Below are 143,599 nucleotides of genomic sequence, written 5' to 3'. Positions count from 1 at the left end.
CCTCCGAGGCCATGTGTGTGGGCACTGGGTCGTGCATCTCATCTGAACCGGGCGATCGGTCTGTGGACAAAACCCCACGGGCAGCTTTTGTTTCAATGCTGAGGGGCATCGTCCCCAAAACAGGGTTCAGAGGGTCCTGGCCCATCAGCAAGGGCTGAGCAAAGGGTCCCCCTCACCACAGCCCCACACCAGCAGCTGCTCCAGGGGTGCATCTGTCTTATTCCTTCCCGGGACCACCTGGACCTCATCCCTGAAACACACCTGCCCTTTCAGCCTGAGGGAAAGGAGCAAAAGTTTCTTCCTAACCTCTGTAGAAGGTGAAGAGCAAAAATAATTAAAAATTATTTACTTGGCTTAATTCCATCTAGACACTCAATTTTGGCTTAAAAAGTTAATGCTGCTTGACTTAGCCACTCCTCTGTGGGAAAACCATTCCACTCATGCTGCCTTGCTCCCCAAAATCACACCTCCTTTTGTTTCCCTTACGTAATCTGTACGCCCTCTTCATTTTAACCTGTCTCCCCTAATGCTGGGCTCTCCAACATCCTCAAAGAGCTATCCAAATTTAGCTTTAAATAAACCTTCAGCTAGTTTAAATACTTCAGTAAGGTCAGTTCTTAATCATCACCTCGCAGAATAATCCAAATTTCACCAATTTCTCCCTGTAGGTGAACACCTCTTTTCTATTAATCCTCCTCCCTGCCCTCAGCTGTACTCCCTCTGATTGAACTTGATCTTCAAATAAGGTAAGAAAAGGTGGACTCTGGACTTGAAGTATGATCTACCCAGCACTGGAGGAGTGATAACACCTCCTCCTCCTCCTCACACACACTGCCAGCTCGCCACGTATTAGCTTTCTTCTCTTCCATTAGCTGCCAAGTTGAAAATGAAAATGTTTGATCTACCACTATACCTTGTTCCTTCTCTTTCCCCTATATTAACTGTATGTTAAGTCCATTCTGTGATAATCTGGAGTGACTCCCCAAGTATCACTTTATGAAGGGGACTGCTACAACTCGAGTGCAACAGAGATCGCACTGGTGCAGCAGGGCCGGGTGTCACCGCTGTCCCCAGCATCGCTTGCCCTCAGGCATGCTGCGAGTCCTGTTGCTGCCCTCATTCTGGTGAGATTATTAATTAATGTTTGTAAAGCACACTGAAAATGCAAAGTGCTAACTATCCACTCATTAAACTCTGAGGATCATCCTACCATTTGCTCCACTGTCCAGGTCAGCTAAGTGGAAGCCAACTCTCCCAGCTGTCTCTGAAGCACCCAACCGCTCACCTCCATCACTACCCATCGCCACCGACCTCTCCAGGCAGAAACATGGGGAAATGCATCGGTGCCACCAATTCCAACACATTTTCAGCATGTGCTTAATATTAAACCTGTTCTTACAAACTCTTCATAACCAGGCTGTTTTTCTAAATTAAGGACCTCATCAAAAGCATCCCACACCCGATACCTGGGATCCTTCAAGCCCACACATGAAGGAAAGCAGCAAACCAGGCTCGCTTGCTCCAGGGGAAAGGCGAGACAGAAAAGCAACAAAGGAGAGGGAGAAACAAGAAAGAGACCCTCCACCGCCCCCAGGAAACCAGCTCATTCCCAATATGCCCCTTAAAATGACTTTCAGGGAAGAAAGACCAGTGCATGGGCACGGGGGGACCTCCCATGCTGGGAGATACCCTGCAAACACCTCTTCTCAAAGCAAAATGCCGAGACACGATGCAGCAGCCCTGCTCGCACAGAGGCCACTGCACACAACCAGTACCCCATTGCTTACCTGGCACAGTGATCTGGATGATGTCCAGCTCATCCGGCTCGATTTTGATCTGCCTGATCCCACCCAGTTCTCCTGAGGTACCTACCGGGGAAAGGCAACAAAAGGCAATCGCCAACAGGAACCAGCAATGCCGTGTCTGCCCCCCAACACAGGCAGGGAAACCGTGGCTGGCCATGACTTCAGTGCCAGCTGAGCATCCCACAGCAACGAGGCTTCAGCCAAGTGGTCCAGCAGCATCAAGCCCATGGCATGCAGGTACCCGAAGGGCACCCGTGGGCATGGCCTCTGCAAACACCTCAGCTGGCAGGAGCTGTTGGTGCCCTCAAACTGGCTGCTGGCCCTCGTTACGTGCTCATTTCCTGGCCTTCTTCACTTAAAACTACCTGGGTCACCAACAAGCATTGGTGGGGACACAGGAGGAGCTGTCTCCAGTGGGCGCTCCTGGCATTTTTAATGCTCCCAAACTCATGACTGGGACATGCCCTGCTGCATACCCATGCTCTGGGGGGTCCGACCGCAGGCACATCACGCCAGGATGCGACCAGCTGAACCCCAGCAAAATACAGCGTGGTTTGAACCCCGACAGATGGGAGCCCATGCTGGACCAGCCAGCTCGCAGAAGCTGCCCTGGGAGGATGCTGCCCACGGTGCTCAGTCAGCCCAGCTGCCTCTTATCTCCAGATAAATTTTCTCCCTTAGGGTGGGACTGATTCATTGCAAGGGGCTGAGTCACAGCTTGCAGCTTGGGCGGGTAGGACAGCGAGGCTCCTTGTGGCGTTTCAATGGGTCCAAGCCCCTAAATGTGGAAAAAGCATTTCCTTCTCATTTTCGGTGCTCAGAACACTGACACCGCTGATTTCTCGGTGACCCAGCTGCGGTGGCTTTCAAGAAGGGAACTCAGAGACTGAAGAGTTCCCTTAGCTTCACATTTAAGCACATGCTTAAGTCTCATTATTTCAATTTACACACTTCTGGGACCCAGCTGGAAGGTCACAGGGTAAGACCCTTCATCTCTGCATCTATCGAATGGGGATAAAGTCCTTAGAGAACTGCACCGTGGAGCAACCAGGTAACTGGTACCACACATCCAAGTTACTCTGCAGACAGCTTTCTTGAGTGCCCCCCCAATATCACTATTTTGCAAGAGAAAATCAATTATTCCTCACCTGGTTCACAGCTTTCAGAAGCACTACACTTCTCGGACCTGGAAGAAAAAGGCAGACAAGAGAGGTGGTCATGGAGCAACCAAAGAGAGAGCTTAAAACCCAGCGGTGTGCATAGGACTGATCCTGGCAGGAGGGAGAAACACTGCAGCCTCCTGTGATGGCAGACAAGGGCTGCGGACGGGTCCCTGGGAACACTGCACCCACGGTCCCAGCAGCGGCACGGCATCCATGGCTGCAAGGGAAAGCCAGGGTCTGCAGGTTTCTCTGCAAATAGGCCCTGCTCCCAAACCCACCCCGGTCCTGCACCACCGCTGATTGCAGCCCTGCCTCTAGACACCGATGGATGTAACCGCAGCAGAGAGCTCCTGAAAGCAAGAGGGTTTTAAGCCCGAAACCTGGTTGACTTCATCCCTTTGTGGAAGAGAGCAGTGCATAAAGCATCATTACAATGTGGTTACTCATGGAGTTAAGCAAATAGGGAGAAAGGAAAAAAGTCAATTGATTTGGTAAATATTTATTCTGCTCAAAGCTTTTCTCCCCTGAAAACTGGGCACTATCCCAAACCCATGTCTACAGTTAACTTTGCATGCTCAGGAATTTACACAAGGTGTTCAGCATCCAAATGAGATTACTTTGCATTCTCAGGACACATTTGCTTTCTGCCTCTCTCTTTCTTAAACAAGAACAACCACGGCTCTTTGGCAGTAAGGGAGCCAAGGAACGGCACTGGAAAACACAGTCCTCCATGACGCTGGTCCTTCAGGGGGAAGGAAAACCCTACTGAGCCAGCACCACATCCCTGTTGGCTCAAGGGGATGTTCAAAAGCACTTGCTCGCTCGCCTGAATCCACTCAGCAGCGTCAGCAGAACAAACTACAGGCAACGCAAAGGAAGCCAGGAGCGCTCTTGAAATGTTCTTCCTAAATGTGGAATGGGCAAAAAGGATCTCTGGTCTAGAAAGTACTGTATATATTACCTAGGAGCCTTGGGAAGGGTTTTAAACTCTCCCACTTTGGGCTAAAGTCAACCTTTCACTAGGGAAATTTGGGAGGAGGGCTTCCCCAGGGAAAGCGTTACCCCTTGCAGTATCAGGTCCTTCTCCCTGGATCTGGCACTGCCCCTTCCCTGGAACTCGACTTTGACCTGGGTGGACCACCGCTATGGAAATGCTCTGCTCCTACCAGGGAACAGAGGTTCCTCATTTGCAGGAAGAACAAAGTGGGATTTGAATATCCACCTATATTTTCCTGCAGATAGGTGTTATCAATGCATTGGGAGATTTTGGGGAGATATAAGTTTACCCCTGCGGCAGGCAAAGCAAGCTGTGCACCATCACTGCAATTCATGATTCCCTTTTTAACCAGAGGTACACATGAACCTTGGGGTCCGTGGCCCGATTCAATGTGCATGCACACAGTATAAATCAGGAACAAGGCATATATAGATACAGCTAGGAAAAATTCAAAAGGGACCCCAGGGTGATCTTAAGGTTGTGCCAGATTTACACCAGTGGAAGGTGGTCAGCCCAGCCCAGTGCAGTCCACATCACAGCACCACCATGGGGAGGGTGACCTGAATCTGGCTGGGTACAAACCACCCCTAAAAAACCTACTTTTCCCCCATAGGGTGTTCTAAAGTGGTTTTACTGCTCCGTGCAACCCCTACCTGGCCCACAGCTGGAGTGCAGCAGGTGAGATGGGGATGGTGCAGCGTCAGTGAGGGCTGTACAGGGACCATGAGCCTCCAGCGCCCTCAGAGCTCTGCAGTGGCAAACCTCAGCTCCCACCCCACTGGCACACTCCCACAGACACATGGTAGCTGGTTATCTACCCACTGCTTTGCAGAAACCAGCTCGGCATCCTAATATTCTGTCCTTCCACATTCTTGTTTCCAGTCACCCCAATTTAACTTCACAGTGGGATCTTCTGTTGCAAAAATTAAAAGGGTCCTAATTGCAAATGTTAACAAATGAACGGGAAAACGAGAAGCATCAGGCCAGGTTTCAGCCCTGCAGCATGCTTAGAGGCCAGTGGTATTGGAAGCATCACCATTTCACCATCACCAGATGCTCTGCTGGTCCCTGAGTCTAAATGCCTTCAGACATGGAGCGATTCAGCAAGGTGCAGAAAGCAAAAAATGGCTCAAGAATGGTTTTGCAGCTAAGCCCTAGCTGAGGATCCTGGAGATTTGAGTTTAATTCCCTGTAACACCAGTGAAGCACCTTAGGCTGGGACCCAGCACAGACAAGTTCCCATTGCAGACCTCTCTGGCTGAGGCTCTCATCCGGACTCCCTTCATCATCAGGAAGAGAAACAGGCACTTGTGGGGTATGATTCCTCCAACGCATTTTAAATGGTTGGAAAGGGCTGACTCACCCAGTGCACTGAGCTTGCTGCTGCTGAAAGGTTCTGGAGTGGCACAGCCAGCCGCGCTCCGGCACGGACACCCAAAGGCAGCTGCTGCCAGCCTCCCTCCAGCAGAGCAGGTGAGTGGCCGTGCTGCCACGACTTTGCTTCACCAGCACAGCATTTGAGGGTGCTGTCCTTTAGGGGTGGCACCTGCACACTGAGCACCGACCATTTCAACCCACATACAATATTAATGCACAGAGCAAACCAACATCACCCACAGAGACCTGGTCCAAGCAAGCCAACCCAACCATGCGCTCATCTTAACCCCCTTCCCATGCCCATGGTTGACTCTGCCTTGCATCGGAGCTCCAGTGCGGCACGGCTTATATTGCACTCGCAGCCAATGGTACAAGGAAGTGGGGCCAGCCTCTGCAAAGTGCAGGAAACATCACCGTGGCATAGCATGGGGCATGAGTGACACCCATGGGTGCTCCCGGCACCCCATCCCTGGTGGAGGAGAGGATGACAAGAATTTGGCTTGTTCCGTTTAGCAAAACAAAGTCTGGGAGGGGACGCGGTGGTGTCCCGCAGCAGTGGGGCAGCAACGTTGTGCAAGAGCCATCCCAACCCCGTGGGGTAAAACCACTCCCAAACCCTCCTTTGAAGCTGAAGATACCCAGAGGGCTGGGTGACAACTGCCAGCCCCGCAGACTGGGCAGCTCAAGAGGTCTCTGCCCCGTGAAGTTGTGAGATTTCAGTGCTTGGTGCACCTCCAGGCTCGCTCACTGCCTGCTCTAACACTGCCGATGTGGCACGTTCCCCCACCCAGTGCGAGCACGGCTTTAGTGGCACACGGCAGCCACATCCAAGGTGACAAACCTGAAACAGCACTAGGGAGAACCAGAAGGAGTCTCTAACCTGTCGCGGTTTCATGTCAACAAAGAGCCAAGGAGAGAGGGGAACCCCACACATACCATGGAGGAGACAGGCGCAAGTTACCCCATCTCCCCATCCTGGCTTGCAGAAGTTACCAACCCCATAGCACGGTCTGCAGCCGCAGCTGGCAGAGGTGTCAGCACCGGGCACCAAGACTTTGTGCCAGAGAGGCTGAGGAGCACTCGCTCCTACACCTGTGGTCCTGAGCCTCTTGCAGCCAGTGGCCTCCAGCATGGGTGTGCAAACAGACAACCCAGCAAAGTTCATTTTGCTGCTTGTAAACCCATCCATGACCGAGCCATCTGTGCGGGGCAAGGCTGGGAAAAGGCTCCTTTCCCTGCAGCGCAGCCTTGCCCGTGAGCACCAGTTATACTGCTATGAACTGCTGCCCTGCTTCTCTTATTTAAAGTGATTTTAAAGGTAAATGTTGGGGCTAAATATCACCTTGCTTCTGACCAGCTGAAGCAAAAATGAAGGAAGCTGAGGTTACACAGAGGAAAATACCTTCTGGATCTCCCAGCACGGGTTGGAAAGAAGCACTATACCCTCCATAGGCCCTGCCAGCACGTTACAGACCAGTCTAGCTTGTGGCATGGTTATACCAGAAACAGGTACTCTCATAAAAAGCCTCCTGCCCTGCTGAACTCTATAACCCCACCTTTATTAAAACATCTGCTAATCCGCTATTAGTCTCCCTGTGAGCTTTATAAACAAGTAACGCTTAATTAGCAGGATGTTGTGTTATGGTGCCGACTGAGGGTGAATCCTTAGGCCATACTTTAAGACTGGAGAGTGCTCCTGCAGATAATCCTAGCCTGCCCAGGCACGGCCCTGATTTCGTCAGTTTTGTACAAAATCAATGATTCCAAACTTTGCTATTTTGGCTCGCAAAAGGATGGGGGTGCTCTGTCTCCTCCTGTGCCAGCTAGTTGTACCATTGCAGTGGGTTTTTAGGGAGACAGGAAAGCAACGCCTTTACAGCTGCTCGCCTTCCCACCATGTTACCTACAACATCTCCCCGATGCTGCATCTTACTGAATTGCACCCGTTGCACCCTCCTGTGCCCGTCCTTCCCAGCCAACGTGCGAGCCCACAGCACAGCGATGACGTGCTGTGCACATTAACACCTCCAAAATAACTCTCTGAGGGATGTCACTTTGCAGCGGCAGGGGGACAGGAGTGGCACTTACCTGCTGTTGGCCTGAGAGGTCCCTGCCAGGTCCAGCACGGCCCCGCGGTGCGGCTCGGGGGAGATCTCCCCAGGGGGGCTGGAGGGCTCCAGCTTGGTTGGATCTTTGGTAAATTTGCTTCCTGGTGCCGGGTGCGCAGGGCAGGTTTGGAAGGAAAAGCAAAACCAGAATTAGCAACCAGAGATACCAATGATGCAGCTTTTCCACCTCCATTTTTCCCCCCTCCAGTCCCAGAGCTGAGGTTGGGGTGGGGGACAGGTTATCAAGCGTCACTTGCTTGCAAAGGGAAGGGTACAGATTTAATCAGGTTTACACGTTAAAATAATAGCAAAACTTTGCTTAAACCTCTGCATAACTAAGTGTGCACTGGGAAGTCCTGCCAGGGATGGAGCATCTCCAGAAAGGGCTGGATGCCAGGACAGGGTGCCGAGAGGTGGGGATCGGGGTCGGGAAACCCAGGCGTGGCCAGGGCCATGGACCAGTGCTGCAGGAGCAAGCCCCAAAGTGGAGAGAGCCCTGTCCCAAGGGAGGGGATGGGAGGTTGGCAAAGCCCAGAGCAGCAGTGCCACAGGGAGCCCCATCCCGCAGCTCCGAGCCCTGCACGCAGCGGGAGAAATCTCTGCTGCAGCAATGCGGAGGGGGACAAAAGCATCCTGTCACCATGAAAAACTTCCTCTCTCCCTTCCCTGTTCCTCAGCAACCTGAAAGGAGCTGAAACGAAGCCTCAGCAGTGACCTTGGAGATGAAAAGAGTGATCTGAAGGCAGGGTAGGAAATGAAAATCAGGCAGGGACGGTGAGCAAAGAGCTGAAGGATTAGTGCTGGGGGAAGGAGGGAATGAAATTACACCGTGAGGCTGCAGAAACCACGTAGGTGTCTTGTTAAATAGCTGCTGCCAAAGGCCCTTCGCTGGTCTCAAAGTGCCATCGCGACATCCCCACCCTTCCAAATCATATCCCGTCTGTGGGAACATGAAGCCTTTTTCCTTTTGGCTCCAGCCTGCAAGGAAGGGCAGGGCTCTGGCAATGGGACCAGCAGCAATATAGAGCCTTAAAGACACTATTTATCTACTGACAGTCCAAAAGGCTCCTTTTAATTTGTGCTTTCTATGGACCAAATCTTGTTCTTGCAGCAGCAAAGCCTGCCTGAAGCTGCTACCCAGGGGAGTAGCAAAAATAGGTTTCCTAGCAGTGGTGGGTATTTTAATTAAAGGGTGAGCAAAACTGTATGGGGAAGCTTTGGGATACTTTGCAATTGGCAATTTAAAATACAGCTCCGCTCGGAAAATAGTGTCTTTGCAAAAATGGCACCTCCTGACTCAGCAGATGCTTTTTTTTTTTTTTTGCACAGTCAGATGTGCTGACGCGAATCACAAAAAGCCAGGTTTAATGTGTTTTGCTTCTGGTAGCCCTGCAGGGACCAGGCAGGGGAGGGGGAACTGCCATCCGCCCCAGCCCTGCTGGGTTTGCTTCCTCATCTCCTAATTTCCACTTGCACCTCTCTGCCATGTAACCCCTGAGCTCATAGCACGGTGCTTTCCACCAGCAGCTCTTGAGCTGAGGTACAGATGTATGCAATGCCTCCCACAGATACCGCGCAACCATGATGGATTTGCAAGGAAAAGCCAAGCATCCCAAGACACAGTTCAGTGCTCCATCCCTTGGGGGTGGGGCAAAGCTTAAAAAATCCTTTTCTTGAGAAACAAAGTCATTAATGGGGCTGGAGACAAAGAAAACGCCCCATGGAGGTGGGACCCCCTCTAGGCTCTGCTGGAGGCCCCCTTTGGGTGGCTCTGGTGTCATCATCCCCAGGGAGCACCCTTGGGGCCAGGGCTGTCCCGGGGCCACAAGGGTTAATTTGGCTGGCGGAGATATCCAAGAAGGTGGTGTCTGGAAAGCCAGCACCTGGGGTTTGCAGCTTGGGGAAAAAAAAAAAAAACAACAACCCCAAAACATGTCTTTACTTGTGAGCCAAGCCCAGGCAATCTGGAAGCGGGCCTGGGTGGTGATAAATTTGGGTGCAGTGCCATATTTCAGGTGGGTATCAGGGTGATGGAATGGGGGCAGCTGCTGGAGTGAGGGTCAGGTCGGACTGCACCGGTGCCTGTCTCCTTTTATTTGACAAGAAGCACTTAGTCTGGCTTCTCCTTCTCAAGGCAAAAGGAGTAAAAACATGGGGCAAAAAAAGCTGAAGAAAACCCCTGCCCAGGGTTTTGTCACCGAAAAAATGGATTTTTGTTTTTTTAAAAACAGTCAGTGGCTGGATGATGCTAGCACTTCCCAGCCAAAAAGAGAATAATTTACCAGTGAGGAACCCAGAAGTGATTTTTCTTCCTCCTGAAAGCACAGAAGCATGCCATGTGCTGCCTGTAGAATCATAGAATAATTTAGGTTGGAAAAGACCCTGAAGATCATTGAGTCCAACTGTAAACCTAACACTGCCAAGCAGGGAGCCATCCCAGCGTCACGCACCAGGGATTTCTCGCTTAAACCTTCAAAACACTATTTAAGGGGCGCGCAGTGCTTGCACCGATCCCAGGCGAAGGCAATCTCAGCATGCCCAGGTGTGCTTCTCCTCACTGATCATAATTGCATGTGTCCTGCACTTTTGCTGGTTACAGGTGACTTTATTTCAACTCTGCTTCTCTGGATAATCTTTCAATTTTGTGGGCAATAAATCAAAGGACATGGAGAACGTACCTGTAAAAATTCTCTCGTCAAACATCCTAGGAGGAAAGGGAAAAAAAGGGATTAGAAATAGGTGCTTCTAATGACTGAATTTTAGGCTTTATTAATGAACAGCATTAAGTCAAGTCAAAATAGTCATTTTATTCATTCTCTAAAAAAGGGAATGAATTTTTCAGCAAAAAAAAAAATTTAAAAAAAGCCTTTTAGCCTGTTGTGCAACCAAGCAATATTACAGCATATGCTTTTTAAGTAAAGCACCTTTAAATCTGCTTACAAGTCATTCTCTTAATTTAATTAACTTATTAAATGAAGCTGCTATAGGCTGGCTTTACCAACAGAGACAGTGGGACCGAAGTAGATATTGCTGAACCTTCACTTCACCGTGTAGACCATCGACCAGATGTCATGTGTCTCCTGAATATTGTATTTTGGTGCCACCCACAACTTTGCTCATAGGAGCAAAGTGTGTTCAGGGCCACGTGCCGGGGCCTGATCCAGCCTGGCGCAGCCCAAGTGGCGTGGGACAAAGTGGCTCCTCCACTGGCTGACATCTGGAAAGCTAATTCCTTCCAGGATGCCTAAGTCCTGTCGATGTCAGTGATTTTAGCTCCCTTGGGAGCCTTAGCCGGGGGTTTTCTGCGCCGTAGTTTCACACCTCTAGCAGGGAAACAACATCAGTGCTGCACAGGCAGGGACTGAATAAATAAATATATTATAAAGCAGATTTTCCTGACAGAGAAGCAAAGAGGGGTTGCGCAGTGCAGAGATAACCAGGAAAGCGTCCACTCCTCCTACTCCAGTGCAAATGCAGACACCAAGACACAACGCCCTGCCTGTAGGTGATACGTCCTCATCGTTGTATATCTAGGATGTCCATAAGTGATCACCACAAAACAAGGTGGAGGTGTGTCATGAATACGGATGTACCTCCTCCCGCCTGGAGGCACCGCTCCCATCTGCCAAATGCCATTGGAGAGAGTCATGCCACAATTGGAGGGTCCCGTTACCACCCAAAATGCTTAGGGTGGCACCGGCAACGTCTGCATGGACTTACAACAAGGTAGTGGGGCTCAGAGGTGACAGTGATACAGCCAGCCCTGCCACATCCTCGCAAAAAGGGAGAGAGCGATGGAAAACAGAAGTTTGGGGGGAAAAAAGAGCTGTTTAGCTCTTTTCCATAAAAAAGGGTAAAATGGGTTTTGGGTGTCCAAACAAACCCTGTGAGCACGGAGGGAACACAGCTTAAATCCCTGAGCCCCCTCAAGGCCATGCACTCTCCCTTGCCTTCCTTGCCACCCACCTTTTGATGACAAAATGGATGTTGTGCCTCTCCTCCAGTATCCGCTTGAGTTTGGGGACGCCGTAGGTGCAAGGTCTTTTGAAGGGTATTTTGTCTGGGATGCCAATGATTTCCACCGCCTCGGGGTCGCAGGCAATCTTCCGGTACGGGACGGGGACCATGTGGTCTAACCCCAAGGCTTCAGCTGAAAGGTGAATGCATGGTTTTCACTTAAACACGTGCTATTCCTTTTACAGATGATAAAATGAAGGTGTAATGGCTTGAACTCAAGCGCAGCAAGTGCCTCCTACCCTCTTCTCCTTTGCTTGTCCCAGAAGGTGAGCCCCGGGAGCAGCTCACCCATGGGAGATGGGACAACAGGGAGACAACGCAGCAGCAAACACAGGTAACGGTGTCCTCCAAAACCCCCAAACATGCCCAGTGTTGCTCAAACCAGGGGCGACCTGGCCCATGTGCTGTCCCCAACTTCCGCGTGACCGCAGCAGGTCGCTGAGCTATACAACTCACGAGTTGCATAGCACATATACACTTTATAAGTTACAGAGTTCATCTATAGGCCATAAATAACTCATGAGTTACACAGCACATATTTATAGCCCGTCTATAACTCATGAATTACACAGCCTGATGAGGATGGTACAGGTGACAACCTCTAGCCCGTCAACCCATTCCCAAGCAATTTCCTGAGCTTACAGCTGCCCAAACGCCCAGAAACTAACCCAAAAGCACTGCCCATGGCAAGGGAAGCGCCAATGACACCCATAAGCCGTGCAGGTGGAAAAACACAGCTGCAATAAGGACAATATTCTTTTTTCCCCTACCACGTTAATTTAAAACAGCCGCATGCCACTGCTCCCCGTCGCCTGCAAGTGCCGGCAGTGCCCGGGCACTGTGACCTGGCGTGCCACGCTTCAAACTAGGGCTGTTTTACAGCCCAGTTATAAATTCCTCGACAGTGGGGGGAGCTCCAAATGGAAATATTGACATAACCTTCAGCAGACACCCAGAGACTGGGAACTGCTGGGCTAAATGTGTTAGGAAGAGAAGGGAGCTCTAGCATATGGCTTCTGCTGCTGTGTTAGGGAACAAAAATGATTGCTATATAATGATATGCAAACCACAAGCGCTGCAGATGCATAATGGGATATTAACTCCTACTCACCATATCTGCTGTTAAACAGAATTTGCACGCACTCCCTAAGGGTGTTGATATCTTCAGTTTCTTTTATAAAACTGTCCCACTTATCTATCAAAACAAAATATAAGAAATAAGGAACTTCCATATGGTTCGTACACAGCAGATGCACTTTTCTCGCACAAAGCGCTGGGAAGCAGGAACAAGACTTTACTGCTTTAAAAATAATGATTTCCCTCTTCCTGAGCGGATTTTGCCAGGCTGGCAGATAAGGTCTGGGCTTCCCCAGCCCCAGCCCCAAGCAACCTCCTCTGCAGCCATGCATGTGCAAAGCAGATTCCTAAGAAATGACCCCATAAAACTTCTCAACCCTGAAATGAAAGACCCTCCGGGACAGAGCAAACTCAACCTGAAATGAACCTTTGAAAGGCATGGCCATTTCACAGAGGAGCTTTTTCATCCCCTTCTCTTTCCCAACTTTCCCACCCATATTTTTTTCTTCTTTTTAATGCAGGCAGGAGAGGGTTTTGATGTAAACACATCAGCATTTTTAGGTTGCATTTCCTTGGGTGGGGTGGAGGTGGGGAAATGGAAGAGTCTCCTCCCCACTGCTGACCCCCCCCCGGGCACCGCTGCAGAATCACGCCGGGGTTAGTGGGTTTCAGTTATTTTGAAATAACACCAAGCTTTTGTCGGGTATTTGCTGTTTGCAGCTCAGGCAAACGGCCTCACCCAGAACCATGCCTCGGTTCCCTGTGCATGAAGCGGAGATGGGATTTTCCAGCTGGACGGCAGCGCTTGAGGACCAAGCATTGTGAGGATGGCAGGGACGGACCCGAGCGGGGATGAAGGTCTTGACTGCTATGCTGAGACGTTGCAGCAAGTAAAGGGACAAAATCCCTCACTGCAGCATCTCCAGCACTGCCAGGTCCCCATAGAGCATGGGGATGGCTGGGAGACCGCTGGGGAGAGACGGGGCCAGGGGAAAACCTTTCCCTAAGAGGTGGCTGCTGGCTGCCCTAAATGCCGGAGCAGGACACAGACCTGTCTTGTCGTGGACAATGGAGAAGAGGATGCGCTTGGACGAGTGCACGTTCTGGATGAGGGGACCTCCAGAGACCGATGATTTCTGTCCTGGACAAGAGGGCAGACAAGGAGAAAGGGCTGATGAGAGCCTGACCGACGCTCCGGGCAGCCGAACAAGCCCCCGGATGCTGTCCCCCGCTGGTGACGCCGACCCGACCCTGCTGGCTCTCCTCCGTGCACCCTGGCCCGTGACGACCCGGCGGGGTCCCGGCCAGACTGAGCCCCCACTGTCCCCCCGCCCCGGCTGCCCCTCCAGCCTCGCGGCGCAGCACCCGGCGTTTCAGGGCAGAAACGGAGGTGCGCCCCGTCGGCACCTCGGAGGCACCCAGGGAAGGGCCGGGGTGGCGCGGCACGGCGGGGGTGTCCGCTCATCTCCACACGGGCCAAGCTTTGCACCGATTTTCATCCGAGGACCACCAAAACACCCGGGCCTGTCCCCTGTCAGCGCCGGGGGGGGTGGGCTTCACACCAGGCCCTCGTCTGAGAGCAAACTCCAGGCTATTACCACAGCAGTCGCTGTACTCCTGTGAGGAAGGCACCTTCAGCTCTCCCGCGGGCCTGGGCAGCAGCACCTCGCCGGCCGCGTTCGGCCCGGGCAGGCCGGAGGACACCTCTTGCTTTAGGTCGACGGCGATCTGGGTCGGCAGCGAGACGCCGTATAAGAAATTGGTGACGGCGACGGCGGAGGGGGCGTCCTGGCCGGCGGGTTTGGCCATGGGGCCGTTGGCACTAGAGTCTCGGCCGCCCTTGGAGGCGAGGGAGGTACAAGTCAACTCAACGCTGGGGTTCGGCTCTCGGCTGGGCTCGTCCGCTGGCCTGAGGGGAAGGGAAGGGAGAAGAGGAGGAAAAAACAGGTTCCTTTGGGTCTGTGGCACTGCTAAGCTGGGACAAGCAAGGATGTGGAGAGGGACGGAGAGCCGTGCCCAGGAGGGCGGGACATGCTGCACTGCCGGCTGCCGGGCTCTTTGTTTCAGAAATTACAGCCATCACCCAACCTCTTCCAGCTTCTTCAGGCACCCGGACCATTTTTGTCTTCTTTAAGTGGAGCAGGTTGGTCTTATGGTGGTTCAAAGCATTTATAATAGCTAGGGCAAAGCTGCCTAGCTCCACGGCCCAGTGCGTTTCAGGAGTAAAACAATTTGTGTGACCATAACCACTTGACTCCATTGCCTGCCCCAGCCCCCAGGACCCATGACACATTCAATGGGGACCTCAGGGATGAGCTTCAGACCGAGGAAGCCCACGTGCTTCACGAGACAGGCGGCCGCAAGCTCACAGACGGCTCGAATTCTGCGTGTCCTACTTTTAGCTGTCTCAGCCTGATTTTCCAGAAGTGCCGAGCCTTCAGAGGAGGTATTTGGTAGCACTCAGCATTTCTCTGAATGGATCCGAGGTACCGCCAGCCAGGCGAATGCAGAGGAAACGCACCCAAAACCACCGAGCTCCTTGTGAAAACATGGCCAAAATGGGGAGTTCGCCCCGTCACGGTCCCCTGCCTCCCTCCTTGTCTGGCATTAAAAACCCCATTTCAGCCTGGAAAGAAGCTTGCAGCGTTTATACTGGAAACCCCTCTGGAGACAGAAAAGCACTTATCTTACCGCAGCAGAAATTTTGGCGGAGACATGGAAAGCAATGCGGTCAATGTGCACGTTTACACGCACTTATAGGAATGAGTCCAGAACAGTCTCGAGCCACCCAACACTGATGAACTTCTGTGCCAGGCTGGGGTTTGGCACAACTGGACCCAGGTTTCTGGGTCTGGTGAAGGAGACGGGACATGGGAGGGACCCTCCCGCCTTCTCCGCACAAATTCTCTGCCATCCGCTGGTGTTATAAAAGCCGACATCCCGAGGGCTCACTGCCCTCCCGCCCCTTGGGAATCCCCCAAATTACCTTTTTAGCCTGAAGCGGATGCTGTGGCTGTGCTCTAGGATGGCCATCAGGGATTTCACGTCATACTCCATGGGTTTCTTAAAGCTGATCCCCTCAGGCAAGCCAGCCACCGCCAGCGAGCCTGGCTCTTTCAGGAACCTCTCGTAGGGCAAAGGGACCACGCTGCTCTTCCCCACGGCTTCACCTGGGGAGGGGGCAGAGTTACACACCGATGGACACCCCGCACCCCCGACCGTGGCTGAGCCAGGCTGGAGGAGCAAAAGCAAGAGCAAGAGATCCCAATGGAAACGTTATGAGAAGAAAACCGCTTCCTACCTCTGCACTTAGCACACAAGGACCAGCAAACTCTTTCTAAGCGCTAATTAATAAAAAGCTCACAAAAAGCCAATAAGCAGATGTCTCATCTTTTGGGTTGCACAGTAAAATCCTCGGTTGGGGTCACTTGGCACAAGCTCACCACCCGCGAGTGCCCGGACGTGTGCCAGCAAGGGATGTGGCCGCCGGCAAGCCGGGAGGGAGCCAAGAGCTGACAAAGGAGGCTGAAGGGCTCACGCTGATTTTTATCTCATGTTTACTGAGATATTCTGGGAACCTTATTTTCAGTCAGTTTTCTTATTTTACCTCCTGGAAGAATGGAAAGTACTGTGATTGCTAGTGCTGTCAGGCAGCCTCGATGCACTTTGAAAGACAAGAAAAAAACCCCAGCAGTCTCCCTCCATCCCACCATTTGCAGTCAGCATGAACATCAATACATTTGACTGCATGATCACCTCCAGCAGACGAGAAATCTCACCCGCTCCCCTTGACAATGGCCACAGAGTCCCCCTGTGTCCCCACCACGCAGGGCTGGCTCCGTTGTACCTCTGACACCAATATCTCCCCAAGGAGTCAGGAGCAAACTGCTTTCCCTTCCTCAGCAGCAGAAGACAACCAGCAAGCATCACAGCTATACAGAGATTTTCTAGACCAGCTAAAGAGCCCACATGCCCAAACCAGGGATGCTTACGGTGCTCTCCAGGCAAGACACTGTTAGAAAACCAGACCTCTCTGACGGGTTTCAAGGAATGGCCAAAACCCTTCAGCTGCTCTCTGTGGAAAAATTACTTTGGAAACCAACGCAAGTCACTGCGACCAATAAACCTGGTGCTGAAAGCATGAAGCAGAAGAAACAGCCATGCAGGAATGCGACCTGTCTGGCAAAGCAGCGTCCAGATGCAGAACATCTGGCTGCATGGCAAGGTGTCTGCGCCTTCGTCTCCAGGCTGAGGGGCAGCCAGAGAAGATTATGGGATCTTTAAATAGCTGTGGGATTTTATATTGTTGATTTTCTTTAAAATCTTTTCTTTTAATCTCTTCTTTAAAAAAAAAACCACCACCAAAAGATCTTACAGAAACCCTGGAAATCTTGTGACACTGTCAGCAAGTCCTTATTAAAAGTGATTTCTTCAACATGTTCTTTGAAGGAATGCGTGATAACTAACGACGTGCAGCTTGCATGAGCCATCAAGGTTCCTCATAGGTGGGATGGATAATGTTTTAATTAAGCCAATAACAGAAGTTTCAAAATGAACCTTTGAACCACAACACCGTGAGTACACTTTCTGCAAGCTGACGGTTTCCCTGCCCCAACGCACCAGCTCTAGCGGCTTTCCACCTCCCTCCACCACCTCTCTTTGTGATGGGGAGAAGCTCCCGATGCCCACAGTGGCTCCTTATCAACCCGACACTCAACAACTCACCAAACATATTTTTATGGGGAATGCGTTACTGTCAAAGTGACCTTCACCAAGCCTCGCGCTGCTGTGCAGAGGCTCACGGTTTAGCTAAAGAGAGACAATAATCATCATTAATGCCTGTTTAATAGAAGCCGGCGGTAATCAGTCATCCTGTTGGTGCGGAGATTACCAGGCTCTAGAGGGAATACGCGATCTTTTTGACTGAGCTTTTTCTAAGATTTTTTGTTTCCAATCCCTGTTGATGGGAGGCGACTGAAAGGATGGAGAAAAAAAAAACCCAACACATAAGAAAGATAACTGTTAATTTCTGACAGTCCTCTCGGTGTTGGAAACAGAATCACCCTGGGGCACGCACCTACTATCTCCTGCAGTATTTCTCCCCACTCAGCCAGGAGAGGTTCTTCCCTGTGGGCATGCCGAGAGGGGAGCATCTGCCCAGCGGGTTTTGCCATAGAGCGGCTCAAGGATGGAAACAGCTGAGCCTACTGAATCAGCAGCAAAGGCAGAATTACACCCAAAGCCAGAACTACACCCAATGCCAGGGCCAAAACCATTGGCCCAGGGATGCCCAACCTCCTCCTGCCACAGCAATGCCAGCCACCCTGGGTTGGGGACCCAGCCAGCTTGTCCCCGCGCACATCCGCGCACCTCGACAAGGTAAAGAGCATCGTAAACTCATCCCGACGGATGGGTTGCCTCGTTCATACACCCCACGCAGATGCACCCTGATTGAGCTTTTTTATGCAATTACATATTTATGGTATGTCATATATGAATAATTCCCATATTCCCAAGGCGCCTGCACAGCCTGGCTCTCTCCCAGCAGCAGGACAATGAGAGCTGCAGCTCGGAGTGGGGACCCAGCCAGCGCCGAAATGCCCTCCACACCCCGTTCCCTTGGCTCTTCTGCATTGCCCCCTCCTTCCCACTTGGGCCCAGCCTTTTGAAGCCAGCGAGAGAATGATTACCCCCATTCATGGGAATATTGCCTTCAAGTCCTTTAAGTGGTTTCAGAAAACCTCAGAGACTGTCCGACCCTGGGGGGAAGGGATGCCATCTCCCTTTTCTGCCTGTGAAGCCTGTGGCAGGTGCTGGCGAGGCAAGCACCGAACAACAGCCAGCAGCAGCAAATCCTGAGTGCGAGCCCAGGGTGGTTGCGGGGAGCACCCATTATCCCCCTCCCATCGTGCGGAAGTGCCCATTCCCAAACCCAGCACACAAACAGGGGCAATGCCTGCACTTCAGGCTCAGGGAGACCTGCACAGCTCCAGCAGGGCTCAGTAGCACACCCCAAATCCCAAATGGTGACGGGGAGCTGCACCCAGGAAAACAAAACACCTGGTTCTGCAGCTGGTCCAGCCACACAGCCTGAACTCCCCTAAAGCATCACACTGGGTTAATGCAACCCACCGAGCAGCACAGGGGAATATTGGGGCTCACCACCCCATTTTCCCAATCCAAACTCGCTGTTCCTACCCAGGCCAGCACGGCCCTAGAGGTGCTGCCGGGGGACGAGCCGGGATCACGGCTGCTACTTCCAGCCACTCCACAGGGGCTCCAGCGGGCACCTCCTGAGTGAGAAGCAGGCACTGCCGCTGCTCGAGTTTCTGCAGCTTGGGCCCGGAGAGAGCTCTGCAACCCACTGGGTTACATATCAACAGCCATATGGTCATCTACATTTTAACTGCAGAAGCTTTATTGCCGGGGATGATGCATGTGCTGGAACGGCACCAGCTCGTCTCTTGGAGCTGGGGCTGCGGGGCCGCCTGCTAGAAAAATCATCTTTTTTCCTTTTAAATAGACTTGCCGGGGAAAGGGGTGAGTCTCAGCAGAGCTCCGACACAGTACTTGTGAAAGAGGTGCTATAGACGTGGCGTCAAGGATAAAGGTGTGCTTGAAAATCGCACTCAGGGCATGGCAGACTTCCCTGGCTGGGGGGACGGGAGGATGCTCCCCCCAGCATGGGGATTTTTTTTTTTGTCCAGTTTGGGGCACTGGAAAGTGGTGAAGCAGTGGCCAGATCCCATCTCGATGCAACGCTAACCCTACGCAGGAGCGCGTCCCGCCACGCTGCCCTGCCAGGCGCCTGCTCCCTCGCTGGGGAGCTGGGCTAGGGCCGAAAGCCGCATCCGGCGGTGGCGCCGGGCAGCTCAGTGAGCCCCGGGGGCAATCCAAATCCCCAAATGGAAGCGTGAAGGTTCTTACTATAAAGCACATCAAACACTTCCTCTACCATCTTCCTGAGGAGGTACACGTCTGATCCCTGGTCCGGGGAGACCCTGAGCACGCTTCGCCCACACTCCTTGGCCTTCTTCTGCGCCTCCGCGTCCTGCTCCTTCCTCTGCTGGACTCCTGCAGGGGGGAGAGGAGAAAATGGGAGACGCTGCGGTGAGAAGAGGGTTCACAGGCGATTTTGAGCAGGTTTTGAGCGGCTATGGAGTGATTGAACCCCCAGGCCAGGTTACACCAACTTCAGCCAGGGCTGAATGCATCCCTGGCCACCAAACCCCAGGCAAGATGGGGTCCCGTGGGCAGCGGGCCCCTTGCCGCCCCAACAGCATCAGCAAACTCCTCTGGCTGGGCAGGGGGGTGCCCCGGGTCTCCCACCCACCCCAGCTCCCCCCAACTCGGATGCCCCCAATATGCAGGGGAACGTGCTGGCATGGGCAGCATTGCCAGCAGCTCAGCTGGGAGTGGGGTTGGTCATCCTGTGTGTGCCCCCCCTTCCCTGGTTGTACCCACTCAGCCGCACTGAAACTGTTGTGATTAATTGGGCAGCGCATTTCTTTTCTCTGGTTTCAATCTGCTTAGCCTTCAATCTCTCAGGAAAAGAAAATCCGCCTTTCTTGGAGGCTTTTTTACCCTTCAGCGTCACGTAGCTCAGTAATACCAGCTATTTCCTGCTAATTTCCCCCATTAAACCTCAAATAAAGCATATCTTCGGCAATGACTTCCTTGCATCTCTAAACGCACAAAAAATTAAACACTACAAGTGCATTATTGCCGTTCTATCCAAAGTGATTCGCAAGGGATTTTCCTTGGCGAAGGACTAATTCCTTCATCATCCTCGACAGGCTCTTGCCGGTGATCAGCCCTGGATGCTGCCTGGGCGCTCAAGGAGGACCTCGTGGATCCCTCCTGTGGAAAGAGCTGATGGCTGGGACATCACTGGAGTGGGGGCAAGAGCAGCCCAGGGTACCCACAGAACTAGACATAAGAAAGGAGACAGCCACCCAACACCACGCAACCCCTGGCAAGCTCCACATGCCTCCCATGGCATGGGGAAACGGGCCCTGGAAAACTTTTTTGGGGTGTTTTACCAAGGTGGTGATATGCGTCTGCATCCACACCCTCCTACGACTGACTGTCCCTCCCGGCTGGGTGCTAACTCTCCTCCGTTGACATTAATCCTGATCACTGTCAAGTCCCCCCGTACACTGGGAAAGGCTAAGCCAGAGGTTCAGATAAAGGAGGGCGTTCAAGCAAGGTCTGCGCGCCCAGAGAGATAAGAGGCTTCTTACATCTCCCAGCGATGTCTGCTTTAGATTATTTCAGATCCTTTCTAAGGGGGCAGCTAGACCATAAATCAGAGGCACTTCCAGGGATGCTTTCCACTGCGTGCCAGTTGTAAGAGCTTTATGGAGCGGAGTTGAGCCTGGGCCATTTATAATTCAAGACAGAGTTATCACGTTTCACCCTGTCTCCAGCATCAGCCGCTTTGCCTGAACCCCATCATCAAGATTTTGTGCTTTCAACCAGACGTGACCATTTCATTTTGACAAAGGTGTAAATGAAACCAAAGGAGAGGGGAATCAGGATCTAATGTCAGGTGCCTTGCCCCAGCACAGCGGTAGGTCACCAGCCAGGATATATGTATATATATTTCTAAAAGTGAGATTTGCAGATGGTCATCAATGCTGTGAGCTCTAGGGAGACACAGTTGGCATTTAATATATAAGAGGGAGCTCCCTCCTGTTGGCCACCCTGCTGCCATTCACCACTCGGGTACCTCCCTGCCTCTCGTGGGTGGTGGGAAGTGGAGGCAGTCACCCAAAACGTCCCTGAAATGCCACCTGTCCTGCAAAACGCAATGCACCAAAGCAGAGGATAACTAACGACAGCTCTCCCGGGTGCAAGTGGTGTGGTGGACATGGCAGGCAGCTGCCCACGGCGGGCAGGACGGAGGGGCAGAGCGGAGCCTTGGCAGACAGCCACTCCTGCAAAGCCGTGCTGGCTCACCCCGCACACGTGCAGCGAATAACCCAAGCAGACAGCGACCCTGGCAGCTTTACAGCGCTAATATTTTCACTAGACTGAACCCTTCCTGAGCCATCTCTCCAACGGATTAAGCACCAATATGGTTTCCATCAACACCATGCATGTGCACACATAGCTGGGTCATTTCTCTCCACCAACACCCCGCCATGGGCAGCGTGTGCAAGCAGATCGGGTCTGGGGTCCCCCCAGTTCTGGGGTCCCCCGCACCACCAAAGCCAGATCCCATTCCAGCTCCTGCACGGAGTGGGGAAAGCAGCGATTGGCACTCCAGGGATGATGCCATCCAAGAAATGCAGGTCCCCATTCACAGCACAGCTCCCACCTACCCCTCAGCTCCCAGGCTGTTTTCAGGGAGCCAGCAGAGGCACGGAGCTGGCATGGAAGGCTGGGTGCCGGCCTCACCACATGCAGGGCTGCCGCTAGTCACACACGTCCCTGCGATACCTGGTGACGCTGATCTGAGATGGGGGGGACCACAGCTCTTGCTCAAGGCATCCTTTCACCACTGTCAGCCCCTCAAAAAAACAAGCAACTCCACAACCAACACTCCCAGCTCCCAAATTCATCCCTGTTTTTCCAAAACCAGGAAAAAAAGCCTTGGCCCAAGAAAGCCCCTCTGCTCCTGGGGGGATCACTAGGACAAACTATTTCTGCTAAGTCCTCAAAAGCCACTCCAGCACACTCGCAGCATTGATGCAGGCCGACAGCGCTGGGGGATCAGAGCAGCCATCCAGCCCCAAGCCACCCCAGGGATGCTTTTGGAGAGGAGAGCTGGGACATGCAGTGCCCTCCGTGGAAGAGGAGAGGCTCTGGCTGCACCCAGCCGCAGTTCCTACCCGCTTTCTCCATTGCTTTAAACACCGCTCAGTCCCACGGACGGACCACGCTGCGGTGCCCTCCAAATCACAGCCCCTCCGTGCACAGTGAGGGTCCCAGCTGGCACAACCAAGCTCGGCGCAGGGGAAGACCGCGCCAGCAGGGATACTCACTGCAAAACTTCTGGAAGTCAGCTTGCAGCTCCTTGCGGGTGCTGAGGAAGACCCGTCCCTTCTCGGTGCCCACCACGAAGGCACTCTCCTCGTGGACGGCGATGCAGGCCACCTCTGCGTTCAGCTTGGAGAGCGCCGAGCACTGTAGGGAGGCACCAGGTCAGAGCAGCTGCAGGAGCATCCCCACTTGGCACCCCTGCCATTTTCCAGTGGAATTTTTTTCTTCCCATCAAAAGATTCTCCCATCAAAAGCAATGTTCTGGTTTGGGTCAGAATTTCATGGGTTTTATGACATCCCCTGAACACTTTGGTGACTTTACAGCTCCAGAAAGGTATCCAGCTGAGCTATGCTTTGCTGGAAAACAAGAACTATTTACCCATCATTTCGCTTCACTTTTTCCTATCCTAAAAGTAAACATTTTATAGTATTTCTTTAAAAGAAAATATTCCTGTAAAAAAAAAACCAAAACAACAACAACAATTCGTATTTTTCCACCAGCTCTAATGAAATAAGGAGCACGGGAATCTTATTTCAGCTGCAGAACACTAATATGGTCAAAGTCTGGATTAGTCGAATGATTCTTCTTGTACAGTTATGCAAAACATTAAAGAGATGGAAAAGACTTCCTCCATTAATCCATTTTATGTAACGTGCGCTTCCTGCTCTACATAATACACATGTGTATGTGGTTTTATTATTATTTTTTATATTATAATAGTTACACAGTGCTGGCAGCCTGAATCATATTCCCATAGCTACAGCACCGACACTATGAAGACACTATCCCCAGGTGATGATTTAAATGGGTAAAACAGTGGGATTTTCCCATCAGCAGACCCAGTTAGACACGTCACCTGCCCCCGGCACTGCGGAGGGGCCGGAGGATGCTGCCAGCCGGGGAGGGAGCAGGACAACAGCTGCCCATGGACCAACCCCCCCAAACTATCTTCAGCTCACCACATGCATTTACAGCAAGTTTGATTTGCGTGGGCTTAAACCAGTCTTTATACTGGGTCATTTTACCTCCTGCTCACCTTCTTTGAGAAGAAGGTATTGAATCACATCCCCAAAAATAGATATTTTTAAGAAACCTCCTTTCAAAAACCCAGCAGCCAATGGAAGTATTTTGCTCAAAAAGCCCAACACTCAAAAAATAAATACAAAATCTTGGGGATGTGAGATTTAGAGGCAGACCAAATCCAAACCCTAAGCCTGCTTGACGACGTGCACGCGGCCCTGTGGTTTATTTAGCACGCACGCAGGCAGCCAGGCTTCAGTGAGTGCGGAGCCCGGCCCTGGTGAAGCGCTGGGATAAAGGCTGAATTTCAGGAGCAGCCTGGCCTCCTGGCCCCGGTGTCAGCACGTAACGAGGACTGCAGAATAATGTATATTCATTAAGAAGCCAAACTATGATAACACGATTTGCTGTACGGGATGGCACATATATAAATCATCAAAGCCACGTGGGGTGCGTCAGCTCCGGAGAACCTGCTCCTTAGTGGAGAGGTGATGGTTAAAAAGAAGGAAATTAGTATTAGTGAAAAAACCCCCCTACCTGCGTAGAGAAGACGCATCCAAGATAAATACATTAAATACGACTTGGCTTTAAAAAGGGAGGGCTATTTAGCACATTGCATTGCATTAGATATTTGTTACTACACATCCGCTTTCCCTTCTTGATCACATTCACAGTTAAAAATAAGATTAGCTCTGGTCCACGAGACTTAATCCAGACAGTTATCTTGTTTATGTAAGCACGGCTGACTTAGGCAAGGTTTCCATCGGGAATTCTACGTCAAAAGATATGAAAGTTATTTTCTTTGTTCTCGGAGATAAAAGCCATTGTTCTCCTGTTGTGTAAAAGCTCACGGTAACATTGGTAAAACATCAAGAAAAAAAAAAAAACCAACCACCCTACATTCAGTTGATACCAACATAAATATTAATGGGAAAACAATACACATCTGAGATTAACTTGGGCTGACTTTATGATCCTTATGGCTGTCAGGGTGGTAGAGGATTTTTATTTCCCAGCTCCGGCAGCTCCCTGGGCTTTCCGGCAGCAAAGGGGAGCAGGACGAGCTCGACAGCCCTCCTGCTTCAGCCCTGCTCCCAGCCAGCCCCATTAAAGGGAGGTGAAAGGAGGGAGGGGGGACAGGGATGCCACCAGCCTCTTACCATGGAGTCTAAGGCAGACACTAAGCTGGTGACGATTTCGTCTTTCTGGGGAAAAACCATATTCCACTGGTCAGCTCTGGAGGTGTTGAGAGTCACATCTAAAGGCTTCCCTGCCAGGGCCATATTCACCTAGAAATAGAAAAAAAAAATGGTATAGCCATTGTTGTTACTGACAGAGCTGGCGCTGAGCATCGCCAGTGCAGCCCAACACCAGCATATACCATGGGCTATGGTGCAACACCGGCATGGATACACAGGGGAAACTGAGGCACAGAGAAGACAGGGCCAGCCTGAGCCCCATGTTCCCCACGTCTCCTCTGCTAAAGGCAGATAATTGCGGATGCTGCTGAGCCATAACCAAACCCCAGGGCCGATGCTGCGTGTCCCAGCAGTGGCCAGGTCACCTCTGCCCTTGGGACTCACCCCCAGGGAGATGCCACCACTGTGCAGGGCGCACTGGACCGACCGTGTGGCGGGACACCCCAGATGAGCAGGCTGCGGCCGTGCCAAGCCAAAGGATGCGGTGCTGAAGCCGATGTGGAACGCTCCCGTGACTGAGCTCTGCAGGCAGCAGTGAGCAAGGGGCGACACGTGTCCCTGCGAGGACAACGTGCCAGCTGTCCCTGCGCCTCACTTCCTATACCCTGGGCAAGAGGAGAGCCTGGAACCCAAAGGTGTCCCTGAAACGGGTCAAAGCCACAGGGTGCTCTGCCTTCATCCCAAGGGAGAGAGGCAGCTCATGGCGAGGGGCTCTGTCAGTGAATCATCCCACCCTGTAGCTCCTGGGGGACCATGCCGGTGGGAGCGGGACCGGGCGGCATGCAGGGACCCCGCATCCGAGAAGGGGCTTAGCCCTGGGAGCTCCGTCCCTCACTGCAAAATGGGGGAAAAAAGGGGGAAAAATGTCGGGGCCCAGCCACACGTGCAGCAACTGCGCCAGGTCTCTGTGCCCTGATGCACATGTCTCACCATGACCCATGGCGTGGCGATGCTGCAGGGGAAACTGAGGCAGGGGCTCGCCCTACATAAATCACCCCACTCCCACACTGGGGCACCCACACCTGATACAGCATCACCCCCCAGCACCCAACACAGTCCCTCCCAGCTATCACCCCTCCATCCGCAGGGCAGCATCGCACCGCCCGGCTTTAATCCTGCGGATAAAGGGTGGCAAATTAGCCGGCAACGCTCAGGAGCCACTCGAACTGGATCGTAAATCATGCGCTTGAAGCCGCAAGCGGATAAAAGAGGCCAGAGAATTTCTAACAAGGCGAGACGGGCAGGAGCCGGGGAATATGAATGAAGCTGCCTGTGTGTAACTTGATTTGCGGCTCAGCTGATAACCACGGCCACTTGGCCCTGCTGAAAACAAGGGTTAAAAGTCAACAGCAAAAACCCAAATTCACCTTCCTGCCCTGGTTCACACCCATGTCCAAGCAGAAGGAATTCGCATGCAAAGCAGGGCCGTGCCGCCCCATGCAACCAGGGAAATGGTGGATTTTTGGCCCAAAATAAAAAGTTCCCCCATGCCAGCATCTCTGCAGGTGCCTCAGCACGCAGAGGGCAGGGGGCTGACGAACATGCCCTCAGCCCTGCAAAACCTCACTGTTACGTGGGCATGCAACAAGCTAACGAGGGTAGAGACAATTCTCCGTTAAACAATAATGACTGAATTTCAGAAATTGCTCTTGATGAGTCCTCCAGGCTGGCTTCCCCTGCGTTGTCGGCCGGTGAGAGCAGGCAAGCAGTGCCGAGGCCTCATCGGTGCTTTTGGAGGGCAGAGCCATAGCTGCAGCCGTGCCAGCACTTCTGCTGCACCATGCTGAGAGCCACCCAGCAAAATCCTCTTACGCCCAGCTGACACTTCTTAACGAAGCTGACAGACTACTCTTCTCCCCCAGGACGATCTTAGGGGGGGGGTGGAACCCAAAACTAGGCATCAGCTTGGAAAATAAAGCAGGAAACCGAAGACATGGTCCTGCAGCCTGGGTGCTACCACCCTCTGGCACAGCCCCCTGGACATCCCACCCTGGGGACAGGGCTCTGCCAGGCACCTCCAGCTTCACCATCATGAAGGATTGCAGCAATGCCAGGAAATGGTCCGCCTTGCTCCAGCCCTGCAGTTTGTGCATGGATGGATGGATGGATGGACGAACAGACGGACGAGGGACCATTTCACATGCCAGCTCCCGAGCAGCTCCCTGTGCAGAGCCCTGCGGATGCAGGGAACTCAAGATTCCTTCTTTTAATTGATGCTGTGTTATTAAGACATGCCTTGTTGCAGCTGGCAGGGAGCAGTGAGGTGACGGCGGTGCCGATGCTGGCCCGGTGCTGATGCCAGCCCTGAGCCACTCTCCCAGCCCGCAGGACACTGGGCAGCTGAAATGCTGGGCTGGGGCCCAGGCATCGCCTGGGGGCTGCCGTTGGGAAAGGACTTGGTCCAGGGAGCATCACTCCCTTCTTAACCCCCCCAACAAGCACTCACTTGGAAAACAGCCTTATTTTGTTGCCCGTACATATTTCTGAGTGTCCTAACTATTATTAAATATGATGGCTACGACATGGATGTTCTTGTTGCCTTCTGGCAGTGTTTTGGAGAGCCGGTCCCTGCCTTGGTGGGGCTGGTCGCGGCCCCTCGGAGAGCTCAAGCTGCACCAACCTGCTTGGCCACGGCCTCCCACGGGAAGCGGCACTTACGGGGAAGAGATGCTCCTCCCTCAGCTGCAAAAAGCAAAATCACAAGCTGGATCCCGTCCCAGAGGGAGAACCGAAGAGAAAGCCTGGGATAACGTCAGTGGGAAGTGGGGCAGGGTCCCTGCACCCCCTCCATACCCACTACCTGCTCTGCAGGAGACCGGGACAAAAATAATCCCTTTCACCTGGCTGATCATTTAATAAAGAAAAGGGAAAATCACTCAACAAGAAAAAAAATCGTAATAAAAATATGATCCAAGTAATACAACAGGACTTTAAGGGATGGGGGGAACAATATTCCTGTAGAGCTTTTAATCATTTGTGGTCACGAAGAGAAGTGACAGCGGATTTAAAAAAGGGGGGAATAAAAGGGAGGAAAAGAACTTCACGGCAAGCACTAGGCTTATTCAAATCAAATTAAGACATAGGGCTTGAAGTTGTTTGTCTAATCAAAGGGAAAGTAATCTTTAGGAAAACTGGGGTAAACCATTCTTATGGCAGTTTGGGCTGGTGGCAGGGAGCGAGGTGGGTAGGATGGGTGCAGAGCATCCTACCCCCTTTCCCAGGGCTACACACACCTGTCCTGCTGAAATCCCACCCCAGGGCCCCCAGCAAGGGGTTGGTTTCCCCCTCCTGGCCCACAGCAGGGGCTCAGCTCCAGCCCCAGCCCCATTCCATCTCTGCATGCCAAGTCCCGTCCCCAGGGGTGCAGGGTGACTCAGGGACTGTCACGCCGCTGTCACGGGGCCAAAGCAAACATTTGCAGATTAGGGGTTTTTTTTAATTATTAAAAAAAATTATTATTTAATTTTATTATTATTTAATTATTTCTCCCCTGCATGAGTCTTGCGGGGACGGGACAAGCAGCACAGGGATGAGGGTGCCGTGCTACAGCTGGCATCGGATGCAGGCAGGCAGCCCGCGTGGGCCATCACCTGCTCAGCTCTTACGACACCTCCTTCCTCACCTCCCTTTATAATCCTGGGAAAGATTATAAATTTGGCCCCAGGGGAGTTTCACTCGTGAATCACCTGAGCTGCAGCAAAGGAAAAACCAGGCGCGTGGGGAGGCTCCTGAACCCCTGCAGAAATGGCAGTGGTCCCCCCCAACCCTGCGCCCGCAGCAGGCGCATCCCCTCTCCATCCCCCCCCCCGCTGACCGCTGCTGCGGGGCAGCATCTCTCCCCAAAATAAACATCCTCCAGTCTTGCACACTGTGTCACTATTTCCAAAGTGTTTGGACCAATCAAAACAGAAAAAAAAAACCAAAAACCCCCAAGCCAACAACAACCCCCAAAGGAAATTTCCAAGCAGAAAACTGTTATTACATCCCTTAAATTATAAACAGGTTCAATTAGGAGAAACCGAGGGGACTTTATGCGAGCCAGCAGTTCACATGGTGCAGCCCCAGCATTGCCTGCTGGGCTGGGGCTCAGTTCATGGCAAAGACGGGTGCTGTAAGCTCCTGATGTTGACTTTTGTCCCCCTTCTTGCTCATCTTTTCCAGTCTTACAGCAATTGCCAGCCCCGTGCCACAACCAGAAGCAACAGTATCTTATTTATTAAGTTGAGCTGGTATTTCCACACTGCCATGGCGGAGCTTGAAGAAGGAGCTCCACAGCTGTCCTCCCCGCTGCTTTCACCTTGCCGGGTACAAAAGCCTTATTTAGCATAAACCCCCAAATCCAGTTTCCCAAAGGGAGCCATGCACTCGCCTGGGACTCACAAAACTGGGCTGAACTTGTTGCCGGCTCTCCTCATGCCTGCCGCTCCTTCGGGCCACCCTTGCCATCAGAAAAAAAAAGGCAAAAACCCCTTTTTTGGGAATTACCCAAGGCCAAACCCAGTGCAGAGTGGGAGACACCATGAGATGGGAACAACCAAATGCCCAGGAGGGACCGAGGACATCCTGTATCTGCTTCTTCTTATATTGCTTTCTACCAATACTGGTTTTAAACTGAATTGAGTGATTTATTTCTTTTTTTCCTGCAGCTCTACTGTATCTTAAAAATGTAACCCTGGCAATTTTCACCGCATGAAGCATCTCCTTTAATGAGGACACCAGATCACTCAAAACCATTGCAGGGCAAAGCATCCGATGGCCAGTGCCTCGACCCAAACCCATGAGCGCTGGGTGGGTGCAATGGCCATGTCTTCCAGCTCAGCCCTTAAACCACCAACTGCATCCAAGGGCGACAAGCCAGAGGACACCGGCTCAGCCGCAGGACCAAGGAAACCACCAGCATGGAGCGTGTCGGGGTCTGATGGCAGCAAGGGAGAAGCGAAAAGCAGGGGAGCAGCATGGTGAGCCCCAAACAGATGCTACTAGTCTGCAGCATCACCACGGAAATCCCCCCGCCCGGGATGTTTATAAAGCCTTTGACCGCATGGGCTGGCTCCCACTTCAAGGAGCCAAACAGGAATTTAAATTAATGACAGCTTTGACTGTTCAGCACTTTGGGGGGGGGGGGGAGAAGAAAAAAAAGAAGAAAAAAAAGACCATCACACCAGTCCTGCCTGCATCTCCACACAAGAGTGGCTGGAAATTATCTGCTTACTCATTTTTCTAGGAAGATTCTGCCTCTTGCTTCAGTGGTGCTGGTGAGACCACGGGAAGCCCAAGTGAGCCAGCCCAATTCCAGCAAAATATTCAAAAAATTTAAAAAATATCAATATATATTGAATATAGATATTCAAATATATGTATTCTAATATATCTATTTTATATATACATATATATTAGAGGTAGGTCTTAAGATGGGCTTACAGGCCATTTCCCCTCCCAGGGAGAGGACGGGCAGCCTGGGGGTGCACTAGAGCAGGGGAAGGCACTGCTGGGTGGGGGGCTGTTAAGCTACCAGGCACAAAAACGACTTTTGAAAGTGGTATTTGGGCTTCTTGGCCACCCAAAATGCTCGATGAGCCACAGGACATCAGGTGCCACATTCGGCCACCTCCATCCCCGCCCAGGACCGAGGGAGCAGGACTGGCACCCGCAGCCCGTCTGGCAGGAGGGAGGATGTGACACTGCACCCAGGACATGGATGTAATGATGACCCACACGAAACGATAAGATGACCGTGATTTTATTTGTAATTGCCTTCTACTCTGGGAGGGCACATTTAAAGGGGATTTTTAAAAATTACACCGGCCCTGGAGGACGTTTAAGCAATTAGCCCTGGCTATCATCAAACACACTTTAAAATCCATCAGGAGCTGTCCTAATAGGAGCCAGAGGGACAAATAATGTCCTTTGCTAGTGCTGGGACAGCGTCCCCCCTCCAAGCGAGGGGCCTGTCCCCTTGTCCCTGCTGGGGACATCGCTTTGGGACAGGACCCACACTAAGGGTTATCTCACCAACGAGGAAGGGGCACTGACCTGGAAGGTATTTCGCTGTTCCCCTCCATCGCAGGGACTTTTGAGGTTCCCTTTTTGGCAGGCAGTTGTTAGCAGCGAGGTGCCCGGTGAGCTGGAGCCGCTTGAGCAAAAAGCCCTGGAAACCACATAAACCGCAGCAAGGCAAAAGCTAGGGGTAGGGACCAGGCTTGAATTTCAACTTGCGGTTTTTTTCTAATCACTTAAGCAAACACCGGTATCAGCGGAGCTGGTGGATGCGGCCAAAGCCATCTCCGGTACAGGAGCACCATGGCACTGCCCTGCACTTGCCGAATAACTGGCCTTGGGGTTTTTGCCACAGCAGTGGAGATTTCTGCTCCGTGCAGGCAACTTGCTCACGGCATGATGGCTTTAACCCGCCCGTGCCGCCTGGCTAAGCCCTAATCCCTTACGCCTAATTCAGCGCCAGCCTCTGGCCCCCGTGGCCGCATCCTCTCCATCCTGAGGTGGCACGGGGCGAAGCCATGCAACTCATGCAGGGGCAGTTTATTGCTTCACTAATGATGCCTCGTTAGCAGGCAGTCAGTGAGCTGCACGTTCGACACTGATGCCAGTGGTACAGCAGATAAGTGGGGTCCAGGGCACTCACAAAATGCCCAGCAATACCCTCAAGTGTCTAAACACCCCAAAGAGCCCCCAAATTTCTAATCTCTGCCCCATGCATGGGTGCCCCTGTGGCACAGCCCTCCCAGGGCAGGCAGGGGCTCTGGGTTTTGGGGCACCCCAGGTGCTGCCCTGCCAATGCACCCGCTGCAAAAAAGCATCTGCTGAAGACATATCTGCATCCCCCAGGGGTGGGTGCTGGTGCACCCTCAGCCCCATAACCTGGTCCAACTGCTGCCCCATAACTGCTGCCACATCTCTCCCCACATCCATAAATTTCCCCCTTTTTTTTTTTCTACTTTTCAAGCTGGTACCTTTTTGCAAAAGTCTGAAAGCAGCAGAGGGGGGACAAACAGCCTCTGGCACAGTCTGGGGCACCTGACCGCTTGTGCCCGCATCCCCACTGTGCCAGCAGCCCTTACTTCGCCAGCTCTGCCGGCGCCCCAAACCCTATATTTTTCGCCCCGCTCCTTCCAGCTGGGTAGTACCGGGCAGAACGAGCTCCCACCACCAGACACCTCATGCCCTGTTTTATTTTACCGACAAAACCCAGGGCACCTGCTAGAAAAGCTCCTCACATAAGCGCCGGCACCACAACATCCACCGGCATCGCCACCACAGCTCTGCTTTCCCAGATAATCCATCGCCTGCTGCGGTTTAGTCCCACTTATAAAAGAAGCAAAGAGCCAACTGGGGGCTCCCGTGGGGGGATGTGTCCGCTGCAGGAATTTAGCTTTCCCCCCCAACCAGGGCACTGCATTCTGCTGCTGCCTTGTTTTTCTTAAGCCTGGCCTAGGCGCCCACACAGATATAATATAGTAAAATTATAGTAGGCTTCTGTATAGCGCAAAGAGAGACGGATCAGGATCAAGTGCCCTTCAGAAGCTGTGTCTCATCTCCCCCAGGATAAACACTTTCATGTCACGGTGGCTGCTGGGGGGGATCGCTCTGCCTGTGAAGCTCGAGCAGCACAGCTTTCAGCTCTAGACAAGTTTACACGCTGCAATCTCACGGCAGGCAGGCACAGAAGCTCTCGCTTCAAGCTACTGCCTCTTCATTTATTAAAGAAAAGAGGGAAAAAAGGGAGGGAAAAAAAAAGGAAGTGTTAATCGGAGCGTTCCCACTGTTGCAGGGGAGGGATGCTGTGAGCATCGTGCATGGAAAGTGGCCACAGCTGAGCTGGATCCTGCCCTGGTGGCCCCACATGGGTGGCTGGGGGTGACGAAGCTGGAGATGAGCTTCATGGTGCCTGATGGGTGAGCAAAGATGCCCAGCCATGGGGAGCTGGGTGCTTGTGTGGCTCCCAGGGTTGAGCCTCCCTCCCCGCGGGGACATCCAGCCCCAAAACCCATCCCACAGCACCATGGCAGGCAGCTCAGCACCCCTTCCCGTGCTGGCACTGGGGCAGCCTGGACAAAACCCGGCACTTCGCAGTTCCTAGAAGGAGAGGCGGGCAGCAAGGGTACGGATCCGGCATCCCACGCGCCAGGGCTCAGGTTGCACTTCCCAGAAGCGGGTGAGCAGGGGAAGCCAAAATTAGCAGGCGACTAATTCTGCCCCTCGGTACATCCCCTGCCCCTGCACCGCAGCCGATGGGGAACTGTGAGTCCTGACTATCGCGAAAAGATGCCGGCAATCCCTTGCCTAGAGAAAAAATGAGATGAAACAAGCCCAGAAGCCGCAGGATGACCTGCAAGGCAGATCCTGGGGGTGCACCAACCCCGGTCCCCAGCCCTGTATCCCCTCGCACCCCTCTATTGATACTGAGGTCCAACTCTGCACACCAGAACGGGTGCTGGGGCAGGGGAAAGGAAGGGAGATACAGTTTCCAGCCTCTGGTTCAGCGGTGTGTAAGTTAACGCTGGGGTTATTTAAAGCCCAAGTTTTAGCAGCGTTCAGCTACTGGTTGCGTGATCAGGATAAAAAATCGCAATCCTAATTCCTGGCCCCCCGGTGCCTATGGCAACTGGTATCCGTCTCCTTGGAAACTAATCTCGTGGTATTTGAACAATGTACCAAGGGCCTTTAATCTCCCAAACACTGTAAATCTTTATTCTAGCCTGCTCTCCTCCTACCCCAAGAGCCAACATAAAAAGCCTGTTGTTTTCTGTGCAGTCACCGAGAGCCTAACTTGAATTTTATATTACACAGGCACATGGTTTTTTGCTTCCCCCCCGCCTCCTGCCATTTTTTTCCCCTCTAAATTGAAGAAAAATCCCATGTGCACGACACCCACAGGTGCTGCAGCACCGGCCCCACATCCAGGTACAAGGTTTGCTTTCTCTGAACGGCACCCGATGCCCCATCCCAGCTGTCACCCCAGTTTGCGTGCCCACCTTGCATCCATCTAACTGGGTGCTGCTCCAGATGATGACGATGATGATGATGATGATTATATTCTGAATTAGCTAGCAAAAAAATCCCCAAACTGCAAATATACAAAGACACAGTGCCCAGGCTGGGGGCAACAAGTTTGCAAGGGCTCAGCAGAGGATGGTCCACCCCCGTCCTCGCTGTGGGAGTAGATGCTGGCGGGCACCTCGTCTTGCTCCTCAACACTCAACCCCGATGCTTTTTTCTTTTCCAAAGCTGCTGTTGATGGCACCAACCCCCCAGCTCCCAGGCAGGGCTGGGGTGGCCCTGTCCCCCGCCACCGACCCCAGCTTGCGGCCACCAGTGCTCATCACCCACTTTCTGCTCTGCCCAGGTAATTACCTCTGTGTAAGGAGGTCTCTCATAGAGAGCCGTTACCTAATCTCATTATGGTTTAATTTTATCTCTAATATTTCTCTCTGGTTACTGGTGTCTCAGTATCGCGTATTCCCCGTGTTACAGGATGGGCTATTTGCTAATCCCAGGCCTGGCTCTCTGCCACATAAATAAGCTCAATAAAAAAATAAAATGGCTTCTAAGGGGATGAAAGGAGGCTCAGAGACAGGAGCATCCCACCTCCCGAGCTCCTCGCTCCTGCCCGCTGCCTTCTCCCTTATTTTACTTTACAGGACAAGTCAGAGAGGCGAGAGCAGGTCCAGGGTCACCCCGGTGTTTGCCCTCTACTCTGGTCCCATGGCGGGGAGCACGCGTGTAAAGAGCTGGTGCTGGCTGCGCCTTGTCACCCGCAGCCTCGATGCCTGCCCAGAATCGGGTATCCCACGCGGGCAGGTGACTCACCACCAAGTCTTCGGTGAAGCCGAGCATCGCCCACGCCGGTGTGACCCTTCAAGGGAGACAGGCAGAGCGGCAGTGCCGCCGGGGAGGAGGGAGGCTGCCGGCAGCTGCCCACCCCAGCCAGCCGGGATCCCCATTTCCTTCCCAGGCAGCCTCTGGTCGTGGCACCAGCCCCGAAACCTGCTGTTTCTCATGCAAACCCCGCCATTACCGCAGTGCTATCAGGGCTCGGCATCACCGCCGGCTGCCAGACACAAACAGCCGCGGGTGCCACACGGCCCCCACCCACCCCAGGCAGAGGCATCACCCTCCATGGTGAGACGACACGCCAGGAGCCACCGGGTCTGGCTGAGGACGGCTCTGCCTTCCCTGAGCCCTGGCATCATGACTGGGGCTGTAACGCCGGGTCCTGCCATGCTGCTCCTGCATCCCGGGAGCAGCAGCTCTGCGGCTGCGGGGGTCCATGGGGGTCCCCAGCCCGTGGTCGGGCTCCCCAGTGGCTGGTAGAGCCATGCACCTGCAGCTGAGGTGTCCCCACCAGTGTGACCGTCCCTACAGCTCTCATGGGGAAGCTCTCATGGGGAAATTCGCCAGCGTCTAATATAGCTTGGGGGCACATCACTAAATTTCCCCCCCGCTGTATTCACAGGGGCTCGGCTTTTTTTAACGCTGTGCCCTGAGCACCGTGAGCCCTGCCGCGCTGGGTGGCAGCCAGCCAGCAGGCAAGGGACAGGCAGACAGACGGACGGGAACAAACCCACGCCCCGGAGATGGTGATTACACACCCATGGGTCCCAAATTGCCGATTCCCTGGGGATGCCTCCGCTCCTCGGGGCTGTAGGGAGCAGCCCACGTGCATCATTGCCTTCACCTGGGAAGGACAACGCAGCATGCCGGGGGGGTCCCTGGTGGTGCCGGGGTTCCGCCTCATCCCCCTGGCGGGATTTGGGGTGCGGTGGGGTGGGGAGGGTGGCAGGCGCGGGGCGGAGGCGACGGGAGCGGCCCTGATAAGTCGGCGATCTGAGCCGTGACTCAAAGGTCGCCTGGGCTGGCATCGGGGCTGGCCCCGGGGAGCCCCGAGAAGACAGCCCCGGGCTGGACAGGATCCGGCCCTAAAATACAGCCAGGGCCTCTCCCACATGCTTCTGCTCAGAGTCACTCTGGGACAAGGTGACCGGGCCGCTGCCACCTCCTCCCTCTGGGGACACGCTGGCGATCCAGCTCCAACACGATGGCCTGGGCCAGCATTTCCCTTCCTCTGATGCCTTGACCCCCCCGAAGCACACGAGCCCCTTCTTTCCCAGGGGAAAACTGGCCTGGGATCAGCCCTGGTCCCTATAACCTCCGGGGGATGCCGGCCCCCTCCGAGCCTCGCTGGTGGGCCAGCTCGACTCACTGATCCTGCGGCCAACCCGCCTTGCCCTCTTGTCTCGCTCACCCCATTTCAGGGTGGTTTAGCAAGGAAAATCAGTCAGCAGAGGTGTCCCCAGCAAGAAGGGGCCCCCCAAGGACACCGAGCCCCAGCCCCGAGCCCCCACGGTGCCGGCACTACCATGACCACAACACGGCGCATGGGCATGGGGCCGGCGGAGCCTGAGGTCTCACAGAAACACATGTTCCCCCCTGCTAAATTCCAGCTTAATTCTCATTTCCATTGTGTTATGAAACACATTATCTGTTGAAACTAAGTCAACAGTTGTTTGCATTTACGTGTAAACACAGCAAATATTAGGAACGGGGCCAGCATTATATTTGCATAGGAAATGCTGCCTGCACTGCCCTCTCTCCCTGGCTCTTCTCCATCCCTGCAGTTAAAGACACGGGGATGCAGGGAGATGGTGAAACCCAAAACCAGAGCAGCCCGAGAAGCAAAAAAACCTTGTTTTTCCCCCTTTATTTTTATTTTTGTGCAGCAGGAGAAAAAACATCCCTTTAAACCCACATAACGCACCAACACGCACACCCCTTCATCTTGGGCCCAAACCGAAACCGCTTCAAATTCCCAATGATACACATATCTTATCGGGCCTGCTTTGCATAGTGCATAAATATTTATTTGCTTTTAATCCTGCAAAGCAAACCTGCCTCGTGGCACATTTCCCTTAATCGGCAGCTCCGGCGCCCAACGAAGCGCCAAGAGAAGCGACGTCGCAAATTCACAGCCTGCTTTAGGTGCGAGGGCAGGGAAATAGGCACCCGCCGTCCAGCACCCGCCGCCTCTTGGGGTGCCTGTGGCAGGTTCGGGGGGTGCCAAGGCAGCTGTAAGATACCCCAGTTCCTCGCCACTGGGGAGAGCAAGAGCCCAGCTCAGATGCCCCATAAATAGCAGAAAATAAATACATGTGCATTGTGGTTTGGGCGCGGGAGGTGGCTGGATGCTCATTTAGCTCCTGATGCTTCCAGGAGAGGTGATAACAGGGGTTGGGACCAGCCCCTCCAAAAAAAGAGATTTCTGGAGCTGTGCATAGGGAGAGCACCTTGTCACAGGGAAGGCAGAGGGCACGCAGCTTTTTTTTGGCTCGCAGCTTATTTTTTTCACATGCACTTGTCAGGTTGAAAAATGGAAACCCTCTGATGTCTTCATCCATGAGATGGGAAACAAGGGGCTGCACCGCTGGGGACCAGCTCAGGCTCTCCACCACCCCAAGTCAGGATGCCACCAAGCACAGATGGGTACCCCAAACCCCGCTAAGACCGACACAGCCTCATACGGCACAAAACTTGTAGAAACTGATAAAAAAAAAAAAAGAGAATTTTCAAATACCAAATCACCCCAACACCAAAAGTTCCTTAATTACCTCTTGCTTCAGCCAGGCAGATGGGAAGCAGTGCGCTCGCCCGCATCCATCCCTGCTCCGCAGCGATCAAAGCATTCGCATCTGGGCCCACGGAGCCTGAGATTGTGAATTTATTTCTTGATCAGTTCCCCTTAAACGGGTGGCAAGCAATTAGGCAAGGGGTGCCCACTGCCCAGGTGCCAAGCCCAGGGGAGCTGGTGAGCTCTCAGCACGGCTCTTCGCACTGCACGCACCCAGGGCAGGTAAACACAGAGCTACTTTATAATGGGCAAGTAAATATTTAAATAGGTGGGTTTATTTCAGCCGCTCAGCCGCCATGCCTCATCCTCTACAAAGGTGCTGACCCGAGTGGAGCCCAAAACCTGATTAAAATAAAATGCTGTTTTTCCCCCAAGATGGGAGGAAGCGCCTTAACCTCTCCCTGAGGCCAGCGATCTAGGACTGGGAGGAGAAACCACCCCAGCTGCCCTACGAGAGGCTTTCCCCGGGTGCTGAGCGTGATCCTGCATCTCTCCAGCATCTTCAAGGAGCGCTTCTTGCAGCCTGAAACCGCAATCCCTGGGATATCAGTACCTCCAAGGAGGGGTACCGCTCCATCCCCACAAACGCCTCCCGCAGCCCCTGTGCCCATCACCTCGCTGCTGGGGACACAAAGCCCCTCCAAAGAGGCAGCCTGGCTCTCCCCAGCATCCTTCCAGCTACTCAAAATACCAAGGGCAATAAAATGAGACTCAAGCAGAAAGCAAAATCAATACCAAGAAGGAAGGTTCTGGGCTTAAACGCCTTTCATAGCATCGCTGGTGAAAAGCAGGTTAGTGAAGGGGGAGGGGGGGAAAGGAGAGAAAAACCCTCAGCACACCCCACGGCACATAGGTTTAAGAGAAATGGCATTTGCTCCAAGGTTTTTCATAGGCATCACTGATGGTTTCTAGGCGGGAAGCACACGGGGCGGGGTGGGGGGGGGGGTGCAGACCCAGCCCAGCATCCCCTGAGCCTGATCCGAAGAGTTATGGGGAGGAGGAAAAGGAGGAGGAAGAGGAGGGAGACCCTGGCACTGCGTCCTGGCTCCCACCCGGGTGACACTGGCATGCACCCCAGCTGCTGCCATTTTGCTTTTAGGGGGTGCAGAGCCATGGGGAAGGGGCACACAAGGACAGCCGGTGCCGGGAGGAGAGCCACCCTCCCACTGCTCTCCTCGCCCACGGCCCCGACGGGAACCATTTCCCTTCCTGCTCTTCTGGTCTTGCACCTCCGAAGGGCCGGCTCCAGCTGCCGACAGGCATCGGCTTCCCTGCCCCAATGGGGATAGGAACCAGAGGGGAGCCGGACACGTGCTGTGGCAAAGCCCACCCGCCAGTCTGGGGATGAGACCCCCGCACCATGGGAAATCCGGCATCCTGGAGCATCCTCAGCAGCAGCTACCCACAGCAGAGACAACTCCGCGTTATTTTTAATTATCGTGTTTAAAATAATAAAGGATGCCTACGTGCTCCAGTGCATCAATGGCAACCCAGCACAAGCCCAGCTGTTAAAAATAGCCCTTTCCAGGAGCGCAGCTGCCAGCCACCCACAGGCACCCTTGGCCCCATGGGATGGGTGCTCTCCGCTCTGTCTGTTGGCATCACTCTGCCGGGTCCACAGCATACCAGAAGGTCAGTGAGTGTGGAAATATGCATCTTACATGCAGAAAAAAATAAAATAAATCAACCAGAAGCTAAAAAAAATAAAATATATTCAATGATACCTATGCTGCTAGGGGAGAAAGAAATAAATCAAGAGGAAGAGAATTTATTGGGGATGAAGCCACAACCCAAGCAGCCTGCTTTCAGAGAGCATTTAAAGATGAGGCGATTTGTGCACTACAAGGTGCAGAGGGGAGGCAAGCATCGCTCTCGCCGGCAGCTAAAGTAGAGGAAACTTTTGCATCTCTGTGGCAGCGCTGGAGCCGGCTTTTATCATGGAGAGCCTCGCGCACAGGCAGCGATAGGGCTGGATTTCTGCAGGTGTAATTCCCACGGAGATAAAGACCTTGTTTTTCAACAAGCGACGGCATCGTACATAAATTACAACAGCAAACATGGGGAAACAAAGAGGTTTTCAAGAGAGCGCGTAATCCTCGGAGGGGCGGCTCGGGGAAAGCCGGCGGCTGCGGGAAGATGATGCGGTAGAGATGTGGGGCTAATCTTGTGCTCTCCCATCCCCCGTAAAGGAATAAACCTTTGGGCAGGTGGGGGGAAAAAAAAAATTAACCCACCTAAACAATAAGTATTTGAGGGGCCCAGGATGAAGGTGGGATTGGATGCTGGGATGTGCCGCTGCTGCCTGCTCTTCCCTGCAGCGAGATCCAGCAAGGAGCCATGGGAAGGGCACGGGTGGATGCTGGATCCATCCCAGAGCCGGCTCTTTGCTCCGGGAGCTTGCATGGGGAGGGCTGGGGTCGCACCGCACTGGGTCAAACAGCTCACGGGACTCTCAGGTCACGCTCGCCTCTCTTAGAGGTCTTTTTTTCTCCCCTCTCTTTTTAAATAAAATAAATACAACCTGACACTAATTGTAACGGTTTTAATAAATGTTTAATGTCCTGTTAAAGGTCGCCTGCTGCCCGCTCCCGCCGCAGATCTGTATTAGCGGCACACGGGCCACTCGGTTTGAACCGCGCTGTTTCATCGGGGTTCTGACGCCCGGCACGCTCCTCTCCCCAGCCATGCGTCCCCCAAGGACGCCATCGGGCAGTGGTGGCAGGGGGCCGGCGCGTGCCAGAAACCTGCTTTGGATGCAAGCCCCCGGCCGAGCTTCATCTGGGGGCACAGGGGTATTTGTATTTTTGAGGGCAAAACCACCAAGCTCTAATGCAGGGTGAAATGCTGTAATTTCACTTCGGGGGTTTCTAGGCATTCGTCCCCAGAAAGACGAGATGAAATTACAGCCCGGCGATGCCCCTAAAGGGTGCAGAGCAATTTATTTTCAGTGATCCTCCTCTAATGAAGCTAATTTATAACCTTGTCAGAAGGCGCATGCAGACTTGGGGCACCAGCGCGGCTCCCTTCCCCCCGCCTGCCTTTCCCAGGATGAAAACCTCCAACCCAAACCCCAACCAGGATGTTTATTTAAGGCCCAAAACCCCAAAGGCACTTTAAACAAGCAGAGTTCCTCACATATTTTGCCGACTGAGCACGATCCTTCCTGCTGGTGATTGCAAAAGGGCTTCCAGCACCCAGGGGGTGTGCGGGGGTTCCCTGCTGCCACCGGGACAGCATTGTCCCACCGCTCAGATGGGAGCAAGGATGACGCTGTGGGACCTGGTGGCATTGCAGGGTGTCCCTACAGACCAGAGCATCCCCACACATCGGGGTCTCCACAGGTTGGCAATGCGATGACCCAGTTTTTGGGGGACTTGCCGATGACCCCAGCACCATCCCAACAGCCCCACCGCGCTCCAATGGGAATCAGCCCTCACCAGCTGGAAGGGTTTAACAGCTCATCCCCTGGCTGGTTAAAAGGCAGGAAACCGTAAGAAGGGTTTCTCCATCCATACCAACCACTCCCGTTTCTCCTAGGACATGCGAGACCCAGGGCAGACACCAGCAAGAAGGAGCAGGGGAGAGGCAGCACGGCAGGCAGCTCCCACCGTTCTGCCAGCGCCGCGCAGCAGCACTTTAGCAGATGGAGGATCATAACATCGTTATATTTACCTAACAAGATTGCTTTATTGTAGCCTTCCAACAATAAAGCAAGAGCATCTAAAGGCGGCAGGCAACTCCTGGGCTTTGACAACCCGGGTGCCAAAAATATACATGTATTTTAAATCTATATATAAATCACGATTTCAGAGGTCATGTTAATACACTGATTCTCCCCCCACACACACACACACTAAAACACATGTGACTCATATGCAACAAAAAAGACAAACAATTCAATGCTGTAAATCCTTCTAAATGCTGGGGAGCGGAGCTGCAGTAGCAATTTGGGCAATGACACGGGCATACAGGGCTCAAACCCCAATCTACCCGGCCCAGGACACGCGACCAGTGTGCCAGAGACAGCGTTCCACTGGGCAAGGACTATCGTTCACTGTTTGCACAGCAAATGGGGTCCTAGCCTCCTAAATACTAATGCAATACAAATAATAAAGATAATTCCCACGTATTTAATCATTACCAGAGCTCTGGGTAGAAATGATAATCAGGCCCCTGCTAATTAGGGAGACATAATCCTGCCTTTCCTACAGGTTTTTCCATCCCTGTCTCCTACCCTGCAATGAAACAAGCAGAAAACTGACCTGACGGGGAGGAGCGTGACTTTGATGGGAGCCTCAAATAGGTTGCACAGCCTGACCGCAGTGGGCACAGCCCCGTCCTACCGGTGCCGGGGGAGATATGCCAAAATACCCATCCCGCGGGGCTCGGCGCCAGTCCAGCCCCAAATTCAAACCATCCTTTAGGGTCCCTTTTGGGAAGGTCTGAGCAGCAGCAGCCATCCGGGGAAAACCCCACCCTTGCCATGCATGTCCCTCTGGGGTCTCTGCCCTGCAGCTCGTACAGCCCAGCAGCTCATCTCAAGCCTCGTCCTAAACCTTTCGGCATCCCAGAGGCTCTCCTCGACGGCTGGCAGCGGGCGGGCAGGGAAGGGCAGCACCTGCCTTACCGGCACTGCTCCCCAGTGCCGTCATCGATCCAACGTGGCACACGTGCTCCCCGGCGCCGAGCCCTTATAAAGCGGCCGGGCTTAATTTCAGGCGCGAGGATTGCTGCTAATTAGAAGCAGGGCTGGGTTTGCCTCTTTCATCTGTGCATGTTGGCACAGGGGGGCTCTGTCCACCCCCAGGGAGCCACCTCCATCCCCGGCGTGATGGCCAGAGCCATCCCCACGCCCGGGGCCAACCCTTTGGTGCCACCAGGCTGGAGCTCCAGCAGCAGATGAGCAACCCGGTGGCCAGTGTCCCAAGGCAAGGTCACCTCACGCAGCCACAAAGGAGTGGGTGGTTTCCCAGGCAGGAGACACGTCCACACAAACGCAGCTGGAGGTAAAGGCAAGACTCAAGCTCTGCCAAAACCTGGGCGTGGAGATGCACTCATCCCCTCACGCCACCCTTTAAAGACGGGCGAAGCATCTTCTCGCACAGTGACTGGATAAAACCAAGGAGGTCGTCTTCACCCACTGCAATGGTTTCATTTCTCCAGTGTTACCTTGCTCTGGAGGACTCCCTCTCCACTCACCATGAGTTTTCCCTAAGCCAGACTGACCACCTCTATGTTCTTCTAACCAGCAGTTACCAGAGGGAAAGCTTTGAGAGTTTTTTGCCTTTTTTTTTTTTTTTTTTTAAAGCAAGGGAGAAGGAAGCCAAGGGCTCCTCAATGGCCTCGCCACTGGCACAACCTGTGGCTGGTATCCCACGCGTCCATCCCCTGCCTCAGCCAGGGACAGGCTCCAACCTCTCTACCAAATGCCCCTTCTCATATAAAGGGATTTTTCAGCCCCACTTCAAACTACCCCATAAAGCTGCTGCTTGTCAGAGCCTGGACACCACACGTTTCTCTTGGAGGCATGCACATCCCTCCAACCTCCATCCACCCCTTACAGGGGGAGGTCTCTCCTTCAGAACATCCCTGCTAAGCAGGCCACACAACCCCTGGCAGCGACCAGCACTCACACACATCACCAAAAAGTGCAAGAAATGCTCCAAAAAAATAAAAAAGGTTACAAAACATCCTGCCCACCAGTTTTCCTCCCGGCCGTCTCCAGAGGGATCTAAGCCCCAAAGCACCCTCCAAGCTCCCAGGTTTTACTCTGCCCATGGGGCTCCAGGAGCGGATCAGCAGCAGGTCCATGCTGCCCACCACGAGCCTTTCCACCCACCTGCTTGCACCCACTTGGATGGCTCAGGGGTGCAGCCAGACCCTGGCACACCCCACAGGGGATGTCACCCACGGGCAGGGGACATCTGGGTCTGTCCCCTTTAATCTTCTGGGACAGAGGTCCCAGGCATGCAGGCAGGCACTGGGTGACACGTTTCCAGGACCCCTCCCGGGTCCACACTGACCTCCCCACCAGCGTTTGCTCCTTTTGATGTTGCAGACTGAAAAGAAAATGAAGACAGACACCTCATCCCTTACGTGAGAAGTGGAGATCAGCTCTGAGCGGGGAAACCCCGGTAAAGGACGATGACATCCGTGCAGACATGCAGCAGCAGAGCGATGCTCCTCACTGGTCCCCTGCTCATCCTGCTGAGGTTAATTCTCAAACCAGGCAGACCAGCACAGAGCAGAGACAAGGCAATGGGAAGCCAGAAAACTCAAACGGAAGCTGCTTGCGCACAGGAATGTAAATCCCACCTCAGTGCAGCCTGCTCTCGAGGAGGGGATTCGTGTACCAAGTGCTTTTCTTCATAGCATCCTACCTATGGGAAAGCCTCGCTGCTGCCATAGGCAAGTCCCTCGGAAATCACCACTAAAGTGTTTGTAAGGTGGCGTTCGGCAGCAGCTCCCGAACCAGGACGAGACACGGGAGTATTCCCACAACAGCAATGCTTTAGGGGATTTCTCCAGCAGCAGCTCCCCAGCCCAGCCCATTGCTCCACCACCACGGGGGCACCACGCAGCAGGGCTGAGTGCCCACCTGGACTCACTTGATGCTTTTCTCTTGGACTTGAAGCAAATTCAACGAATGGGGCTGCACTAAGAAACAAAGCATTGAACTGGCGAGCAAAAAAACCCCAAACTCCCAATCCATAAAGTCCACCCAGACCCTGGCCACCGCACAGCCCCGAGCCTTCTGCAGCTTCTGACCAGCCCGAGGGCTCCTGACCTCTTTTTAAAGACAATGCTTCAAGAGACGTAAATAAAACATGTCCTGTGAAGGGACAGGCTGCAACGGGGCAGAGCAAGGTCCTGGGAAACCTTGCTCCAGTCTGCAAAAGGCCTGCCACCTCCATGGCAAACCTCCAGCCAGGGCTGCTCTCTGCCCCCAGCCCCGCTGCTCAGGCCAGCATCCAGATGGACACCAGAGGCCCTTCCTTACAGCTTCCAGCTGGGCTCTTCCCAATAAATGAATCAATAAATACATTTTTAGCTCCTGGAAGGATACCTCCGTGCTCAGAAGGGGCTCCCAGTAGGTCCTTTCCTCTCCTCCTCCCTGCCCTCAGGGCAAGGCTTCTGGTGGTGGCAAACCCACCCCAGGTGCCTTCAGCATCCGCCTCTGCTCCCCCCAAAGCCCCGGAGGAGGTTTGTCATTGGCGACAAGGTGCAACACAGGCAGACGTGGCCGGAAGGCCAGGAGCAGAGCGTGGACACCAACACAGCCCCTCGCCCACTCATCCCCTTCCCCAAACCATCACCTACCACCGACACCCAAGCCCAGCCATCCCGGGAGAAGCAGTCCCCATCCACACCTCTTCTTCCAGGATGAACCACCGCCATGTCCACCTGCCACAGGCATCTGCAAATGGATGCTGGCGGCACAAGGAATAACCGCGCCCGTCGGCCAATGGGCAGGGCAGGGCACCAAGCCGGGGACGGCCGGCGCCGAGCCCTGCGCCCACCCCAGGGGTCAGCCCCGCAGCAGGCGATGGGACGGGGATGGGCCTGGCCAGCGACCGGAGTCCCTCTGCATTCCTCCAGCCTGGCTGCCGGGGTGCAGCCGCCGAAATTCCCAAAGGAAGCACAGGGCATCGATAATTGCCGAAAAAAATCTGAGCTATTTCCTGCGGGAACAGCAGATGGGAATTCCCCCATTAGCTCCAACACTGAGAGGTCACTTGTTTTGGGTCTGGGATTTTGGGGGTTTGGGGATTTTCTCCTTTCTTTTAGCAGAGCATCACTCAAGTCATATGTGATGCACGTCATGTGGGACAGCCAGACCTGTCCCCTCTGTGCTGGCCCCAAAGCCCACCCTCCTTGTCACCTCCTGCCCCACACAAGGTCCCACCAGATGCCTGCCGGCACTGCACCAGGCTGCCGGGACAGCGCTGGCCTGCCAGCGAGGGCACCGCATCTCTCGCCCCGGCTGGTAGGGCAGGTTGCTAAATACGTCCCTGAGCAGGTTCTTTCCCTCCTCTCCCAGCTTCTCATTAGCAAACCTGAAAGAGCAGCGACCCGCAGCAGCACCAGCAGCTCCTTCGCCCAGAGGTGAAAGCACTCCTGGGAGGGACAGCAGAGGGAGGCAGCGGTGGCCACCAGCACGAGTCCCCTTCGTCACCTGCCAGCTCCTGCAAGCACCCCCCGCGAGGGCAGCTGCCCAACCCCTTCCCCTGCCCGCACCCAGCGGTGACACATGCTGGGCAGGGTTCGCCCCAAAAACGCGGCCTTGAGAGGCAACACCAACTCGCACAGCAGCAGTGCATGGGAAAACCAGTGGCACAGCCCCGAACTGGGGCACCCCGTCACCCGGCGGTCAACGGGAGCCAAGGGAGAGGAGCGGGGGACCCGCGGGCAGCCACAGAGCCACACTGTGCTGCTGCGGCTCAAAGGCGACCCTGACACCCGACCGGCTGCTTGCTATCGCCCCGACGGCAGCACACACCGCTGTGCCAGGGCTCGCTGCTCCGGCGGCAGGGGCCCATGGGCAGCGGCAGAGGCAGCGAGCCGTGGCCTTTAGCATCCCAGCCCCTCAGCCGCCGGCGGGGTCGAGTCTGATGCTGGCAGCTGCCTCACTGCTTTCTTATTTCTGAGCAAGCACTTTCCACCGGAGTAGGAAATTCCGTGGGCTCGGATGGGCAACAGCCGACGTAGCGGGTCTGGCTGTGCCGGTGGGGACCAGAGACCTGGGATCCTGTGGAATTAAAGGCGCTCGCATCTGCGGGATTATTCCCCAGCTGCAGCACTTCCAGCAGCTCCTGCAAGTGGGAGCAGCGTGGGGAACACACACCCCAAAGCCAGGGGCTCCCGTCATGTGAGGGTCCGTGCTGACATCCCCAGGCAGTTCCAATGTCTGGAGCTTGCACATCAATGGGCGATGGATGCAGCAGGAGGCCGAGCGACCGATCCCGAAGCGCCCACAACACCCGGCCCCATGGCTCTGCAGCGATGCTCAGCGGCACCAAAGCCTCCCGAAGCGCTCTCGCCCAGGCGTGCCTGGCGCCCGCCGCGAACACCCGGGATTACCTGCACAGCGCCGACGGGTCCGAGGCTCACGCCGGCACAAGATGCATTAATAGGATCTCTCTGATTTACAGCTTATCCCAGATAAACCCACCGCCAGCCCCACGCGCTGGAAGGACAAGGGCACCGGCTCCCCGGGGAGCAACTTTCTCCCCATCACGGTCATCCCCACGCACCGAGAAACCTCTGCTTGCCCCCACCAGCACTGGGGAGCCGCAGAGGATGTCCATCCGTCTGTCCCTCCACCCCACGGGCCGTGGTGCCGAGGCCGGGTCACCAGCCCAGCCGAACCCCCAAGCGCTTCGTCAGCTCAACCCTGCGTTTCTATTTTCAGCTGCGCTGCCGCCTTTCCCTGCGCCGGCGGAGAGGGAGACGAGCCCCGGCAGAGCCCTGCTTGCAGCTTCCCTTCCTGCCCGGCACCACAAGACGCAGCCGGGGCAGGTGGTGGCCCTGGAGCTGCCTTAGGGATAGGGAACACCGTTGCGGTGGTGGGCACGAAGGGCCAGCCGGACATCCCCTGCCCAGCTGCCCCAGCACCCCCTCAGTGCTATCACCCCCCCAGCCCTACTGCTCCCTGCACCCCCCTGCCTCACCACCCCGAGCACCCCTGCAGCACTATCACCCCCAACCCCTATGCCCCCCCGCCCCAGCCTCATTGCCTCCTGGTATCCCCCCCCAGCCCTGATGGATCCCAAGCCCCAGCATCACCCCCAGCATTCCCCCCTGCCAGCCCTAATGCCCCCCCACCCCCAATGAGCTCAACACACGCCCCCAGCCCTAATATCCCCAGCATCTCCCTCAAGCCCTATGGCCCCCCAACATCCCTCCCAGCCCTAACACCCCCCAGCATCCCTGCAGCCCTATTGCCCTGCAGCATCTCCCAGCCCTATTGCCCCCCCACCTCTCAGCCCTATCGCTCCCCAGCGTCCCCCAGCCCTAATGCCCCCCTGCATCCCCCAGCGCCATCCCTCCCAGTATCCCTATTGCCCCCCTGCACTCTCCCAGCCCTGATGAGCCTAGCAATTCCCCCCCCCAGCCCTACTGCCCCCCCAGCATCCCCCAGTCCTATCCCCCCCCCGGCATCCTTCAAGCCCTAATGCCCCCCTGCACCCCCCCAGCCCTAATGAGCCCAGCATCCCCCCTAGCCCTATTGCCCCCCAAACCTTGATACCCCCTCTGCACCCCCGCAGCCCTAACGCCCCCCTATCACCCCTCCGCACCCCCCCAGCCCCATCGCACCTAGCATCCCCCAACCCCCGCATCTCCCCCCCGGCTCTCCCCACCGTCACCCCCCGGACTGGGACCGAGGCGGAGGAGAGGGGGGGAAGGAGGGGAGAACCATGAGGAGGGGGGGGGGGGGGGGGCAAAACTTTTCCTTACCGCGGGCGTCTCGGGCGCGGCGCTCCTGCCTCCCCCGGCGAGGCTGCGCGGGAGCGGCGGGGGCGGGCGGGCGGGGGCCGGGATGGAGCCGCCTCCCGCCGCCTCCCGCCGCTTCCCTCCTCCCCGGGCGGAGCCGGTACTACCCGGTGGGGGCTTAAAGGAAAGAAGGAGGAGGAGGAAGGAGGAGGTGGAGGAGGGAGGGGGGGGGTGGAGGGAAGAAGGGGGGGGGGCGGGAGAAAAAAAAAAAACCCAAACCACCCCCCCCCAAGCTGGGAAAGGAGAGCAGCTCTTTGTTCTGTAATCCCAGTAAAAGTGCCAGCCATTCGCCCCGCCGCTAATCCCAACCCCGCTCAACGGCACCATCCATTGGCTGCCATTTACATACGGGATTAACCAGCCCGATAACCGGACGGGGAGGGGGGGGAGAGCCGAGACGGGCTGTGTTAAATCCTTTTATGCCGCGCCGGGGCCGTGCCGAGCCGCGCCGAGCCGTGCCGAGCCGTTGCGGCTCGGCACGGCTCGGCGCGGCTCGGCACGGCCCCGGCGGCTGCTGGGGGGGGTGGGGTGGGTTATGGGGGTGCAATGGGGACCTGTCGCCATCTGTTGGTGTTGGCGTGGCTGGGCTTGGCACGGTTTGGTATGGTATGGCTTGGTATAGCGTGGGCCTTGGGTGGTTTGGCTCGGTTTGGCGTGGTATGGTATGGATTGGCGTGGCACAGCCTTGCCCTGTATAGCTTGTATAGGTTTGGCTCGGCGTGGTCCTGCACGGCTCGGCATGGCAGAGCACGGCTCGGCACAGCCTTGTGCCTCGTGGCTCGTCTCAGCTCAGCATGGCACGGCTTGGCATGGTCTGGCTCTACACGGCTCAGCATGGCACAACACGGGTCGGCACAGCCTGGCCCCACACAGTTTGGCTTGGCCCGGCGTGACATGGCACTGCACGGCTCAGCAGGGCATAGCACAGCTCAGCTCAGCACAGCCTTGCCCCACGTGGCTCGGCTCGGCTCAGCATGGCACGGCTTGGCACAGCCTTGCCCTGTATGGCTTGGCTCAGCACAGCTTGGCTCAGCACAGCGTGGCTTGGCATGGCCTGGCTCTGCACGGCTCAGCTCGGCACAGCTTGGCTCGGCATGGTGTGGCTTGCCATGGCACGGCTCAGCATGGCATAGCACGGCTCAGCACAGCCTTGCCCCACATGGCTCGGCTTGGCTCAGCATGGCATGCCCTGGCACTGCATGGCTCAGCATGGCATAGCACAACTTGGTACAGCCTGGCCCTACACAGCTCAGGTCGGCACATCTTGGCTTGGCATGGCCTAGCCTTGCACAGCTTGGCACGGCACAGCATGGCTTCGCACGGCCTAGCCTTGCACAGCTTGGCACGGCACAGCATGGCTTGGCACAGTCTTGCCCCGCATAGTTCAGCTCGGCATGGCACAACTTAGCATGGCCTGGCACTGCACAGCACAGCACAGTTTGGCACAGCCTGGCTCAGCATGGCCCAGCCTGGCACTGCAGAGCCCTGCTCGGTGCGGCATGGCCTGCCTTGATGTGGCCCATTAGGGCATAGCTTGACACGGCACAGCCCGGCACAGCATGGCACAGCTTGGCACAGCCCAGCTTGGCCCGGCACAGCCCAGCCCAGCCCGGCACGCCCGTTTGGAGCACCCCGTTCAGCAGAGCCAGGCGCCGCAGTGCCGGGAGGTCCCGTCCACCCCATCGGCGCTGCCGCCATCCCCGGCCACCGCTGCCCGCTGGCACAGAGGCCGAGGCTGTGTTTGCCAGCCGGGCAGACGACTCGCGAGGAGGAAATGATTATTTTCCAAGTTCCTCGCTGCATATTAAGGAATGGCAAATTAAAACAAATGAAAAACTATTAAAAATAACTTGACAGCGTTTTAACCTCGAAAGTTTGGAAACTGCTGACATTTTTTTTTCCCTTTGAAGCACACATTATGCAGCTGCTCCATTAGCTGGATTTTGTTTTAAATAAGTGATGATTTATTACTGCTCCAGGGCCACGGGGAGAAGAAAACATTTTAAGAGAAAACACTTTTTTCCAGTTTCTGGAGGAGCGGGGAAGGGACTTTTTGGCTCTGCCGAGCCCCACACAGGCACCCGGCACCCGCTGCGTCCCTCCCCGTGTCCTCGGGCCTGGCAAACTCATTGCACTGGTAGTGGCAGGCAGGGGGCTGTCTGGGGTTCCCAGCAAAACCCCAATAGGGATGAAGGGTTTGATGGGACGGGGCTCCTCTGGGCAGGATGGGTCCCACCGGGGTGGCCGGAGCTGGTCCTCGATTGGCACCTGGCATCGGCTGTCCCTGGGAGCGTACATGGTGAGTGAAAACACACTTGCTGAATAATTAAATGGAAGATCTTACTCCAAAGAAAGAAATCAGGGCATGTTTTGGCTAATTATCTTTAAGCCAGACCCAAGAAAAAAAAATCCACCAAAATTAATTTAATTAGGTCATCCAAGCGCAGGAGCCAGACAAGGGGGAGCTGCCTGCAAAGGATGGGCAGGTTTCTGTGCAGGGCTCCGCTGCCCCACTCTCGACGTGGCTCTCCATCACCTCCCCAGCATGCTGCCGGCCAAAACCCACGGCCCCTGACCGGGGAAACCTATGTAACTCAAAAAAAGGGAGGAAAAAAGTGTATTTTGATGCACCATCCGGGGCTGTGTGCATCCCCCTGCTCTGCACCCTGGGAGGGCTGTGGCCCCACAGTGCCCGTCGCAGCGGGCGGAGGTTTTGGGCAGTGCTGGGGTCCTGCCTGTGACTGCGCTCGGGTCAGGCTTGTGCTTGTTGTTGCTCCCAAAAGCTGCCCTCCCTGGGGCCGGCCCCACGCTCCCGGCCCCACGGGGTATCCGGGGGGTGCCAGCAGCCCCAAGGGAACATTGAGGACCGGTCAGAGAAACACGATGGTGTTGGTGTTTGGGGAATTAAGCAACTCTCCCGCATGCGTTCGACTCATCGCTGCTGCAGGGTGACACTTGTCGGAGCCCTCCGAAGGATGCCGGCCCTCGGAGGGGACCACAGCAAAGAGGGTTTCCAAGGTCCTTTAGCCAAAGCCCAGCAGCTGGCTCGCTCCAAAAGCGCAGGGAACTGTCCTGCCCTTCTGCCTCGCTCCAGCAGAGATCCCGAGAGCTGGTCATGAGGTCAGGACTCCAGCACCGAGCCCTGGGGGATGGCTCTGTGCCAGCTGGCTTTGGGGGCCCGTTTTGCTCCTCACCGTTGGAGATCGTGACCCAAAGTAAGGTTGGAGACCCACGGGTGCCACCTTCGGTCACCGGTGCGTGAACAGAGAGCTCAGCCCCCGCAGCCGGCAGCAGGTCCCAACAGAGCCTCTGCTTTGGGTGCCCAAGGGCTACGAGCACTGGGGAAGGGGAGAGGCCAAAATGATCCTGAAATTTGGAGAGGGAGCCTGGGAAGATGGTGTGGAGGAGGGCAGGCTGCCAGCCGCACCGCACCAGTGCTGGGAGGCACGGGCTGAGCTGCAGCTCGGCCCCTTGGGGAGGTCTCCTGGGGCTGCTGCCAGCTGGGGGCTATGGACTTCAGGGGGGAGGTGGACCATCTGGTGGGACCCCAGGTGTTCTCCAGATGTTCCACTGGAACTGAGTCCACAGGTGAACTCAGTGCCCCTGAGCCCCCATCCTCTAGGGATGCTCGTGCTTATTAAAAGGACGCCTGGTCCAGCCAGGGGACAGATGCGATGGCTTGAACACTCTCCTGCAATTTTCACATCTATGTACATCTCTGAAGGATCCCCCACAATAGGATAAAAGTAAGGGTGAGGCATTTTCTTTGGGGGCCAAAATAATGAACCACACAAACCCATCCAACTAGGCGAACGGCGTGAGAGGGATGGTTTAATCTGCTCTATCTGCAGCAATAAAGAAGTTCCTTGTCACAGCGCTGACAAAAGAAAAGGCAACATCGCCAGAAAACAATCCTATCTGCAGAAAGATTTCTTTTTTTTTTTTTAATTTGTTAATTAGTGACTGCTGGGCATCACAAGAATCGTTGTTTTCTCTGATATGCTGATTTCTTCTGTCTCTCGGTGGAATTGGAGATCACAAAAATAAAAAAAGAAAAGCTGCTTCTTTAGAAGAGGGAACGGGGAAAAAGTTTTAGTAAGGTCAGGAGAAATTTAATTGAAAGAATGAGTTTATTTCTTTTTTCCTAAAGGGGTATTGTGTTCTTTTGCTATAGCAAATTGCTGGTTAAAACGACCAAGGCAAAACAAAATGGGTTTTAAATTATAGATCAAAGAGCGGGACATTTCTGGAAGCCCCCCGCCACTCATTCCTGCCAGGCATGTCTCGTGTGAGCGGTGCGGATGCGGGGAGCTGGCATCACCCGCAGCAGGGCTGGGAGACACAAAAACCGTGCGAGGAAAAGCCTAGAGGGGAAGGTACTGGGGTCTGCGGCTCTGGGTGGGAAGCTCTGAGGGTTAGCAAGGAAGAAAGAGCTTTTCAAGCCATCGCTCACACTTGGAGGAACAAGACTTTGCATGCAGCAAATTAACCGCTGGGTTTTGGACTGTATTTGCAGCGAGTCCGTCCTGCGCCGAAAACAGCTACTACGGGGAGAGCTGTGCACTGAGGCAGCCAAAAATATTATTAATTATTTTGCAAGATATATGCTATTGAGTAAAATTGGCAAGGATTCCCTGCAAAACCAGAGCTGGTATCTATTGGTCCCAAACACATTTGTAGAAAGATCAAAAAACACCCCCCCTCCATTCCCTGCCTGCTGGGGCATAGCAATGGCTTCCAGTGAATATTTACTCTGCCTATCTGCATTTAACATATCTATCTGCGGTGCCAGCTGCCTGCAGTCGTGCCGTCCTTTGAACGCTGCGCTGCAAAAAGAGTTTGCTCCGGCGCAACAGATAAAATGCTTTTCTAGCTGTCTTGCCTGTGTCCCTTGAATTATTTCCATGTTAATGAGAGCCCGGCGAGGTGCTCCCAAACCAGAGCCTCCAGACAGCGTCCTGGGGAGCAGAGCAGGGAGATTTCCATTTTCTGACCCCCCCCATCCTTCCCAGCTCCACATCACCTGGCAGGAGGAAAGGCCCTTTCCTAAGCTGATGTTGTCACCAGGGTTGGTTTTGCCTTATCGGTGCAAGGGATGGGGAATACTTCACACCTCGGCGCAGGCAGGAGGGCTGCCGCGGGTACCGGCAGCATCCCTGGGGTGGGGGGGGGTCCGACAGCCCAACCCTTGGTCCCGGGGTCCCCTCTGCAGACTTCAGGCATCCAAACGGGACCGGAGAGGCCCCATCCGTGGAAATCCCACTCCCTGGCGCAGGAAGGCAGGCATTGGGGTTATCCCAGTGCCGTGTTTTGGCCGAGAGCATCACCTCCTCCTGCCGGCGGGGGACGAGGGGCTGCCGGGGGAGCGTCAGCCCCGAGCCCTGCCCAAGGTCGGGCTGATATTCATACATTTTTAATCAAACGTGCAGCTGAAGTTACAGCCCCAGCCTTTGAAATCACCGCGTAATTTCGCGGCGAGGCTCCGGCTTTGCCCATCAGCACCTTCCCTAAGGGCTGTGGCCCCAGCAAAGCTCCTCGCCCCCTGTTCCCTGCCCAGGCTGCTTTCGGCCCCCGATTGCAACCCCCCGACTTGCTGCCCAGCAAAGCCATCCCCACCGGAGGACCCACGCCCTTGCAGCCCACCCTCTCCCACACCGGGAATGAACCGAAAGCGTCAGTTCTCTGCAGGCATGGGGTCTCAGTGCCGGTGCCCCCATGGTGCTGCCGGCCCGGCACAGCCCACCCAGTGCCGGTCAGGGTCCCCACCGGCTCGCGCCCTTGCAGCACCAACGCCAAGGGCAGGAGGCATTGACATTCCCGTTGGGTCCACGCAGTGCAAAAGTAAACTTAACGACGTTATCCACCGATCTGGTAATTAATACCCTGGATGCTTTTTATTGGAATGAGCGAGGGCCAGGACATGCTGGGAGTTTTAATGAAGGGCCATGCCAGAGACACGCATCCCCCCGGTTTCTCCTGGAAGGGGCTGTGCAGGGGGGGAGGCTGGGGGGTGGTTTGGGGTCCGGGGAGCTGCAGTCTGTGTGGGGTGCCTTGTGGCCCATGTTGGGTCCCCCTGGGGTGGTCGCAGCCCTGCACCCACCTCACCAGCCCATGTACCCCGCTCTCCCTCCCCATGCACTGCAGCTAAGTGCCACGTCGGACCCCACGGGGTCTTTTTTTTAAAAAAGATGCTTTTAAGATCTTTAAATATTAGGCAAGAAGAAGTGTTTTCTCAGGCTCTTGCTGTGCCATGCTCCGCAGCACCTGTTCAGGGCAGGGAGCGGACAGAAACCCACTGCCCGACAGCACTGGGGACGCCGGGACCGTTTTGCTCCAAAACTGCTGTATCTTTCGTTGATCCCGCTGCTATTTTTAATACAGATGCCTTATTGAGATTCAAATGAATGTTTCAAATCCTCACTCCTTTGCATAATTCTTTTTAATTAACACTTCAAAGGTTTGAACACAAGATCTATGCTATTTCCCTAACGAAGTTGACTGAACCTCCTTTCTCCCAAAGCTCCCCTGCCACGTTTCCAAGGGCTAAAGCCGGGGACGGGTCCATCCCCCGTGTCCCCTGCGCAGGGGGATGATGGCGTTTGGGATCGGGCTCTGTAGAAATGGGAGCTAAGGGAAGAGAGGGGGTCGATGGCTGCAGCGCTAGGCAGGGACTGCCGTGCCATCACCCACCGCCCCAGCCGGCTTGGCATGCACAAGGCAGCAAAAAAGCCTGAGCTTGGCACAGAAATCGTGGCATTTGAAGTGAATATGGACAAGGCCACTGCTCTGCTGTCCCATGCCCCAGCATCAGCCACTGCTACACCACAGTTGTGGCCCCCCAGGTTGAACAAAACCTCCCCAAAAAGGAGCACCTTGTCTCCAGGGTCACATTTTGGGTACATTTTCAACCTTGTTGGCACCCAAAAGGCCCAGAGACACCGTTCTTCCTTCTGACATTGTACTTTAAAAATAACTGAAATTGTCACGCAATTACATTCACTAGTAAGAGCTGGAGGTTTTGCTCAGCTATCCCAAGAGCCGGGAACGATGCAAAGCCCCGAGGATATAACACAGACACAGGAGAGAAAGAACAAGCCCAGGTCCCCATCCCACCTTCCCCATCTTGGTACCCACGGGGTCTCCCTAGCTCGAGTGGGAGCTGCCTAACTTTGCAGGATCGGGACCCTGAAGGGCAGCGTGGTGCAACAAATGAGGAAACGAGCTCCGGTTTTAATTCCTGCAAGTGCAGAAATGATTAGACACAACAAAATTGTATAATTAGTAGGATTTAATAAGAGACTGTCCCAGACATGCAAAAGAAGTAGGCCTTTGTTCAGCTACAAAAGACATTAATTTGCAAATACTCTTAATATTCATTTTTTGTTATTTAGACTGATATTTTGAAAGTCTCCGATAAAATGAGAAATCTGGACTAAGCATTCCAGTTGCATTTCCAAGCGCAGGAATCCAGCTTTGATGTTCCCCTTGATAACATCTTTTTAGAGCCTTGACTGCATCAAATTAAATTCTGATTACCCTGATAGTGCAATACAGCTTCCAAATGTATTCAGGTGACTTTTTGTTCTGAAAGGAAATTAGCTATTTTGACAAGGATGCTTGTTAGGCGGCAAAGGGATGGGGAGGAAGCAGCCTTGCCAGGGAAGCAGCATGTTCTTGGTGCCCATTTCGGCACTGGGGCTGCCAGGCTGCCGTGCCCCTTCAAGCCGGGCTCGCTGGTTTTGGGGCTGCAGCGGGGAGGGGACACGGGCAGCCCCTGCAAAAGCAGAATTGCACCTTTGGTGGCCCACAGGTCTCCCAGCACCAAGCAGAGACCTGATGTGAGAGACTGAAAGAGTTAATAGAATAGAATCATTAAGTTTGGAAAAGACCTCTAAGACCATCAAGTCTAATGTCAACCCAACACCACCATGCCCACTAAACCATGTCCTGAAGTGCCACGTCTACGTGTTTTTTGAACACCTCCAGGGATGGTGACACCAATGTCTCAAACATTGTGGTGGGGCAAGTTCTGCCTAATGACAAACTCTATGTAACAAGGAACCCTGTATAGCAAGGAACCCCAACTGAAAAGAAGCTGATCAGCACCCATCAGCAAGAGGACAGGGAGGGCATGTCGGAGGGTGGGCAGCTCCCTGTTCTGATGTGCTGAGCAGGACAGCTCACCATGCATGGCCAAAGATCAAGTCTGCAGAGAAGGGGAAGTTACTCCCCAAACAACCCCCAAGTCCCAAAGGCTCACAAACCACTCATGACACCTAATTAACCTAATGAGTCCAAGTCCCCGCCCGAAGGAGGGGCAAGGATGATAAAAGGACACAAACTGAAGCCCCAGGGGTGCAAGCCCACTGGAACTGGGACCCCTCAGCTGGACCAATGCTGGACCCAGGACCGGTGAAATCTTCTTCTTTTCCTTTTTCTCTCTCTGTCTTTTTCTCTCTTTCCTTTTCCATAATCCCTACACCTCATCCCTTTAAGACATAAAACCGCTGACCAAGTCTGGGACTAAGAGTGGATCCAGCCACCCTGGGGCCTTTCTCCGAGGAGTCTAGAAAGCAAGGGGGTCCACTCTGCACCTCCTGACCCAAAGGGAGGGATCTCCTTATTCCTTGAATTGATGTACATGGTTACCATGGGTTACCTCGTTTACTGAGGTAGTTCCATGCCAATTCCTGTTGTGAGAAACCCCGCCACCTATTGTTATGCCTCCCAAGTTCAGTTTGTTTCTGCCATGAATAAAACGTTTAACTGATTGTTTGGTGTCGTTTCACCTTCATTTAGCCCAAGGGAATTCCGAATTCAGCAGGACTCCCTGGTCTGTCCAGTCCGGGTTGTGACATCTGGTACCTCCGCCCCCTCCAGAGGGGACGGTCCAAAGAGACATGCCCTTGGGTGGCAGTTCCTGGGGGAGCATGGACCATGGGTGGCCGCAGGATGTGCGGTTAGAGCAGGGTGGCCACATCCATGCAGAGATTTCCCCTCTGCATGCGTCCCCATGCAGAGATGCCACTTCGTGTCTCATCCCTACCTTACCCCTGGATTAAACCCATCCCTGAAGCACCCGTCCAGCTCTGGGCATGAGCACAGCATCCCAGGGGGATGAGGTCCCTAACATGGATGAGGAAGGACATCCCACCCATCGCGTCTCCTGAGACACCTGTGATGCCCAAGGAGCAGGTCGGGATCCCCGTGCCATCCTCACCCCTTCCATTTGCATTACTGTTCCCCAGCCCAGGTTCTGCTCCTTGGCTGGATGCTAGGATGAAAATAAAGTGCAAATATTATTGTTGGCAGAGATTACCAGCTCCCCCACTGTGATTTAGGCATCTTTAAACTTCATGTTTTATTAATCCTTACCATACGATTAACAGCACTGAAATGTGATGTCTGCAAACAAAGGCATGCGCTACAGTGTTATCTCTATGAGATACTGGGGCTCGGGCACTTGATTGTAAATATGCATGTTAATGAATTATATAGTGGAACTACATAAAAGATGGAGCTGGAGTCACCTGCCCTGAGCAGGGACATGGTGCTCATGGCCTTTGCCTCCTGCGCCAGGCAGCCCAGCCCCTGCCCAGAGCCCAGGGAAGGGCTGGCTTGATGGAAAACTCACTGTTTTCTGCCAGCTTCTGTACTGGATAAAGCCTCCTGTCCCCAAAACCTGTCTTTTCCCAGGTACATCTCCTTCCAGGAGTGATGGCTGCAAAAGGGGAACTTGCTTGGTGACCTCGCAGCCAGCATGGGGACAGCTCGACAGCCGCCGCTGGAGCGGTCCTCCCCCTTGCTGGCAGCCTCGGCAGCAAAGACGGGACCGATGGAGCAGAGGGTCGCAAACCTCCTTGAAGCGGCTATTCGGGACCAGGGCTGAGCTGTGACAGCGGGATCACACACGGGAGCCACCGCCCGGCTCCCCACGCCAGAGCTGCTGGGCTGGGAGAGGATCCCACCCTCCAGTGCTGCCCAGCTGCAGCATCTTAGGACCTGATGTGAGTGAGCAGCAGCAGCCTTTGCAAGCAAAGGCCAGGGAAAATAACAACTTCATCAGCTCCCTGTCCAGCACCGATGCTGGGCTGAGACTGGATGGACCTTCCTGTGTCCGGAAATTTCTCCCAAGCAAAGTTCATATAAATTATTCTCCTTCCAGCCGCTGGAGGACAGTGAAGTACACGGCAGCAGCGGATGCCATCAGCACCCGCTCTAGAAATAAGCAATGCGGTGACCCAGGGACCCGCTGTTCTTGCCCAGCTATTTTAGGAGATCCTGAGACCCTGCAATGCACAGGGCCAGGAGCTGGGGAAGAAACAGAAAGTCTCAAGCTATTTGTTTTTGACAGCAACTCTTACACACCTTGAAAAAAATAAAACAGCAGGATATCACAGCCCACACTGTACAGACCATGTTACAGCTCTGGAATAAGGCTGCATGGCCAGTTTTCATGGTGTTATTGTCAGTCACCTGTCATTTTCTTGGGGGCTCACTCTGGAATCAATCCATCACCTGCAAACCTCACCAGGTGTTCCAAAAGTTTTTTTTTTAAGTCCAAGAAAAGAAGCCAGGAAGCAAGGAAAAAAGCATCCCAATTTTTTTCCTGTATCTTAAGACAGCTGGCAATACTGGGAAACCCCTGCCTTTCTGTAAAGAATCTACAGCCCATGGGTGCAGGAAAACACGGCAGAAGGGAGAGATAGATGTTTCATTGCTGTATGGGGTGCTGCTGAGCTGGGGCACAGGCCATGGGAAGTCAGGGAAATTCCCAACTAAGAGATGCCATACCATGAAAAAAGCACCAAGCCCTGCAGTAAATTCCCCCAGTCGTGCTCCACGGGGGACAGCGTAACCCCACGATGCTCAGAGCATCCCTACAGGCATGCGGTGGGAACACGGGGGAAGAGGGGCAGGATGCTGGGCTGGGGAGCCACGTGGCTTACCTGGACCCACATGTGGGGCTGCAGGCTGGCACTGACCCTGGCAGCAACCACCCCCCCCCTCCCCTCCAGGACTGATCCACAGCAATCTCTGTTTCCCTGTGCTCTAAAGGTCTGCAGTAAGCAAGCTGGAAGGGAAAAGGACAACCCAACCGCCATCTCTGCCCCTGCAAAATCAAGGTGGCACCACTCAAACGAATAGGTACCAGCCTCGGGGTGAGGGGAGGTAGGTCTAGTGCAGCACACTGTGACACTCCTCGCCTCAGGGTGTTGTGGATGCGTCAGAGAGGGACTGGGGAGATTAACAGAGAAATAATCATGGATTAATAAATAGCACCATCACCCTGCGGCTCGGGAGATACCTGACAGCAGCAGGCCAGGAGAGCCGCTCTGGGAAGGAGCCGATGTTTGGTCTGGCTGTCCTCACCTCCAGCACAGGGTGCAGAAGAGCAAACGCCGCGTGCCGGCTCCTGGTGCATCTCATCCCCCAGGGCAGGTCTGCAACCTCTCGGCCGCTTGCAAACCCTGCTCTCGGCAGAGCCCAAACGCTGATGGCTCCAGGTCACCACCTGGTCTCAGGGCAAGAGGGACTTGCCAAAGCCCCACATTTGAGCTGCAAAAGGAAAGCCCCCCCTTGCTCCCCAACCATTTCCATCTCCCCATGCCTTGTGCACTGCAAAACACCCTTAACACACCCCCAGCAGCCCCGGGGTGCCTGACTTCAGCCACAGATTTTATTGTTAACAAGCTCACCACACCAGCAAGCCAGGACAGGGGGTGGATGGTACATGAATACACATCTCTAGTAGTTACACAAACTAAGATTTGTACAGCTTTTGTACAGAGGAAGAAATAAAATGAATCAAATAACAAAATAGACATTAGCAGTCAAACCTTTTTTTTTTTTTCCTTTTTTTTTTTTTATATCATACTAACAAAATCTGATAGCCAAAAAATGACTAAGCTACAAAATTGTTATACATACTGTACGGGTAAAAGGTTATCATCCATTTATACATCTAGTATCATCTTTATTCTGGTAACTTACATGAGGCCTATAGGATCTTAGTGTTATTAATAACTCCCTACAAGATAGTGTTGAGCTGCTAAAGCTGCCGAACAACGGAGTACTGGAATTTTTGTTAAGACTTTTACAGTGTCATTTGCATCATTTTGTTTTAATGAAACCCTCATGCATCTCTTCTGTCAGCCAGAGGAACCACTGGTGGCTAGGGGTAGGCAAGAGCTGTAAAGCCTTGGCTGGCAACTTTGCACCCGTCATTCAGTACGGCACTGGCACGGTGCTGCCCCTTGCTCCAGCTCTCTGGATGCTGTAAGGAGGGATAAAGCTGAAATCACCAACCAAGACTGATTCTTTTCCCTTTGGTCTAGAGGGTTAGAGAAGAAATCACTAAACATGGAGCAGTCTCCATTTCAAAGACTTTTTTCACTGGATAATGTCTTAGCTTTCAGCAGAAAAGCATCACTAACCGTTGGGGTAACACAGCTGGCCATGAGGGCTGGTCTCACAACCGGAGTGCTGGTCCTTCCCTTGGTGCCGAGGGCTCCAGCAGCGTGCTACCTCCTGCTCCCCACCCTGCACTGGTGCTCTGAGGCATGATGCTCAGGACTCGGCTCCAGATGCAAAACCAGCATGGCACGCACAAGCTGGGAGAGGGGCTGGGGAGAACACAGCCCCCCTGTACCAGCTCTTGGGGATCAAGATAAGAGCAAGGCTGAAGCCAAAGGGGGAGTGAAGGCACAAACAGGAATCAGCCCCTGACCAACAACAGGAGATGGGTGCATCAGTGCTCCAATGCCTTTGAAAATCTCCCCCAAAGAACCAAGCCAGTAAGACCAAATATCGTGAAGTACTTTATACACCACCACATAGGCAAAAATAGCACTTAAACTTACAAATAAATAGAGGGGCTGGGGAATCTCCTCCTTGTCCTTTCCAAGTTTGTCCCTAGTTTGGTCTCTTACAACCTCAGAAGGGCAGCCAGAGGCAGGTGCCCTTGGGAAACCTGTGCCAGTTTTGGAGGGAGGATATGGCTGGTGTCCAAACCCCCTCCTGGCCACTTTATACAGGGTTGAGCTGAAACCCAGATGACGCATGTGATAGCACGTCCTGTTGACGCTGTAGTTGGTCCTGTTTGGGGAGCAACTCCCATGGACCTGCACCCCAAGGCGGGTGGGGACACATTTCGGTACAGCCCTGCAACACAAAGACCACACAGCCGCCACAGAAAGCCAAGAAGTGCCATCAGCTCCTGGCTGATCCTTAGGGACCAGCACAGCTATTTACAGCCAGAGACCATCAGCACTAACTCTAAGCCTTCTCTGACCCATCTGCTGCTGTTCTGCCCGGTCAGCTCGGGTCACAGTGAAGAGCCACAGGTCTGAGCCGCTCACAGGGGATGGTCCCTGGGAGGAGGTGGGAGCCAGAGACTCCTCCAGCCAGAACCACTGCCACGCTGACAACTCTGGATCTGATTAATGGAACCAAATACATGGTCCCCATAACCACTCCTGGGGGATCCTGTCCTGTGCAGAGCCAAAGGTGCATTAAGGGAGGTAGAAAACACAGGTATCCTTCCTCTGTAGATGAAGGCAGCTGATCACAAGTCACTAGAAGACCTATCAGGTAAATTAAGTTACAAACCAGAATAGGCTCTCCCACCTGCAGGTGCCCGGGAAGCCCTGGGCTTGGAGACAAGCGGCACTGCAAGAAGCACTCCATTAGCTCCACTCAACCCAGTGGAAGCTGCAGACGTGACTTCAGAGACCATCCAGCCAACAGGAGCACCTTGGGAAACACCAGCCCTAAATTCTTAAAAACAGTAGCTCCCAGTGAGGTATTCACTGTCGCGGGCTGTAACAACAAACACTCCCTCTGGGATTTGCCTAAATCACTCAGGAGATGAATACACCAACCAGGAGGATTTTGGAGACCACACCTATGATCCCTTGGGAAACTCCCAGAGCTAGGCAGGGATGTGGCAGTCTTCCTGGTGACTAGTAAGAGCTGATGAAACACTTCTACAAGGCAGGATGGGATCCCACTTGAATTATTTCCAGCCAATTAGATCCCAAGCTCTGCCTCCCCCCGCTGTACGCCAGATGTAAACTGTGTTTTCTGACCTGCTTTACTCCCCTCAAGTCACCTTCCTCTTTCATCCTCCCTTTGAATGAAGTGACATCACCAATCCTGCACCGAGTGAGCAGGGTCCAGTATTGTGTCGTAGCCCAGATTCAGCAACATCCTCCTCATGGCAGAATTGCAGCCATGAAGCCCAAGTCTTTCCCAGGTTGCTTCTGGCTGCCCATCCTTCAAGGAAGTAGGAGTCTGGCAACCCACTACGGAAGAAGTAACACAACTTTGTAGAAAATCAGGGAAAAAAGCAATGAAGCTGACATGCCGTGATGTTCATCTGCCTGTGGTCTGGCTCAGATCTCCTCTCTCAGTGGTCTCTTCTGTCCTGGCCTCTTTCACAGATGCCCCATCATAACACAAGAGCTTCCAAACACTGGAAGAGTCAGGCACTAACTAGGAGAAGCCTGGTAAAATATTGCTGTGACTCTTTCTTGTGGTACTGAACAATGAATCTGAACTGGACTCTCTCACACCTTTAAGAGCATATTATCCCCTTCCTCCACCCTACTGTCCCTTGGGAGCTGTGGTGCAAAGTTAAAGAGAAGAGTAAAGCCTTCAGAAGAAGGAATAAGACCCTTGCCTGGGCCTGCACTGCTGCGTACAGACACAAGAGCTGTGTGGGCTTGTCTTGGATTCTTTCTGCTCCAAATGCTTGTACTCAGGTCATGCACAGAGGATTGCTGTACCCGTCAAATACAGACAGCCACTACTGCATGAATGCTCACAGCAGCACTTTAGCCTCCTCCATTCCTGGTATTAAGCGATGGCCATCATACTGAAGAGCCAAGGATAGCTCTGGAGAATTGCCAGGCAATCCCCCATTAGCTGTTAAATTAAACAAGTAAGGAGGGAACCATCTCCTCAGGGCATCGGTCCCACACTGACTGTAGCCAGCATGGAGCTCTCAGGCCAGCGATGCCGAGATCCAGCTGTCTGTGGAGTCCTGTGCTCAAAAAAGACCCAATAAAGCACATATGAGTGAGGGGGACCAGGCTGGGCAGCCTGGCTGTGGCCCAGGGCATTGGCAGGCCAGCCCAGCAATCTCTCTGCAGGAAGAAAGGCCAACCACACCTGAGTGAGGTGTGCCTGTCCCCAAACTCAGAGGCACCACAGCTCCTTCCCCAAACAGCAGTGGGTGAGAAACGAAATAAATAACCCTCTGAAATCAGATTATCTCCCACAACATGCTATCATACAAGTACTAGGTGCAGCCTCCGTGCTCTGGAACAGCGATGTCTTCTAGAAGGCAAGGAGGGAAACGCATCCTCACACCCCGTCTTCCTCAGCCTACGCGTGCCAGCGTGAACAGTCAGCCCAGCAGGTTTCACTTGCTTGTGCAGGTCTTCAAGACACTGACGGGGGTAGAAGGGAAGGGACAGACGACGTGGGAAGCGTGCAGCCTCTGGGCACACGCTTTGGAGTTGAACACCACAAGCAAATCCCTTTGCAGCTCCTGTGGGCTTACTGGGACTTGCTGACACTTCAACCACCGTTCGGGGCAGCTGTCATCCAGACCAGGTCAGCTGGTGGGACAAGGGCAACTCAAGCAATACAAATTCCACAGTCAAAACCAATACAAGTAAGAAACCAAACCCAGAGAGATCTTTCTGCTCCCTCTTGGAACAATGGCTGCCTTGGAAAACTGGACTCCAGGATTGTCCTGATTACATCAGTTAGTATATTATAAACATTGTCCTGCTTTAAAGTGAAAATACTGTTTCTGGTCTTTTGGAGGTGCTAAAGCCAGATGTGGTATCGTTTTTCCTGACTGTGCACAGGAGCTGATACTGGCGTGAAATGATCCTCTTTCACCTCTTCTCTATCAGAGCTTCTCCTGGAAGAAAAGAGACCTTGTTAGGCAAAAGGAGAGCAAGCAGAGGTCTTTTTACAGAAGAGGAAACCGAGGCATGGAGTGGAATGCCACCAGGCCTGCCGTGTCCTGACCAGCGGCTCTGCCCAGTAAGTCACATTGCCTCTTCCTCATGCTGGCCATCCTGCCTGTGAGGAGATGAAGTCTGAGGCTACAGGTCTTGCCCTACATCATGAAAACCATGGGAGACTAGGACAGCATGTCCCACAAATGCCACCCATGTAAAGGGGACGGCAGAGATCTGGGACCGAGCAGGTTCTAGCTGCGGCTGCCAGGAAAAGATTCATATAGCCGCTGACCCAGGAGACTGAGGTGAAAATCCCTTCTCACTGCTCGTCCCAGAGCAAGCACCCGCTGCACCTCAGTGTGCATCTCACTAGCACCTTCCTGACAGCTTCAAGTGGTTTTAATGGTAAGGTGGTGTTCCCACCATGCTTGGGAACTGGAGTTGTGCAAAGCCCCTTGCTTTCACTGTGGGAATGACACAGTCAAGCTTTGCTGGCAGAACTGCCTCCATCCAAGAGCTGTCCCCAGCACAGCAGGCAAGAAGTCACATTAAGCAGTCACCGTTTTAAACAACATCCTGCTTATAACTTACCTCTTGCTTGTGGGATTTATCCTGCTGGTGAATTCCGTTAGCAGACCCAGAATTTCCAACAGTCTGCAAGGGAGAATGTACAATACTTACTGAAGAGGGACACAGAGCCTAGGGGTGTTGCCTACAAGCGCTGAAATCTGGCAAGACTGCCATCTCCTTCCTTAGCAGCCTGCTCCACACAAGGAGAGGAGAATGCAAAAATCCCACCCCACTTTTGGCAAGAAGCTTCCTGCCCTCTGCACCCTGGCCCAATCCCCACATGCCAGATTGCATCCTTCCCAGCTACAAAACATCCCCCAAGTTCCTTATGGACACAGACCCGCTCTTCACTTCTGACTCTTAAATCCCAATAAACAAACCCTCAGCCAGGGGCACCATTAGCTGCAAAACACGGCACAGTGAACATCCCAGCAGTGAAAAGGACATTTGCCATTCCCCATTTCCCGTCTCTGGGGACGAGTCTGCAGCCAGGGCAGGCTGTTCTATCTTTAGAAAGCACAAGAACTTTTAAACATTTATAATGTTTCTTTAGCAGGGATAATATGGAGCCCTTCAGCTTCAAAATGACAGTACAACTGGCACAAATGAGAAGAAAGCTGCAGCCTAAAGTCACAGCATGCCAGATGTCAGTTCTTGGGTCTTGGTAGTCAGATTCACAGTTGTCGGTGAACTGCTGACGGGAGCAAAACCAGACGTTATGGGGAGACAAGACTGCAAGGTTTAAAACCCATCATTAGAGGAGCCCCAGCTACCCAGCTTCCATTCTTACTGTGATCATGAAGGTGCACAACCAACCCTACAGGACAGAGGTTTAGTTTGGGCAGGAAAAACTGGCAGAGATTCAAACCGAGCTCTGCTTTGAGAGCCTGAACTGTTTGCCGGGCAGCGAATCCTACCTGGATGGATGGCAAGAACAGTGCTGCTGTAGTCACTCAGCCTTGGGGTCTGCACCCACTGCCACAGGGGATTCAGGCCTTGCACAAGGCATCATATGCTACCCTGGCTGCCAGCACACCCCATCTCTGCACTAAGCAGCTATCAGATACCAGGAATTAGGTTTGAAATTTGGTCTCAGTACATGGTCACGATAATGAACAAAGCGGCGCAATTCACTTGAAATTAAATAAAAAAGCTCCCACAGCAATCACCGCAAAACCTCCAACAAAAGGCCTGAATGCCAAATCCTTGTCATTTCCTGCAAAGCTGTGAGGTCCCAAGGGTCTCCCAAGCTGAGGGTCTCCCAAGACACAGAGAAGGCAAAGATCCTCTTCCTCTATTACAGGACAAATACTTTGCAGCTGCAGGCATGGAAACAGCAAGGCAGCAATTACTTGACAATGAGACGAAGACACAGTGCCATTATGCTCCCCCAGCTCCTGCACCTCCTTGTCTAACAGCAAGGCCAGCCATGCGCATCAAGGACTGCAGAGCGCAGCGGCTGACGAAGCCTGCAAAGGGAGAGCAGCAGCAGCTTGTGGTAATTAGAGACTTCCTTCTTGAGCGCGCTGCGAAGTGAAGGCTTTACAGACAAAGGGAGAGCAATGCCAAGGCAGAGCCTGGGCAACAGCTGCTGCTGTCAGAGAGGAGATGGGAGGTCAGAAGCTAGTGCAGGATGGGTTACAGCAGAAACGTGGCTTCTGGGGAAGAACCATGAATTCCCTAACTATTGCACCAGGATCTCTTTAGGCCAGCAACATCCTCAGGCTCAGCCTGAAAGCCCCTGGTTAACAGCTCCCCTTCATAAGGGGAAGGATGAACAGATATCATACCGAAACTAAGAGCTTTGATCCAGACTTCCTTGTAACTAGGCGCTTTAAAAATCTGACATCAACAGAAGTTTGAAGCCTAGCTTCCCGCAATAATCCTCTGTCTGTCTCTTAGTACCATGGTTTGTAGCTGAAGGCATAATACTATCTTGTCGTATCTCTAAGATTTCTTAAGCATGAAAGTATCAAAGTAATACCAGGGATAGATTAGCTGACCTCATAAGGTCCATTCCAACTCCCTTTATGTAAGATTAGTTATTTTCTACAGCTGGGGAAGAAATAATTACCACCTGCACCACCTCTGGAGACAGGAATGCAAAAGGGAGGATTTCCTTTTTTCAAGGGACTTAGTATTAAAGCAAACAGAGAATAACTTTCCCCACCCCTCCCATAGCTTCCAACAGATGAGGTTGTCGTGATGCATTTTCATTTGACACATAGCAATTACAGCAGAAGCTAAAGTCACTCTGGAGGTACCGACAGGATTACAGTACGTCTTGGACTGCCACAAACTTGTCATCACAACTACAGCTGTCCTGTCTGGTGCTGGCAGACAGCTGCTGCCGCTGCACTGCGGGATATAGAGACTTGTCTGCAACACACAGATGCTCAGCTGAGCCAGCAGAGCTTTCAGGGCTGCAATTTTTACTGTGCACCCTCCTCCTGACTGCCTCCCTGCAAGTACTACTGCAATGCAAGCAGCCATTTGGTGTATCTGCAAACTGTGCAGAAGACAGTGTCATGGGAGAAGACTTGATACCCCTCAGATTACCTACCACAACATATCTGCACTTGCATCCGGGAAAACAAGCTCTCTGCCCATTTTCCGTGTCTAGAGACTTGTTCTGTACTATCCTAAGGTGTCTGCTTGAATGCGAGTTGTAGCTCATTACTGCAAGAGAAAGACATTTTTCAGCTAAGAATTTAAATAAGCAAGTACAAGAGGAGCACTAGTGCATCTGGGCTCTGAAAGCCATAACCTGGTTGCAGACACAAGAGAAAATACAGCTAGAAGAGCAATAAAGGACACGAAGCACAAAGCTTGGCACAAGGGGCAGATCACTTCGCAGGAGGAATCAGTCAGGGCTTGAACACCACAGGTACAAGACGGAAAAAGCCAAATGTGGAGAGTCAAGTTATCTGCAGCCTTCAATTTCATAAAGAAGGATGCAAGACAAACAGAAGGAGTTTTGCTTTTGTCAGAAGAAACAAAGGGAGACCAGAGGAAGTTGGGAAGAGAAGACAGTAACTGGAATGGGAACATTCATGGTCCATCAGCAAACCCAGATCAGAATCAGAGATGCCTCCAGGAGCTGGTAAGAGAAATGGAAAATATTTTCCCAGAGTCACCTCCAAAGTTTCTGCTTATGGACTACATGGAAATAAACCTCTCAAAGAACAGGGATGGCAGAAACCCTCAAATTCCATATCATAAAGTGCCTGTACCGCAAGGATGTGCAGCCACACATCATTGTATGCGTAAAGAACAGTTACTCACACTGCAACATTCCCCAAAATACCACATTTAGCAACCATTCTTGAAGAGCACAAAAGGATCTGTAATTACCAACTAGCAAGGCTTTTCTTAGTTTTAAGCTACCTCTGACAGAACAAAGTCTTGCCAGGCTGTTTCCAGCAGAGAAAGGGACCCAGCTGACTGCATTACCCCCCACAGCACAGGGCAAGATCCCAGGAGATTGCTCAAGACAGATGACTGGTGAGGGCTGAGCAACCTGGGAAACGATTGCCAATGCTCTACCTGTGTTTTCTCGGAGGAGAGCCTCATCGCTTCCATGAGCTTCTCCATCTGGTGGCCCTGCTCCAGCGCATTGCGCAGCACATCCTCCGTGCTGACAAGCCGGTGCTGCAGCCGGATCACTTCTGACTCTGACGAGGGGTCGATCAGGGAGTATCGCCGCTGATCCGTTACTGATTTTTCCTTGTCCTTATAGAGCAAAGGGAAAATAGGAGCATGTTAGATTAAAACCAGTAACTACAGAGACTAAGCAAAGTCAAAATCCACAGTAACTCGTACAACTGTGTTTTGATTTCAACAGTAGATGGGGTCAAAGCACAACCCTGAAGGCAATTTTATCAAGTGCGACCAGCAGCAGCTCCAGTTTGTTCCCAGCAGAGTTCAAATAAATTATTCACATTTCAACCACTGGAGGACACTGAAGTACACAGGAATCAGAGGACATTGCTTATTCCTGGATCAGAGAATGTATAAAACAATGTGGGGTAGCTGACCGACCTTCAGTTTCTCCCACAAATTTTAGCCCTATTTAGCCATGGATCTAAAAAACCCGTGGGAACAGCAAAACACTGGAGAAGGACATATGGACATTTTTGCTGCTTAATGAGGTGCCACTAAGCCAGGCCACAGCTCACAGGCGCTGTCAAGGAAGTTCCCATCAGATGCTCAGTAGCACAAAAGAAAGCATGAAGACTTGGAGCAAGGGTGAAGGGCTAGGACCCTCCCTCAGCAGCACAGAGCCCTCCAGCCCCCAGGCTAAGGCCAGTAGGGGTTTTGGTGCCCTCACCAGCACAACCAGTTTCTCTCGCAGACCCTTGATGTCATCTTTGAGCTTCTGTTCCTTCAGCCGCCACTCTGCTTTGTGCACTTCCCGGCTTAGGTCCCGCTCTGGCCCAGGCGAGTGCCGGTTCGCCTCCAGTAACAACACTCTCAGCTCGTTCAGACTCCTGGAAGAAGCAGCATGAAAAGGTGAAGACGTTCCAGAGCCCACACACCACTGGAGTCCTGCTGCGCTCCCTCCCACCTTTGCTACGGACCCAAAGGAAGGCCAGCGAGCAAACCTGACCCAACTTCTACCGCTTCGGGGGCTTCACATTTCCTGTCCTCCCCACTGTGCCAGCTTTAAAGAGACTGGGACCTGCACAAGGCACCGCATTTCAGAGCAGGGCAGCAGCATCTACATGGGCATTGAGCTGTCTTGCAGCTCCTGGCAAGCAGTGAAAGGGCAGTCCCTTTGATAATTCACAGCCCCTGATTTTAACCAAATTCGCACATGAGCATCTCTAAAGAACAGGAAAGCTGGAGGCTGAACTTCAACAATTCAACCTCTAGATTTCTTTTGGTGGTAAATTAAAGCACCCTGAACACACAGAGCCCCGTCTCCAGCTCCATCCTTCAGACCTGCAGACTGACCTTTCCTTCTTGAGTAGCTCCTGGCTAATCAGGACCAGTTGCCCTGAAGCATCGTGTGTTTTCTTGGTCAAGGCTTCCAGTTCACCTTCCAGCCTCTTCTTTTCTTTTAACAACGAATCAGCCTTCTTTTCTGCTGTTTTGCATTTATTTTCCAAAGCTACAAGAAGCAGAGGATACAGGGGGAAGAAAGGTCACTTAGTCCTTTACTTACGTTCCTGCTTTTTGCCTTTTCCCAACTCCCACTCCTAGCAGCATAGACCTGGTTAGCTCTGGATCTGGCCCTATTTAAGGGCAGATCTCAGAAACAACACACCTGGCTCCATTTACTTCTGCCTCTTTCAGCTTTTGACATTCAATGAGCCCAAACTCTCCCTCACAGGATACAAATATCTTCTGCAGTGTTTGTGTTCAACTCCTGAGAAGAGACTGAAACTCCTGAACAAATTTTTACCAAAAATATCCATTAAAAGACAGGCAGTGCCATGTTTTAACACCAACCCATTTCAGCACGTGGGCCCTTGTTCAACAGCAGTACAGAGGATGAGCAAGGAAACAGCTAGTTCCCACCAGCACTGGATTAGGGAAACTTACCACTTACTTGGGCCCTTAGAGTTTCAGTTTGGGACACCAGTGATGACACCTCTTTGTCTCTTTTACTCAGCTTGTCTTGGAGGTCTGTGGGAGGATGAAAAGAAAAGACAAAGATTAGAAGCTTGGAAAATGCTTTGTGCAAATCAGGAAGGTATCAAGTGTAAGGCATGGGTCGGGATGTGACAGGGGCATGGTGGTGGTACCCTTCATCGGCAGAGAAGCAGCAGGAGACAAATAACGGGTGTTTCTCACTGCATCTCGCCACCATCCAGGCATTAGGAGGTAGGATACACAGCTGGGAAGCCATATCAGACAGGTTTAAGAAAGCAACCACAAGGTGGGAAAAGAAAAAGGGAATAAAACATTAATCAAAATCACAGAAAGGAACTTTCAGCACATTTCTTTGTGTTACCTCCTACACTGGAAGGCAAAGACACGTTTTCTGGAACTGATGCATTTCCACACTCAAACAGAACTGTAGATTTGAAGTATGATGCTTTTGTGGCTCAAGTCTGAACTGGTTGTTTTTAGTACATCTATATATGGCTTATTCAGTGTGGAAACAACATGCACACAGACTGAGTGGCCATTTTAAGAGCAGCGGCTGCTGGACCTAGTTATGCTTTGCCTTCACTAGGCAGGAATTACCTGTCAATCATATGATTTAGTATAGCATATATGTAATCCTGTACCTGCAAAGACAGTGATGAGCCAAATGACAATGCTTAGCTAGCATTGAGGGCAGATGGAAATAGGACAGAACACCTCTGTCTGAATCCAGAAACAGCTGGAGGGACACTCAAACTAAACAAAGTTTCTGTTAAGTGAAGTTTAAGCCAGTAAAAGTCCCCAGTAACCTCCATTTAGGTTGCTCCATCCTGAGCAGGACTTTAACAAGGGCTTTGCAGAGAACAGACACCTTAGAGGTGAGTAATGGAGAAAGAGCTATGCTACCATAAGCCAAATGCCATCTGAAAAGAAAAATGACAAGTTAGTTCTTTACAGATCACCTTTGCGATCTAGACTGATAACGTTTTCTGCTACATAAAAACCAACCCTAAGGAAGAAAGAAGAAATACAAGTCTCCTGGGAATGAGCAAGGGAAGACATGATCTGGAAGCACCTTACGTGTCTTGGAACAGCCCTGAATCCTTCAGACACCCAAAAGTGTATGTCATCCACAGCAATGTGGTAGGACATCGCTCCTAACAGGGACCATCTGGGCCGTCCAGCATTAATCTTGCCAGGTCTGCTGTTGCTCAGACTAGGGGTTACAGCTTACCCTCTTTGTGAGGGAGGCTGAGCGCAATTTAGTTTCAAAGCTACTTTATACAAATTTTCTGAGTGCATCAATTCTATGTTTTGTTAAAAGGATGGATTTGATTCATAGTAAGCTTAATAAAAAAAAGTAACGCCCATTATTTTAAGCCTGTCACATTAATATCTACCATTACCAGTCCTCTCCTATGAACAAATTACATTTAATGTCTGGATTTTACCCACTGTAAAAATCAGTGATGGGATGGAAGTGCGCCCATTTCCCCAGATCTGTCTCCAGCCTGCACCATCTGCATGGTGAATGTCTAATGCAAATAAAAAACATCCACCCTTGCATATGCTCAGCCAGATTAGAAGAAAAAAAAAAAAAAAAAAAGGCAAACAACAAATGCCATCCAGCAAAATCTGAGAGATGAAATGGCTTCCTAAGCCCCTTCCACACAGCCGTCCCTGCAAGAGCAGAAAGTTGGAGGAAGGGAAGACACACGATTTGCTAGAACAGGGTGTTCCAAAAAAAACAATAAAATTTCATACCTTCCATAGTCTGCTTCATTTTTATCTTTTCTTCTGAAATATCATTAGTTTCAATCATCTGAAATAAATGTAAAATATGAGATGTAAAACAGCCCTTTACCCAAAGATTCAAAGCAAAGTTAACAACCACAAAGCCCCATCCAAAGCAGAAGTGTATCCGGTACCCAAGTTACAATTTTTTACATCCTTCCTGAGAGGGAAACAAAGGCTTTTGAGGAGTCACTTCTACAGCTGGGTACTACTGAAGGCTAACTGGTACCATCTGAGAGTGCCCCCACACACCAGGCAGCTGAGCACAACAGCGAGATTCACCAGGGAGGGAAAAAGTGATCAGGCTTTCCCCACAAGCTCTGGTCCCAGCTTTCACAAGCTCAGAGTTTGTGCAGAGCGATGGAAGAGCTGCTCTCTGTTGGACCAGTCTCCTGTGGTTAATTATGGCAAATATTCAGGTGCAAATACTCATTAGCATTCAGCTTGAGACCTATCAGACAACAAGTTCCTCAACTTCTGAATAATCTAACTGTGCCCAAAGTTATAAAAACAGTAATAAAACACTGATAAAATAATAATTATTAGGGAATTAATACATTAATAAAAATAATAAAAAACAAATGCTAGTCCATATAGAGGATTCTGCCTTTTCCCCACCCTCTTTTGTTTATACTGGAACGAAAAGCCAGAAACAGCAGAGCTCACAGCCAGGCTTTCCATTGCAGAGGCCACAACGCTGCCCTTCAAGCCTTTTCACATCCAGCAGCCTTCGGTGGGACCTCAGCACATGCCCCAAATCAAGCAGTTGCTGTGGCCACCACCGCTGAAAGGCCCAAGGTCAGTCCCTGAGAGCCTGAGTGGGCTGCAGGACACGTCTAGCAGAAGCAGGAGTACACCCAAAGGGGAAATACCTGATGTACTTTTGGTATGGAAAAACTATTTTAACTGCTCTTTGGAAGCGCAGTTGTGGGTCTCACTTGAAGGTCTAGGAAAGACGGTCACAGAACACATTTGTTTGTTTAAAATATTTGGGTAGTTAATACTGCAGTCACATTAAATTAACTAAGACATTTAAAAATAGAATTTGCCGTGATACTCAAAGGCTTTCACCCATGCATTTCTTATCATGTTTTCCTGATTTTAATCAATACATAGTTAAAATAATTATTTTGAGACTCCCTGGTTCTAATTCAATATCAATATCCCCCAGAGCCCTCCACATTTATCTAAAGGGCTCTGGAACAAGCCTCCAGCTTCTTCTTTTACATTCATTCCTGTTTGAATACTGGCTGTAATATGTGACATGCTGTAATAACAACCCACTTCTCGCAGGGCCCTGGCTGTACTTATTGTTCACAACTGTCTTTACTAGATGAAACAAGTTGAGCAACCCTTGAAACACCATTAATGCTGTAGATTCCTCCTTGGGCTTTTGCCTTTCCTGTCTAGTTCAGTGTGCCTTTTTGCAGGCACGAAGCTCTGACTTGGCCAACAGTAATTCATGGGCTTCACTTTGCTGCCCAGAGGTGCAACCGATTTCAATGGGGCTGTTCACGTTGGCAAATTAAACATTGGCATTGTATTCACTTCATTGGCACCTCAGTCTGGAACAGTGACTACATCACCAGCAGTAGATTTCAAATGAGTATTCTTAAAACGTGCACATTTCATGGCTTATTTTAATTTACTACATCCCCACAGGGACAAGTCGTAAGTTGGGTTTTTGCTCACTTCTCATGCAAAATCCAAACACAAATAGGGGTCCAGCCTAGAACCATGAGTAGCAATCTCCCCCCCTCACTCTAGTGCAAAGCCAGCCATGTGTCCCTGTGCCATGCACAAAGGCAGGATGGCATCCTGTGGCAAATAGTAAAAAAAATGAGGATGACTTAAAAAGACACAAAGGCCACAGAAAATTGACCTCTTCATATTATTACTGCTCTTATTCCCTGGGAGGCTCAGGACTTGTATTCAATCAGGCATTTTACTTCCCCACCCTGGTGCCATCCTGACTCTTGCTAGCAGCTCTTCCACTATAATCCTCAAAGTCAACATTTTCCTGTGTCTCCCGTACATGCTGCAAAGCCTTCCCACTGCCTCTGCTGCATTGATGGCACACACCTCCCACCCAACCCCATCAGCTCAGCCCCCAACAGAGGCTCTCGAACCATGATCCACATGCTGGGCAAGCTACGTGCTCTATCTCAGCATGGGCAATGACTCTTCTTCCACCCTGTCCTCCACCTACCCCTAAAGGGCCTTGCTCAATAATACACTAAGACTGCTGCAGCTCCTTGGAGGACAACAGCTGTATTGTAGAAATGATGCTTTTCCAGCTAATAACGCTGCTTGCTCAGGGTAAGAGCCCGCCCTGACAAACCACGATAGCCCTATACTGCTGCCACAGGACTCATGTGTCTTCAAGCCCAGATGTGGCCCACTTCTCTTTGACTCTTATTTCTTCTAATTGTGCCACTGTACTGGCTTTCAAGAGTGGGAAGACACCTTCAGCATGGAGATGTAGTGCAGAAAAAGCACTAATCAATGGAAGGTAACAACATCCAGATACTTTGAGGCATAAAAGCCTCAGAAAACTGCACAAGGCAGCAGCTGAGGGCTACTCCTAGGAAGGGTTACTAACAGTGATGATAAACAAGCACAATGACCCAGAAGTCATACATTTGCATGCTGAGAAGGATGCAGGGCCTCCATGGACTGCAGCTTGTTCTCTAAGACAAGCACTTTTTCCTGCAATCTGTGGATCTCCTGTTTGCTCTGGGCTTCTGTTTTCTGTAATCTTTCATAGTCCAACATCTTCTTCTCAGCCAAAGAAATCTGCTCTTTCAAGAAAGCTATCGCTTGTGTCTGATCTTTATATTCATCATGAAGTTTCTCCAGTTCATGCACCCTCAGCTCAGCATCTCGACACTTGTCCTTCACATCTTGGAGCTCAAGAAGGTGCTGATTGCTTTTGGTTTCCAGTTGCATTTTCCAGTTGCTGTTGCTTTTTTCCACTTCATCCACAGCCTCCTGCAACTTCAGTTTGAGACTCTCTTTCTCCTTTATATGAACAGCCGTCTCAATGTCATGCTTTGCTTTCAGGTTCTCCAGCTCAAGCTGGTGCTCCATCTTTATACTCTCCACCACTGCCTTCAGTTCCACAATCTCCTTATGCTGGGTGTCGGGGCCTGTGCTCAGTGTGGCTTTCAGGTCCTCCAGAGACTTCTGGTGGTCAGAAGCTAACGTGTCCAACTTGGACTTCCAGTTGTCCATGAGCCCCATGTTCTCATTAGTGGCTTGCTGAACTTTATGCTTTAGGTCAACGATTTCCTGTGAGTACTTCTCATTGACAGATTTCAGCTTCTCCATCTCCTGCTGGTACTTCTTTAATGTCTTCTCGTACTTCTCCTTTAGCTGGCTGCTCTCCTTCTGATGCTCCTTGTTGGCAGACAGCAGTTGATCTCGTAGACGAAGAGCCTCTGACTGCAAGCCAAGGTTATGCTCAGGGGTCTCTGCTTGGTGAGAGCTCCTGAGGCACTGCCGAAGTTCATCCACCTCGCTGCGCCTCAGGCTCAACTCCTCCTCCAGCTGTAGGATTCTGGACTTCTCTGCTACCGTGGTTAACTGCAACACAACAGAAGACAAAGTCAGTCCCCACCTCTCATCGCTGCACCCTTCCTTTTAGTAAGTGTGCTCCAGTGGAAGTAAATCCAAAGTACATTAGTCAAAGTTCAAATAAACAGGAAAAGAATACCCAGCACCCTCCAATCCGAGTACAGTTTTGCACCAGGGTAACCATCACCGATAACTCTAACAGTTATGTCTTTGTGCCAATTGCAATTTGTTTTTTCTAATATGAACCTTTCGTTTTCCACAGAAAAACATGCATCTTTGAAACAACCCTTGAAATTCGCTAGAGAGCAACAGTGATTTATGAAAAATAATGTCCTGAAAGGGCATTATATTTCCAGACTAGGCATCTTGCCAGACGATGCACAGAGGAAATGTGACTGCACGTGCAGGAATATCACAAGCATTGAAACCAGCGTCAAGCATATCATGTTTCCTTTATTGCTTAGCAATCCTCAGCCTACAGACCTCTCTTCTGCATCGTAATTTGTTTACCCTGGTGTAAAAAGGAAAAGGGATTTTTACACGAGTACTTGTTAGAGTTTATTAGCAAAGTAAAAATAACATAGAAGGCTAGAGGATGCAAGGCAATAAATCTAGCTATGGTTAACATTGAGCGTAAGGGCTATGGATCAATGTATTACGATCTGAATGTAACCTAACAGGGCTGAACTACCTGCTAGTCACAGGGAGTTCAGGGTGCTGCAGCTATGGATGGAGAAGAGATTTGACTAGATGAAATATTAGAAAAAGGCAGAAGAAACAAGGAAACCAAGCCAAAACACAAGCGATCAATTCCATTTCATTTCCATTGCCATTTTCCCCACTAACCATGAGCCCAGGAGGCTGGGTGGTTTTATTTTAGATGGGCACAGGGGTGTTCAAACCAGTTATGCCCTTTTGGAGAACCTCACGTTTGTGTTTTCTACAGCTCTAAAATCCACTGGTGAGAAGCAAGCTCACTGTAGCAAGTTTGCCACTTCTCACACCACACCAGCATGAAAAAGCCCTTTCCACATCTGGCTGCTTTTAGGATCGTGTGCACTGTTCATCTGGGAAGCCTGTCCTGTTGCAGGCATGGCCAAGGATCAGAGCTGGTCCACCTGCACTCACCAGTATCTTCCATTTCACACGGCAGCTCCCACAACTGGAGGGGGGACAAAGGGAATGTTGATTGCAATGTTATTTCCTATTACAGCCTGGGGGACCCTCAAGGCAGAATGAATTGTGCAGGGTGCGGATATTATTTGGGCATGTTAACTGAAAGATGAATCGTGAAGAGCTCGTGTCAAATGGTGGCATGGGGCAGAGAAGCAAACTCAATTTGAGAAACAAGTCCCCACACAAGAAGCAAAGCTAGAAATTATACCATACTACTATTTCCAGGAGAGAGTGCAAATAAAAACCAAACAAAAAATCAGGGAAGTCTAAATTCAAGCCAAAACCAATCAACCCCACAAAAACCAAAAGAAAGAAACCCAAAGCAAGGCATCATGAGCATCAACGCAGGGGGCAAGCGCGCTGTTCTGCAGGCAGGGCAAGTGGGGGTCGATTACCCTGGTGTCCTCTAATTCTCTGAGGAGTTTTTCAGCCTGTGCCTTCTCAAACAGCAGGCTCTGCTCGAGCTCCCGTATTCGGGCATGCTCCAACTGCGTCTGAGTCTGGTCACACATAGGGAAAAAAGAACAGTGGAGATGGGAAAAGGGGAAGGGAGAGAGAGAGAGAAAGAGAGGGAAAGAGAAGGAAAGAGAAGGCTGCAACATCATCTTCAGTGTACAAGACAAGGAAAGGCAGTTCACAACAGGAGGAGAATAAAGATCCAAACAAGCAGGAAAAAATCCAACCAAACAGAAAATGGTCACTACGGGATTTTACATGGTACTCGTAGTGGCTATTCAAAAGAAAATGGAATCTGTGATGGGAAAAACATCCCTCTGCATTAGAAAGCTGCTTCAGCATTTTCCTGCATCAAGACTATACTGAAGACACTTCCTAAAAAGCAAAGCTCCCACCACTGCAGACCACCAGTACAAGACCCTTGCACCACATAAGAGAACGCAAAGACCTTGCAATGATTCTCTGCATCTCTCCTCAAGAAGAAGCACAAGGTAGACTGAAAAGAGTTGGAAGTTCCCATCCTCTTTTTGCTCCAAAGACAGCTTGAACCCTGCACTAAGTGGAAAAAAAAGCAGGTCATACTGTACATAGCACATTGCTAAAACCAAAAATACACTGCACTGAAAGCAAATCGGAGAAATTTAGACACCAAACTGTTATATAAATCAGTGCTTTAGGTTTGAATAGGGCTGCTATGAATTTCAAAGTAACTTTTGCACACTAAAACTCTAATAGCCTTGTACACAAGAAAACAGAACTATTTTTTTGTTTTGTTTTTGGTTTTTTGTTTTTTAGACAGATGATTAAACTAAGCACAAGAAGTTTATGTAACCTGCCCAAATCCAGGAGCATTGACTCAGGGCATTGCTTCAGTGCCCTTCACTTTTAAAGCAGAAGTACCATACAGCTGCACTTGGTGGCAAACCTCAGGACTCCACAACCACCACTGTAATATCATGTAAAATTTCCCATAAATAAAAAAGGAGAGGAGACATGGGAAAATGCATGCAGACTCTGGCCTTCACATTTTTTTAGCTTACAAAACCAACATTTTCCTTTGAATTAAACTGGACCTACCAAAAAGCAAACAAACCTGATCAGAACCTTTTTTTTTACTCCCATTTTCTGCCCTTCATTTTCCATATAATTATTTGCTTCCCCCTCTTTCTATTGGAACCAGTTTTAAGGATTTTCTGCCCTTTCCTACAATAAAGCAAGTTTTGGTTAGTTGCGTACAAACAATGGAAACTGAAGTTTGTAAAAATCCATGTTTTCTCTTATGGCTTGAAAGGTATCATTGTACATGTATTCATAGATGGTCAAGATCACAACTGCCAGATATATTCAGACTACTCCATATTTTATGTGGTCTATTTGACCCCTGAACGAGGCAAAAAAAAAAAAAAGATGTGGGTCTCAAGAACCCAAACATTATCAAAACCCCCAAATAATATCACTTAAGTGCAAAAGTTGGCTGAATGCATCTTAATAAGAAAAACTTAATTTTTTACTGAGTGACTTCTCCCACTCTCTGCAAACCTCAAAGATCCACATCTCAAGATGGAGCTCCAGGTTTGATTTTATTTACAGGGATAATTATTCCATTGATACCAATGAATTTTCCTCAATTTATACTAGCTCAAAATCCCCAAGTGAAACTTCAGCAACACAAACTTTTGAAATTACCTTAACTGGTGGCAGCACGTCAGATATTGGCTACCTGAAGATGCTGACCTATTACAAAACTAATCTCTGAATCTCCCAAAGAGACTCTCTCAAGACTCCTGAGGTTGACACTCAAGTTCCCAGCCAAGCTATCTCAGTTCCACCTGATACTCTTGCTCAGTATCCACCAATCCTGCTATTTTCCAAGTCTGGAAAAACACATGAAAATAGAGGAGAAAAATAATCAGGGAAGAAAGTTAGATCAACTGTTTTACAGTCCTTAAATTTTAGATTTGCATCCAGTCCTGTGTTATTTCTCATTTTATGCAAATTGGTTTGGCTAGCCAGTATGACTCAGAGCCTCAAATCCAAAGTTTTCCTGCACTTCCTTGAGGAAGTTCAGATCTGAATTTTAGACTCACTTCTAGCTATTAGCCTTAAATTACTATTCACAAATTACAAACTGACTTCCCATTGGTGTTCAAGGCATGATGCAGGTTCCAGGAGATGAGCATGAGAGAGTTCCTCGAAGAGGTTAATATTTCCTATAAAACACGGTCTTGCCACCATAAAAAGCTTTTCTTAAAAGGTTTTGTTTTCCTGCAATTGCTTTTCACCTTCTAAAGCACTGTAGCATCGGCATTGCCAACCAGGATCAAAAATGGGTTGAATTCATAACTATATTTCAAGGCTAAATCTGCAGGTCCTTCTTTATCAGAGGTACAAAAACTTGATATATATCTCCAGGCTTCAGACACATTGATTTCTTTGGCCAAAGAGCTTCTAGGGATGTTGCCTGCTGTGCTCAACACCCGAGAGTCCTGGATTGTTCAAAACCTACATGGTATTGTGAAAAATACCATGGGATTTAGCCTAGCAGAAACCCTAGATCCAGGGACCACAGAGGAGATAATCTCTTCTTACCATTGTGTCTGTTACCGGCTGCTAAGTACAAGATAAACATTCTCCTCTGAGTACTCAGAAGAGGGCTGCTGGTGTAAGAGGACTACAAGACCAGAGGAGGGGAGACAACTGTCACTGGGTTTTGCTTTTGGTATTTGGGTGGTTAGTTCAGCTCTAGCTAGGGATGCGAGGGGCTGTGCTAGCAACCACTCGTTGACTTTGTTGTGATTTTACATGAAGAATATCAGGAACAATCACTTCCCAGGAAACACACCACAACATGAAGGAGCACTTATCCCCCCCCTTGATTTCCAATATGAAATTTAAGTTAATTACTTGCTGCTGGAAATCCTAACTGTCTCCACAACAAAGCAGGAAGGTGAGAATTAACTCCAGTGTGTCAATCATTCAGTCTGAGCATCCAAATTAGACAGGAGAGGATGTAAAAACTGACCACAGCCAAGCCCTCTGTCAATGCCTGGGCTGTCACTGGTGTTGGACTCACAGGGGACATCCCAGTTCTCTGGATCGCAGGAAACCAAGCTGCTCCATGACTCTTTCCTAAGAAGTTATTTGTTTTTCAGTACAGACAAACATGGAAGTGAGGACAGGACTCTGGCAGCCTGCAAGAAGCTTGGCCACATCCCCATTGCAAAGCAACTCCTTCCCAGCCCAAATGAAAATCAGATCTATCCTCAGTTTGGGACCTGCAGTCATAGGAGCACTTATGTCACAGCAGCTTACCATCTTGCCAAAATGAGGTGGCTTTTTTTTTTTAAATATATCTAAAGATACCTGCTAGCTAGCCCATTACCATTATTACACAGCCAGGCTTAAACACTTAAAGCTTACACAGGGGCAATTTGCTGCTCTCAAAAGGAATGATGGATGGATCAACCACCCTTCTCTAAAGCACTGGGGGAAACCTGTCACATAAGCTCAGGAATCAATAGAAACCTGATTTTGCACCCACACACTATGCAGAAACTGCAGTTGCTGTCCTTTAGCAAAGGTCTGCTATCAGCGCATTGCTGATTTATACCCTGTCAAATGCATTACTCTGCTTCAGCTTCCGGATAAAGAGGAGAGGTTTATGCCAAGAGGGTCAAAGCCATAGCAACATACTCATCACCTAGTTTTCTCGTTCTCCTGGGCTTTTATTGATATTACTGACAGTGAAGCACAGGAGCAGGTCCCTTGACACTTCTGGCTGTTACTAACCTAGCACTCTAGCTAAAGATAAGGGAAAGTCCCTTGATTTACACGTGTAGAGCAGAGCCTTGCTTTCACAGAAATATTTTCATTTCCTTTTTTTCCCCCACAGAAAAGCCTCCCACTCAAGGGCAAGCTCCCAACACCACTTCCAGTTTGCACAACGCTCACTGCAACAGCATAGCTCTGAGCAACAGCCCTTCCAAATGAAAGGGTATCCTAGTGTCAAACCCCACACTCGTAGGCAGAGGGCTCCACACGAGGACACTGCAGGTCGAATGATACACGGCATTTTGGCTGGAATAGAGTAGCATCTGACTGGGAGATTGTGCGTGCCCATTAGCTGCTAATAGCAGGACACTGCAGGGACAGTGACTGAACAGTCAATTCACTTCTACAGTGGAAAAACATATGTTGAAATGCATTCAGATACAGTCAGATTTTAACATGGCTTGGCAACTCATGGTGACATTTAAAGCCAGGCTGGCTGCATGTGATTAATTCTAGGCAGCTCCTAGCATTATTAGTCATTGGGCAACATACCAAAGAACAATATTCACAGTTTATACCACAGTGTTCGCAGCAGGTCCAAAGCCATCAATAAAGATTAAGTATTGTTTAGAGTTGAGCAAAAGGTGGCAGAAATTACTCAAGTGAGGCCCCACATGCAATTGTTAAGGGTGTTAGGAATTACCTCCAGATCCCCCTTTGTAATGGATTCTTCCTCCACACGGAACTGCAAGTCCTCCACTTTCCTGGGGAGGGGAAAAGACACAAAGAGCAATCGGTAACACCCAGATCAGCATCCCATTTCTAAGCAGCCATTGCACATGGGCCTCCTCTGCACAACCAAAGTCTTAGAGGAGACAGATACAGACAACCTTTGTATACAAATAGCTCAGCAGAAGCTAAACAGCAAGACCCATGGAGCAAGACAGTTAATAAGCAAGCTTTCCACACAGCAAACATTTACCTCCTTGCAAGATACACACTCACAGACATGCTGTTTCTGCTGTACCACCCCTCAGCAAGCACAACTACTGTTCACTGACACTGGGATCCTGAAAACATGAAAACCACAACCAGGTTTCACTGGTTTGCTTAGACCTTGTTATCCTGCAGCCAAGCACTGGGCAATTCCTGTACCAAACACGCAGGTTCCATATAAAATATTCCAATGGAACCAGAGCGTCTGCCTCCTTGGCAGACGGTGGGCAATGCTTAATGTTTCCACAATGTGGAAACAGTGCGCTGCCCTGGCAGAAAAGCCTTCACCAGAGATTGTATAGGCCAGTCATGCATAGATGCACATAAAACCACATGCACAAACACAGACATGCCTAGGACTCTTTTACAAAGTCTGAAGAGAAAATCCAGTAACAATACAAAATAATTTAATTTTCTGCTAAACTCAGTCCTCTTTGTTCTCTTTACTGATTTAAAAAAAAGACAATAATGAGGATGTTGAGCTGGTAGCCAGATGTAAGGCCTCCGATTCTGTTACAGATAAAAATAGCCATGAGTGTACGTATCTAACTTCATAAACAAGCTTCCTTGTCTAAACCTCCTCTAATTAGAGGAGGCATCTGTTGATATTTAGGAAAGAACTCGGCTGTCTTGGGTTAAAGGGCCTCCTGGAGCTGGGAAAGTGAGCTGCCTACCAGGACAATGGGGAGACTTGTGCACGAAAGAACAATTTGTCCTCAGGAGGGGCATAATTCAATTGAAATCAACACTGTTTTCAGTTACTTAATACATAGAAATGTCATACTATTCCCACTGAAGAGTTTAATTATATATATGGAGCAACTGGACTCCAAGAATGACAAGCAGATCTTCACTCTTACTCAGAGAGGAAATGTATGTATCATCATATATACATGGATGGGGCCTCTGGGATGTGGGGAGATGATGAATCACACTACAGTAAGGCTGTACTCCAGTTTGACTTCCCTTCCTCAGAAGGAATGACCTGAAGATCAGCACACCACAAATAGAGGGGAAAGAATTGGTCTTTAGCAAAGCCAGGTTGTATAGAAAGGTTAGGGGTCTGGGATGGCCCAACCTTCACAGTTCTGTTTATTATCCAGACTGTACTGTATCCTATATAAGGATATACTGTATCCTTAGCCAAGAACATCTGAAGGCAAGGCTTTGTCACTATCCACACCCTTGCCATCAGTTAATCCCACCTTTACTGAGTAACTCCATTTTACACAGTGACACGGCTGAGTTTGGTCACGGTATCAAATCTCAGAGTAACTGATATTACTGGTGCCCTTCATTCCTTCAGGCAAATAATGCTGCTTGTCTGTGCTTTGTGTCAGGAACCAAACAACAAGGAAGAGGGCTGAAAACCCTCAATAACTTCCCTGCCCAGAAGGACACCAAGACTATTTGGCCTTCTACTGGCAGTGGTAGATCAACTGTTGGCCACCATTGTATTGTCAGTGCAACATTTGCCATGGTCAAGTGCTCTTGGACATGCAAGCAGCCTGTCAAATACTTATCAGGGTCATGACAGAAGTGCCAGCAGGAATGGAAGCTGATGGTGTCTTTTTTTCTTAAGAAGTGCTACACGCATTTGGCAAGAAACAGTGTCAAATCATGAAACTCCTTTTGGCAACAAAACAGAGCTGCCCCTATCCAAGTACGAGCTGCCCTGGCTGGCTGTTTGTCTTCCGCCTTTCAATTGCATTGCAACAGCAGGGCAGGTTCAGCTGAGCATATTCCAAAAACCTGAGACTGCTCACATCACACCAATTAACTCACTGCAACCCCACCGAACAATATAGCATCAAGTCTCCTCTAAGAGCCATAAGACATAGGAACGTACAAGACTAATTGGAAATACTTCACTGTTCAGCTGTGATTAGCAGCAGTTTGTCAGCAAACGGGGGCAGTCACAGTACTGGATGCCCAACCCTAGACAAGAGTCACATCAGATGTGCAACTGCAGCAAAATTGTTCTAAACTTCCCATTACCTGAAGCAGCACACCCCTTCCCTACATGCAGGCACACCACTGTGGCCAGGAGAGTGAAATACAGCATATTTGAGGTACTGGAAGACATCCAAAGATTACTTTCCCAGTCACTTTCTTCTCCTTAGGTCCAATGAATGATGTTCTTTGGTAAGATCCTCATCTCCCCCATGACTTTACCTCCTCCACACCCAACCACTCCTGCTTTACCTCTTCTCCTCTTCCAGCTGGTTCAACAGCTCAATCTTCTCCTTCTGCATCCCATCTACCAGAGCTCGTGCTCGCTGGAGGTTTCCTTCTGCCTCCGTGACATACTGCAGCAAAAAAAGAGCCCAAGCCACAAAAGTTAACAATGTTTGAAGTACAGAGTTTAAAAAAGGATCAGAACAAGGGAACAGAAGTCTTTGATGATCTGTTTCAGAGGATGCTATGGTGAGAAGGTAGATTTTCTAAAGACCCCAGTACGTAGGCATCAAAAAGAAAAAAATTGCTCAATCTCCAGCAGCTGTAAATTTGATCCATGCTTCACTGACTCTCTGACTTGAACCCTTTGGAGAACCCAGCTCTGATTAAGAGTTAAGAACTTGAAGCCTGAACAGTTTTGAAAATCTGGTCTGAGGTTACCAGGCGCAATTCAGCCCTGGTCAAGAAGCATGAGACAGTTCAGACTTGGGTTAATTCATTTGTTACTGGTAATGACTGGAAAATACTAGACACAAGGAAGAGGGCAGCTTCCAGTTGATTTGCCAATTTCTCCTGCATTTCTGACAGGCAGGTGTGGCCCACCACACAAAGGTATGCAGTGCCAACCCTGCTCCCTAGTAGCTGACTGGGGTTTATCAACATGAGCAAAGAATTTAGGACAACAGCAGTCATGAAGAGCCACAAACTGACGAATAGCACAAACACAACTCCTCTCTTTAAGCATTCAAGTGCATAAAATATCATTTGTACAAATGCTTGTGCAAAAAAAAAAAAAAAAAAGCTAGTATGATCACCCCATTTTCCTTACAGATCTCTTGACTTAATGTGATAAAAACATCCTCTGGCAGGAAAGCAGTGACATATGAACTGAGCTGATGTTCTCAGCAGTGTCCGATAGCATCAAAAAACCACTGCAATGCAGTCACAGCCAAAGCCAGATTGGGTGACTAAGGGGAACAAGTTTGCCCTCCACTCACATTTCAGCATTCAAATGTATTGATCCCCCAGACACAAACTATCTACTGTCTTTTTTTCTGGCACAGCCCTTTTTCTGCTCCTGGCTTGGGGCAGAGAGAGCACATGTGACACCGGCAGGATTGGAGAAAGAGCCTCAGCTTAACCCACCATGCAGGAAGCTGTATCCACATAAAAGGCAGAAATTCAGAGCCCAGGTTTCACATCAGGAAGCTACAGAGGGGTAATGTTATGATCTGAAACTTTCAGAGGATGTCAGATATTTGAGTGCTAGTGATAAAGCCACATCACCTCCTACCTGCTCATGCTGGGCCTTCATGATGGCAATTTCTTTCTCCACCTCACAGATGTGGCTGGTGGCTTTGGCAACCTCAGCCCGCTCCAGGTCACGCTCTGCCAGTAGCTGTTCGATGTGCTGCTGCTTCTCCTTCAGTGCCTCCTGGAGAGCTGTGGTGCCAGAGATTTTTCGGGCATATCGAGAAGAGGTCTCTGTCAGCTGGAAGAAGAGTTAAAAAGAGACACGGGTAAAGCTATGTCCTTCTCAGTCTAGAATAGCTTGAAGTCCCCTGTTAAATCTGGAATGCAGCTCACCTACTGATCATTTATTAGGCTGTACAGAGCTACAGTTCCAGTTCTGGACCCTACAGTGGAGTTAACAAGTCTGCAAGACATCTGAACACCGCTCACAAGCTCAATAGCTCTTCTATACTGCAATGAAAGGACCATTTCCCGAAGGACAGGACACAGGGTGGGAACTGGGTCAGGAAAGATTATCATGTGTTGTATCATCTGCCGCCTTAAATGTATTTTATTGATGACCTGCACCGGTGCAGTTCCAAACAGTGAACTCAGCTGGGAGGACTGATCTCAACTGAAGACTGGTATGGGCTACTTGGATCCACTCCCAGTAACGGATACTGCACCCTCATCCCCAGCCAAGATGCAGCACACACTACGGCAGTCAGAGCTTTTAACAATATTGCTGCCTGCTCTGGTGTCTGCCTTTTTGAGTACCTGCCAAAGCATAAGGCATGTAATCCAGGACAGTGTCAGCCCTCCAAAGCAGAACGCAGTCATTGTAGAAGCTTTTGCATAGCTGTTCAATACAGCAGCACACTGCTACATGACCACACGGGACAAGAAGCAATGGCATTTTTCTGCAGGGATCCCATAGAAAACCTGCTCTTGACAGTGGAGCTGAGATTCATCCCATTGCAAATAGCAGTTCAGGCTCTTTAATGGTCACAATTGCTCCGTGTCTGTTATGACTCTCGTGTCCATGGAGGGAATCCTATTTGTAAGCTGGTTAACAGTATCCCACACTCCACTCCCCTCATCTCACTGATGGTGAAGGAGCAGCTGCCCCAGTGCATCTGCTGAAACAAAAACCCAACCCTCCCACTTTGTAGAGCTGGGTCACAGAAGTAGATCAAAGCTGCGCGGTCTGTAGAAAGAGCCACTTACCAGCCCACTGCGGCTTGGCCTGCCCCCAACAGACGATGCCACCGAGCTGACGGAGCTGATGGAGGAGCTGCTGGGGCTGTGGGTTAAGGCAGACACTCCCATGGCCATTCGTTTGCTCTTCTTTGCCTTGGCGGGGCTGGTTGATGGGAACCCGATCCGGATCACCTTGTGGATGGGAGCAAAGAGGCCAAATTTGGGAGGACACTGAAAATACCTGTAATACAGGAGATGCACCAAGTCAGAAGCAGTGGAGCATCCATCTCACCCAAGCCTCGCAGAATGGCACTGCTAAGCAATACGCAACCCCAGCCCTCAGCTCATCTCTTGGTGCTTTGCTGTGACGTTGTTTCCTGTATGCAAGCAGTTGGATTATTCTCCTTTCCTGCCACTTAGAGTAGTAGCAATCTTCATGTTTTCACTTGCGGTGCTTACACAGGGAAACCCAAGATAATTGCCACACTATTGCACTTCAATGAGAAGCCAGGAAAGACCCATCTGGTAGCCTGGATAGCACAAAGATCCCAGTTCATAAACACAGAGAGAGCACATGCAGTCCTTCCTTATAAACCAACCTTCCCAACAAACCAACCTTCCCAACAAATGTATGTGTTCTTTACCCTGCTTTGCAAGAAAGTCATGTAGTAAAGCATGTCAAATAAAAAGATCTGAATCACACAGCTCTGTATAAGTGTTCTATAGGGTAAAAATCTTTCCTCCCAAAACAAAAGGGGAAATGGCAGCGTCTAACTTTGATGCTAAAAATACCATTACAGCAAACTCCAGTGTGTGCCACTTCCTCTGGGTGGCAGAGAAAGAGAACCTGGTTCCCATGCAAGCAAACTTAGAAGCAAGCATAAAAAAGGGAGGATCAGATAATTACAGTGCAAGCTCTCTTCCACAATTGCAGTGAGGCCGATGATTATGTCTCTCTGAAGCCCTCTTTCAGAATACAAATGAGCCAAAACCCACAGTGTCAAACGTTGGAAACCCCTTCAGAACTTGGGCTGACCAGCTCAAGCCAGGGTTTATCTGTTGCTGGCCAGCTGCACTGCAACAAGTAAAACCAGATCACCTCCAGGCATTGCATCCCCTTGTTTCAAGGGAGTAGCCAACACAGAAAACTGTATCCTTTAAGAGTTCTTTCTCACAGGCTTTGTAGCAAGGCTAAGACTAACTACTGGGCCACACAATAGTCTGTCCTACGTTAACATAAAAAACAGGTCCTAATGAATAAGTAACAGAAATCCAACTTTGCTAGCACAAGTCCCCTCTCTCCAGATGTGAGCAGCTGCTTCCCCAATTCCCTTTTATTTTTACGTGCTGGCAGCCACACGGCTGTGTCACAGGCAGACCTCTGTGTGCTTGGGAGGCCAGAGAACAGCCTGATCTCCAGCCAGCTGAGAAAGTGATTCATTTTCAAACATCTGCTCAAGCCTAATTTTTTTCTGTAACAATCTTTAAAATAAACCCTCTACAACCCAAAATCACTTAGCCCCCTCTGCTTGCTGCCAACACAGGCCCTTGGGTTTGGAAAACCAGCCATACCGCAGGCTGACCTTGCTGCAGAGCAGGGACTCAAGGAAGAAAATCAGTCTGACCTCTTGCAAACCCACCAAAGCCCTGCTCAGCATCATATTCTCAAACTGCCATAGGCACAGGCAGACCAACAGCATGGCACAGCCCCTTCCACTGGTCTAAGCATAGATTGGTACTTGTGGCTCTGCAACAATGCCAAAGGCTAAATCACTCAAAAGCCCCCTGACGGCTCTTAGCAAGTCCAAACTTGCATCACTATGTCTGCTCATTTTCTTTTAGTCCAGACTGGAAGTGGTTGCAATTAACTTTTATAGTTCAGAAGCAGCAACTGGGTCCAGAACACTTGGCAGAAAAAAAAAAATCTGCTTGCAATCCAAGAGCTGCTCTCACTGAGTGCTAAGGAGCTCTATACTCACATTACAGAAAAGAAACAGGGAAGAAAAATGGTGTCGTGATGGCAATGCAAACTGCAGGTGGGAAACAGCACAGGAAATTTTGAAATAGATAAAAAAAACACTTCAGTGTCCAAGGCTGACATGTTTCAGACTATGCAAAAGCAAAAGTATGAGCAGTTTAGTGGGCATAGAGGCAGAGAAGGAAGAACAGTAAAATAAGCAGGTAAAGGTTAATATACTAGAAACGAATACGTGTAACTTGCTTGGCTTTGTGGATAAGAAACCAAAAAAACCACACCAGCACTTCTCGAGTCTCCTGTGCAGACAGGAAAGCAGATGCAGCAAACCTCAGTGTCTCAGCAGCACCCATCTGATGTACGGAGTGGGGCTCACCACAGTGATATCCTATCCTCTCGGGCACTGCTACTGAACAACAACCTGCAGGCAGCCTCCACCAGAGAGCCAAAAGCTGCTCGGGAAACCCTGGCCTTTCAACCTTCCCTTGATGTACACCCAGACCTGGAGCCCCTTCCTGAACCTGCAGGAAAATCTGAGTGACCCTCCCCAAATTTCAGCCAACTCACCACCAACTCAACTGGAGTTGCCCATGGCAGCAAAGACGGTGACAATGTCCTTTGCTCGCTCGTTTGCCCACATGTTGCCTCTCCTACTTCCACCAGCCTCCACTGTCTCAGAGTCAGTTCTTTGGACTCAACACTCCTTTTGTGGCAGAGTGCTACTGCGGCAGCAAGTGCTGGTCTTGGGCAGCCAGGCCACGGATGCTCACTAGATGGCAATAACTACCAGAGCAGAGAGACTCCAGAGTCCTGGACAGGACCGATTCTGCCAGGACAAGCTCAGGGCAGTATCAGGAATCCCATGTGGCCATGGCAAACAAGGGGAAGACTGTCTGAGGGGTGCCTCCATGCACCAAGGGAGTAATTTTTACTATATTGGCTTCTCCAAAACACTGCTGTTGAAATCGGCACATGCTATAAGAAAATCAGAAGGTTGGATGAAGGCTCAAAGGACAAACAGGCACAATGCTGCAAACCTGCAGCCAGATCCTTGGTGGACAGAGCACCCTTCAGCTGGAGAGTCCACGTGTACCACCGCTGTATGGGCTAGTATCCATTATTGCTAGAAGATCTGCAAAATCAGCCTGGACGCAAGAGGCAGGGATGCCTTCCCTCAATCTCCTGTGTTTAATCCAAACCTCTTAATTCACTCTTGCTCCCTGATCCCTGCCGTGGAGCTCATTTGTTCCTGCTTTTGATAAAGTGTGAAACAAAGGAGAAGCCTTGCAGACAGGGCACATACCATAACAACCTCAGCTAAGATGTAGCAGTTTCAGAAGATAGATGACTTTCAAAAGTTGCATTTTCAAAACACGTCAACAGAGGTGTGAGGATGAGAGGCAGGGAGGGCACCCTTACACTCACATCTGCCTTCCACACCTTCCACGTGCACAGAGACAACAAAACATTTCTGAGCATCCTGAAGATAAAGCTTAGAGATAATTTGTGGTGTATGATAAAGAAAGCAGAGACTTGGATTCACTCTGTGACTTATTCTCTACCATCCCAGTTCCTTTCTTTTGAGAACAGGCTGGAACGCAGCTACCTGCTGCCAATCATTTACTGCTTTCTTGTCCTGACATCAAACAAGGCAGCATTTCTCTTATTTTAAATGAAAACACATGGCTGCTAGACAAAATTAGGCTGACCCAACAAAAGAAACCTTTATTACAGAATCTGAGATCTAACAAGGGAGGAACTCTCAGCTCCTCAGTTTCAAAGTTAAATCTCACCTCTAACACAAGATTCCCTTAAGAACCTCCAAGAAATCAACAGTATTTCCCACTAAAAGACTTGTGAAGGACAAGGAGTCAGTTCCACCTGTATTTGAAGCAGGGTCAAAGTGCTGCTGTATAACTCAAATTTGAACATCCCCAAGCTCAAGATCTGAGGCTGGGAGTCCTTCCCTTACCTAACTTCCACATGAACAGAAACAGCTTGCCTACAAGATGTCCCTGCCTAGTTTTATAGATACTAATGAGGGCTTTTTTTGAAAGAAAAAAAAAAATAGTGGAGGTGACTACGGAGTCAGAGGTTGTAAGATCAATCAGCAGACAACTGTCACACTACAGAATTAGTACAAGGACAGACAACGACCACCAATTGTTCTTTCAGATCTTTGGAAATTTGTCCCCAGAAAGAACAGAACAAACAACATTAAGCTGAGGAAAAAAATTGAGTCAAATCTTTATCTTCTATAGTTCTGACAGGGTGAATTATAGCGCAAGAAGAAAGTTTATGAAGGTAACGTGCAGTAGAAAGCAGAGCTAATAAAATCACAGAATCAATTTCTTGCAAAAACTAAATCCCGCTATAAGTTATCTTCTCTCCCTACTCTCTCCTGTTTCTTGAAGCCCCTCAGGTTACTTCTTCACAGATGTTATCTGATCCTGCTTTAAAATGCTCCAGTGATGAGGTTTCTATTGATCTCCCTACAAAGCTATCCCAAAGCCTAAAAGACTCAAAACTGGACTCTTCCTCCCAACCCACAATGTCCAAACAAACACAGCCCTAACTCTTCCTCCCAGGTCCAAATGGCATTTGGCCCCCAGCCACCTTAGGAGGCGTGTAGGACCCTACATGCCCCAGGGCTGGGTTTGAGAACACACAGTACCTTGTACCAGCGACCGCCCCATCGTTCTTCCCCAGGGGTTCATCCAGCTCCACACCACACCACTCTCCTTTGGCAAAATCCGTCTCGCCCACGTAGCGCACAACTCCTGTCTTTGTCCCACCAACCTGTTGGAGATAAGATGCTGAGGGTTAGAGATAGCAGCACTGGCGCTGCAACCAGAGGACTGAAGCTGGAACAGTTATGGGGGGCAGGTGCAGGGAAGATATGAGTATTTTCTGTTTCAGATCTAATGAAACCAGAACAGATAGTTTTCATACCAAGTTCTCCTAGCACTAAAGATGTCTCTTCAATAACTACAAGTGAGTTAACTTTTGGACCTGCCTGCCTGGAAAACGTCAGAACAAATATAATGAAAACATATTTCAAGGTGTTGACTAATTGCACAAGGTTACTTGTGAGGCCATGAAGGAGTTTAAGCCCTCTAAGCACACTTATACCTACTTTCTGTAAAGAATCAAGATCTGCACTAACAGGGTTTTAGTACTGTGCAGTTTCAGCTGGCAGTTCTGAGCAATACTGGGACAGGACATCAAAGGGACAAGCTGAGCCAGGAAGGCACTCATCACTCTTCAGCTTGTCCCCATGCAGGGTTTGCTTGGACATAGCAAACAGCCCTCCCAGCAAACCTCTCAAAACAGAGGTGTTTTGTACAGGAAAAAAACCTCTGCTTTTGTCTACACATCCTACATCAATTCACAGCACTAGCGTGCTGCACGGGAAAGGGTCTCATCTTACTGCTAGGCTTCCACTAGCACAGATTTTTTCCCTCCACAGAGAAATAAGAATAAATCACACCTTTTGCTCCCATGTATACACTTAAAGCTTTCAGTGTGCTGAGTAGACTCTAGGAGAACATAAGTCAGGAATGTATGAAGCTGTGTTTTGATCACTGCTATGAGAACACTGAGCAGCAGCTGCCTCTGCCTTTGCACTGGAAGCCCCTACAGGTTTGCTGAGATACTTGTGCTGAGAAAAGACAGACAGAAAAGTGGGAGGGTTCTTCTAAAGATTTGTACTTCAAGGAATCAGCATATGATTTAAACCTTTTTTAGCCTATCTCTGCTAAAGCCTAGGTTCAAGGAAGAAAGTTTAAAAATGTTTAAAATTAAATTTGCAGCTTTATCTTGAATGACTGGTGGTTATTAATTTGCTTAATATTAAATTGTACATAAACAAGTATCAACACAGTAACATTCTCCTACAGGAAACAGTGATAGTCAAATACAGAAATCTCTAGATTGTGTATTCCAGGGTAGGGATGTTACAGATTTACCAATTCTGAATCCCTAAAAATTCTGAAAATTGCTTATGCAAAGGAGAAAGAGTTTTCCCAGCCTAAAAATAACTGCACCTGAATGGACTGGAGAACACAGCTCTGAAGTCTGGGTCCTACCTCAAGTCCTGGGAAGCTGCGCTGCAGCACGCAGCTTGAGTTAGTCTTCTGTAATTTCTCTCACTAGGAATTCAAAGTGCTGCTTATGGAAAAACCTTTGTTGATGTTGTTCTCTTTGCTATAGGAAGGAAGAAAATATTTGCCAGCAGGAAAAGTATCACAAGAAAGCCTTCTGTACACTGCATCCAGGAGTAAAAAGATGATTCAATTTCAGTCTTAGGTACTTGGCAAGTTACAGATTTGAACAGCTGCAGTAAAATTCTTTACCTATCACTCACAGTCAAACAGCAGCCCCCTTTTTGATTTATTTGAGTTTATACAGATTGAGCCTCTTAATATTAATGCAATGATTTAATGTCATTCTAATACATTTCTTTAGCTGCAAGTTGAACTCAATATAGGTGTAATTCATCTTAGTGTCATTTATAGGAACTTACCATTGCTGGTAAGCTCCCTCAATTTTATTTTTATTGAGTTTTAATTACAGATATTGAGCCACATTTCCTTTACCAAGCCACACGATCCCGACCCCACAGACCCTCATGTAAACACCTTAAAAACCTGATGAGCTCCCTCTATCAGCATGACTCTTACCACGCTGTTCCGGGGCATCTACTCGAGGGCTACACTCCTCCGTACACACAAACAATAGGAGCACTCAATTACTTCTCCATATATATTACTTATTTTGAGAAAGCTGTTTCCAAACAGGAGAGAAAATAACTAGCCCTATTTACTTAGTACATACATTATCTAATTATGCCAATACCAAAACTGCACAGTAAGAGAGCAGATCACGTTCCAGCCCGAAAGCCATACATTGATGAAGACACAAAGCGCGGATCAGGTCTAACACTCCCCCAAAAAGTGATTCTCTGCTTCCAAAGTGATGTATTTTATTTTCAATTTCAAGCATTAATTATTCTGCCATCTTTTCTACAAAATACACCCTCACCATACAGCATTATCTTCTTCCCCAAGCCAGAATGGACACGTCTGTCCTCTGACAGCCTGGGCTCCCCGTGTCCCGACAGGGCTGGCAATACAGTCAGAAGCCAGTATCAGGCTGTCACACTCACGTGCCAGCACTCAACCCACTTGTTGAACTTCCCATCTTTTGGCAGGCACATGGAAACTCTTATGCATGTAGCACCTAGAAAATTCATCAAACTCAGACATGCAGATGTATTCAGCACTGATAATCTGCTAATGCTGCTAAAATAAATAATGTGGTTTGGAAAAAGCCAGCTGGCAGGTCGTATCAGTGCACGGAACAGCCTTGTCAAAACAGAAGTGTTTGTTTCTATCAGACCCTTCAATAAATGAAAGGTATCACCTTGGAAAGAGAATAAAAGGCAGCTTCTGAAAGTCAGGGAAGGTAGCAATTGCACAGCAGAATTCATGGTAGCTCACAGCTGCCCTTTCTGCCCATGCCTACCTTTGATACCATGCTTCACAACCCAGGCATGAAAGACAGCCTAGCATGGATGGCTCCTACTGCACTAACACGACTGCCATCATCACGCTAGAGACCAGAGAATTGCCATCCCATGAACATCTCAGCCTGCTATTAGCATCAGTACCACCCTGAGTCATGAGTTTCTCTATGGAAATCTTGTCTGCGCTTCTCAGCCTGGCACATTAATCAGAGCCACAATCACACCTTCAACTTGCCAAGTGTCCAGAGTTAAGCAAAGACAAACTGGACAGGGCAACGCATCTCTTTGCTAAAGCACGAGAGAGCACAGAGTTCACAAGGCTGCCAGCAGGCTCAGCTACACCCCAGCAGTTCAGATATGCCATGGCTTTTATAGTTGACAAGTTTCATTCAAAAATGAACAAAACTCCCAAAGCTTTTCTGAGAAGCCTTTAATAGTTACCTTACTAAAGCTATTACTGAGATTATTCATGTCCGAGAGAATAGGACTTTACCAAATGTAAAATGTTATTGTTTTTAGTTATAGATGGTTTTGGAAAAAAAAAACCAACCAAAACAAAAAACAAACAGCAGCTAAAAATAGCTTTCCTGAAGCTCCAAAAACCAGAAACAATATTGACATAGTAATATAGGATTTTTTGTTTTGGAGTGTATTTTGACCAGCATCAACATTCCAAGTTTCTCTGCTTCAGGTAAAACCACTTACGATTAACTTTAAACAAGCTCATGGTGGTCCACCCTCTCCAGCTGGATTCAAGCAGCCTCAGAGCCACACGTCTGATCTCTTGGAAAGTTCAGCTCCGGACTAAAGTTCTCTGCCTCAGCTCTGATGCCTTTTTCATGCCTTTGACTAAAGACCACCTTCCTGACCTGGCCTTTTCTCAACAAAAGATCTCCAGTAGTCTCGAGAGACAGTCTTGGGCTTGACCTTCACAACAAAATGACGTCGGGAATATTTAACAGGTCTGTGTCCTAACTGGTGAGTCAGAAAAGCAACATGCACTCATAGAAGGACATCCGCATGCCTTCCCTGCTAACTGCAGTATCACTGACATCATGTTTTACTATGGTTTTCTCATCAAAATGACAAAATTGGATCAAGACCAGTATCCCAGGGCTGGAAAGACAATGATGCTAATCCTTGCAGACGCTGTCTTCATCAGAGCTTCTAATATATCATTTAAACAATTTACCAAATTAGCACCAGGCCATATCTCAATCTGGCTGCTGCAAGCCAGACTCCCTTCCAGCCTGCATTTGCTCTTTTCCCCTTATATCCTCCCTGCTCGCCCCACAGCAGTTTCTTGCTCTCAGCAAGAACTTCTTAACAGCCATCCACAACCCAGGGCCTGTGGGCAACACATTGCTTGCAATACACTCCAATACTGCTGTATTGGGTTTGCATGGCAAGGTTTTGGTAGCAGGGGGGCCGCAGGCTTCTGTGAGAACCCACTAGAAGCTTCCCCTATGTTCGACAGAGCCAATGCCAGCCGGCTCCAAGTCAGACCCACCAATGGCCAAGGCTGAGCCCATCAGCAATAGTGGTAGCGCCTCTGGGATAAGATTTAAGAAGGGGGAAAAAACCTTCCACAATTGCAGCTGGAGAGAGGAGTGAGAACATGTGAGAGCAACAGCCCTGCAGACACCCAGGTCAGTGCAGAAGGAGGGGGAGGAGATGCTCCAGGCGCCAGAGCAGAGATTCCCCTGCAGCCCGTGGTGAAGACCATGGTGAGGCAGGCTGTCCCCCTGCAGTCCATGGAGGTCCACGGTGGAGCAGATATCCACCTGCAGCCCGGGGAGGAGCCCACACCAGAGCAGGTAGATACCCAAAGGAGGCTGTGACCCCGTGGGAAGCCCACGCGGGAGCAGGCTCCTGGCAGGACCTGTGGCCCCATGGAGAGAGGAGCCCACGCTGGAGCAGGTTTGCTGGCAGGACTTGTGACCCTGCAGGGGACCCACGCTGGAGCAGTCTGTGCCTGAAGGACTGCAGCGCATGGAAGGGACCCACACTGGAGCAGTTCGTGAAGGACTGCAGCCCATGGGAAGGACGCACATTGGAGAAGTTCATGGAGGACTGTGTCTCATGGGAGGGACCCCATGCTGGATCAGGGGAAGAGTGAGGAGTCCTGCCCCTGAGGAGGAAGGAGCGGCAGAGACAACGTGTGATGAACTGACCACAACCCCATTCCCCGTGCCCCTGCGCTGCTGTGGGGGCGAAGGGAGAGAAAATCAGGAGTGGAGCTGAGCCCGGGAAGGAGGGAGTGGTGGGGGAAAGGTGTTTTAAGATTTGGTTTTATTTCTCATTATCCTACTCTGATTTGATTGGTAATAAATTAATCTCCCCAAGTCAAGTCTGTTTTGCCTGTGATGGTAATTGGTGAATGATCTCTCCCTGTCCTTATCTCGACCCACGAACCTTTTGTTATATTTTCTCTCCCCTGTCCAGCTGAGGAAGGGAGTGACAGAGTGGCTGTGTGGTGTCATGGTTTAACCCCAGTCAGCAACTAAGCACCACGCAGCTGCTTGCTCACTCCCCTCCACCCAGGGGGATGGGGAAGAGAATCAAAAAAAAGTAAGACTCATGGGTTGAGATAAGGACAATTTAATAGGACAGAAAGGAAGAAAATATAATAATAATAAGTGACAACAATAATAATAAAAGGATTGGAATATACAAAACAAGTGATGCACAATGCAATTGCTCACCACTCGCTGACCAATGCTCAGTTAGTTCTCAAGCAGCAACCCGCCCCCCTGGCCAACTCCCCCCAGTTTATATATATACCGGGCATGATGTCCCATGGTATGGAATATCCCTTTGGCCAGTTTAGGTCAGCTGTCCTGGCTGCGTCCCCTCCCAACCTCTTGTGCCCCTCCAGCCTTCTTGCTGGCTGGGCATGAGAAGCTGAAAAATCCTCGATTTAGTACAAACACTACTTAGCAACAACCGAAAACATCAGTGTGTTATCAACATTCTTCTCACACTAAATCCAAAACATAACACTATACCAGCTACTAGAAAGAAAATTAACTCTATCCCAGCCAAAACCAGGACAGGTGGGCACCTGGCATCCAGCCAGGGTCAACCCACCACAACTGCTCAGAGAGAAAAGAAAACTAAAATTGTGTCATTCAGGCCAATGAATGTCCCCCCAAACAGGGACTGTTCCCCACCATGTCATGCATGGTTCAGGGGTCAGTAATGGCTGTAGACACCTGCTTCAGCATATCCCCAGGCAGAAGCCACAGAGATGCTGCGGTGCTCTCTGCTTAAAATTCTAATTTACCCATCTAAATTTATTTTCTCAGCTGCTTTCCAAAGCATTTCCACAAGACAGTGCTGCTGACCAAAGTGTCAAGGTGGGAACAGTAAATGCCCAAGTACAGCACACTGACAAGCCTCCTCTGCAGGGTCCCGTGTCTCATGCTGGTTCCTGGCAGAGCTGTGAAACTCTCCTACTGCTCGCCTGTGGGAAGAGAAAGGAAGGGCACAGTGGGGAAAGGGCAGACACAGGACACTTTCTTTACTCTGAGGACCTTCAACTACTTTTAATGTGCAGCACATAAGCTTAGTCTACACTGTTATTGGATGATACTAACAAGAATTTGGAGCTCACCTTTATTGGACAAGTGCTGCTTGCTCCAGTTTGAGCTGTAGCTGCAGGCTGTATCCAGTGCATAAACTGAAGCAGCCATCCTTTCCCTTGGGGAAAAAAGGGTTCTTTTGCCCCCTACACTCATCCACCCAGACAAGGAGCCTATTTCCAGCCAAGCTGAGAGAGGTAGAAGCTGTGTTTACCCATGACACATAATTTAGTTCTTCCAAGCACTGGTGGCAGAAGATCATTGTACAAGACTTGATTTACAGAGGGTGTTTTTTGCAGCAGCATGGGGGTGCGGGTCCAGCCATTACAGATCACATGAAATAATGATCTGTAAGTACAAGGGGGTAAATGTACATACCTATGGGAAATGCATGCCATCACTTACCAGGGCTGTGTCCCAGCTGACAGGCAGGGACAGCGTTCAGGAAGCTGATGGTAAGGTGGAGATCTGGCTTGTGGTCAGGTTTGTCTGTAAATACAACTTACTTCAGATGGCATCTGACCAGATACTCACTATGTCATCTGTGAATGCCAGACCTGGCTTTTAGAGTAAGGGGAGAAATAGACAGCCAGGAATTACAGGTTAGTCCTTCCTATGTGAAGTTACAAGAATTTTTATATTTTCTTTTAATCCAACCACTTATCTTTGTGCCTTCCCAGCCCCACAGCACAAGTCAGCAATGCACAGGGATGAGTCTGACAGCACTGCTGATGCAAGACATTTGTGCACATTTATCTTTCAGGCACCAGTGAGAAAATAATGTCCTAGGGATGTGGCGTAAGAGGTAAGCCTAGAATTACAGCATCCCCTCCTAAGGCTGTCTCCGATACAAAGTCTGCCCACATTAATAATACAGTTTGCTCCACCACAGGCCACTTACAACTCCTATTTAATGACAGATATTGCAAACAGAAGACAAGCACTGGCCAATGCATCAGCCTAAATGAATGGTTAGGAGTGTGTGTGCATGCACAAAAAGCCTGAAAGGGTTCATGTGGCAGCAGGGCAGGGCGGTTGCTTTGGGCTATTTATTTCCTCTTAGTTTCATTGCAGTGACAGGGAACGCTTGCTCCTGTGACAACAGCAGTCACGCTGTACTCCACACCACACAAGGGCAAAAATCTTACATGGTGAGAAAAGAGCTTGGACTAGGAGACCTAGATGTTTTCCTGTCTCTTGAATTCTGCAAACAACTGGAAGACTGCACTTCCCACTGCCCATCATAAAACCTCCACAGGGATGGAGATCCATTGTTCCCACGCCCCCGTACAAGGTCTTGGGCTCTGCTGTACTGCTACGCTCTCCAGTCATGACACAGCAATTGCTCATCTCCTTATGGACTGAGCTGAAAGCAGGCTAAAAACATAAATACTAAAAACATTTTCCCTGAAAATACTGCCTTGGTAGAACTACAGAATAGAATCCTGCTTTTTTTTTTACTGCCTGGTTTGCAATAAGGAAATAAGTCTTGTGATTGTTTGCCTGTAAAGCCCGTACAGGAGCACTGCTGCACCTCTAAGACCCCAGCAAGCTGGGAGAGGTCTGACAGTTAACCAGAAAAATAAAGAGCACAAATCCTTCCTTTGTAACACCTCACGTGTCTTCACAGCAGCAAGGCTTCAGTCTCAGGCACTGAAATAGCTCAAAGCAAGCTGGCAGCAGCAGAGCAAGTAGTTGTCTCTGCCCAAGGAGAAGAGCTTAGGCTGCAATTCTCCTTGCCGGGAAGCTTCTACTGGAAATTATTTTTCACTCTAGTGGTTAAAGGCTTCCTGCAGCTTCAGGCTGGCAGAGCAGGGTTGGGGTGGGGGGCAGGCAGGGGGGATACTAAAGAAAAGGATGGGAGTAGTTTATGCATGAGAATTTTCTGTCATTTGCCAGGAGCCAGAGGTTGCAACACACCGCAGGCAAAAACACTTTGCAGCACACAGAGGAGAAAATGATTAAAATCACATGCTCAGGGGGGAGCCCAGAATCTATTTCCACCAGCCTAGCCAGCCTGCTGTGGCAGTCCTGCCCGTCCATCACCTGAGGTGCCGCTCCATCAGAATCTCCTTGCTCGTGCTGCTTCTGCTATTCCGGCATCTATTCTGGTTTTGGCCACCCAGAAGTTATAGCAAAAATCACAAACCTAGAATCCATCCAAAGGGTATCTGGGGCAACACCCCACAGCAATAGAGTCAATCAGCCACTGGGATAGAACCTGGCCCTTAAACAGTCTTGTTTATTACATTTCAGTACTGAAGAGTGCAAGCCCAGTTAGGAGACAGAAGGATTGCTGAAGAGCAGAATACCTCTATTAAGAGGAACGTTTTATTTTTTCTTAGGTTTTTTTATTTAGACTGACATATAGAAAACAGCCACCTCCTTCCCATCCTTCCTAAGAAAGCAAGCACATCTAGGGTGGAATGAGTTCAGCTGCTGAGAAAGCCTCCCCCCAAAGCATGTAAAAATACATTTTCTTGGGTGAAAAACACAGCAGAGATTCCTCCCAAGCAGAAAATGCTCAAATGCTCCATTGCTCTGTTTCCATCCCTTCTTTCCCTGGAGAAAGGCAACAAGCCAGCCTCATATTAACAGCAGCATTCCAGCAATAAGCATACTTTGGGAAGCTCCATTCTTACTAAAGCAAAGGTTAATTGCTCCACATTCATTTGCCAGACTTCAAGAGATGAGTTCTACAATATTAGGTTGGGTTTTTCATCTTTTTAATGCAATTTTTGCTTCTCTGGGAAAAAGTCTGAGTTAGAAAGTGCCAAAGGCAAATATTATCTAATTCTTCTAATGCAAAGCTTCTAATGGAAAGCTAAAAGTCACTTTTTGCAACTGCTAGAGAGTCAGAAAGGGTCTAAGAACAAAGTCATTGAAAAGCAAAAATGTCTTCAAGCTATAATGGACTTTAATGAAGTTCAAGAAAACCACTAGCAGGAAACGACCAGAATGCAGATCATCCAGGGGTCAGTCTTACAGACCTGGAAGGAACCCCTGCAACCTTGTGCTCCATCCACTGAGCAATTACAGAAGACACATGTCCTCCCTCACTTGAAAAGCCTTTGGTGGATCCCATCCGCCTAGAAGTCATTCTTGAGTAAAAAGATAATCTTTCAGAAAAGCATGGTCTAAGAGTAATAAAGACAAGTAAAACTGTACCAATCCATAGAGGACAAGAGCAAAGATTTACTCAGGGAATTTGAGGCAACTCAGGTTAACCCATAATTATTGTTTATGTATTCAAACACCAAACACGATTAGCTGACATCTCCATTACTAAAAAAAGCCATCTGCCAAGCCAAGCACATGTTACTGAACTGTAACAACAAATTATTTCTTCTTCTTGTCATTATCTGTTCTTTTCCTGGACCTCTACTACTGCATGGAAACAATTCCTGATGTTTCTGTAAGCTAAGCATTGCTGCTAGAGCCAATGAGATGCTGAGCTCATTCCAGATTCTCTCTTTTGGAGCTGTTTATTACACTAACAAATCATGGGACAAATTTTATCTTACAACATCTGGGATGCATAAATTAGCAGGCAGGGAAGAAGGGCTTTTAAGGATGCACCTTCATTAAAAACAACCAGCCAATCAAAACCACCCCCAAAACCCAAAAAACCAACTCAACAGAAGCCAAGTGGAGAGATGCTAACAGTTTGTATTGCATGGGTATGCTGAAATCTCAATCTGCATGGGCCCTGCTGAGGTAAGCGGAGTATTAAGCAGACAGACCCTGCCCCAGTGAGCTTACAGTCAGAAGAGAGGGGTTAAACAGTAAAGTCTGGAGAACACTATTTCATTGCCTGGCTGGTTCAGAAAGAACAGAGCCAAGTTTACTGTAGATTTTATATTTTGCAGTTTGCCTTCTATGACTGCTGCTCCTAAAATGGGAAGTTCTCACCTGAGCACTCTCCCTGCTCCCTGTAACAGGTAAAGGAGAAAATGGGAGCAAAAAGTCTAAACCAACCAAAGGAGGACAGATCGCCCAGGTTCATTTTTGCCCATGTGTGGCTGCTTTAACACACCAACATGAAGCATCAGTGCATGTGTAAACAGAGAATGTCTCTGCCACCTTTCCCTGCCCACTCCTGCCCCTGGGACTAGCAGGGACAGCAGCAGCTTTGCTGACAGTAGGGATGGGGGAGGGAAAAGAAGCAGACTCTGGTGAAGTCAGGAAGCAGACAGACAAGCAACAAACCCTTGAGCAGCTGTCAGCTCCTGCTGTGATACAGAATGCAATGCACGTTTTGGGGAAAATCTGAGAATATAGAACTGTCTCACCTCTACAGCTGGGTCTACAAGCCCACGTGTTCACACTACATTTAAGTATCACATCCAGTGGGCACAAGCAGAACCCATCTTCAGGTTTTTTCCTCTGAAAATGAACAAACTTAAAATTGTTTTAAATTTCATTTAAATAAAATGAAAACTATTGGACAACCCAACTGTGTTTTGGCGTGCAAGTGCATTGCTAGCTTCAAAAGTGTATTTGTAATGCCAGAGATGCCTGACATTTGGACACAACAGATCCTGAAATCCTCAGAGCAGATTGTGCCACGTGAAGTTTTGACTCAGAAGACACGTGTGGTCTGTCACAGCCGCTTGGTGCTCTTCAGCCACCTAGGGCTGCTCTAACATGGCCCAGCCACTCATGGTCCCCATGGGGCTGCAAAAAGCAAAGGAATGAACTCCATCAGCTTGAGCCATAGCCTGCCCAGGGTTGCTGCTATCACCAGCAGAAAAACCTGCTCTCCAAGACCACAAAGGACATTTGAGACTGCCTCTGACACTTGCAGGCACACACTCCTCCCGATTCACATCAGCTGTGGAACCAAGTTCTACCAAACCCCTGTTATTAACCAGATGGCAAGTCTGTCGACACTTCCCTACTATCACTATCGGTATTGGAACCAGGTGCCCCAAAAAGGAAACACTACATAGCTAACTTTAAATGGGAGCCAGACTACACAGGATGCGCAAAGACTAACCCTCTGCAACCTGTCACTGCTGTTAGTCAGAGTCACCTTTATCTTTTAGATCCAGGGATATTACTGAGGATACAGTCACAAAAGATCTGTACTCAAACGCTTAGCTCTTCCAATATCTGATATCACAGTATGTATCATATACACTAAACTAAACTCTATTTTACCGAACTGCAAAACTAAACTCAGTTTTTCCATGTTTCAATATGTTTCTTTTCCTTCTAAACCTCCACTGAAAGCACTACTCCTTTGCTAGGACACAAATGGCGACAAGCTTGATGGCAAACTTCCAGTAAGCCATTCTTAGCGCAAGTGTGGCATTTTGGCTTAAAGTCATCAGGTACTCTATTCTAGATAATGAAAACAACAACAGAAATCAGATGTGGAGAAACCACCCATCAGTACAGTGATCTCTCCCAAAGTCCTGCCCTTTTATAAAAATAATTGCAAGTTCCTTTCTGTACAGGAAAGGAGTTAGTGCCATATTCAACACGTAAAAACTGAAGCACCAAAAGGGCAGTGACCAGCTAGGATTGATTCTTGCAAATACTTGCGGAGTACGTACAACCACATGCAACAAGACACTCTTGCAAATGCCTCAAAAGCCCCGATACACACCATTATGGGGAGTATCACTGGATTAGAAAATAATCATCAGTGATTTTTCTTCTATTTCCCTCTCATGTTTGAGTTGCTCTCTGACCTCATTCTACTGCTCAGGATTTGTCAAATACAAGAAACACTCCGGAATATATTCTCTTGCATCAATGTGAAAAAGAGAGAGACATGTCCAGAAGACACAGCATCCCAAATAACAGTAAATGCAGAAATTCAATGCCTGCATGGTCCAGACATCCCCTTCCAAGACCATGTTCTGTCCCACACCTCATCACCAACTCCGTCCTCCTTTTGTCTTGTCCTGAGCCTGACCAGGAACACTTAGGGAGAGGACAAACCCTTGTCCTTTGCCTTTCTCGGGGGACCCCACAATTCAACTCACCAGCACACGATCTCCAAGCCGTAAGTCCTTCTCCCCTTTTTTCACAGACCCACTGTCCGAGAGGTTAGATCCAGACTCGTTGCCCGTCTTCATGGCGCTGTTCAGGACGCTCTCCCGCAGGGGGATGACACGAGTGGAGAGAGGTGGCGTGGCCGTCCCCGAGTGCAGTGACAAGTTCTGAGCCGTCAGGGAGTCCACGGAGGGGGCGTCGCTCCCCGAGCCCTCGGCCACCGGCTGCCGCGTCAGCTTGGAGGGTCGCGTAAAAATCCCCTGCAGCGGCTGGCATTCAAAGTAACGTACTCCACCGACAGAGCCGTCATTCTTACCCACTGGGTCATCCAGAACGACCCCTGCCCACTGGCCTGGAGCAAATTGCGTCTCCCCAAGATACTGGATCACACCTGGCTTCACTCCATTTACCCAGACACGTTCGCCCACCACAAAGTCTCCCAGGAAATCATCGCCCACCTCGGCAACCTTTGAACCTGACTTCTCGGCGCTGGCGGTGGAGGTGGTACCCTGCTTGTGTAAAGGTGAGCCTGTGAATCAAGGGAAAAGAGGTTTTGGTATGAGGAGAGATCCTAAAAGGCAGCCAAAACACCAGGAAAGGGCATTTACAAAAAGGAAACATCTGGGACAACAACTTAGGTTGCAGGTTTACACCAGGTGTAAAACCTGAGCAACCCCATTACTTACATATCTTCCTTAGCAGGAGAGCAATCTGCACAGAAATCTCCATCTGCTGCTCAGTTTCTGCAGGTCTCGCACACAACATAAAGAACCGACCCCATGTCTTCATCCTCCTTTACAATCCCCACTTACCCCCAGTCCCATCACAGCACCAAAGGTACTTTGCGTTGCAGCACTAGTGTGAATAAGCTCAAAAGGACAGGAGCGGTGGTAAGTCCTTAAGGATCAAAAGTACTGCTTTGAAGAAAGATGCCAAAGCCATCCTTTCATCCAAAAATTTAAAAAAAAAAAAAGGAAAAGAAAATGAAAGAGTGAGGCACTGATGTTTTAGTACCTGGCACCATGAGAACTCCATGTGTTTGGATACAGGCAGTTAGTCCAAGCATTGAGTCCCACCAAGGGCACTAATAGCTCCTGTGGGACCACACAGCTGCCTTTGCAAATTACTCAGTTTTCCCAGCTGCTGCTATGCCCTTTGCTGGAGCAGAACCCAGCAGTGAGCAGACACCTGGGGTACATGCAATATAAACAGCATATCTATAAACAGGAAGCATCTACAAACCCCTGCATGCACAGCCTTCCCAGGGCTCATACGCCGTGCACTGAACTCAATAAAACCTGCAATAAAGAACGCAGTTATTCCGGCATCAGCCTGTCAAGCCAAAGCCAGACCTCCAGCAATGCTTCACTGCACTGGGAGAAGGAAAACTGGAAATTCACTGTCCTGCTCACACTCTCCAGCACACCCTTCACCGTCCAAACTCTCCGTAACACACAAGGAGGTCCTTAAATATGTGACTGGTATCTGAAGGGGAACAAAGACAACCCAAGCAAATAAGTTAGCAGTGACCCCACTCTTGCTGACCCCAGTGTCAAACTCTCCTATCACAAACTTTGGGCTTTCAGCCTAGGCCCCGGGGGAACGAAAGACAAGGACATATGGACTTCATTAAAACTCTCCAAAGGTTAAAGGGGGAGGTTAAGTAAAGCCCTAAAAGAAACCACACAAGAGATTGAGGAAATAAGCTGCAAAATAAGATCCAGAAATTCATATACCATGGACCTTCAGTCATCCTCAGTTCTTGGTAGCACTGAGGTCCCAAGTGTGCTTCTCCCCCACAGCTGGTGTAGGGAGGGTGTGCATGAGACTTGGTCCCACACATCCTGTGCTCAATGAAAGCTAACTGGACTCTTCAGCCAAACTTTAAGCCGAAATTGTTGGGTGTCACCAACCAGAAAAGCCTAAAGCACACCCAGGAAGAAATTTTTATTTGCTACCAGAGAAGGCTGACAGTAAGCTTAAGCAGCTGCAGAGACAAACCAAACTTGACTGCTTATCTGAAACGAACCATGAAACTTGTTCAGCCTCAGCCATCACTATGGCTCAGCCTGCACCGTTTCTACAGCTCTTTCAGAAGTAATGGGCCTGACAGATCAGACTCAGCTCCTAGAAAGCCTGAAAAACATAAAAGCCCTCAAACCAAGATACTTCAAAGCTTTACTAAAGGTCTAACATCAGGGGAAAGAAAAGAGCACCAGTGCTTCAGCGCTAGCATAAATAACTTACAGTTTCTGCTAAACCAGCTGCGTTAAGAGGGACTAATATTGACACTTTGGTTCTCATTAGACTCCAGAGTCAACACTCTTGACAAATCTATGGCAAACTCCGCCAGTTTGTGGCTTCTGGAAGTCAGCAGTACCTCTGGCTGATCTGACCCAGGAGAGAGCAGCAGTTAAGGCATGATCGTACAAACTCCTCTTACAAACAGAATCACCTCCAACCAGCTCACTAGGCTTGGTGAGCTGGAGCTGGAACAACTCTTGAGAAAATTAGCCAAATGGGGCATGTTCAAGAGGCCCTTCCCGTGACTGGCACAGGAAGAGCAGTAGCATAAATACTGTTCCCAACTGAAAAGGTTAGTGGCAACCAAGACTATAGTGCTCCTGGAAGAGCTCGGCCAACTACCTGGAAGAAACCTTCTCTTGGCCTTTGGACCCTGCTCTGAAAGTTTCCTCAACCTCACATGTTCTTCATTAACTTTTTTTTTTTTGGCAAATGTCTGACATTCAAGCTTGTGTTACTCTTAATCTTGTAAAAGACAGTATGTCAAAATGAGCTCCATTAGAGGGATGGCATTACATCCAAGAACCAGTTTCACCTTAAAAACTGAAAAACAAACACTATAAGGATGCTTAGAGCTTTTGATCTTTACGAAAGACTTTAAATAAAAAGAGGTAGGAAGGAAACAGTGCTCCATCCATGTGAACCATAAAAACAACCATAAGCAGAAAATAAGGCCACCATTTTTGTTTCAATGCTTAATAGCACAAGATAGTAAAGCAGCCAGATTAGGAACCAGCAAGTTAGATTTTAAAAAAAGACTGACTCAGTTTAATAACCAGAGATGGCTACAGGGGTTTATCACCAACAACGTCTGAGATATGTATCTCTCTCCTTTCATGGGTATGAGAATAAATTAAATTAGAAACACAACTTACATCCTGGTTTCATGCTCGGCAGAGTGCCGTAACACACAGATCTCATGCCTCTGACATGTTTGCGACACACATATGCAACGTGCCAAGCAGAACAGCCGAATTCAACTCTACTGTATGGGAACTATAAGCACAGAAATTTGGGGGGGGCCTCTGCATCTGTATTCACAAAAGGTCAAAGCTGTTTTTCTAGTCCTACTGGAGCCTGGGTTTCAGTACACTAGCAGTCTTTATTATGGCTGTTAGTTAATGATCAAGATATAGGTTACATTAGCTCTCACAAACACCTCTGCAACATGGCTGGGATAAGCAAACCTTTCAGCAGTGAAGCTCAAGCAAAGAAAGGCAGGAAGGCTGCCCAAGGCTGAACAAACAACGCAGCAGGATTTAAAACCACATGTAGACTCACCATATTTCACTGCAAGAGCAAACACCTTCAAAAACTTACTTGGACTGGGGCGGGGAGGGAGGAGAGAACAGTTCATTGGACTCTTGGTGCAACATTGTGTTCCCCAAAAGCCAATATTTTAGCAGGACTTTATACACCCAATCTGTTTTAGGTGCCTGTCTGACAGGCAGGGCTGCCAAACTCCAGTAATTATAACATCTTGGGGAAACAATCTAATTACAGGCTCCCAAGCAGAGCAGTGTAGTCAGAAGCATTATTATTCTTTAGCATGAGATTAGTTATTAAAAAAGATAGGATTTAAGTGAGGAACTGCCAGAAGGTTCATCATCTTCATTATGGCCATGTTGTAGAAACTTGGTATTTTACATGACCTTCATTTACCCGCATATAAAATAACAACTAAGCCACCAATTTTCCTATCATGCAGCTAACAGGCTTTTTGTGCACTAGGTTTTCAGAGAAGCCAAGAGTCACTATGATCAAGCTAAACTCATTCTTCTTGACTTCAGGTCTGATAGACCCATTAACTAGATGGCCAGACAACATCCAGAGTAGTCTGAATAGACTAAGTTCTAATCCTCCCAGGTAGGTATCTTGTCACCAGCCCTTCAGAAGGCAAAAGGTAGTGATGAGCAACTTGTCTTCAATCCCATGAGTACCTTAGGATAGCCCAAAACAGACATCAGCTGACGGCACTGCTCTTCTGACATCTGGAGTTACCCGCTCTCCAAGCAGGTCTTGCAGCATAGGCAAAAGCAACCCAAAATCCCAGGATTCCTGAGCTTTCTCCAGCCTACAGGCACCTAAAGAGCTGGTCTATGGCTGTATCACTTGGATTTGCTGTTTCTGGAGAAGAAAAATCTTCTTGTTCCAGTCAGACTCCCCAGTTAAACACCAAGTGCCAAGAAACTCGCTAACAGCAAAGCAAGGGTACAGATCTCGGGTACAAAGTTGAGAACAGAGTTACACAAGGTAAACAGACCCAACAAAATGTAGACTGAGTATTTTCTACTCCAACCCTGCTGTTACCTGGTGATGCCAATCAAGAAGCCACAGGAGCTCTTTGAATGTCACTATTAGGCATCTAAGCAGCTCACCTGGAAGCCAGTGATGGGGAAAGCTCTTTCCTCCTTGGTCCAGGAGAATCCCCCTTTGCTGCTCTGTGCAACACAAACCTCGCTTGCTAGATGGGACTGCAACAGCAGCTCCTCCCTCCCTCCCTCCCTCTCGCTGGAACCAGGCTCCAAGACACAACAAGCAGTAAGCAGGATCTCTTCCACTTGGGCTTTCCAACAGGCTTTACAACCCTATTGTGTTCATTAGCAGGCTCATTCTTTTTGGCTTAAATGGCCTTCCTGTAGGTTTCAAGGCTGAACAACAACTTATAAATCAAAGTCATACACAGCATCCGCTAAATGCACATCTTATCCAACTCTAAATCTCCGTTTTCCCTTTAGCTTTCATATAGCCCACGCATTACACAATAACCACAGCAGACCTGGTGCTTGGGGCCCTTTTTGCAAACTCGTCCCACCAGTTTTAGGGGTCCACGGTGACAGGGTACCCCACGCTGACAGGGCACCAATACTTCAGGAGCCAAACAAATTCCTATCAGCCAAGAGCTGGAGAGGTTAAAGGTTTCAACTGAAGCTTCAGCCTGTTCACATGGCTCTTGTTACCATGCCAATGAAAGCCATGTGTCCAAAATCCCTGGAAGCGCAATAACTTCTGCAAACACCGGATGGACTCTTCCAGCTCTTGGAAACGTCTGCTGTAGGAAGGTGTGAAGAAACAGCTTCGTGCAGTACAGGAGCAAGAAACACCCCTTCAAGTAAGCTCTGAAAGCTGAAGCAGGAGGAACAGAGCACTTGCTCTGCAGCATCAGCAGGAATAACCTTCTTTGTCAGATCCCCAGTGAGATGCTCAGCCTCGTGCTATGTTTAAGTGCCACGCACATCCAGCAAAACCATGCATCCCCTTGCTCCCTCCACATCTTTCGACCTCCCACAGTACTTCAGTTGCTCATTTCTTAACACCAGGCAATTGAAACAAAGGGGAAAGGAAACTTGTTTCTAAAGGCGAGGGGGAGAGGAAGAGAAAAATAGTTTAGCATGAGAAGTGGTGCATAATGAGTGTTGCCCATGTATTTCCTATTCCCTGCAGAACCCTTTTGTAATCTTACTGCTCCCGAGACACATGCCAGGCACCCCAACTGCCAAAGGAATCAGAAATGCAACAGCCTGTTGTGTTGCCATGGGAATAAGGAGACAGGCGGTTAATTGATAAAATGGAGGCATGTTAGATTTAAAAGGAAAGGGGGGCAGGGGGTGGGGGAGAGATGTACGAGAGTGTTATCTCATGCCAGAAAGGGAGGGAGAAGTGAGAAAACACATGATATTTACAAAAGAGATTTAAAATGCCCCTAGGAGAGATCATCTTCCTTCTCCATTTTAATTTTCAGAGGTTGTTACCCTCAGATTCCATCACATCACAAAACAGCCTGACATGCAGCACAGAATTGCCTGTCCACTCCCAGGCTGCGTTCCCTCTCCATGGCAATCAACAAGCTTCTCATCCACTAGCCAGCAAGAAAAGCTGTACCAGCCCAACAGAAGCATCACTGTCACAAAACCTGAAGACACTACATCCCCATCTCACTGGCCCACGCTATAGATGTCACTAACCTGTGAGAGGGCAGCATGCCTTGCAGCTCATGAGCATCTCTCAATGTGCAGCCTTGCAACCAAAATTACTAGTCAGAAAACTTTGGTACCAGCTCTGCTCCCACCAAGCCTGGGCAGGGCTTCAGGACAGTCCAGTGACCACGGGACCGTAAAGCCCAGTGGAAGCCAAGACAGATTTTGTCAGCTGGAAAATCCCACTGCTGGCCACAGGGGTGCCAGCTAAAAGGAATAATGTATGTTTTTACTGCCACAAGGATTAGGTAAGAGCCTAAGAGGCATTAGAGCAGCCTGGCTCAATGCTCAGGTGATGACGTGGGGATGTGGTCTCAGCTGGGACGTCAGACACTGCCCCTGTTCAAGCTGCAGCCTGTACTCAGGGCACCAAACATTTGTGGTGGATGATACTTTCCCATTCAACAGACCACCACCCTCCACTACAAGCCAGAGGTGTAGAATAGCAGTGCATTGTCTTTACGACCTAGTACCTATCAGCTCCTGGCTCTGTGGTTTTTACCCATTGCTTTTACATTGCAACTACTGTAAGCCTCTCTGGGTCTGCAATGCCATTTCATCTCCAAGCATAACACTACAGAAATTCACTAACCAATGGAGAGCAGAGCTGATTAGAGCTTCCCCTACAGAGAAGGAAACGAAGAAGGACAGTCCAGAGCATCTGTTGTCAAAGACTCAAGCCTTCATCCCTATCAACTACAGTAGCTGGTCTACCAGGCAAGAGACAAGGAGGCACAGCCTGCTGCAGCTCTGGGAGCTGCCACCTGCGCAGGCAGGGAGACGGGGCTTCACTTGGCAGCCTCAGCAGCAGCAGCCACGCAGGCTGACGGGGTCTCCCACAGGAGAAGGGCTGGCTGCCTGCTGCCTTCACAGCGCTCAGGGATGGTGAGGCCTCACCACATGTAATTTCTAGGTTCCCACACAGGGATTGGAGCTTCTCAAAGCAGCTTGGATTACATAAACATGACGTTGTTGGCAATCAAGTGAGAGCCAGCCCACTCCGCCATACCCAAATTCAAATTATCGAGCACAACAACGAAGCAGCTGTTTTCTGCAAGATTTATCACAGCCCTTTCAAACTGCAGGGTAAGGCAGAAATAGAGGGAAGAGGTGACTGCGAGAGAAAGCAATGCTTTTCAGGCAATAGCCAAATGCCTGGCAGCACACTGTGGGAGGAAGCAGCCCAAGGGATTTATGGCTGACTTGGAAACAACAACTGAAAGCTCTGCAAGTTCAAAGCTGAAAAGTTGGGGCTGTAATCTGGCACATAGACGAGCTCTGCATCTGGCACCCTGGAAATCTATTGCCCCTGCTGTCCCCCTGGAATAACACCCATGGCATAGATATTAAGATCTGATACAACTTCAGCATCACTGGCTCTAGCTCCTTTGAAGAGAGGAGACATACCTAGAAAGAAACCTGTGATGAGGAGGAAGGAAAAGAAGGCAATAAAAAAGTGAATGAGAATTATGAATGAGCAAGCAAAATCGAATGAGAACCACTGCAAAGTTGCTTTGTACCAAATGCAAGGAGATGCCCATTGAGGCAGATATTTGTCTTCACAAGGGCAGCTGGGAAGGGCACTGAACCTCAGACATACTGAACAAAGGCTTTCTTATAAAGGTCTCATTCAAGAGGCTGACTGGTACAAAATCTGCTCTGCCACAGGCAAGACGTGCATTCTTGGTGCCCGCTGGAGACAGGAGGGATAGAGGACCCTGGGGTTTACCAGCTATGCTATAGCAGATCCAGTGTAATTCTTAAAAAAAAAATGAACAGCAAAGATATGCATTTGCCTTGTGTGAGGATTTTAAGTTTTTCAGATAAACAAAGGTATTCAACAAAACATGCAGAGCAGATAGGTTTCAGCAGCACAGGGCACTACGGAGGCAAGTGACTAGTAGAAAATGCACAAGGTTTCTTTCACCGAGGGATAATTAACTTGCAGCATATGGATTGATCTATTAATCTCAAGATTACAGTCTTAATTTTTACATAATTATTATTTTTAAAACCGTAAGTATATTCTTTCAACATTCATGTTTCAATATACTATTCAACATTTTCCGGTCTGAAAACAGGGTCCATATATCACACCTCCGTTGCAGCACCCCGATTTCCCAGAAAATAATGAAAACAAAAATACCACAATTTTAAGGGTGTTTTAGGTTTGACAAAAAGAACGGAGCACGCATGCTTTCCTCCCCAGCTTGTGCCACCCCCTGCCTCTAAAAATAAGTCACAGACACATTTGAAAAACTAAGTCGATGCTAAAGTAACCCCTGGTGTATTTAAAGCAGCCCCTGGTGTATTATGGAATAATACAGGCTTCATTCTTCCATAAATAAATGATAAAATCACTTCAACTAGAGAATATTCCACTTGGAAGCATTATTCACTTTATTCACCATAGCTTATTCTAACTAGAGGATATAGTTTTCTGTTTAAACAAGCCCTTAGCTGTAAAGATTCAATAAGTCCTGTCCCCCCAGCCCCATATCCAAACTGTTACCTTGCCCAGACCATTGCAACTACTAAAAGACTTAAGGACAGAAAGGAGCATTAGAAAGCAGCCTGGGGTAGCCCAGTGTGGTGGTAACCCATGAGACAGCCCCGAGAGCGAGAACACCAGCTGGGGGAGATACACTTACAGGGATGGCTCCTACCCCACACGGTGAGCTTCCTTCCAGCAGCCCAAGCGATGCACTGCGTAACACAACCTCCCCTCGAATCACCAGTACGCCCTCACATGCATCTCCAGCTCTCCGGTTGCATAGCTGAAGTCACACCATATGTTCAGCTTCTTTATAAATCTAACACAAAGCTAACTTCTTAGAGTCTTTTCTTTTCAAAGAAGCATGGAAAAGCTTGGGAACGAGCTCAGCCTAAACCCGCCATGTCTGCAAACCCCAGCACATACATACGTGCACAGTTGTCCGCGGTTTCTTAGGCTGTGGGAATTTGTAAGGCACAAGCGCGGTTTCAGGGCTGCTATTACGGAAGTGAAGACAGCTGCTCTCAGTGAGCTGATCCAATGACAAAAAGAAAGAAAAGGAGGCAGACACAGGTCTTTAATGAGACATTTATAAACGATTTCCCAGGCAAAGCACTGGCACTAGCACAGAGAGAGGAGCAGTCTCAGGACACCTTCTGAACTGGAGAAATTTATCTTGAGTACCAAACATTGTAAAGAGCAGCCAAGCAAAGCATAGTGCTTTCTCTCCACCAGAAAAGCAATCAATTCACAGCCTTTTTAAGTGTAGGATTTTTGCTCAGGCATCATTCCCACATAAAATGCACTCAGATGGACTCTGGTGCCATTCCTAACCAGCTACAGCACTAACTGAAAGAGATGAGCAGCCAAGCAGTACATTGCTCAAGCAGGTGCACACAGAAAGGCCATTAACTTATTCACTCAGAAATGATGGAAGTAGCTCACTACCAATAAAATGTAGAAGATACCAAAAAATAGCCTGGCTTGGTCCATTCAAGAGAGTAATTATGACTTTATGATCAGACTGGAGCCAGACCAGGGGATCAGCAGCTCCAAGAATAACAGTCTGTACAGGGAATGTGATGCAGGAAAAGTTGCTGTGTGTGCGTAACTCAGAGTATTTACTCACAGGACACAACCTGTGCAGCCATGCACAAGCAGACTGGCCGTACCTCTAACAACCCAGGGAAAGGAAGGTTAGATGACCAGGAGGGAGCCTAGTTTGACTCTGACTTTGGCATAGACTGCCTTTGGGCATAGTACTTACTCCAGCTATGTAACAAGCATCATAACTCTCTCTTACATCCTTACAGCACTCAGATGATCTGGTTACCCTGTTCAAGTCAGGTCAGCTCTACTGTAGCACAGCATTTTGCCTGGCATGACAGCTGATGAGCCATGCCGCTCATACCCATGCTCCTGCTGCACTATCAGCTCAGGACCAGCAGCACTTCGGAGGCCTACATGCCTCCAGCTCAAGCTTAAAGCATCCTTTAATTCAAGCCAGGGGTGTATTTGAGCAGCTGGAAGTTACGAGCTCAGGCAAGTGATCTGATGGCACCTGGGAGGTCTTTCCCATGTGAAGGGCTAGACATGTAGCAATAGACCACATCAGTAAGATCTTCCCTACTCTTTCTCTCTTCAGTGATACCAACTTCTTATTTCTACCTGCTGACCCTCAGAAACATTTCCTAGGTACAAGCACAAGCTTTTCTCTGAGTTTTGCATATTACTTTGCTCTGCTTCCCTCTGGCAGGAGTTGGGCTAATCTTCACAGCGATTGCTCTTTGCAAGAGCTCGCAGCCTGCAGCCATGAAAGGTACTTTCTCATGCCCTGTCTGCAGCTAGTCTTGAGGGGAAAAGTACAAAGATTTAACACCTGACATGTAATAACAAGGGAGGATGCTTGGTTAGCTCCTTATCAGCATGCTAGGAGAGGCTTGTTTTCAGTGTAACCAGTTACCGTGGAAGACAGCAGAGAGTTAAGCCACTGTTAATTGAACCACTGGGATGGTATCAGCAGAAAGGCATGCACCATGCTTTCTGTCTTGTACATAGGTTTTTTCCCTTCTCAGTAGAAACACAACAGCAATACACTTATATCATCCCTTTGAATCATCCATCCAACTTCCCTGAAAGAGGGACACTTTAGGGGCCATCTGCAGCATCCCCAGGATCCCAGGGGAACTGTAGGAGAGGTAAAGACCAACATCTCTTAATTGCCAAAGAAACTTGTGCCCAACCCTAGGGCTGCACTGCGCTGAAACGCAGCTTTGATTCATTACTTCATCAGCCATTTATTTTTGCAGCCATACATCCATGTGCAGATTGCTCAGACTATACATCTCCCATGAAAGTCACACAATAGACTGATTGTACACAGATCCATGCTATGCAGCATGCACAGTTTGTTGGGCTGTTTTTGTTTTGCCTAATCTAATAAAAAGGATATTTAAGAGCAGATTAACACTGAGTCATCTACTTTATTCCAAATATCTAGCTTAAACAGCTAAGTATCCAATTCAAAAGGTGATGAGCTGTACATGAACAGGCACTGTTTGCAGAAAATCCAAATCACCTATTTGCAGTGGATGTCTAGTTTTCTGGGGGGTTTTTTTGACAAAAAAACATGACCATGATCCAGATCTGACCCTAAAAGATATCTGAGCTATGATATGAGCATAGAAACTCACAGCAGGTATCTCAAACCCAACAGCTATGTCTCAGTGATCACCAGCAATGATACATTACACCCTTCCAGGAGTGATGGTGGGTGAAGTGAGAAGCGGTGGTGGTAGTGAAATCCATAATGTGAAGTGAGAGATCATGGACAAAGCTGTGGGAGCTGACTAGCTGAGCTGTACAAAAATCTCAGCACATGGTCCCACCAGGCACCCTGACTACTCTTGAGCACACAGTATGCTCCCAATCCCAGCACATCTTACTGGTTTGAAAGACTCAGATGTGAACTATCCCTCTCTCTTATGCCACTTCTTCAAAAGTTTATCAGATAATCAGTTTTGTGCTTTTATCCTCCAAACACACCTGGCCAGGACAACAGTCAATCAAGTGAGGATGATGTCCCCAAGCCCTTTTTAGGGGTCAGGATTTTCTCAACATCATACCATCCTTATCTGGAATTTTTTGTTCAAAGTCTGCATCAAGCCCTTTAATTTCTGGCAGGTTTTTTTGAGCAAATACCTCCAAATATAATATTCTGCAATAAGCAATTCTGTGACATAAACAATACATAAGGCTCCTGTCATCTTCAGGGATGTGAGTCCTAAAAAACTGTACAGGTTTAAGTCTGAAATAAGACAAGCACGCTCCAAGTGCGGGACTGAGACACCCTATATGCTCAATGAGTGTGTACCCTCAGCTGAATTACAAATGCACTAATGTTTACAGACACAGGACTTTAGTCAATGAAAAGGACTACGGGAAGCAGCATCAGAGAGGGAAGCTGCTGCTCCTGGTGCCAGGACCGGGAGGCCAAAAGGCCAGAAAAACCTGCTGGCCAGGATAACTCTTCCGCTTTCACCTCTGACTCACAGGATGACATGCAGCAAGACCTAGTTCTCTTAAATTGTCTGGTGTGTAAAACACGGATAATACTGACCTACCTCACAGCCCCAGGCTTCACAGGTGGTGGTGAAGCATTTGGAGTGTCTAAACAGAGAGGTTTCATATGTGCATAGCAGGCTTATAATTACAGAAAGTGAGAATGACTTACAGCTTGCGCTTGGTAGGAATTCATAAAGCAGCTTGGGAACACTCTTGTAGCAGCAGTTAACTCCTGCGTAACACTGCCCTGCATATTAGAGCACTGGCAGTATGCTAGATCACACAAATTAATTCCTGAATTTTCAGTGCATGTTCAGTTTTTAAGAGGTACTCGTGGCAAAGTTCATCACTGCCTTCCTCTGCAACCATTTAAAATCTCTATGCACAAATATTTCCTTTCTCACAAAGAATTCTGTAGGGAAGACCATGCGAGTAAAGCGCTCTGCTGCATCCTCCGGGCCATCCATGACCCGGACACAGCACACAGGACACACATTTACTGTGCTGGAAACAGCATTGCCAAAACAGTCACATTTTGTAGTAGAGACCATCAACTGTGTTCTAAATGGAGTTGCTGAAGTCTCAGCCCAATTTTGACAACTCTTATTATTTTATAGTGAGCATTGTGATACATGCCATTTATCTTACAGACCTCACTACTGCATAAAAAACAATTTCCCTCTTTTAAGGGGATATTACTTTCTAGCATCTTTATAAAAAAAAGTAAATATCCTACTGAACCCAAAATAAATAGATAAAAATATCTGTATTCTAAATATTTTAAGGCTTTTGTGGAGACCAATTCACCTATTTAACTGCTTGCAAGGAGGATGCTCGCATGCAGGGTCAGTGTGCAATGGTCAGATCAACCAATAGCCAATACTATGTAGCAACAGTCTGATGTCACTGTAATCCTATGGATTCTCATCCCAAATCCATCTATGCCAAAGGGAATCTCTCCTTTGATTTCAATGAATATTGGCTCAGGCTGCTAATGATTAATCTGCTTTTGCAGGATCAGATCAATTTTTCGAGGCAGAACATGCAGGAGCAGATTCTGCCCAGAAGCTGCACCCTTACTCTGATGGGTGTAACCGCAAGCATTCTGATATTACTGCAGACTTACACCAGCCCAGCTGAATAGGATTTGGTTCATTATAGTCAAACCACCATAAGCTGAACATCTGTGGGAAGCAGATTTTCTTTCCCTGCTGTTCTGCGAGGAGCTACAGACAGAGGGAGCAGGAGGGCGTCTGACCTCCATATGCCTTCAGCGTGTGCTCGCATCTCATTCTACAATGACTGCACTGAATATTAAGGATTAACTATATCAAATCCTTCTAAGAGCATCTAATGATTAAGACAATTAAAATCAGACTCCCAGTTGTCTCTAGATGTCACCTGTAAAGCTGATTAAATCAAGATTGATTCAATGCCCTTTTATATTGCTTAGAATGCATCAAACCACTTCTCCTTGGGAGATGAATGCTGCCGAAGGTCCTTTCCCTCTTCAAGAGGGGAACCACCACCTCCAACACCCCCGCCTAGAAACCTCAGTACAAAATGTATTTCAAACTGCAGGATGGCAGACAGAGTGGCTCATGAAAGCGACGTGTGAGCTGAACACAAGCCCTATGCAAATAGTCAAACGGTTGGTCCACAACCACGCCAGAAAACATTCGGCTTCTGGATACGCAGTGGGGATTAGAAGCAAATCTGCAGGGTCTCACAAGAACATCAGCGTCCACAAGCAAGTGGATTTGTACAGTGATGTGATCTACACACAGGGCACTTCAGTCACCCCACAGCAGCGATGAACAAACACGCTCAAGCTCTAACAATCACTCAGCAAAGCTGCTCCAGTGGTTGTCACAGTTCCTACACCTCAGCTGCACTGACCGTCAGCCACCATGGTTCCGCTCCCAGCCTCACTTCTTCACTTGAGCTGTACATCAATCCTAAACCAGCAAACCAGCACCTCTCATTTGCAGTTTTTTCCTGTACAGCCCTTGAAAACATACTCTTGTTTTCTTCCAGATATCTGATAACTTCTTGAACAGATGACTGTCTGTGTGTATGTGGATACTGTAGCTCTTACTACTAATTGATAGATAATCTGCTGATACTGTAGCAGTCAGAGGCATTTGATTAACACACATTCGTTGGCACCTTGTCCTCCCAATTCCCCTAGGAACGGAACATGCTGTGTACACAGACCCGTTAAGATAAAGCAAGACCTAATCAAACTTCACAGACACCGATGATGCATTTCCAGCAACAATCACTAATCTGACTCAAGGAATATCCATTCACACTTGCAGCATGGATTTAATTGAGGACAGCGCTCAGATGGCAGCTGACAATACCTATCGCTCCGTGAGGGCTGAATCAAAACAGCAAAAACAAATGTTTGCTAGAAATAACAGCAGCCTCTGGCCCCACAACATGGGGTCTTTTCTCTCAATTCGCCAATGCACAACACCCCAAGTTAATATTAATCAAGAGCCACAAAGCCTTTGAATAGACAAGAATTAGCTCCCTATGTCTGTGCCAGTCAATCAGCTGCTCAGGACACTACAATCCCATTTCTTTTGTTTCAGACAAAACAGTAATTTAGTGTCTTTCATATTTATTTGGGAATGAGAATTAATAGATTGATACAAAACCAGGCAGCCTCAACACTCTTTCTTGCAGCTTTATAAAAAAGCCTGTGTTAAGACACTGCCAAACCATCAATGATTACCTGAGAGTAACCTGCCCAAGCTCTCTCTTATTACCGAGGCATGAATTCCTCATCAAGGACACCTTCCCTCCCTCTGTTTTACTGCAAAATAATCCTGGAGGCAACAGAAATTACTACTTCTTGCTATACATCCAGCCAATTTACTCCAACAAAATCCTGAGAAAATTGAGGGGTGAACAACTGATTTCCAAGTTAATTTACCAAGATGTTGCTGTTAACCCTGTTGCGGATAAATAAAAAGGAACAAAGATTTCCCACTGAGGAAGGTAAGAGCAAGGCACTAATCCTACAGAGGAGCAAAGCTGGTAGTGAGATTTAGACCCCTCCAGCAGAATTCATACAGGTATAGCTCATTAATGATGGGGCCTAGATGTACACAAAGAGACTTATCCATATAGAATTGCTGAGTCTCTGAAACTAGAAGCGGTCCTCAGAAGATAACTGCATTTCTAGAAAACAAATCAGAAAATAAATTTAACTCCCTCCCAGGAGACTCAAACCCAAATTCAACCCTGATAAAAACATTATGCCACACAATTTTCAAAGGAAACCTCCTTTAATTGTGAAGAGGGACCTGGGATGTAACCCATGGAGTCCAGTCTGTCCAACCCTCTGTTCTTATTCTCCTATGCTAGGAGTGATTGATCACATTCAGGCTGGAGTGACAGCTCTGATCATGCATGCCCCCTAACGCAAACTCAGTGACTGCACCCAGCAAACCCCGTCCCAGCTGCTGCCTGAACAACATGAAGCTCACCCCCTCAGCACAGCAGTAACTATCCCCCAGGACATAACCAGCCTCAGCTGATTAGCAACCAGAAACCAAGCACAACTACCTACCCCAATAACTAGCACCGCTCAGGCTTATAAAACCCTCATTACAACATACTTAGTTTAATTACCCTGTGGAGCCAGTCATCTAGTGGTCTTTAATGGCCCTGTGAGCACTCCAGTCCACTTTGCTTTTATTTTCAGTGAACAAAAGTGTCATACAGTGTTTGCAAAGGCAGACATTATGCCAGCAAATATTAATAGTTCTGTGCCCTTATTTTTCATCAAAAATAACGTACATACACTTATATGAAAATGAGAAGGCATTCCCAGGCTCCTGGCAATGCTGTATAGCTTAGCTATCAAAGTATAGTTTTTGGCAATAAAACTGGGCACCTGCTGAAAAACAGTTTTGATACTCATAGCCATGCTTAAATATGATATTCAGGTCAGATACTTGCACCTGCCCATTCAGAAAGACAGGATCCATCTGTAAAATTCAAGATCTAGGCTGGATTCAGACTGGATGCATTTAAGTCTCAGAAAATATAACAGGTTTGGGCTTTTTTGCCTCCAGCGCTGAAGTCCCAGTGTTGCCCAGCTCCATCTGCAAATACTAATTTTCCTTTTTTTCCTCCCCCTTTTGCCAGAATTCTTTAATTGAAGAAGAGATTTAAGAACCATAAAAAACACTGTAAATGAACACCAGAGCCAGCTGACAGCAAAATGCAGTATGAAAGGCAAGACTTTCTCCTCTAACCAAGTTACTCTAATGCTGCTCTGAGCAGACAAAAACCACTCTGAAATGTGAACATTTCCCTTCCCAGCCGCTTTCACCTGTTCCACCAGCTGGGAGGGCTGTGTGGACCCATTCATCATAGCTTCCATTCTCTCCATCTTGCAACTCCAGGCAAAAGCAGGCTTTTCCAGGAGGAGTGTGGGAGAGAAACCAAGACATATGAGCTTTGCAAGTAACAAGAAATCCAAACATTATATTGAGCCCTTTACCAGTGACCCACACCTTTTGCACAGAAACCTCTCTTGCACTTGGGGTTGAGCAGTAACTTTCTTTACTTGAAGCATGGGAAATAAGCCAACGCATTTGTGGGAAATCCTCTCCTGAGACAGCTAGAGATGAATTTTCAGTCTGGTTTTAAGGAAAATAGTTACCACAAAGCAGCAGAACTTATTTTTTCCATTGTTGCAGCTTTATGGGAGAGAAGGGAGGGGGATAGTCATCATGGTCACCACTCATCAAAGCTAATGTTTTCCAAGAATTCACCAGTCCCCCACTGACTTTCAGTGGAAGTGACCATTTCAGCTCTCAAAAAAAACCAACCAAACAAACAAAAACAAACAAAAAACCCAAACCCCACCCACAAGAAGCCAATGCACCTACCCCAGAATATCACCACAAAAAGCCCTTATACCTCATGGGTCTTTGAAAGCACCAGCTCAGGTAGGAGACACAATAACTCTCCGCTCTAGGAAAGTTCAAAGAGGACACTCCAAGAGCTGGTAGGAAACAGGGGCTCTGAATAAGTTTTCAGGGAAAATAACTGATATTCTGAGCCAGCTTGACACACATGCTATGACTACATCATATTTGGTCTCTATAGAAACCTACAGCCATGAATTGTGAAATTATATATACAGGCACACACAGCATCTTACATCTGCATCAAGCCTCTGTCCTGTTACATAAGATGTGAGCTGTCAAGATTACATGGAAATGTTTAACAGGTGTCGTGGTTTAACCCCAGCCAGCAACTAAACACCACGCAGCCGCTCACTCACTCCCCCCCACCCAGTGGGATGGGGAAGAAAATCGGGAGAAGAAGCAAAACCCGTGGGTTGAGATAAGAACGGTTTAATAGAACAGAAAAGAAGAAACTAATAATGATAATGATAACACTAATAAAATGACAACAGCAATAATGAAAGGATTGGAATGTACAAATGATACGCAGTGCAATTGCTCACCACCCGCCGACCGACACCCAGCCAGTCCCCCGAGCGGCGAATCCCTGCCCCCCACTTCCCCGTTTCTGTACTGGATGGGACGTCACATGGTATGGAATACACCGTTGGCCAGTTTGGGTCAGGTGCCCTGGCTGTGTCCTGTGCCAACTTCTTGTGCCCCTCCAGCTTTCTCACTGGCTGGGCATGAGAAGCTGAAAAATCCTTGACATTAGTCTAAACACTACTGAGCAACAACTGAAAACATCAGTGTTATCAACATTCTTCGCTCTGAACTCAAAACATAGCACTGTACCAGCTACTAGGAAGACAGTTAACTCTATCCCAGCTGAAACCAGGACAACAGGGTACAACTCCACTGCCTGGGAAAGCAAGAGAGATGAGAGAGAGATGAGAGACACTTGACTTTCTACAAAAGAATATGAACAGAGCGCTGGGGAAAAGAGAAAGAAGAAATCAAAGCACCTTTGCGTATTCCAGACTAAGAATAAAGGAAAGTACATCTACTTACACTTTTGCAGACAAGACTGATCAGCTTATGGGAAGGTAGGAGGAAGAAAGTGTGAAGCATTTCAAAATTCATTTGTATCTAATGGCTCTCTGACAACTCGAGAATGAGAACCTTCTTTTGACACCCAGTCTGGAAGATATAACCTCAATGTGGGGTCTTTCTGAGCCAGCCCCAGGCTACCAGAGCCAAGAGACAGCTCAGAGCCAACAGACTGTACATTGTTGCAGTTTAATTCTGTGCTTCATTAGATAATGGTTTTCTTCTGCAACTATATTTCAAGCTTTTGAGATTTCTGTCTTCCCCCAAAGTAGCAAATTCATAGAGATCAATGTTGCAGCTCTGTATTTTGTAATCCAAACCACACTGGTTTTCTTCCATCAAGCTGCAGGGCTCAGGTGGTTCACCAAATGCCTAAGAAAATGGAAGAATCTCTTTTGGCATTTCTGGCAAGAGACAGGTAAGTGTGGAGGCAACACATGAGTTCAGAAAAATCCAGTGCACTCAGATCCCCCTGGAGTCAGGCAAACCCTGACAGTCTCCCAGGAAGGACTCTCATTGCACAGACACAGTTCACAGAGCTCATGGAAACATTCAAAGGCAGCACAGAGCAGAGCTCATGGTTTCTGCAGGGCTTCTCTAATGCCTCGCATACAGCCTCCTTCATGCGGGTTTTTAAGACCTGATGTAAAGCTTGGTATCTTTAGAGGAGCTTTCCATCCCAGCAGACACCCAATACATCACATGAAAGCACTTTCCTGGACAGTGACAGAAGAGGAAAGAAAAGCAGAAAAAGCCCTTTGCAGTATTGACATTAAATACACAAAAGAAAATTGTTTTCAGCCTCTTCATCTCTCCCATTGTCCCTCTGTATATTAGAAAGGCTCCAACACCATGACACTGGGGAAAGCACTCAGTGCTGACTGCACACTACCAGATCTAACAGCCCTCAGGCTGGCATATAGCTACCTCCTCTTGATAAAGTTGGGTTATCAGTACTGCTGTGAATTAACAGCAGTGATGCACTTAGAGGCCAGAGGTTGAGTGATGCAGGTTAGCAAGACAGAAGGGTGAGGATGGGGCAAAGCTCCATCACCCTCCAGTGGCCCAGACCTGATTAATCCCAGGAAAGGTAATGAAATCCAATCTCCATGGCCATCTACCACCAGATCCTTTGGCTGCAGGCATCCTCAAAGTTTACGTCAGTGCCTGCCGTGGTTAGGATTTTAATGATGTGGACACTTGGCTCTGAAATAGAATTAAACCACTTTGACAGTAAAAAGAATATTTTCTCTTGGAGTTTTTCCTTGCCAAATGCTGAATCTCATGCTTGTCTGTGCTGCGGCTGGGCCCCACAGCCAGCACAGATGCTGCCACTCTCAGAAAGGGGCACATAGGCAAGTCAACAGGATTTTAGGATGCAAGCTTTGCTCACCACTTCAGGTTATCATTGGAAAGGAGAGGAGCAGAAGGCAGCGAGGGGCTGGCCAGGCCTTTGCAGGAAGAAGAGCAGGTACAGGCCACACATAGACACAGCAGTAGCTCTTGTGCAGGATACAGAGCAAGATGATGATGCTAGGGATGACGTCAAAGATGATGCTACAAGCCCTATTGCAGCTATCCACCTAGCACACACTGAGTAAACAGCTCCGTTGTGCTCTGTTCTCACCTTCCAGGTAGGAACAGCTCAGTGCTATCATTGCTCCAGCAGCTTTGCAACTCCCGAAAGCCCCCTGCACCATCCTGAGAGGCAGAGGAGCAGCAGCGCAGCTCATAGCACAGTGATTGCACAGTACCAACACACCATCCCAAGACTTCTCCCCATCTGCATACACACATTTTTCCAGGAACAAAACTCATTTTAGAGCTTCTCAGGCAAAGGTAAAACTCAGTTTGGTGCAGATTCTGCCCACGCTCAGCTGGCTTTGCTGCACATCTATCACAGTGACAGATGGCTATAGCTCAACAAGGCACAAAGAAGCTCCAGCAAACAAGTGCTGCATTCAGCTGAAAGGCTGCATCGGACCCCTGTGCTTACTATCGGTGCTGACTAACTCTTTCATACTGCAACACACGCACCGTGTTTGCCGAGACGCCTCTGTGCAAAGCCTCCAAGGGGAAGACAGGCCTCGGATCTTCTCCCTCATTTTGGGTTTTGATTTTTTTTTTTTTTAAGTGATAAAAATCAACTGAAAATAACTCCACACCGCACTGCAATTATAAATCCAGCATGAAGCACCTTGAGAGATTCACAGCTGGTAGCTAAACAGTCACTTCACTGGAGTCCTTCAAGTTCATTTCTTTGTGCTAGGAGAAACTAGGGGGAAATACAGAAACAGGTCTGGGGGATAACTTCAAAATAAACAGCCTAACCTATAAACCTTATACTAAGAATTTCCTTTGTCAATTTGTGCTTCCCTCTAGCAAACAAATATAAAGGAGACTTCAGTATCTTTGATTTGGATACTAAATTAAGAAATTAGCCTTTCTAATATCAAAACCCACTCAAACACAGAAAAGTGCAATTCAAATGTTTATCTGTACATCTAGGGCCAAGTCCTCGGCCAAAGAAGAGCAGTGTTGCTCCACTCCCTACAATGCTGTATTACACCAAAGGATCTGGAACTCAGCCCATGAGCTCATGCAGCGACAGGCCCCTCAAACAAGACCTTGCACATGTGCAAAAAGCCAAGTTAAAACTATGGCTTTTACAATACTGTTCAAGGAAAGAATTTACAGGGTGGGAGAGATGATACATACACCATCAATCACTGAAAGAAGAGAAAGCTTAGCTGAAGAAATCCATGAGCAAAGCAGAGCCCCTGATGTGTAACAATGGAGCAGAGCCAGGGTCTCTCAGCAGCAAGCAGGGTCTTTGCATGGAAGTCCTGTGCAGAGGTTGTGCCTGAAGCACCCTCTCAGTGGAAGGTGTTCATGGGACAATGACACATGCCCCAGCACAAGAGAAACTTCAGAGAGATGGGGTTTTTTGTTTGTTTTGTTTAAATAACTGACACTTCTGCATTACTCTGACAAGAGATAGCATTGTCTGGTGACCCTCATTTTTGCAGTATCATTATCACAGGCTAATTTGTCATAGTATGCTAAAGCAAATTTTGTCCAATATTATCCCCTATACTAAAAATGTTGTCTGACAGGTACAAGGCTTTCCTGCTTCTGCCAAACACTACAAATTTTTGGACTGAAACATACAGAAAGGTAGCCAGGCACGTGGGCAGTGGCCTGAATTATTATGGGACGAGAGGTTGACAGACCTCAACAAGCAACGAGCAACATTCTCAAATGAAAGTGTAATATACTGAACATACAAGTGATTGATAGGATATAGATCATCCTGATGCTTTTCCCCAGAACCAAGAGGAAAGCCTTTTTTAACAAAGTGAAACAAAAAACATTACATAAAAAACTTGCACCCTGAATATTTGCTAAATTATATCTGTCATGGTTTAACCCCAGCCAGCAATAAAATATCTAATAAAAAAAAAAAAACCCAGCAGTCAAAGCAGCCAGAAAAATGAGTCCTAAGCAAAACACATCTCAAATGTTTTTGAAGTGTTAATTATACTGCATAATGGCAGTCTGTATAGCTTATGTATACACTGGCTATAGACCAACAGACAGTAAAGCGTGTGTACGTATGTCTAGGTAAATCGTTATTCAAATCCCAGTGCTTCAAATGATTCTGTTCAAACAAGGGCACTAATTTGAGGTAATCAGCAGAGAACAAATCACCTTAAGTGCCTGGTTCCTACTCTTGCATTATCACAGGCCAGAAGCAATGGCTATAGGACAGTGTTTAAGAAGGTCATGGGTGAGGTTCCTATCTGCCTAATTATTACCAGCTCTTCAAATGTCAGTGTCTGTACAGGTATGCATACGCAAACAAGCAAGACAGGAGGCAGCACCTCTGTCAGCCCTAAACACGAAAGGATCCATCTGCCTCCCACCCACTCCACAACCTGCCTAGTTTATGCATTAGTTGGGAGAGAGAGGCCATTCACTCACCCCATTACACTTAGATTGATTGTGAGCATGCATCAAAACATGTACAGACGGGGAGTTTTAGGTCTTACTGAACACTGGCACCACAAGGCCTTTGCCTTTAAGCCAGGTAATCACCTGGGTCATCTCATGCCCCTGCCAAATCAAGTCCTTACCTTCTTTTGAACCAGTGGTGATGGCAGCTGCGGTGGTCCCTGATGCCCGTCCCACCGGGCTGGAATGCTTCCCAGCCCTGCCAGGGATTTTAAGTCCACTTGGCTTCAGCATGTTTGCTGTCTCATGTATCTCAGGCTTGTATTGCAAATGTCTCAAAGAGCTGTCCTGGTATCACCATTCAGGCTTCTCGATGATGGGCCTCTTCTTCCATTGTCACAGACCTGGGAGAACAGAGCACAAAGAAATCAGACAGAGAGCACCGAACAGGCTGCCAGAAAGCAGTGCCCAGCTCCCTCCTCACAGCCCTAGGAGAGTCAGGATCTTTCATTTCTTCTCCTGTAACACAAGGCTGATCATTTCCTTCATGTCCCATCTTAATGTTCTTTCCCTCAATCTCACAGTCTCACTTTAACCCTGAAGTCCTGGACCAAAGCTGAAACCTCCTAGAGCCACCAAACAAGAATTTAAATTCAGTTTGGGATTTGAGCAACTGAAATTGTTGACTGGTTTTAAGTTCTAAAGTCTCAGTTCATGCTTCAGCCAAGACCTGGTTCTGCTGTCAGAGCCCTTACCAAAGGCACACTACCAACCCTCAGCACTAGACCTTTGGTGCATGGCCCCCATTCTTACCAGACTTCAGGGCAGCATCTCCAAATTGACAGGAAGAGGAAGGAAGAAGTGTCTGAGATGGGGCTTTCGACTCCTTTCCTTAAGGACAAATCCAAAACCTTGTTACAGAAAAAGGGCATCTGACCCCATGGATTTGCAGTAAGACTGAAAAAAAAACCCCAACAAACCAACCCCAAACCTTTCTGAAACCTAAGCGTGACTGTACCAACTACTCATTAGAGAAGTCACATAATCCTTCCCTATGCCATTCCCTTCCCAGTAGGCAAACAGAATAAAACCTCCAAATTACTTGCAAGGATGTTGCATTAACAAGCATACAACTCCTCAAGCAAAAAGTTTTATGACAAGAAAAGAAAAATAAAGGAAATGACTAAGTTGCTTAAAAAAAAAATGCAAAAACATTCCTAATGGATAAAGAAAAGCAATCAAAAAATTGAGACTATCAGCTAAAAGGAAGCTAAGGCAGGCTGACTGAGCAGGCTGGGATGCAGAGGGAAGAAGGTGGTGGCAGAGCGAGCCAGGGACAATGCCGACATAACGGCAAAGGGAATTGCAAGGAGAGCAAACCAAGGACCAGCCAGAAGCCAGGGGACAGCCAGACCTCCTTCCTGAGCCAAGGAAGGAGGTAGCCTGCTGCAGGCAGCACTCCGGAGAATTAATGTAGCAAAGATTTACAGATGCTGCGAGGGGGGAATTGCAATAGCGGGGACGGGAAGTGATTAAGGCATGAGTAAGGATTTCAACACAGGCTGGGTCAGAGCGAGGGGAGGGCTGGCAGGGCTCCAGGGAAAGCTGCAAGCAGACACAGGAGGAGGAAAAACCGCAAGGAGAATTCCAAAACTGTATTCCTGAGGGCTCACAAATATCTGAGACACCAAAGAGTGTTTCAGCAGTAAGAGTCAGTCATCCCACACCGGCTTAGAGAGACAAAGAAAGGAGGGATCAGCAGAGACAGCCTGGGGAGGGAGCCTGAGTGAAAACCCAAGGGATCAAGCCCTGTCTCTTCCCCACGTGCCCCACAAAGGATGTTCAACACCTGGGGTGGCTTCAGATACCTGCAGACAGCACCAGCTGGGACTATTTAGCTTACACAGAAGTCGGGGCTATTTATGAGAAGTGGGATGCTCAGATCACATCACCAGCAGCAGGAACAATGGACAAGAGCAAGCAGTTCTCGTTAAGCAAGACAGAAAACAGCCTTCCTGCGACAGAGCCAGCGAGGACCAGTTGCTGTCACAGAGCTGGACAGGAGGCTGCGGTTTCCAGCTCTGTTTAGCATAAAACAAGGAGACAAGTAACAGAATCTGGAAGTGAGAAACATTGATCAGCCTGGTTCCTCCTATCTGTCAAGCCATCAGACATCTCCCTTCCACCCACTCCATCTCATATGACATATTTTGCCCCAGGCTAGCTTTGATTTTACAGAGCAACTGGATTTCTAGCACTTCTGCTGGCAGGTGATGTGCTCTACCAGGAGATGTCACCCCATCTCTATCACCTTCAACCTGAAGGTTTGCTCTCTTTACAATATACCCGTACTCCTAGATTTACACATCTCATCGCCCAGTCCTACCATTTGGTTACAAGGTTTGATGCTGTACTTGAGATTAAACAAGCTGGAGATGCTATTTCTTCCAGATAAAACATGATGGCTGGTTGAGTTCACAATCAGGAATGTAGATGGGGGAAGGATAAAAGAATTTAAGCAGGAAAGTGTGCCAGAAGAATAAAAATATTTTACAGTTTTTCAGGCCTCTGTTAGAGGGATTCTCTGGATCCCTAACTTTGCAGGGAGAACCACATAAGCTTTAGGGAGACAGTGAATTTAGTCCGTTCCTCTATTTTGCTGCTCATCTATGAGGAGACAGGGAACTTCAGTTCATTCTCCCTCCACTACTCATTATCCCTGAAGATAGCTGGCCACACAAGTCACAGGATATTGTGATATTCAGCTCCTTCCCAGGATGACTGGATTTTATTTTTACGCAGGGGAAGAGAAATAAGAGGAAGTGCATTCCCACTGCATGAAGATTTCTGCCAGAAACCTTTATGCAAACACATTTGCTTTCAACATACTAATGCTGAAAAACAAATGAACTCCACAGGCTGCTAATTAAGCCACCCTCCTAACAGACAGCTTATTTTACCCTGAAATACAATCACCACAATTAGTTCACAGCCACACTCACTGGGGTCTCCATGCCACATACCACATTCAAAAACTTCCAAAACATCACCCTGCATCACAGCCAGATACCCCTTGCCCAGCTATGCTCACCGCATGTCGGTTCACAGGGAAGTCTGATGGGGGCTAACTCACATATCTGAAGTGTCATTCTCATCTCCATAAGCTGCAGACTGACCAAAGCCAGGAAACAGGGGTGACTGCCTTAGCGTGTACCCACACACTCATTATCACACAGGGAAATGAGGATGAACTTGAGTAAATTTTACTGTAAATGCAGCTTGTTAGAAATACATAGATAAAAATAGGTGCCTGGGGACATTTTTAAAGAAGCCTATGCCTGCTGCTAGGGACAGATACTCCTCTGTCACTAGTTTCTCCCCTACTTCTACATAAAAATATATGAGCAGATTTTTAGGAAGCTCTGAAAGCCAAGCATGGAGCTCTTCCGAATTACACCATTAGGTCATCTTCACCACCCAGAGCAACGCTACCCTAAGCCATCCAAGTCCCACATTAGCTCCCAAGTGATGCAGCTTTTGTGCTGCAGAAATATCCTCGGCCTGGGACATAGGCCAGTATCTCCACAGGGCACTGCCCTGCTCCATTAGAGATAACAACTTGCCCTGATACCAAATTGTACCCTCAGCATCCCAACAGGCTCTATTAACAGAAACCTTCTGAAAAGTCTGTTTCCAGCAGTAAATGCTGAACACAGGCAAATATGATGCTGTACGTGGCGTAAGAAACACATGAGCCATTTTCTCTTTCCTACTCCCTATATTACCTGCACAAGCTGTAAGCTTTGCCTTCCTGTATAACTTCATGGAAATGCGATTTTTTCCAGACACACTGTAAAAAAACCCCCATCTGCCCCTGTGGATACTCCAGGGCCACCAGCTCTGCTTATTTTGTTTTTCTTCCTTTTCCAAGATGACACAGATTACAAGGATTTTCTAGATCTCCGCTAGATTCTTCCTGCAGTTTTTTCATACTGGGATGAATGGTTCTGTCTGTTCCCACAATCAAGGAAAGCATCCCAGGAATGCACAATATGAAAGCCTGCTGCAAATGACCAAAATATTCTGTTCTCCATTCTTCCATCAGAAAAGGGGACAGCTGGATCTGAGTCACCTAGGCTTAGATTCAAAAAGGGGAACAGTTCTCAACTAAGTACAGATGTACATCCGAAAAATACCTTTCACCAGGAGCAACATATCTGGATATGCAAGTATCCACAATGCTGGCTGGGCATCAGAACAGCACACATTAAAAACAGAGAAACAATTGGAGGTGCTTAGACTTCAGTTATTTCTCAAATGTGGTAGAGGAACAACACAAAACAAGGGTTGGTAGCAAAAGCCTTTGTCAGTCTTGGCAATACAGTTTATCTGTAAGTTTCTCTGCTTCATCCATCCCTCCTACCCTCAACAAGGCACATTAGTACTTGCTTGCCACATGAAATACCATCCCATTCAAGATGGACATAAGCAACAAAGCAGACTCCCAGATTCAGCACACTCCCCAGAAGAAAGCCCTCATGGGCGTATGCCAATCTAAGGCTCTGTTCACCTCAACATATTGAGTGAAACAACTGCAAGACACAGGAACAGGTTTCCAGACACCAGATTGAGTTGGCCCGAGTCCCATCCTGTGCCTGGTGCTTCCTTCTGGATGGATCTAGATGTAAGAAGAGTTTACCCAACACGAAACCCTAGGCAAGGCACAGAGATTTTGTTCTGAATGCAGACCCAAGTGGAATTTAGACCAGCTGTATCTGAACGCTGCTGTAACAGCTAGGTATATACAATATTTTTTGGGAAAACAACTCCTTATTTCTTAAAATTAAATATATAGCTAAAAAAGCGAGTACCAAAATTTAGGTTTCTAATTTTTTAAATTTGGAAATCCACACATAAGAAATTAAATTTGAAGTTTGCAGTCAGTTGTGTGCACACCTTTTCAGGGCAAGGGGCCCATAAAAAAAGGTAAAGAACAGTATCTAGTTATCAGACTGAAGGAAATCAAGGTTATCATGTTGTACGGAAGGTTAATGATAAACAAAGACAATGCAGAGCAGCAGTAAAACACTTTTTTTTTTTTTTAAACAAATTTGACTCATGAAAATAATCCTTGACTTCAAAGACAACTATTTGGATCATTTGCACAATAAAGTCTGTTTTTCCCTACTCCCATCTAAGATAATCTTTTGAAAAGCAATTGTTTGTGCCATTATTTAAAACACTATGCCAGCTTCCCTCATGTTCATACTAAGGATGAGGAACACCAGGGCTTGGGATGCAGCCCTACGGCAACACATCTGCAAGCAGAGTTTCAGCCATTTTCAGAGCATCATAAGATGCGGCGGTGTGCCTGAATCTGCACAAAGACTCTTGCATTAGTAATAAAGACACATCCTGGAAAGACCAGGAATTCTGTCTGCAGCTGCTCTGACAATGTAATAACAGTGACTCCATATGGAGTAATAGAAAGTGCATTTTACACCTGTAAGGTAAAGCGCCATCCTCTACAGGAAAGAGAAACAATCCCATGTGCTGCCACACAATGTGTAGCTGGGGATGGTCCAACAGCACCTTGATTTCGACACATCCTTTGCATGCACATTCAGGAGGGTTAAACATAAAAGCAGGAACTTAATTTTTCTACCCAAGTTCTGGTTTTGTATTTCAGAAAGAATACAGGGCCTCAAAGAGGTTTCTGGGTTTGGTCCCCTAGCCTCTGTCATTCAAGAACCTCTGGGACTCCAGGCAAGATTGAACTTACCTTAGCGCAGCCCAAGAACAACCCCTGCTCCCCACGAGACCTACAACTGCCTGTTGCAGCAATTCATTCTTGCACGTGTCGCACTCCCCATGCAAAATCTCCCACAGAAGACAGCATTACTGCTTGCAGAAGACTTCAGCATCAGGCACTGTAAATGTTGAAAATAATACCTGAAGCCCAACATCTCCCTGAAAACAAACTGCTAGTGAAGAACTTCATCCACTGAACGCTGGAGGAGCTCTTCACTCACTTCCACAATAAGCATACAGAATAAAGGCAAAAAGCGTTCAGTGTCAAGTCTGGTATTCATTTATTAGGCCTTATACAAAACCTTTACTGGCCTAAAGATACTGATTTTTTTTTTTAAGTTATGTAAAATCATTTAATTTCTTATTTCTGAGCATTTGGTTGCATCCACTTCATATTTCCAAGCTTTTCTGCACCTTTCCGATGCCCAGGAAAATGAGGTCTTCAGGCAATAAAGCTCCATCTCCTAGAGTAGTTACTCTAGGATACGTTACTGCCCAACTGACCGCATGCCAGAGGCAAGGACAGGTAAAGATTTGGTGTCCCAGGCTCACGACCCCACAACACCGGCCATACTGCAAAGACAGGCTAGGGATTTTATGAACAGAATTTTGCCTTGAAATCAAATGCGAAGGCCGTATTCAAACCACTCAGTCTTCTGCGAAAGGGACAGGAAATGAATCCGCTTAACATAGAGACAGGATCTGATAAAGCCAAACTGCAGCTTTGCTAATAGAGACAGAGATTATGCTGACAAGAAAGGGCAATTTTATCTTTTAATTCCTTAAGATGTTCCATCCAATCCAAGGTAATCATACCATCGCCTTCTCACTTCTCCGATTAGTTACTCTTTCCAACAAGCAATCAGAAACCCATTTCTGAAGCACAAGGCATATTAGGACTAAATCCTTTCACTTAATTGAAGTATAGGGGAAATAAGAGGCGCTCATTCTTAATTAAGGTCAGACTCCTCTCCCAAGAAAACCTTTCCTTCTCCCATAGAGGGAATGGAGGTAAAGTACTACAGGAATGAAAGAAAGGAGCGTATTGCCTTCAGTTACACACAGGGAAAACCAGGGGATCCCAGTATCCTCTGTCAGGCATAAGGCTTTTTCTCCCTTGCAGTTGAAGAATTCACACAGGTTCTTCAGCCATAAAGCTCTGTTGTTACTATGTAGTGGCCCTTACATGTCTGAAAGGTTAATCTCTAAAAAAGCCTGTGTTTAGTCTTCTCACTCAAATTTTGTAATAATTAGCGCAGAATGCAAAGGGAAAGCCTAGAGGCCTTCTATTTATAAACTTAGATTTTTTTTTTAAGCTAATTCTAACCACTATGATAGACTAATCACCCTGTGATTTCGTTATAAACAATGCTTACTAAAGGAAGAATGTGCAAAAACATCCCATTGCACTCTAACTAAAAACCACAATGCAAAACCTGAGGCAAAGTAGGGGAGAAAAAAAACAAAGGACATTCAAGGAAGTCATCATATACAAACTGGGGAGTAATTATGGGCTTGCTGATGAGCTCACACTCCCCATGCTGGCAAAACTCCTACTGAAGACTGACACAGTAGATAGCAACAATTTGGCACTAATTGCAGAGCAAAACTAGCTCTAATTTGTGGGAAACATCCTGGGGATGGTCTTTGATCTACATGAGTTTCTGCTCCCTGGAGTTAAGCCCCGGGGCAGGGGACAGTGTCCCTACAGAAATATATAGGGGCATGACACCAAAATTGCACAGCTCACGCGGGAAGGGAATAGAATATGCAGAGATTTCAGAACTGCTGTCCTCCAGGTCAACTCAGACTCATTGATCCAATGGCTACTCAGTTCCATGGAAGGTTTCTCTACAATTCAAGGGGCTTTGATAAAATCCAAGTTTCCTATTCACAGAAAGTGTTATTTGTCATAAGCACTATCTGGAAAAGAAACATGAGGAGGGCAGGCAGAGTGCAGGAAAGACAATGATACATGATAAACATATTCCATTATAATGGCTTGGTATTTTACTATTGGAGAAACAAATTCTTCAATTAAATATGAGCTATACAATAACTCAGCCACGCTACCCACCCTGTGCAGAGCTGCACAAGGATCTGAAGTTTTGGAACTTCCTGGCTTTTGACTGCTTGATTTAGTGTAGCATTAAAGTTCACCCTGGCACTTAATCTGTTATTCACTGGAGCTCAGGTTAACATATAGATCTTGATTTGTGCACTTCTGTAATCTAACCTCTGCCCTGGACTTTGATTATGAAACAAAAACAGGACCCAGGTCCCTCCCGCCCTGATTTCTTCCCACTTTTTTTTTTACAACCTGCACCTGCAATGAAGGCTTCTTCACAGGCCAGCCTTGGTTTGTAGACTGTAACTGAAAGGCTGGAGCAACAAAGAGCTGCAAATAGGAAACAACTGCTGTTGCAAGTTTCTTCTCTCCCTCTTCGCACATTTAAGTTTTTTGAAACTAGGAATTTTGTTTTCATTTGCAGTGCAGTGTTATGACAGCCTGTCTGATTGTAGTTCAGCTGTACCAGTTTAAACTTGCAGATGATTTGGTTAAAAGCAAAGAAAACAAGAGTGGAATGCAACATGTTTCTGGTGTAATAGAAAATACCTTGGGACACATCGGGCTTGCCACTGAAGCCCCACTAATGCTGCCCAGTATCTACACACACCCTCAAGTGCACTAGGAAAAGACACCATGTTAATGCAATCACACATTTAATGCAATCTGGTATGCAGTGGAGACCTGGTCATTATAGCAGGAATAAGAGCAAACCCTTGCTCCGGGCCATTGGTACTGTAGGTGTAACACCTAGTACAGAAACCCACTCCAAAGAACCCTGATGCAAACAATGTCACATGAAGGGAAAATTGATCCTGCCTCTCCACAAGCTGCTGAAATTTCAGGCAGGGATGCAGAATAGGAAGGGCCTACCCTGCACCTGATGCAACCCCTTTCATTTAGTTACAAAACCACCTTGCAAGATTTTTCATTCTTACACTTCAGCAGTGCTAGTTTCAGCCTCTGCTGGCTGGGAACCCCCCCCACCAGTTGCCAGTCCAGATTTATTCAAGCCAACCTTCTGCCCACATACCTACTCTGCCCTTTGCACAAGTCTGACACTCTCCCATTGTGTCCAACCCCCACGAGACAGCTTTGCCCTTTCTCCGCCTTCACTATATCATTTTGAACAAGCAATGCTCTCCTTTGAGAGGTCCCGAGATAGAGATTCACCATTTCCAGATTCATCTTAGGAGACCTTCTCTAAATCTCCACCACTTGAGTTCAGTCTGTTTTAGACATGGGCAAACCAAAACGCATGCTGCCTCCCAGGCGATGTCTCACCAGGCCTTGGACAAACTCTATGCCAAATACTATGAGCTAACATCATCTCATTCCTTCAAACAAAGCACTGTTCCCAAAAGCTGAAAGAATAACTAACCCACCTTCACACTCTGACTGTTAAGAGTAAGCTGAGATACAACAGGAGGTAAGCTGAAAAGGAAATCCAGACCACTATCTCACAGTTGAAATGCAGCACTGACAGCCAGGACTCCTGCTTTCTTCTTCCACAGTGGTCAGTAATCTCCTTGCCACATGAAGAGGGATGATAACGGTACCAAGCTCGCAAACAGAGGGGTGGTAGACCTGGAGAGTTACACCACTGGTACCTACTGAATGATCTAAGATCACCAAACCAAAGATGGTAGGGAAGAGCAAACCCACTCTCTCTCTGGAGCACCAAGGCACTGTGTAAGCCCCATCCCCTCTACCCACGCTCATCCCCCTTCCCATCGCTGTGCTGGCAGCAGCGGAGCAATGTTGGCCGCAGTTGTTCCCTGGAGCACCCTCCTCCCTGCCGATTCACCAGCCTGCACTCAGCCTCCCACTTAAGAAGCTGACCTCTGGGCTATGTGCATTAATTGCTGCTTTCTCCTGAGCCTCTCTACAAATACTGTGATTTTGCCAGACCTCAGCTGACACCGACATATCTACACAGCTCCCACCATAACCAGTGGTGGAGACGGGGAGGCCAGTAATCTAGAAAGTTTGCTTTCAGCCAGTACGCGTTAATCATGGAGTTTCCTACTTTATCAACTGCAACCTCAATACAAAGATGCTCAGAAAAGCCAGTACAAGAAGGAATATGTCTCTTATTCAAATTACATCCCTATCAATGACCAAACTATAAAAATTTTGGCAAGTTATATCAAACTGGATCTTATCTGTCAACATCATTACATTATCCCTTCCTGCCGCATGGTTCCTTTCACCCACACCTTACCATCTGCCTTGCAGAGGCTGTCATTTACTTTGGATTGCACCACGTGTAGAGAAGCAGATGCCAGCTCGAAGCCTCTAGGCACTAAGCAACACACTAAGCCACAACAGCACCACAGGATGGCTACCTTGTATGTCATATCAGAGGAGGTTAGAGATCACAGTTTCTAGGGGGTAAAAAAAGAAAACACCATCCTACACAGTCAGATTGCAAAGCAGGTGTGGAGACTGAACATGCTCGGTGTGCTGCCCATGCTCCAGCAGGACCTGTTAGGCTCTCTTGTCCTAGCCAGCCCGTCACAACACAGGCTGTGCGCATCTGGGAAAGGCTGTCAATCCCAGCCTCCTCCAGCAGCAGAGACCTTACAAGAGGTGTACTGCTCCACAGCCTAGCTCTAACCAGCATCTCCACCTATACACGACCGTGCCATTGAGAAGCACTCATACAGCACTGCTTGACGTGTAGATCCCAGCAGCCGAAAGGAACAGGTCTGGCTAGATGGATCAGTACAAAAAATGGGATTTAACGTTTCATATCTCTGGAGATAAGAGTGATGCTGATGGGATGAACCCAGCCTGCATGCAGGTAGGCAGGACAGATGGATCAACCCACCACACTCCTGGAGTACCACAGCACTACATGTTCTAGTCAGAGCTTTAGAGCCACCACATGTCCCTAGCTGCTCCTTCACTTCTTAGAGAAACAGGTTGTGTCTATACTGCAAGTGTCATTAATCTCTCCTCCAATGCAGGCAAGACCACAATCGTGATTTTGTACAGACATCAAGATATAATCTCATCTAGCCAAGCAAGTATAAAGCAGTTACAAGCAGCAGCCTGAGTACATTATAACGCAGAGCACTGGCATGACGTCTCTAACACAGACTGGCCCTGTTTCAACCAAAAAGAAAGAGCAAAAACCAAATTGTCACTCTCCTAACAAAGGCAATCAATGTTTCCAGCACCCTAAGGCAGAGTATATAAAGCACTCCATAAACCTGACCCATACGATGACCCAAAAGCACCATTTGACTTTGACATTTCCATGTTAGTGTGCTGGAAGTGCTCCTGCACCTTCCTACCATCTAGCCAATGTGCTTCAAGGGGGAATTCAGAGATAAAAACAAAAAAAATGCTTGTAGATGCTTTGGAGACACCAAGATTAAGCTCACAGGAAGCATTGCTTATTGCCAGTATCATTTACTAGAAATATATATAAATATACATATAAACTTAAATTTTTCCTACGGAAGAGATTCAGCAAGTTCAAAAAGCTACTTCATAGATCCCAGTAAAAGCCTACATAAATTGACATGTAAAATATGAACTGGGTAAGGCAAAACAGCTTCCTCTGCCTCAGCAGCATATTCCTCACAAGCCTGCCTTTTTGTGCCATATTGCCCATCATTAAATCGCCATTAGGAATGGCTAGCAGATTGGTCATCAGCTAGAACGTCCTAAACTTACCAGCTGGGAAACAGAAGTCCAGAGGAAAAAAAAGCACTTATTCAAGGTTGCAGACTGACCTACTCTAGTTTGCATGGTAAGGATCTCAGTTATAAAACAAGTAACTATATGCCAAATATAGCTAAGGAGCAGACTTTAATCACCAGGACAGGCTTCACACGGAAGGCTGACAGGAGCCACTGAGGTAGTATAGCACACAATATATGACAGCCAAATATGAGGCTAAAAAGTCTATTAAATACATCTCATGACATAAGTGCCTCTCCACATCTTCCAGGAGAGGCCTCTTTTTCCAGAGAGGTTTGTTCCCCAGCCAGGACAGCCTCTGCATCCAGGGGATGTGCTTGCAGGTCATGAATGAGAGTATTTGCAAGAGATGGGAAAGTGCTGTTTGTTTCAACAGGCAGCTGCTTTTTGCGCCTGTCAGGATTACTGAAAAGTTTCCAGCACTAATTGGTGGGGACAGAATTTTTCAGAGCATGATGCAACAAATAAAGCGGGGAGGAATATGTCAAAGGAGGAAAAAGAACAGACCAGCCTGAGAAAGCCTTTGTTAGTGACTATGCCAGAAGTTGGTGCCTTGGTTTGGAAGCCTTTCTCTGCCCCTCCATAATAAGTTCATGCTGCAAAAGAAATTGTGCTGTTTTTGTCAATGAAACACCTTTGTACTTGTCCTTTCTACAGTAACAGGCAGACACACAAAGTGACAATGACAACAAATACAAAGGGGAAGACACATACTATGCAGTTCTAACTACAGCATCAGTTCAAACTGAGCTAGACTGTCCAGAGAGCCTGCAGAAACTCCCTCATTGCCCATGCTATTCTTTAAAAAAATAAAATAAAAATATCAATCTTCAAACCTCTGCCTTGAACACAGAGATGAAGACAGACCTAACCTGGAACAGACAGATGGATCAGATGACCTCTTGAAGCTTCTGCCACCCCAAAGTTTCGGGAAGTCCTTTCCACATAACCAGCATCCATGTAGCCTTTACTACACAATGCAACTTATTCACCAAAATAAAACAGGATTCATTTTGACCAAGAGCTCTGGCACAAGCAATACAATTTTATTTGCATTATCTTTTTAAAGGAACAGCATGAAGGAACACAGGAGAGGGATTAAAAAGCACCAAAAAGTAATTAAAGAGTTCCGAGATCCAAATATCCAACATCCACATAGCATTTCATTCACAGACTTCAAAGGAGGTCAGAACTGCATCACCCATTTTGTACCTGAGAGAAACAGAAGCAAAAGATTTTTTCCAAGACTACTCAAAAAACAGTGCTAGAGAATAGTTGCCTGACTCTATTAGGCATCACTATCTCTCTGAATATCCAACAAATCAAAGGACTTGGAAGTCTTTCGGAAGTGTTTGTTATAGACACAGAGTATAAATACTTTTCAAAAATAATCATTTAGCCTTCCCAGGCACAAATGGAGTTATCAAGGGAGTCAACATCAGACTTCAGAGCATTAACTCTCAAAATAAACCAAACAAAATTCAGATTCCCTTTGTGCTTCAGCACAGACGGGGATGAAGAGATGGGGACTTCATTGCTGGCTCAGAACCCACAGCAGGGCATTTCACTAGTCCGTGCCACATTTCTCTACAACTATCCAGGTGGTAAACACTAGATAATAAAAATAAATCACTGAAAGAAAAGTAGCACCTAATTTTCATGCCAATTCAAGCCAGCATTGTATTTTATTCTATCATACTGAAGGAAAAAAATTTAAACTGTGACAACAAAATATGACAATGCTTGGTTTTATTTCTTCACACATCTTTCTTTGCTTATGCTGCATCTGAAACAACCGTCGCTATTTGATAGACACAGTTTCACTCACTTAAAGGGAGATAACAAAACCATTGCCACTGCACGGGAATGATTTCCAAAAAGTCTGATGCAGAGATATTGTGGGTTTGGGTTTTTTTTTTAATGGGGTTTCTTCGGGTTTGGGGGGGTGGGGGGTTTGTTTTTTGTGTTTTTTTTTTTTTCTTTCTTTTTCAGGAATAGCAGTAAGTATCAGTTTAAGGTGCCAGACTCAGTCACATGCAATGAAGTCATTTTTCCACTGGTAGCTACAGCAAGAGCTACTGCACAATAATGTAAGAGCAAGAAATTAAATCCAGCTACAAGGAAAGTGAATTTGATTTGTTGAACTGCAATGCCTAACAGGACAAAGTACAAAAGACAAAACACAGCACACAGGGTCCTCTGAGCAGAGCAGGAGGAAATGGTCTGAGAGCATGGTGGTACTGCAGAAAGAGACTTTGTGCATCAATGCTCTGACAGACTTCTGTGATTCTCTGTCAGCATCAGCCACAGAGATGAGAGCTTTCACGCAGGACAGAAGGACGGCTGCATGGAAAAGGCAGGACTAAAACAGGACTCAGGAAGACTAAGTCCAATTCCTTTCTCTAACCTGGGCTTCTGGGGTGACCTTGGACAGTACGTCATCTTTATTCAGCAACTTACCTAATTTGGTTGTTTTAGAAAACTGACCAGTAAAACAAAGCCCCAGTCTTGCTGCCGTCTGACATCACCAGCACTATCAGCCAAGGTGCCCTGCCAGGCAAACAGGACCTGAAATTCTACCATAAATATCATGAGAACAGTGATACAAGAACAACAGCCAGAGATTGTTGGCCGTCTTTAACTCAGCAATAGAGCAGCAGAAAAAAAATGCTTTCTTGCCCCATGTCAGCAACTGCCTTGGTCATTCTTGTGCTCAGACCCCTTGGGAGATGGAGAGGGAAACAGGTCACAAGATATCTATTTTTCATAAACATCTTCTATAAGTATCTCTATAAATACCTATAGATCCCTCTATAAATAAGACCATAGCAGTGTCTTAACGTAGGTTAGCAACAACTCATGTTCAGGTCTAGCTACCTGTACCCGGGCTTTCCCAGAGCTTTAAAAGTCAGTATATAAACCTTGCCATGCATTGTATACACTCTGCAAAGTGGTACCAACACCATGTATCTGGGGGATGCAACTTACTTTATATATTTTTCTCATCGTCACCAAAATTATGACACTCCCCACCTTCCCCCCCGCCAAAAAATTATTCATTTCCCCGAGTTTCACAGATAGAGGAAGCATTTTGATAAATAAAAACAGCAACCTTAGTCAGGAGGTGGAATCCGTGCCCTTACCCATTTTAACCACCCAGTAACACAAGGGAAGAAGAACTAGCATGCATACCCTTACATAACTGCATCCCTTGACACTGGAAAATCCCCCTTTGGGTTCTTCATCGTTTCTTCTACCAGAGCAAAAGCACAAGGGGGGAGAAAGACGAAATGCACCAGGAACTGCTACATGCTGGAGTAAATTATGGCAGCCTCCAAGGCTAGACGTGGCAGGAAGCCAAGCAGAAGAGGAGCACATACCAACCCTTGGCCTCAGTAGATAATCCAGTCCATACTTATCCTAAAAGCATCTCCTGAAACACACAGGTTTTCCCTTAATTGAAGGCAGGCCCCACACATGAGCACTCCTGAGATGATAGACTGGTTCCAGCACAGCTTCTCTCTGACATGCCTGTAATGGCTGGTGCTAACATTTTAACTTGTGGCTTGTCTCAGAGCTGAGCCTTTGAAGTCCTGTAGTCTCAGTGATTTCTGGCAGGCACAGTGACACCTTTTGCTGAGAACACAGCATCCCAAATGTATCTCTGTCCACACACAGACCAATTCTACTCAAATTGCAAGTCACCCTTAAGGAAACACTTCTAGCCAACAGTAACCGATGGGCTGGTGAAACTTGAAATCCATTCCAGCAGGATGAGTTCCTGAGGCAAGGTTTGCAGGCCTATGAGACTGACGCTCAATAGAGCAGCAAATAACAGTCGGTGCTGACACAGTGCTTTGTCTCCCAGCACTTCCCGAACGCCGTTGCAGCCTGCCTAGATGCCCTGGAGATAACAACGCGTGCCTCTGCCTCCATCCCTGGATGCTTCCCCAAAGAGACCATTTGCTGGTTTGTATCAGGAGATGCAAGGGGCAGAGACCTGCTCGGTCTGTCCTGCCACCCACAACCTGAGCAGTGTGTGAATGCCAGCAGCCCGACCCAGTTGGGCCTGCCTCTGAAACACACCTCCTTGCTACAGACAAAAAACCCCATCAAATCCTGCAGTATGTAGTTAACACCGATACTTGGATCATTAAAGAACAAAAATCCAGAGAGGAGACCGAGCCCAGCGAGCAGTCCAGCTTCCCCGAGACAAAAGAAAATTTTCCTCCCGTTTCAAAACAGAAACTCGCTCCGCACTGAGCCACCGATGCTAACACCCACTCTTATCTCCATCTTCCCAGCATCAGACCCCTGCTTCTCCGGCTGCTCCCAGCCAGAGCCGTTTGCTGTGACCCACCGGCTGCGTTTACTACCAAACCCACACCCAGCTGCGGAGGTGCGGGGCAGGGCTGTAGCCCTGTCTGGGCGCCCGGGTGGGTGGGAGTGTGCAGGTGGGTGTGCACCAGGCCGGGCGGCAGCCGAGCAGACCCCACCGCCGCGCACTCCCACCCGAGCCCCCTCCCCACCAGCCGGTGGGTGCCCCGCTCCTGCCCAGCCTTCGGGGCCGCGAAGGCAACGGGGGCGGGGGGCGGCGGCGGGAGCAGCACCCCTCCTCGCACGAAACGCAGCCCACGACAAGGACGGTGCCTTCCCTCCCCCGACCAAGGACAACGCTTTACCGCGGCCAAGCCGCCGACAAGGAGAGCCGAGCGGCGGATCGCGGCGCTGACAGCTCCGCAGAGCCCGCTCCCTCCGGGCTTTTCCCGCACCAGCTCCGTTCATCCCCTCCTTTGTTGCCGGCGCGGCGCGGGCTGGCAGAGGCGCTTCCCCCCCGCCGCCCTCCCCGCGGTCCCCCCTTACCCTCTCGCAGCCCGCCGGGGAGCGGAACCGGAGCCGCCGCAGGCTGCAGCCCCTGGCAGGCGGCCGCCGTGCCACTCCCTGGGCGGCCGCGGCGGAGCCCAGCCGGGAAGGAGGGAGCTGGGCGGGCGGCCCGAGTTGGCGGAGGAGGAGGAGGAGGAGGATGCTGGGCCCGGCAGCGCGGCCCCCTCCCTCCTCCCGGCCGCCGCCGCCTGCGGGTGCTGCGGGGGCACGGCCGGGCCCTGCGGCCCGCGCGAACAAAGGGGGCGGCCCGGGGCCGCCCCGCGCCGAAATCCTCCTGGTTGGCGGACCCCGCCGCCGCCGGAAGCCGGGTGGGAGGGTGGAAAGGCAGCGCCGAGGCTCCTCCTGGCTGCCCGCAGCCCTTAGCGCTCATTCCGTCAAAAAGAAATAATCGTGAAGTTCACCTTTTGCTCGGCTGAGATGCGGCCTCCCTTCCTCGCAGCTCCGGGTCTGGTCTCTGGAAAGGAGGAGCTCTCCAACCGCACCTGAATTCACGTGGTAGTGAGTTGGGTTGATGCGAGAAGGGCAGGAGGAGTTGGCAGTGCTTCCTGGAAAAAAAGGAGAGCGCCCTAATTACCAGGGACTTTCTGGGGAATGCAGCAAAGAGAAAGCACCTGCAGCCTTGCAAACTCATTCATTCAAAGCCAGGAAGGGCGGGCTGAGCTGATAATCATCACTGCTCCCTCATCACCTCTCTGCTGATAGCTCCCAGAGATGTAACTGGGCTGACGTTAGATGGAGATGTAACGGTGCAGGGTCGTATCTAGGGCCTGTGCCCTGAGATAGCATCTTTAATTCAGACAGGAGTGGGAGTGCTTCGTACAAGGGCCACAGCTGTAGCCATCGCGCTTTACTAGTTCTACAGATGGCCCACGTCGCCCAAGGGGAGACTTTGCACAGCGCGTGAGATTTTGCACATCAGACGCTATGGTGGAAGGCCCCAGGCCACGCGGTACAGAGGAGAGTCCCACCTGGCAACAGTCCCGACATTGGGTGCTGTGACTCTGCTCCGTACACCCTGCATGGGCCTGGGAAAGCACGGCAGAGATGCAAGTAAAGGAGATGCAGGCAGCAAAGCAGAGAAGAACGAAGCTGAGGTCAACTGAGCATGATCCAGAGTATGAGATTTGACAGCCCTGGCCTCAGCAAAGACGATCCAGCCCCACGAGGCAGCCGCAGGCATCCTCATTTTCCATCTTGTGGAAGGGAAGCCAAAGCGAAGAGAATTGAAATAGCTGGTCCGAGTCAAAAATAGAACCTGAAGCACCTGACTCCAACGCCTCTGC

The 143,599-nt window shown here is 49.2% G+C and overlaps 2 protein-coding genes across 12 annotated transcripts in view; both read right to left on the bottom strand.

The window, feature by feature from the left end:
- The window catches only part of GTF2IRD1 (GTF2I repeat domain containing 1), a 68,771-nt gene extending 20,754 nt beyond the window's left edge, over positions 1-48,017 (bottom strand). For 5 of the 7 annotated variants that reach the window (XM_052804181.1, XM_052804180.1, XM_052804186.1 and 2 more), the window contains exons 1-14: positions 47,850-47,958; positions 24,713-24,841; positions 22,534-22,675; positions 19,472-19,618; positions 15,531-15,714; positions 14,143-14,453; positions 13,596-13,685; positions 12,579-12,662; positions 11,417-11,600; positions 10,129-10,154; positions 7,431-7,551; positions 2,954-2,991; positions 1,788-1,868; positions 1-60 (exon numbers count right to left, since the gene is read on the bottom strand). The exon at positions 1-60 is cut by the window's left edge and continues 30 nt beyond it. In XM_052804181.1, coding sequence (XP_052660141.1) covers positions 1-60; positions 1,788-1,868; positions 2,954-2,991; positions 7,431-7,551; positions 10,129-10,154; positions 11,417-11,600; positions 12,579-12,662; positions 13,596-13,685; positions 14,143-14,453; positions 15,531-15,714; positions 19,472-19,618; positions 22,534-22,675; positions 24,713-24,835 — 1,591 coding nt within the window. In that variant the 5' untranslated portion in view covers positions 24,836-24,841; positions 47,850-47,958. Of the gene's footprint in view, positions 61-1,787; positions 1,869-2,953; positions 2,992-7,430; positions 7,552-10,128; positions 10,155-11,416; positions 11,601-12,578; positions 12,663-13,595; positions 13,686-14,142; positions 14,454-15,530; positions 15,715-19,471; positions 19,619-22,533; positions 22,676-24,712; positions 24,842-47,849 lie in introns of all 7 variants that reach the window. The other 2 variants (XM_052804182.1, XM_052804183.1) reach the window with 1 other exon arrangement.
- Positions 48,018-59,551: 11,534 nt separating this feature from the next.
- CLIP2 (CAP-Gly domain containing linker protein 2) lies at positions 59,552-142,816 on the bottom strand. Of its 5 annotated transcripts, none has more exons than XM_052803591.1 (17): positions 142,718-142,816; positions 126,022-126,243; positions 103,493-104,031; positions 91,060-91,184; positions 86,438-86,651; positions 85,272-85,469; positions 84,005-84,108; positions 81,507-81,567; positions 76,972-77,076; positions 74,465-75,409; positions 71,795-71,852; positions 69,983-70,066; positions 69,392-69,548; positions 68,766-68,925; positions 67,982-68,167; positions 64,457-64,519; positions 59,552-63,822 (listed from the first exon to the last, which is right to left on the bottom strand). In XM_052803591.1, exons 2-17 carry the CDS (start codon positions 126,131-126,133, stop codon positions 63,811-63,813), a joined length of 3,123 nt encoding a protein of 1,040 aa, XP_052659551.1. In that variant the 5' UTR covers positions 126,134-126,243; positions 142,718-142,816; the 3' UTR covers positions 59,552-63,810. The 5 variants fall into 5 exon arrangements, with proteins under 5 accessions (XP_052659551.1, XP_052659549.1, XP_052659550.1 ...); XM_052803589.1 differs by lacking the exon at positions 142,718-142,816 and adding an exon at positions 142,296-142,580; XM_052803590.1 differs by lacking the exon at positions 142,718-142,816 and adding an exon at positions 139,893-139,961.
- Positions 142,817-143,599: the final 783 nt, after the last annotated feature.

The sequence above is a fragment of the Harpia harpyja genome, chromosome 12 (assembly GCF_026419915.1).
Source record: "Harpia harpyja isolate bHarHar1 chromosome 12, bHarHar1 primary haplotype, whole genome shotgun sequence".
Classification (NCBI taxonomy): Eukaryota; Metazoa; Chordata; class Aves; order Accipitriformes; family Accipitridae; genus Harpia; species Harpia harpyja.
The sequence above is the reverse complement of the archived record's forward strand: the minus strand, read 5'-3'. Positions and strand labels throughout refer to the sequence as shown.

Coding starts and splice junctions, on each gene's coding strand:
- CLIP2 (XM_052803591.1), bottom strand. CDS start 126,133: ATGCTGAAGCCAAGTGGACTTAAAATCCCTGGCAGGGCTGGGAAGCAT. Junction 75,410..76,971: donor GAGAATTAGAGGACACCAGG/GTAATCGACCCC, acceptor GTTGTGTTGCAG/TTAACCACGGTAGCAGAGAA. Junction 70,067..71,794: donor AATGAAGCAGACTATGGAAG/GTATGAAATTTT, acceptor ATCCTCCCACAG/ACCTCCAAGACAAGCTGAGT.